The sequence below is a fragment of the Micromesistius poutassou genome (assembly GCF_964030765.1).
Source record: "Micromesistius poutassou genome assembly, chromosome: 11".
Classification (NCBI taxonomy): domain Eukaryota; kingdom Metazoa; phylum Chordata; class Actinopteri; order Gadiformes; family Gadidae; genus Micromesistius; species Micromesistius poutassou.
Window position 1 is genome coordinate 3386254 of NC_140281.1, and position 134531 is coordinate 3520784.

General features: G+C 45.4%; 6 protein-coding genes and 1 non-coding gene across 9 annotated transcripts in view; 5 read left to right on the forward strand and 2 right to left on the reverse strand.

The window, feature by feature from the left end:
- Positions 1–7503: 7503 nt before the first annotated feature.
- On the reverse strand, positions 7504–18162 carry cluap1 (clusterin associated protein 1). 2 transcript variants are annotated; one of them, XM_084475577.1, is made up of 13 exons: positions 18055–18162; positions 17331–17384; positions 17011–17122; positions 16614–16698; positions 16098–16277; positions 14418–14513; positions 12885–12968; positions 12119–12252; positions 11693–11834; positions 11032–11104; positions 10780–10905; positions 10208–10260; positions 7504–7959 (listed from the first exon to the last, which is right to left on the reverse strand). In XM_084475577.1, the coding sequence occupies exons 2-13, from the start codon at positions 17350–17352 to the stop codon at positions 7795–7797; spliced, it is 1272 nt and encodes a 423-aa protein (XP_084331703.1). In that variant the 5' UTR covers positions 17353–17384; positions 18055–18162; the 3' UTR covers positions 7504–7794. The 2 variants fall into 2 exon arrangements, with proteins under 2 accessions (XP_084331703.1, XP_084331704.1); XM_084475578.1 differs by having other exon boundaries at positions 7782–7959; positions 10208–10256.
- Positions 18163–20418: 2256 nt separating this feature from the next.
- On the forward strand, positions 20419–27957 carry LOC311355912 (glucagon receptor-like; the record flags this gene model as incomplete). The annotated part of the gene is made up of 13 exons (XM_084475725.1): positions 20419–20490; positions 20652–20754; positions 20925–21032; positions 21753–21871; positions 22397–22503; positions 22933–23089; positions 24371–24530; positions 25297–25357; positions 25732–25801; positions 25889–25980; positions 26530–26668; positions 26787–26828; positions 27886–27957. The coding sequence occupies 13 exons, from the start codon at positions 20419–20421 to the stop codon at positions 27955–27957; spliced, it is 1302 nt and encodes a 433-aa protein (XP_084331851.1).
- A 4674-nt stretch (positions 27958–32631) lies between these two features.
- Positions 32632–32703, reverse strand: AC3HAE_025793 (transfer RNA cysteine (anticodon GCA)). Its single transcript has one exon. It is a non-coding gene; the product is annotated as a tRNA-Cys (tRNA).
- A 552-nt stretch (positions 32704–33255) lies between these two features.
- LOC311355533 (LIM and SH3 domain protein 1-like) lies at positions 33256–38894 on the forward strand. Of its 2 annotated transcripts, none has more exons than XM_084475291.1 (7): positions 33256–33393; positions 34220–34314; positions 35202–35286; positions 36715–36822; positions 37860–37929; positions 38034–38116; positions 38414–38894. In XM_084475291.1, exons 1-7 carry the CDS (start codon positions 33325–33327, stop codon positions 38588–38590), a joined length of 687 nt encoding a protein of 228 aa, XP_084331417.1. In that variant the 5' UTR covers positions 33256–33324; the 3' UTR covers positions 38591–38894. The 2 variants fall into 2 exon arrangements, with proteins under 2 accessions (XP_084331417.1, XP_084331418.1); XM_084475292.1 differs by having other exon boundaries at positions 33263–33393; positions 34231–34314.
- Positions 38895–46622: 7728 nt separating this feature from the next.
- Positions 46623–70509, forward strand: scn4aa (sodium channel, voltage-gated, type IV, alpha, a). Its single transcript, XM_084475294.1, has 27 exons — positions 46623–47205; positions 51911–52220; positions 52402–52520; positions 53069–53158; positions 53730–53858; positions 54881–54972; positions 55576–55833; positions 56162–56225; positions 56427–56568; positions 56968–57165; positions 57354–57518; positions 57859–58000; positions 58850–59088; positions 59438–59611; positions 59922–60278; positions 62599–63090; positions 63328–63363; positions 63531–63666; positions 64081–64235; positions 64961–65134; positions 65462–65584; positions 66196–66477; positions 66819–66872; positions 66992–67133; positions 67323–67420; positions 67609–67879; positions 67977–70509. Exons 2-27 carry the CDS (start codon positions 51957–51959, stop codon positions 69257–69259), a joined length of 5679 nt encoding a protein of 1892 aa, XP_084331420.1. The 5' UTR covers positions 46623–47205; positions 51911–51956; the 3' UTR covers positions 69260–70509.
- Positions 70510–71068: 559 nt separating this feature from the next.
- On the forward strand, positions 71069–77269 carry cd79b (CD79b molecule, immunoglobulin-associated beta). The gene is made up of 10 exons (XM_084475726.1): positions 71069–71198; positions 71535–71843; positions 72184–72302; positions 72433–72486; positions 73024–73111; positions 74774–74857; positions 75218–75526; positions 76375–76475; positions 76588–76641; positions 76896–77269. The coding sequence occupies exons 1-10, from the start codon at positions 71135–71137 to the stop codon at positions 76986–76988; spliced, it is 1275 nt and encodes a 424-aa protein (XP_084331852.1). The 5' UTR covers positions 71069–71134; the 3' UTR covers positions 76989–77269.
- An 11880-nt stretch (positions 77270–89149) lies between these two features.
- LOC311355532 (ras-related protein Rab-26-like) overlaps positions 89150–134531 on the forward strand; it is a gene marked incomplete at both ends in the record, with an annotated part of 57908 nt that continues 12526 nt past the window's right edge. Inside the window, 5 exons of the mRNA XM_084475290.1 lie at positions 89150–89329; positions 91989–92099; positions 118260–118301; positions 121049–121115; positions 132449–132501. Of these exons, the coding sequence (XP_084331416.1) occupies positions 89150–89329; positions 91989–92099; positions 118260–118301; positions 121049–121115; positions 132449–132501 (453 nt within the window). The remainder of the gene's footprint in view (positions 89330–91988; positions 92100–118259; positions 118302–121048; positions 121116–132448; positions 132502–134531) is intronic.

A 134531-nucleotide genomic window follows, 5' to 3' on the forward strand; every position in this document is an offset into this window, starting at 1 on the left:
AGCACCATGATTTCTCATGATGGGCTGATGTCTTCATCACTGTGACAATGATCTCAAACCTCAAAATCACGCCGGGAATGTAGCATGGCTGTTTTTTTATCAGGTCCATTGTATCATCAGGTCTATTTTTGATGCAAAAATTCAAAAACATTTTGTGTTTCTCCCGGCATGGCCGTGTGCATTGGGCTTAAGAGCTACCAGGGTCAGTGGTGGCTGGTGATAAAAATTGTTGGTGGGGCGCAGTAATAGAAAAAAAAATATTTGGTAGATTTGATTTCCTGTAGGCCTATTCTGGTGCATTTTGGAGATGGCCACTACCTTTTACTTACTATTCATTGAGATTCATAGCCTACATTCTGAATTGCAGGGCCTAAGCTTACAAGCTTACCCATTGTTGTTATTATGATATTGAAGCAAATCATGATCACTGTCGTATAGCGTCCATTTTTGTGTCTCAATGGACATTTCAAATGCAAATGCAGAAATATGGGACAGTTGCTTTATATTGTTTATATGCTACAGGCCGAAAGACTAAATTAATATGGAACTTACTTGCTCCTTTTAAGTATAACATTGCTTGGGGAGTCCAATTCCTCCACTGAAATGGGTGGAAAGTGCTTTTACAACTCTCTCCTAGTTAGCAATCCATCTCTTCTCTGCTGTAGTTGTGTTGCGCGAGTGTTGCTGAGGGAGGTAGCCTATTTGATTGATTCGCTGAATTGTCCAATCGTGTGGTGATAAAAAAAAACAGAAAAGCCATACCATTGGCCAGGGGCACACACTGGTGCGCCCCGATGGCGTTTTTTTTTTTGCGCCAATGAAAAGCCGTCTCTGCTTGATAGACAGCAAAAAGTTTGCGAGCTTACGTTGACTTCAACTTGGCCAGCGCCCCTGACCTGAAGGAGGGCTTTATTTCGAATGACCAATAACTAGTGTAGCCCAAGACGTTCAGATGCATTTAAATGGTTGCTGGCATTTGCAAGTACGGTCTATCACATAATTAAACGAGGATAAACGCTATGTATTTTTGTTGATTCATTTCGTATGTATAATAGATTATTCAAAGTTGGCAGACAAAGTTGGCAGTTGGCAGACTCTGTGAATATTTCACGGAGGGGCGGCGCCCTAGCGCCCTCTATTGACCAGCCGCCACTGTGATAACCGTTCTGCTGTTGGAGTTATGGCGCATACGCAACACATTAAGGCAAGCTTGCGTAAAGCTTGCGTAAAGCTTGCATTTGGTGAAAAGACTAGACTGCGTCCGGTTCTCTGACGTTTCTGGTATTTCTACAACGAGACTCGTAGTGGGGGTTATCTCAGCCATGGTTATGAAGGAATTGGGGGGAAAGGAACTTTGAATTTGACTCCCTGAAGTACATGAACCGCGACATGGAAAGGGATTGTTCCGATTCTCTCCCGCCAGTCCCGCTGCCACGAGGCACCACTGACGCTACCCGCTGCCACGAGGCACCGCCGGCTCTGCCCGCTGCCGCGAGGCACCGCCGGCTCTGCCCGCTGCCGCGAGGCACCGCCGGCTCTGCCCGCTGCCGCGAGGCACCGCCGGCTCTGCCCGCTGCCGCGAGGCACCGCCGGCTCTGCCCGCTGCCGCGAGGCACCACCAACGCTGCCCGCTGCCGAGGCACCACCTCGGCGCTGCCCGCTGCCGAGGCGGTGGTGCCTGGGCAGCGGGCAGCGGGGCTCTGGCCAGAGACAATCGCGGGCAACAATCCCTTTCTCCTCCATGTCGCGGTTCAGTCTACTTAGATTGATGTGGAAGTGGAAGAACCAGAGACGATAGTCTCTGACGCAGTCGTTTGAGATTCATAATATCGTCTGGAGGTATGGGCTTAAATTTGTCTCATTAATATCTGTAAACGCACAGATGGTGATCTACAAATATTTTTGATTTGCACACGTGTTTTGCTATCCACAAATACAAATTTATAATTTGTAACTTGTATTTTGGTTTTTACATACTTGTAAATATATTGTGTTTTTGTAAATACACAATTTTCCATTTGTAAAAACAAAAAGCCATTTGCAAAACTGAAAATTCTGCTCGTGAAGTATGACTCAGCATTTGTGGATCATTACTCACGCACACGCATCTCTTTCCTCACTTACGCATTTTTGAGACATTCTTGTCGAAGATCCGCACAGATCTAGCCTGGTTGGCACGACTTTCCAATGTTGATACTCAGCATTGGGTCTGGCCAAGACGTTAAGAGAATCCATTTCTCAAAGCGCATCCTTCAAACCTGGTTTACCCGCCCCCCTCAAATGCCTCAGTCTGCTATTGGTCGAAGCCAGAATAGGCGGTGTCGAAGCTACTATGGGGTTCTCGCTGAGTCCCATTGATTTGGCTACCAGCGGGGCTAACTGGTAGATTAAACTCTTACCAAAGCCGGTCGGGAGCAAGGCAAATACATCTTTCTTTTCTATAAATGCCTCCAGGGCTGCTCTCTGCTCGGTTTTCAATACAAATGTCCGGTTGAAATCTTTCAACACAGCATCGATTGCTGTGTTGAACGCTGTCCGCTGCTCCATGCTGCTGTTTACAATGAGGTTCCGGTCGCTGCTCTACAGCGTCACTTACTTGAACACGCCTCTACCCAGAGCCGTTGGAGAGGCTCGACGTTGATTGGCTCTCGAAAAAGAGGGTGGAGTTCCCGAAAATTCGGGAGACAGAAATCGAGTTAATAGCACGGTTGGCCAGACTAGAAGTCAGCAGCGCTTTTGCGAGGCGTGACGTCACTAGTGTGGGCGCGACCAGGCTAGCACAGATCCACAGCTCGTGATTCACAAATGGCCCGCCCTCCTCAACCAGTAGGTGGCAGTGTTGTTCTATGCATTGATGTAGCTATGGTTTGCACTCTGCTTAAGCGGACTTTCGATTTCGCGGTAAAACCATGGCTGAAGATGGAGCAACCCGGTATCACGCCAAAGCGTGAAATAGATACGTTGGTCCACCTCGCAAAGCACGTACGTGTAACGTCTTGCCTGATCAAAGCGTGAAGAGTACACTCTTTCTTCCGCCCATCTAAATGAATGGAGGAATAGCACAAACAGGGGGCGAGACATTCTCCCAGCATTTGGTGAAATGTTTACGTAGTCTTTATTATCTGACGGGGAAATGCAATATTTTAGGGAAGATTCACCATTAAACGTGTTTCTAATAACATTTCTAGCGAAAAATATACTTTTAACTTGCAAAATCTTCAGTCAGTGAATGTGTCTGATCTTTAGTTTGATAATTGATTTATTTTTTTCGGTCTCGCTAAGGATGTTTCAACGACGTCAGGTTGCCTCAGTGCAAACCATAGCTACATCAATGCATAGAACAACACTGCCACCTACTGGTTGAGGAGGGCGGGCCATTTGTGAATCACGAGCTATTTGCTTGTGGATCTGTGCGGATCTTCGACAAGAATGTCTCAAAAATGCGTAAGTGAGGAAAGAGATGCGTGTGCGTGAGTAATGATCCACAAATGCTGAGTCATACTTCACGAGCAGAATTTTCAGTTTTGCAAATGGCTTTTTGTTTTTACAAATGGAAAATTGTGTATTTACAGTTTTTTGTGTGTGTTAATGTAAGAATCAGGTCCCGGTCAAATTTGACCGGGAGCAACAAAGTAAGGGCGGAGAAATGAACACGACACAAAGGTTAACCAAGACTTTATTTTCTTCTTCCCAAACGCACGTCTTTCACTCAAAATAAACATTTCATGCGCAACTAAAAGACGCAAGGGAGCAAAAGTCTTGAGCATGTGTACACTAAAGTCACAAATGTGTAACAGTAAAGTTGAAGTCGGAAATATTTATGTTGCATGTGTACACTAAAGTCACAAATGTGTAACAGTAAATTTGAAGTCGGAAATATTTATTTTGCATGTGTACACTAAAACAGTAAATTTGAAGTCGGAAATCTTTTTTCTACCATTGTAAACACAAAATAGGGGCTACGAGTTCACAAGTCCTTTGTTACAGGTGCACAAATCCTATCCTGTGCATCACAACTTCAAAGAGTCACACACTTTTGCTACAATCATTGCAGCGCAGTTGGTGCAAAACACTAGCCAGGCTAGCGCCGCCTACTGGTTCCGGCAAATTGAATTTGCCTCAACCATATAGTCAGGGAACTAGCAATGCGTTTCGGTTTGCTCCGTCCGCCAGAGCGGACGGACCAATCAGCGAGCAGATGTGGCGATGACGGGCGATGACGTCGAACTGAAGCGCCCAAACTGAAATACCGGTGTAGTTCCCAAGCTGCGGTAAACAGTTGACGAGATGGATGTCGGCGAAGCTATACGCTCTGTGCTTGAAACTATTCCGGATATTGAAGACTTAAAGCCAGAACAAGAAGCATGTTTGACGAATTTTTTGGAGGGCAAAGACGTTTTTGGACTTCTTCCTACCGGGTTTGGGAAAAGTTTAATTTACCAGCTGGCCCCGTTAGTGGCGAAGACATTATGCAAGCCAAACGCTAATGCTAACCCTATTGTCACCGCGTCACCACGTCACCGCCAAGCAGCAGCGATTAGTCGAAGCAAACGGAAGCAACCGCCTCCCGGAAGCAAACGAATCTCTACGGCTCGTGTTCAGACGCTATATGAAATGTAATGAAGTAAGCGGCTGATGCATCAGGCTAGCAAAACACATTCACACACCCGTGTTTCATAATCTGAGAATGTGCACATTTGTGCATTCGTAAACCGTTCCTCACAAAAAAAATGATATAGATTGCTATGTTCATTTTAATGAGCTCATTTGCACTCCCTGCACCCCCTGCCGGCAACTTTCATTGGTTTATGCTGCAATTTTGTCCCGCCCACGGACACTCTGTGTCATACGGATACAAATCACTTTTGCTACACATGTACCACCTAGATGTGTTGCAACAGTACCCGCAGGAAAAACAACAGCTGAGACTCGTAGCAGCAGATTCAAGCAGTTGTATCGATGGACTTGTGCTCGCTCATTAAAATGCTCAATGAACATAGTGATCTATATCATTTTATTTGTGAGGAAATATTTCACAGATGTGCAACTTCTGATGCATTAGTTCACATTTGGGTTTACGAATGCACAAATGTTGTGCACGTTCTCAGATTATGAAACACGGGTGTGCGAATGTGTTTTGCTCCAACTGCGCTGCAATGATTGTAGCAAAAGTGTCAAGTGCATGACTCTTTGAAGTTGTGATGCACAGGATAGGATTTGTGCACCTGTAACAAAGGACTTGTGAACTCGTAGCCCCTATTTTGTGTTTACAATGGTAGAAAAAAGATTTACGACTTCAAATTTACTGTTACACATTTGTGACTTTAGTGTACACATGCAACATAAATATTTACGACTTCAACTTTACTGTTACACATTTGTGACTTTAGTGTACACATGCAACATAAATATTTACGACTTCAACTTTACTGTTACACATTTGTGACTTTAGTGTACACATGCTCAAGACTTTTGCTACAATAATACCTTCATAGTACTGGCGGCCGGTGAGTTACATGGGAGTCAATGGGCGAGAGGAGGAAAGTCCTCCTCCGAGTGGGTGGGACCATAGATATATAGAACATATATTATGTTCTATATATCTATGGTCCCACCCACTATATATATGGGTGGGACTAGCTAAATTAGGGATCGAATCGCGCCAACTACGCGGTGGTTGGTTCATACGCACTGCGCTATGAACCAATAAGCAGGAGCCCTGGCTAGGCTCAGTGTTGCCAGATTGGTCAGATTTACAGGTCTACTTTTAACCACGTTAGATTGGAAAGATAATCATTGGGCGGAAAATGTGCCCAATCTGGCAACGCTGTCTCGGTTACGAGATCAAACCCGCGCTGCAGTGCAGCTCATTCTACACAAAGCAAGTGAAAGGTAGACCAATTCCCAAAATCGAGATCACCAAAAGTAATGGCAGAGTCAATGGTGTGAGTGCTACCTGGTTTGCTAAGTACTCATGGCTTACTGGTTATTATTGCTGGCCCTGTTTGCTCATGAATAATGTCAAATCTCCAACGTGGACTGTTCAGGGGCAGGAGAGGTTAACAAATTTGGCCATTATTTTGATTGAAAAGAAAATGCTGAAATCACTAAACAAAAGATCCAGTTTGGTATGACCAGGTCACTGATATCTTCGCAACACAAACCTCAAGGAGGATTGACTTGATATACAAATTAAGTCCCTCAACCATGACCAACATCCACATTTACCTCAAACAATGTTAGGCTTACAGCCCATGTAAATAGTTGTTAAATAATGTTATTGTTGTTCTTTTACTAGTTTGTTACTCTGAGCGTTTTGTGTGATATTGTAGAAAGTAGGGCTGAACGATTTTGGAAAATAATCTAATTGCGATTTTTTTCCCCTCAATATTGCGATTGCGATTTAATATGCGATTATTTTTTCACGGTCCTCATATCATGTATTTTTCAACGAACACAAGCAATAAATCTATCTGTTTCATAATAAACAATATCAGATTTATTTTCGAACTCCTTCTCCCTCATCCTGGTGCTCAATGTGTTAAATGCATCGGCATTTTTATGTGTGTTTGCCAGCATACGTTCTATGTGGGTGACTGCCCAAATGTCCAATAGACATTCCGTCTCCTCTTTGCTCCATGTTGAGCCACGACTCATTTTCACCCGACGGTCCGACAATGTGCTGTTACCAGGCATTTTAATCAATGAAATGTTAACACAACAGTATATATCTGACCATTAAATTTTCGAAATTTTAGGTGAAGCCGAGCTTCCCTTGCAGTAGAGAAGTCGCCACTACGAAAGAATGCAATGCAACTAGCGGGATCTAAACAAACTAAGCTCCAGCGAATTACTACAATGCAGAAGTAGTGGAGAATGGCGAAACACAGTAACTCTAGCCTACTCTCAACCAAAATAAAAATAATCGCCGCCCGGTGCAGCAGTGTGAACTGCCCCGTTTTTAGAACGTCTCAGCCCGTCTCGTCACAAGGAGTCGCGAGTTGCAAGCAGTTGCGTCGCGAATCTTTGGCCTGAACTGGGCTTTAGCATTATAAGCAGTGGCGGTTTTAGGCTCGGGCGAAAAACGAGACACACGAGAAAGAAAATGATCCGCATTTTCTATTATCGATAATAACCCCCCCCCCCCCCCCCTCCGTGATTGGTAGATCATCTACCAAATAAGTAAATGCATAGATACAGTCTATGAGAAAACAGTAGGCCTAAATCAGAACGCTGCGCACGCGAAGCCAGTTGTTTCGGCAGGGCGCGCGCACCTGTATCTCGCGCTGCAAGGATTTTCAGTCTGACCCTGGAGTTTGGCGCCGCGTCTGAGGGTCTGATTATAATTTCATCAACAGTAATTCTGTATTGCATCAACGGTAGATGCAATACAGAATTACTGTTGATGAAATTATAATCAGACCCTCAGACCCTCCCAGACCCCCCCTCCCCAAAAAAAACAACTCATCGGATCTACACGATTCACACAAGTCCCCCAAACAGCCGTGCAAAAAACGGCAGCCGCCGAAAAGCGCGCTGTTTGCATCCCTGTTATTTAAGTTAAAATGTGGCTACATAAACATATTCGGTTTATAAAACCGTGAATATGAACGCGTTAGGGAGTACAAAACAGTGGACATGAACACATTAGGAGAAGTATGAAACTGTGAACATGAACGCATTAAGAGGAGTATGTAACCTTTTATGTACAGATCAGTCTCTTGACCCTGACCGGAGCCATAGTCACCTTCTGGTGGAATAACAGTATGAACACACAAATACACAATAATGTGTTTAGAAGTCGTTGTCGCTCTCGAGCAGCTGGGGGCTTCCCCCTCCCCCCCTGGGGGGTCTGGACGGGACGGGCCCCTCTAGACTGACATCATCGTCCAGCTCTTCGTTGGCCTCCTCTTCATCTTCCTCCTCGTCGTCCTCCTCCACGTCAAAGTCCTCCTCCGTCTGTAGGCGGAGCAGAGAGTGCACGCTTAGAGCCAGGGTACCGAGCACAGCAGGGGTATCTGGTGGAAGACCACCTTCAACCAGTTGACCTTTGACCTTTGTCCCTAGGTTGCCGTATGTCTATTCCGCTCTGCTGTACTATGGGTGCACGGCCTCATGGGATATGCTCCTCTGACCAGGGAACTGTCCAGCCTGTCCTTGTTGACATGCTGTCTAGAAGGGGTCCTGTGTTTGAACTTCCTGTCCAGGGAGCATTTTCCCTTCCTACTGTAAGGGGGGGGGGGGGGGGGGGAGGACAAGGAGCTACAGGTGTGCTTCCTAAGGGTGGAGGACCAGGATCCTAAGGGTGGAGGAGGCCATGTGGATCCTAAGGGAGGAGGATACGTAGCTACAGGACTGGATCCTAAGGGAGGAGGCCATGTGCAGCCGCAAGGACTGTGATTGGTCCGCTCACTAAAACCTGACGCAGGACCATAAACGTTCATGACTACGTCGAAGCATCTGTGTGGTCCTTGCGTTGCGTGAACGCGGGACCATAAAGAGCCCTTAAAGGTCCCATGGCATGAAAATTTCACTTTACGAGGTTTTCTAACATTAAGTTGAGTTCCCCTAGCCTCCCAGTAGCTAAAAATTGCATTAGATGTAAACCGAGAAGTAGGTATCTTGCTCCGTCTTTGAAAAAAGGATTGCTGAAACGCGTAGATTTGCGAGCTGGCCCCATATGACGTCATATGGGGCCAGGTTACCTCCCCTTTCTCTGCTTGGCCCGCCCAGAGAATTTGGCCCGCCAATGAGACAATGAGCTAGGAACGTGCGAGCGCTGTGTGTGTGTGTGTGTGTGTGTGTGTGTGTGTGTGTGTGTGTGTGTGTGTGTGTGTGTGTGTGTGTGTGTGTGTGTGTGTGTGTGTGTGTGTGTGTGTGTGTGTGTGTGTGTGTGTGTGTGTGAGTGAGTGAGAGAATACACACACTGTAACGCAAGTGTTCTTTGTTATTTGGATAACCGTTCTGCTGTTGGTGTTATGGCGCATAACACGCAACACAATAATGCAAGCTTGCATAAGGCTCCCATTTGGTGAAAAGACTAGACTGCGTCGGGTTCTCTGAGGTCTCTGGTATTTCCACAGCGAGATTCGTAGTGGGGGATATCTCGGCATTGTTGAGAAGGAATTGGGAACCGCGACATGTAGGAGAAAAGGATTGTTGCCCAGGATTGTCCGTCGGAGCCCCGGTGCCCGCTGAACGCTGCCCGGGGTTGTATCCCGGGGTTGGGGCTCCGGTGCCCGCTGACCGCTACCGTGGCAGCGGGAGACAGCCCCGGACAACAATCCCTTTCTCCTCCATTTCGTGGTTCAGTCTGTACTTAATATTGATGTGGAAGTGGAAGAACCAGAGGCGTCTGAGAACCCAACGCAGTCGTTTGAGATTCATAATATCATCCGTAGGCGCAAACAGCTTTTGACCATGATAATATATATTATATAAAGATATCTAAATAAAATATGATATTATTTAGATATAGAGCTCCAGGACTCCCACCGGAGCACCCGGAGTGTTCAGTGTTCCACTATAAACACTAGTGCATGGTACCGTGGCCGCAAGCTGCTCAGGGCTACACCCCCACCCTTCACCTTGACCCGCATCTAAAAACGGCACGTTTGTGGAGAGCTCATTGTGGGACTGGCTCGTTAGTGGCTGTAACTCTGCACCAAGGCTGAATTTCTTGAACGTCTTCAAGTACTGTATTAGGGGCCCACTAACACCTATATTAAAGCATCCATAAAATAGCATACCATGGGACCTTTAAGGGTGGAGAAGGCCATGTGGATCCTAAGGAGGACTAGGGACTACAGGTGTGGGCCCTAAGGGTGACGGGGTCCTGGCCCTGACTGAACAAACCTCTCCTCCTCTTCTTCGCAGTCGGCCGCAACCCAACGAGCTTGCAGCCGGAGCCTTGCCCCGCTTTGAGCACGAAATGGAGAGAACAGAACGGTGTTAAAGAAAAGACAAGTGAAAAGACAGAGAGGAGAGGAGAGGGAGGAAGACGGAGAAAGCGGTACTGGAAATGTGCAAAGGGGGGAGGGGGAGATGGGAAGAGAGACGGAAATGAGGGAGATGGATAAGAAGGAGGTGGGAAAGAGGGGGAGGGAGATTGAGAGAGCGTCGGGGGACAAAGTGGAGGACATGTTTAGCAGGAGGTGTCAGACGTTGATAATATAACTAGTGCCTCATCCGAGGGCGGTGGCCTCACCTCCTCACTGTCTCCACCCTGCATGGTCCCCACGAAATGAGCGCCGCCCCTTCCTGTCGGGGGAAATCAGACATTAGCCCTCTTCCTCACAAACTTACTGTACTTACTGATGAAGACGACTGGAAGACACTACTTTAGTGAGGATCAGTGAGGACGACCGTTGTGACCCGACTTCCCGTCGTCTTCGTTATTATGCATAATGAGCGTCTATTAGGGAGTGGAATTACTGTTCCCAGTTTACGTCGCTGAGGGAGCCCCCTGCTGCTCTGAGTTTGGGGTGTTAGGGCCCTGACACACCAACCAGATTATCGGTCGTCGGATAGTCTGGCGAGAAAAGGCAGTCGGACAGATTTGATCATGGCCGATCATTCAATATGTGCAATCTGCTGAAAAGATCACAGGCGGCTTTGACGACGGCCGATCGGACGGCACACACCGAACAGACTCAGGTCACAGCACACACCGAACAGACTCAGGTCACCGAGCTCGCCAGACTGTCCGACGGCCGATAATCTGGTTGGTGTGTCAGGGCCTTTAGGTGGTGTGTTTGGTGTGTGTGTGTTTGGGTTAACCTTCTTCTGCGGGACTCCTCCCGGCTCGTGGTTTGGCGGGCCGTGGTTTGGGGGGTCTGCAGTCATCAATGTCGCTGTCGGACCCCTCGTCCTCCAGGATCTCCATGTCCGAGTCGCCGTCCTTCACTGTCCCACAGGAAATAACATCATCATCAAACGCTGCCCTGCTGAACAACAGCCGGCTGAGGTGTGTGTGTGCGCGTGCGCGTGTGCGTGTGTGTGTGTGTGTGTGTTTTGCGTTGTGTGTCTTACAGCCACTCCTGATCAACTTCCTCTCCTCCTCTCGTAATTTCAGCTGAATGGTCCTCAGTGTGTTCTCAGCTTCCTGTCACACACACACACACACACACACACACACACTTAGTTACACACATCTAACACACACACCTAACACACACTCTTGGGGCTAAGATCATGCTTGGATCCGGTTAATTTGGGTTAGCTCAGATCATGGTTAAGGGGTCATGGTTATTGGGTCAGGGTTAAGGGGTCATGGTTAAGGGGTCATGGTTAAGGGGTCATGGTTATTGGGTTAGGGTGAAGGGGTTAGGGTTAAGGGGTCAGGGTTAATGGGTCAAGGTTAAGGGGTCAGGGTTAAGGGATCATGGTTATTGGGTCATGGTTATTGGGTTAGGGTTAAGGGGTCATGGTTATTGGGTCAGGGTTAAGGGGTTAGGCTTAAGGGGTCATGGTTAAGGGGTTAGGGTTAAGGGGTCATGGTTACTGGGTCATGGTTATTGGGTTAGGGTTAAGGGGTCATGGTTATTGGGTCAGAGTTAAGGGGTTAGGCTTAAGGGGTCATGGTTATTGGGTCATGGTTATTGGGTTAGGGTTAAGGGGTCAGGGTTAAGGGGTCAGGGTTAAGGGGTCAGGGTTATTGGATTAGGTCAGGGTTAGAGGTCAGTGGTGGTACCTCCAGGCGGTCCTGCTCCAGGCGGTGGTAGTCGTCCAGCTGGGCCTCCAGGAAGCTGAGGTTCCTGAACTTCTCCACGTACGTCTCATAGAGCTTCTGGAGGTCTACCTCCATCCTGTCATACTCATCCATGAAGGACGGCCTGGAGGGAGGGAGACAGGGGGTGAAGAGAGACAGGAGGGAGAGCGACAGGAGGGGAGAGAGACAGGAGGGGAGAGAGACAGGACGGAGAGAGACAGGAGGGAGAGAGAGCAACAGGAGGGAGAGAGAAAGGAGGGAGAGAGACAGGAGGGGAGGGAAACAGGAGGGAGACAGAGAGGAGGGAGAGAGACAGGAAAATGAAGAGAGAGCGGGGGGGGAGCTGGAGAGAGACTAACTGACTGTATGTGTATGTGTGGTGTACTGTAGTGTGTGTATGTGTCTGACCTAACACTCTGCAGGGTCTGCAGCCTCTTCCGGTTCCTCTCCAGGTCCTGCCTCTTCTTCTCTATCTTCCCCTCCAGACTGACCTCGTCTGAGGCCACGTTCCCCAGCATCTCCTTGCTGTTCTCCACACTGCCCTGGTGTGTACACACACACACACACACACACACACACACACACACACACACACACACACACACACACACACACACACACACACACACACACACACACACACACACACACACACACACACACACACACACAAACTTTGGGTTATCCTCAACAGAACTCTCCTGCTAGGACCCCTGCTGAAGCTTAGTCCCTCCTGCTAAAATCATCTCCTAGAATCTAACCTCCTGCTAGGATGCCACCATAGGCCTGGGCAATAAAACAATAAATTATCGTATTGTGATAGAATTTGTATCAATATCAATATAAAACATGTTCAATGCATATCGATAAGAGACTGGACCACCGAATCTAGCTGCTGGGTTCTTTACACAAACACAGTTCCATACTTTTTACAATATTTACAATATAATTTACAATATTTTAGTGTTTTTCATTGTTGTATCGACATTGGAGTATTTATAAATGAAGAACAGTGGAAGGTCATATTAAGTGTAAAACAGAAGTCTTTAAATCCAGCATGGTAATTCCTAGTCTTTTTAAGTCATTAAAATGATCAATAGTTATCGATATCGATCAATATGATCAAGGTATATTGTGATATGTCTTTCAGCCATATCGCCCAGGCCTAACCCACCAGGACCTCCTTGATAGCAGCTCTCAGGGCCTTCTCCGTCTCATTGATCTCCAGGGGTCTTGCGATGGCTGCAGCTCGCCGTTCCTGCAGGGGCGGTGGAGAGGCGTGAGCAACAGCATGTTGTACCTAACCCATAACCAGCCTGCCTTGACCCTTAACCCCAACACAAAGCCCCTGATCATAACCCTAAACATAACCCCACAACCCTTACAGACTAGAAGACCATTACTAGCATAGTACATATGGTGTGTACATATAGTGCAGTAGATATTGCACAGTATATACGGTGTGTACATAAAGTGCAGTAGATATTGTACAGTATATATGGCAAATGTATAGTGTAGTAAATATTGTACAGTATATACGGTGTGTATATATATTGAAGTAGATATTGTAAATTATATACAACGTGTCTATATAGGGTGGTAGATACAATATAGTATATGGTGTGATGTATACAGGGCTCTCAAGTTTTGAAGACAGGCAAGAGTGACATTCCCCCCCGCCCCCCGGGTCCCGGCCCGTCGGCGCGTGCGTGCGTGCGTGCGTGCGTGCGAGAGAGATTATGAGATTATGGTGTTTTTGATTGTATGTGTTGGTTGCCTTTTTGGACTCCTTTATCATTTTTGATGTAGGCTCCCATTTAAAACAGTTTGGCTCTAGCCCAGCCATTTTAAGGGTCATAATGGAGGACAATGTCCCATTTAAAGCTGTTGCGTGTAGCGGTTTTGTTTAGCCCGACCATTGAAAACACTTGTAGCAGAATAACGCGAACAAGCTTTTTTCATTGGTTGTTGCTTTACATCTTACCCAGATACACTACAATGCTATTTGCTGATTGGCTATTGTGTAGCCCCTTCTCTCGGCTGGTAAGTGGCGGGCTGCGATTTAGAAAGCCAGGGGAGACGCGCCTGTTCCATGGTGAGAGCTAGAGAAATCATGTTGGGTGCTGCGGCAGCCGCATACAAGTTATTTTTCAGCGTGAGAAATGCCATGTGTGGCGGGAGGGCGTGACAAAAGACCGAAATGAGTGACTGTCACGCTCAATGCGTGACACTTGAGAGCCCTGTGTATACTGCAGTAGACGTTAACGAGTTTTCAACTCGTGGAGGGCCATCGTGTACCTCGTCTGAAGACTGTAATCATCTCTAATTATGTGGGCGTGTCTATAAACCAGGCCAGCTCCTACAGCACCCAGCCCACGTTGCCAGACCTATAGTTTAAAAACGGCTTGTAACGGCTCATCACACTGACACGTGGTGGCATGTCATGGGACCTTTAACACTCTGAACAGGAGCCTTGAGCACCTTGAAATGCAGCTGCTGGAACCTCACAAGAACCACGACCAAAACACGCCCTGGACTTGTGCAGCGTTGGTATATACACCGAGGCTACACCAGCTCAGGGAGTGCTTTGGAACATCTCGACCCCAGCTGACGTAGCTCTGGTGGAGGTGGAACAGAGAATGGGAACAGGTGTCCAACACCGGCCCCTTGCTTCAGAACCAGAACTTCAGTGAAGTGTGTGTCTCACCCTTAGCTCCGCCTCCTGTCCCAGTAGGTCATAGAGTGACGCCCCTTTAGCGGTGATCTCAGACGCCAATTGTCGCGCCTCCTTAAGTTCAGACACCTACTCACACACACACACACACACACACACACACACACACACGTTGCCTTCAGCTTCGGAGACAATTGTTAGACAAACGATTGACACAAGGTGTATGCGTGAATATGCATGAATCAGGGGATGTTTTAAATGTGTGAATGTCTGAATGTTTGTTTGTATACCCATGTGTGTACATATTAAAATGGGTGTATATGCTGTGCATGTAAACGGGAGATGGAGTGTGTGTGTGTGTGTGTGTGTGTGTGTGTGTGTGTGTGTGTGTGTGTGTGTGTGTGTGTGTGTGTGTGTGTGTGTGTGCCTCTAAACGGTGGCTGTGTGGGGGCCTAAGCCAGAGGGTTATGTCTGATCCCGGTAGATCGGCGAGCAATCAAGGCCTAAGGCACGACATTTATAGCCACCGTGCTGTCACTGTTGATGTTACCGTAGCAACATGTCCTCCCAGCAAACAAGGAGAAAATGTGTATTTCTAAACTAGTGCCTGCCTCATCTAATGAATCATTGGCAATTACTTTCCCCTTATAGTATATGAAATAATTCAGGGATTGACGGTCAAGGTATTCAAGGGTCTTTGTATTTGTAGCCGTGAACTTGTGGTTTCCAAGGCAACACAGGATCTCATACCCCTCGTGTATCCCAGAGACATGTGCCGCCTGTCAAGTAGGAAGGATATAACACTTGAGAGGAAGAGCCTATTGAATGACACGCTAGGCCGGCACTCAGTCTGTTGTTTCCGTCTCACATGTTGTAATGCACCGCAGATACCCGGGTGAATCAAAGAAAGAGTGAAAAAAGAAAATGTGATGAAGAAAAAAAAAAAAATGCACTTTGTGTTCAGAACTTCAACGTACCCCCAAATAAACATGGATTATAGGACAATCACTAGCATTGCACCAGAGCTGAGTGAACACACTATTATTATTATTATTACACTATTATTATGCTCCAGCATGTAAACGCAGTCACAGCCTGTGTCAGTCACACCCTCTGACGCCTCGTTCACATTACCTCCGTCAGTCGATGGATGGTCGAGGGCGTGTCTGACGTATGGGGGAGTAGTCTTTGTGGACGCAGCCTGCCGCCAATCAAATCGCTGTACACATACAGGGGCAACACTCTCCTTGCGCTCTCCTTGCACCAGGCGTTATAAAGCCGGCTTTTTCCTGCGTCTTCCTGCTTGTTATTGCTAAATGGATCCCGTAGTCGCAAGGAGAGTGTTGCCCCTGTACGTGTACCACAGCAATCGCCCAATTCTTAAATCCATTCTTAAATGCCCCGCTGCCGACCGGCTTTTTGACATTTCCACGGCGGGTTGCATCACAAAGACCATTTCATTGGACAGAGTCCAAGTAGCGGCACACTAGTGTATTTGCATAACCGCAATCTGATTGGCCGACGGACCCGTTGCTTCCCAAAAAGCCACGGAGCCCAAAGAACGGATGGACCCACAATGCATTTCGAGGGCGCCCCATGCAAAGTCAATGAGATGCGTCCGTTGACGGAGGTAGTGTGCAAGAGGAGTGACTGACACAGGCTGTGACTGACAGTGCTGACAGCCAATGAGAAGCTTGTCTTCAGTTTCCTCACCCTGGAGCCCAGGTCAAACTTGAACCTGCTGCTCTCCTCCTGGCCTGCCTCCTGGCCACTCAGCTCCTTGGTCTTCATGGCGTTGTAGAGCACAGAGCTGATCTTCAGCAGCTCCTTTACCGCGTAGCCCTCCGCCTGGTACAGACGCTTGGTATTCAACCGGATGTGGGCCTTGGTAGCCTGTTGGCAACGCAACACTCAACCTGTTAGCAACACCACACTTAGCCTGTTAGCATAGCCATACAACAGCTGGCCTGTTAGCAACACCACACTTAGCCTTTTAGCAACGCAACACTTAGCCTGTTAGCATAACAACAGTTGGCCCGTTAGCAGTAGGCAATACTGTAGCATCATCGTAGAAGCAAATGCCACACCGGCTGTATTGTAGCTAATATGTTACTCACTACCCGTTGTCAACAAATAGTAATAATAAACAGGCTAAACTCTTGCCATCCTAATGTTTAGGATTGCAAGAAAGGGCCAGAGAGTAGGGCTACAGGGAAGAGATGACATCACCATGAACTGGGCCACGGCTTTGATGAAGAAGACCCGGTCCGTCTCCGTGTCCACATCGCTGGGCAGGTCCATCTGGGGCTCGTAGCTACACAGAGAGATGGGGTTAGTCTGATTTGGGACTGGGTCCAGGTCAGGTATGATACCCTCTTGAAGTCAGGTATTAGACCCAGTCCAGGTCTGGTATGAGACCCAGTCCAGGTCTTCTCAAAGATCAGTCAAGGTCCGGTACGAGCCCTGGTCCAGGTCTGGTATGAGACCCAGTCCATGTCTTACCTAAGACCCGGTCTTCATAACTGCCACAAGCTAGTGTATTGGCTATAGTGTATAATCATATAATCTTGTGTATATATTACTGTGATATAATTCTAATATATAGTTTTCCAGATGGACTACTAACCTCTTCACCAGCCAGATGAGGATCTCTGCTACCAGACCGAAGTTGGGGGTCCGAAAGTTCTCCATGGAGACCAGCCGGGGGTATCCTAGCGCCCGCATCATCTCAGTGAAGTCTTGAGAGACAGGAGGGGACACACTCCATCAATGGACCTTAATCACCTAGCAGCCATGTTGGTTCTAAACGCTAGCTGGGTTGGAGAACGCTCCCCCAACCAGCTAGCGTTTAGAAGAAAAATGGATCCAAGAATCAGGCTCGGTAAACAATCATATGAGTACCGTTTATAGCACATAAACAAAATGATTAGATTCAAAGTGTCTTACTTCTTAAGTCTCTGAAGGACATGATGGCTCCCTGCTGTGCAAAGCTTCTCCAACCTAAAGGGTCAAGTCAACTTCATTAATAATACAGCCCTTATATCACAGTTACAGTCCCATACGACACCACTAAACCCTACGTCCGAAAGGTAAAGGTTATACCCCTCCCCCCCCCCAAATGCCACAGGGGAAAAACCCTTGAGAAGGCACACCAAAGAGGGATCCTTCCAGGGACAGTAAGGAGGGAAATAGGTGTAATGACATGTTTATCACGACACACTGACCATTAGGTGGCAGTAGATCAGAAGGCAAAAGGAACACGCATAGGATCTGTCTAATTATTAGTTATAACATTACCATAGGAGGCAAATATAACGTCACACACAATGGTAGTATAAACAGTTGTTAGAAAATAGATTCGTTATACAAATAAAAGTAAAATGTGGGCTATTTCATGTATAGGCAATTCGTTTGCGGTGTTATTCCAGCTTTAACTATCTTAATGTTTCACATCTCTGGGATGTCGAGCAATGAATGAGCTTGACGACTGAGAATGGACAGATGTATCAGAGTGAAATGAGAAATACTTAGGGTTAGAAAATAAACCACACAGCCTCAGCCCAGGTGCTAAAGCTAGCCAGTTAGCATCGCCCTCAAACCGCTTTATAGTTAAAATAATCATCCACTTTATACTGCAAACTAACGAGATAGTGATGAAACATCCACTCACGTGTCCGAATATGAAAGTAAATAGCTTGTGGAGTTACATGTGGCGCATTTAGTGTTGTGTGGGTTAAGTGTGCGGTTGTTTTATCCGTCACTATGGAAGCCAGCAGTACGGAAGCTTAAAGGGACAATCCGGAGGAGAATACGAACCGCGTATGTTCATTGACTACATGCACATTTTATAATGTTCATCTTCAATGATACACCGTTTGGAGCTTTCAAATCATTGCATTAAGTGGTCCTATACACAGTGGTCCCGTATATAAAGTACTTTAACGATATGAGACAAGAAATATAGGCCCACTTAATCAATCCCAGAAATGTGTCAAAGCATAAAGAATCCCAGCGGGTGTCACAGCATAAAGACGAGGACAGGTAGAAAATACAATACATAACAGTTTCTCTGACTGTCTTCTTTCTAGGTTAATTTCGTGTTTGTAGTGTTTTGTAACAATAGTTACAGTGCTGTTTACAGCGCTACCCGTCCGGTTCCATTGTAGCGCGCGAGCTGAGCAGAGCGGAGCAGTTTGCGTCACCCCTGCAGAATCCACGCACTATCACAGTAAGGGCTCTCTGTTATTTTAAGGAAAATGTATTTATTTAAAGAGCGTGTTTAGGGTAGTTGACGGTGTTTTGGTTTTTCGTAGGCACCACTTGTGTTGACTTTATCCTGGGAATGTCACATTTAAGGTCGCGCGCCGGAGCCCAACTTAATTTGGAGCGTAACTTAATTAGGACAAAGACACAAAATCAAAGACATTATTTTGAATTTAATGATTTCATGGAAGCGGGTCTGGGTTTTGAAGTATCACTTTATTTAGTTGTGGGGTGATTTTTTCGATTAATTGATTCTCAATTAAATGTTCTTCTGGATGTTTTTTAAATCGTTTTAAATCAATGCGTGAAAGTTCATGTCAACGTGTAGGCCTATTTATACGTTATAAACTCTTTTCTGGACTCCAGTTGGCTTTTGACTCTCTAAAGTAGCTTACACGGTCTTTCCGTTCGCCTATGCATTCCACACTATTTCGAAACCCTATTACACCATCAACAACATAATATAAAATTACTACGATTTACTTTATAATGACAGCATTACCGTAATAATATATATATAAAAAGCGGAGAAAGTAGTGGGTAGGAAAGGTTGGTTGAAAGAACCGAGCTGCCGCTCCCTTGCCGCTCCCCTGCCGCTCCCTTGCCGCTCCCCTGCCGCTCCGTCTGTTGGCGCCGAAGGCAGCACAGCCTGCACGCTGGGGTAGCCTACGGCACGAGACGTGGGTGGCTATGAAAACGATGGTGTGAATGACAGATCATCTGGTCACGAAGCTGAATTATTTTCGTTTATAGCCTTTTAAGGCCTGTCGACTTATATAGCCATACATAGGTCTTCATATAGGCTGTGTATATGCGGGAAATAGGCCTATAATTTTCATTTCAATATTCATGCTCAACGATGATGATGATGTTTATATTTGGTATGTTATTAATAACATATAAAGGCCTGCAGGTTCTGAATTTCAATATTTCATCTTGATGTAATAAAAGGGATCCAGCCCTGATCATTCCAGCTTTGAGTCCCAAATGTACATTTATTAAAGTTCATCTTTCCTAGAAAATATCCGGAGGGAAGAAGGATAATATATAACCTCCGGGTCTCGACACAAACCCCAGAGAGTCAAAACCTTCATCCACCATGAGTTGTTATTCAAGTTTTATATGAAAGAAATACAGCTTTTCTCTATAAACCCCGTTCCTCCACTCCTAGGACAGGGGTCGGGGGGGGGGGGGGGGGGGGGGGGTTCTGCGTAGCTGGGTGAAATACCATGACCAATCCGTACAGGATGACATTTTCTGAAACATCTCGAAGTGTCATCTTGAAAGAGCGGGTGCTGCGGCACTCCGTTGCCATGACATTAAGCCCCTTGTCCTTGGTCATGCGTCAGATAACATGTCACGGAACACAGCCGCCTGTTTTTTGCTCAGCTGGCACAATATCAAGAGTCAACCCCCCCAGGCCCCCACCGACCCCCCTGACCCGCGTGAGGGGGAGGATGGTGTAATTGCTGTTATTGTAGTGAAGCCCCACCTGCCCATGTTCTCTCAGGAGAGTGTAGTCCCCAGTTCAAACCCCAATGTCCACCGTCTGTTGGCATCCTAAAGCCAGATGCCTGTTCCTTCCTGGCATGTGTCTTCAAGATTCACTGTGAGTCGCTTTAGAGAAAGATCTCTGCTCTCTTATAGAGATAATACTTTATCAGGTATCTCCTCAAAATAGATGTTCTCTACTGTTTTAGTGTGGTCTCTGGTATCTTAGTAGAGAGGTTCTCTAGTATCTCACCATCTCTTCTCAGCAAAACAGAACATGATGTGTCAAGTGTTCTCCTGGAGACAGGACTCAGGAAAACTGTTCATCCTGCTCCTCCTCAAACTGTCAGAGGTGAGCATGCCTTCACCACACCCTTCCAGATATGCTTCTACATAGTTTAACAGCACCATGGTACACATGAGCCTGCCAACAGGTATTTTGTATTGACATGAATTGGAATTGAAAGTCTTTTATTGTGGATGCAGATAATGAGAAGTCTTTTATTTTGACAGCTGGAGGGCATCAGCGGGAATGTGTTGGAGGAGACGTACCTGAAGTGGGTGCAGTATAAAGACAACTGCATGAAGACCATCTCCCAGGAGCCCCCAGGAGAAGGTGTGTGTGTGTGTGTGTGAGTGTGTGTGTGTGTGTTGAGGTATATCTCGGTTTGTGTGTGTGTGTGGGTGTTGAGGTATATCTTGGTTTGTGTGTGTGTGTGTGTGTGTGTGCGTGTGTGTACGTGTGTGTTGAGGTTTCTGAGTGTGTGTTTGTGTCTGTGTGTCCAGGGTTGTTGTGTAACCGAACGTTTGACCGCTACGCCTGCTGGCCTGACACCCCGGCCGGCTCCACCTCCAACGTGACCTGCCCCTATTACCTGCCCTGGTTCCACAAAGGTCAGCCTGAACACCGCTCTCCTATTGGTCAGCTCCAACAGAATGCATCCACCACACTGAGACTGAAAACCAAGGCGAAATGTTCTTGGTTCGATGTCTGATCCTTCAAGGTCCCAAATTATACCACCAGGTGCGAGTATGATTAGCTGTTACAGATTTTCAAAACGGCTTGTAATGTCTAATCACACTCACGCCTGGTGGCATAATACGGGACCTTTAATGTGCACAGACTATCTGTAGGCACGCAGACCAGACTTAACTATTTGTGTGTATGTGGATGTCTATGTGTGTATCTGTGTGGGTGTGTGTATGTCCATGCATCCTGTGCCCATTTTGTGTGTGTGTGTGTGTGTGTGTGTGTGTGTGAGTGTGTGTTGTTTGTCTCATTGTGCGCGGTAGTGAGCTTGGTCTGGGGAGGCTGCTGTAATTTTCCTCAGCACAAGAGACTTGATCAACGGGCCTAGTTCAACTGACTCTGTACGCAATTGGCTGCTTGCCGTTGCTTCCCTGTCGTCATTGTGTTAAACCAGCCAATAGTGCGCCAGGGGGAGAAGCCAGCTTGGTGATTGGCTCCCGCGAAAACGTTTCGGAAGCAGAAAGAAATGTACTGCTCTTCTCCAGATCCTTCTGCAGGACGAATTCAAATCGCTGGCAGAACGGGCCGGGGGGTACCCAGTCTAGCGTGTTTGTGCATGTGTGATAATGTGCGCTCCTCCTCAGTGTCCCAGGGGGTTGTCAGGAGGATGTGCGGGTCTGATGGCCGCTGGCTGCAGGAGGCGGGGCAAGTCTGGCGGGACATCTCCCAGTGTGAGGAGGAACAGGAAGTGACGTCACAGGAGGTGCGTTGCTACGGACTCCGGGAATGTCGGAGGGAGACGAGAGGAGCTGGCGTTTGACGTTACGTTCACACTACCTCCGTCCGTCGACGGATGGGGGATTTTTGACGTATCCGTGTGTTTTCCCGGGTTGTATTACAAAGGCGATTTCATTCGAAAGTGTATTTGCGTATATTTGCGTACTGCGATCTGATTGGTCGACGGATCCCTCGCCTGCCCGAAAAGTTGAACATCCGTAGGCCAATCAGATCGCATTATCCAAACTGTAACGCCACAATGCATTTCGAGAGCGCCCCATGCGAAGTCAATGAGATCCGTCGACGGACACATAACTGGCCCCCCCTTTCTCTCTCTCTCTCTCTCTCTCTCTCTCTAGTGTGAATCAGGCTTAACACCCGACGATTTGTATTGAATAGTTTGTGCATCGGTTGCTCTGATATTTACCTTTGTAAATATCAGAGCAAGTGAGGCGGGGAACAGCCATAACGTGCAATCAAAAATAATGTGCGAGTATGTATGTATCTCCAGCTGTGGTACAAGGAGCTGATGGTGAGCTTCAGAATGCTCTACACGGTGGGCTACTCCCTCTCCCTCTCCACCCTCACCATGGCCCTCCTCATCCTGCTCAGCTTCAGGTCAGTTCCTGCTCCTCCTCCTCCTCATCATCATCATCATCATCATCATCATCATCATCATCATCCACCGCCTCCTAATCATCATATCATCATTCTCCTGCTCCTCCTCATCCTCATCCTCCTCTTCCTCCTGCTCAGCTTCAGGTCAGTTCCTACTCCTCCTCCTCCTCATCGTCATCATCATCATCCACCTCCTCGTCCTACTCCTCCTCCTCCTCATCGTCATCATCATCATCCACCTCCTCATCCTCCTCCTCCTCATCCTCCTCCTCCTCCTCCTCCTCATCATCATCATCATCATCATCATCATCCACCTCCTCGTCCTCCTCCTCCTCATCGTCATCATCATCATCATCCACCTCCTCCCCCTCCTGTATAAACTCTGGGAGATGGCTAGCCCCAGATCTGTTTGGTGTTCCGTGTCGACAGGAAGTTGTACTGCACCAGGAACTACATCCACGCCAACCTCTTCCTGTCCTTCATCCTGCGGGCCGTCTCCGTCATCGTCAAGGATACACTGCTGGAGCGGCACTGGGGCCGCCAGATCATGCAGCAGGCCGACCTGCATCACATGCTCAGCCACCAGGTCAGCCAAGCACATGCTCAGCCATCGACTTGGCCAATCACACGCCCAGCCATAGAATCAGCCAATCACACGCCCGGCCACCAGGCCAGCCAATCACATGCTCAGCCATCGACTCGGCCAATCACACGCACGGCCACCAGGTCAGCCAATCACATGTACAGCCACCAGGTCAGCCAATCACACACTCCTCCGTCAAGTCATCCAATCACACGCACAGCCATTGAATCAGCCAATCACATGCTCAGCCATTGAATCAGCCAATCACCCGCCCAGCCACCAGGTCAGCCGATCACATGCTCAGCCACCAGGTCAGCCAATCACGCGCTCCGCCACCAGGTCAGCCAATCATTTACATTTTACATTTACATTTAGGGAATTCTGCAGATGCTTTCATCCAAAGCAACATTTGTCAGTAGAAAGAGAAACAACAACAATATATCGCTTTTGGAACAGTAAATATGTTTATAGAAACAGTTGCCAAGCTAACAATGGCTAGATTACAATCACACCCATAGCCACGAGATCAGGCAATAACATTTAGGACCCAATGTGAATTATCATTAGCCTTGTCAGTTAAAGAAAAATAAACAAATTCAGGCACGATGCGGGGTAAATTAGCTTTATTCCTATTTAGATCCATGTGTTCATTTCTTCCTTTTTGCGTAGACCACTGAGCAATTGTTGTTCATCCCATTGAAATCCTGAGCATACTATATATATATACTTTATACTTTTTGAAGTATACCTTTCTCTGTGTATGGTCTGGGGGTGCTGGTCTTGCTTCCATGCCAATCAGGACCTTACAAGTAGGTGGTTCAGGCACACTTAAGCCCAAAAGCCCCAGACACCCCTATTATTTTCGATGTACAACCCCCACACCAGCGGCAGTTAGGCACGTGCCAGCGCTCGCCTGCGTGCCGGCCAGCGACCCTTCAAGCCACTGTCCTATTGCACAGCGTCACCGCCCCTGAAAAAGCTTTTTTCCGCCGCAAGGTGACAAGTTTGCTTGCCTAGGTCTTCCTGTTGACGCTGCAGCGCGATGCTTCTTATTGGTACTAGGGGCGGCACTTGACGCGCGTCATATGACATGCTGCAGAGCCGGTAAGTTTTACGCTAAAGTCCATAAAGGCTGGCTCTGCAAGACTTCATAGACCATCGCTTACATAATTAACAAGATTTAAACTGATAGAATCCATACAGATTAAATCGGGAACTTGAGTAGAACATGAGATGTGATATGATGCGTTGCCATTCCATAAAACATGTTTTAATTCCTGCTAGGCTGCTATTGGCTGCCGGATTGCCCAGGTGGTGATGCAGTACTGTGTTCTGGCCAATCACTTCTGGTTCTTTGGAGAAGCGGTGTACCTGCACTCAGTGCTCATTGGCTCAGTGTTCATCGACCACAACAAATACCTGCCGTACATCTGCCTGGGCTGGGGTAAGGCTCCCATAGACCTCTGAAGAATAAGTCCCGTCTCCGAGGCTCCCGGTTAAATGTCTATGGGAAATAACATGCCATTTTTGAATGATCATACATAACAAACTCTGTAGGTGGCGAAGAAGTAAAAGCTGCATCACGATTTGAACGACACATTTGGGAAAGTCGTGACGTCCGAAGTCTGCGCAGATCCGTGTTAGCATAATGCTTCTTCATAATAGTTAACTACTCTAACGTCACATGAGACGATCCAAAACTTCAGTGGAAACTAGATGGAAGAAGTGTGTAGTTCAAAACGGGATGCAGCTTTTACTTCTTTGCCACCTACAGAGTTTGATATGTACGATCATTCAAAAACACCATGTTATTTCCCATAGCCATTTCACAGAGGGAACCGGGAGCCTCAGAGTCGGGACTTATTCTTCAGAGGCTCTTAGGCTCACTCTCTGGCTCACTTACAGTTTGACTGTTGATTAGTGTGCAATGTCCCTGAAATAAACCAATAAATAAATAAATAAAAGAGGTCTATGGCTCAGCTAGCCGTCCATGTTGACAGTGGAGTCCTCACCGTTATATTTACACACGTATTTAATGTGTTTGTTGTTAAGGGTATTGATTGAGTATGAGTTTATATACATGCCATCAAAAGAGGAGTTAGGATATGTGTTTTTGTAGTGATTAACGTTATAGTTTGGGAAGTGTCATGATATGAGGAGTTTATGTGTTTATATGAGGAGTCAGATTTTGTATTTCGCTATTTTCTCAGGCACTCCTCTTCTGTTTGTCCTTCCCTGGGTTCTGGTGAAGCTTCTGAAGGAAAATAAAGAGTAAGAAGGGGCGCTGTGTGTTTTATGTGTTTTGTGGGGTCCATGTTGTTTGTGGTGTCCATTGGTTTTATATGTTTTGTCGGGTTCATGCAGTTTATGGGATTCAGGTGTTTTGTGGGATCTGTTGTGGTTTGAGGGGTCTAGGTGTTTTATGGGGTTGATTACTTGTATGTGTTTTGTGGGTTCCATGTTTTTGTGGGGTTCATGCAGTTTGTGGGGTCCATATGTTTAGTTGGGTCCATGTAGTTTGTCGAGTCCATGTGTTTTGTGGGGTCACTATGTTTTGTGTTGTTTTACGGGGTCCTTGTGGTTTATGGGGCCCTGGTTGTCCATGCCAGGGTCACTGAGACCAGCCTGTGTGTGTGTGTATGCAGGTGCTGGGCGCTGAACCAGAACATGAACTGCTGGTGGATCATCAGGCTGCCCATCTTGCTGGCTTCACTGGTGAGTCCATACAAGAACACTGTTCAATTCACACCATAACCACCTGGAATATATTATGTTTGACGGGTAGATTTCCCTTTCCACCAGATCAATTTGTTAATTTTCATGATGATCCTGAAGGTGATTCTGTCCAAACTAAGAGCCAGTAACCAGAACGGATACCCAGACTACAAACTTCGGTAATGTGCAACCACTTACTTAAACAGGATTTTCGATTATTGGTAACAGGGAAAATAGATTGCCTTTTTACTCGTAGAGAAAGGTGTGAGAGAGAGAGACAGCGAGAGAGCGAGAGAGAGAGAGAGAGAGAGAAAGAGAGAAAGAGGTTTAATATGAATGAGATGACAGACAGGCGCGATTCTAGGTTTCTTAAACATCCGGGGCTCAGTGGGACGACGGGGGGGGGGAGGGGGGGGGGGATCGCGGGCGGATGGGATTGTTGACGGGGGGCGGCGGTGGACAGAAGGTTGAATTCTCTTTTTTTTAGGGTTAGGGTTTATTATTATTTTTTCAAACAAAAATAGATTCGGGGCTATTTCAATTTGATCCGGGGCTTTAGCCCCGAATAAAACAGCCTAGTGACGCCACTGACGCCACAGATATCGAGAGATGAGCTGAATAAATGTACTTGTTGTCTTTGCACAATCCCGTAAGCATTGCCACTTTAATTCCACCATTCATGTGTATGTGTATGTGGTGAATATAAAGAATTGTCTTCCTCTCCACAGACTGGCAAAGGCCACGTTGACCCTCATCCCTCTTTTCGGGATCCATGAGGCCATCTTCGTCTTCGCAACGGACGAACAGACAACGGGGCTCCTGCGCCACGTCAAAGTCTTCTTCACCCTCTTCCTCAACTCTTTCCAGGTTCACAACGTCCGCTTCCTCCAGGGAGTCACAGATGACCTTTTTATATTCTGTTCAAGGTTGCTTTCTATTTACATTCATGCTTCGCCTGAGGACTGAGGACCTTTTCTTTTCTCAGGGTTTCCTGGTCTCCGTGCTCTACTGCTACACCAATAAAGAGGTGAGTTTTCAATTTCCACACTCACACCTCACCACTGTTCCAGACAGTTTTTTTTAAAGGTTAGGTGTGTGCAGCGCCGTCGTATAGGGGGTAAAGGTTATGACAATTATAAGGGCCCACAGCCCCCTAGGGCCCACACACAGCCCCCAGTAGCCTCTATGACAAAATGATTATGCATACACTGAACTAATATATATTTATATGAATTAATCCGAATTAAAACAAAGCCACAAATCATACAATATTCTTATTTTAATTTCGCGGACGAGCGCTATTGCGGCGCGATTGTTGAGGGGGGGGAGGGGGGTTGGATCGCGGACGAGCGCTATTGTTAACGGGGGCGTTCGATCGCGGACGAGCACTTTTGCGGGCGCGATTGTTGAAGAACACTCAGAGGGCACTTTTTACGAGGCAAAAAGGGCAGGGGCTCAAGCACCCCTAGGGCCCTATGTGTGCACGTGCCTGGTTCTTCCCATGGTTCTTCCTCATCGGAAGTGAGTGAGCGATGAGACTTACAGTGAACAAACAATCAAATTTAAACTTTAATTGAGATTAGATGAGGCCTGTTGTTGTTTTTGATATTTGTTTTACAACAACGTATTCCATGTGCTCTTTGTTTCACTTGCACATTTAAGTTAAATGCTACATTTATTATTTTTGCATATCAGTGCTTGATTGTTAAATACAATAAAATACCCACACCTATTTGTTGAGTGGTTAATTGAAAATGTATTTGCAATCAGAGGTGTAATAACGTGTTGCAAATCAGGGAAATGAGAATAAGACAATTAATAATACATAATTTACATAATAATACTCTGACTTGTTAAGTCGTTAAATGTAAAAAAGGAAACAAATTGGGTGTATTACACCAGGCACCGTCAAGAACACTGAAAAACAAGAACATTTAAGGTGCCAATGAATGGCGGAGAGGGGCCCACACCGATATTCTTTCAGGGGGCCCAGAATTCCTAGCAACTGCCCTGGGTGTGTGTGTGTGTGGGTGTCGGTGTGTGTCTGCATGTGTGTGTGTGTGTGTGTGTGTGTGTGTGTGTAGGTGAGGTCGGAGCTGCAGAGGAAGCTATCCAGCTGGAGGGGGGATCCGGCGACGGCGTGTTGTGGACAGTGACTAACGGCCTCTGACTCCCGGGTCCACACCTTCTCCATCGCCTCGGTCCCGGACTGCAACCACTCCTCATCCTCCTCCTCATCCTCCTCCTTCATCCCTGGCCGGGTCATCTGTGTCGGGGGGTGCTTACCTTCAGACTCCCCCACGAGGGTGATGGGTCAGAATAGCAGACCTCCAGACCCCATCTTGCTACAGAGCAGAGCTCAAAGCCTGAGGGAAGGCCGGAGGCAGGGTAGGGGTCACGGCCTGGGTCAGGAGCCTGGACAGAGCTCGGGTCAGGGCCTAGGTCAATGTCTGGGCCCAGGCCTGGATCAGGACCTGGATCAGGACCTGGGTCGGGGTCTGGGGCAGAGCCGGGAACAGGGCCTGAGTCTTGGTCAGGACCTGGGTCTGAAGCAGGGCCTCGGTCAGGGTCAGGAACTAGATCTGAGGCAAGGCCTGGGACAGGGCATGCGCAGTAGTGAGCAGGAGAGTCCAGAGTGCACCATGCAGGTGTCTTTTCTCATCCATCTCCCAGACCCTGTAGAGATACCTCCTCACGAGGTCCCGCTGCATGCAGACTGAAACTTCTCCGCCCCATTCTCTCATTCAGACTGGTGGCAGTGGTTTAGGAGGTAAAGCAGGTTGACCGGAGGGTTGCTAGTTCGATCCCTGGCTCCTGTCTAGATGTCGCGTGTGTGTGGTTGACACCGCCGTCTGTGTTTGAATGTGTTTATGAATGGTTGTAAGTCGCTGCGGACAAGAGTATGTGCTAAATATATATAAATAACCTGTACATATACTTTTATACTGACGTTTTGAGTAGAGAATAGAAGATGTAAACTTGTTTGTTTTGAAAATCTGTATCGTCCCCCTGTGGAACTGAATGCCTTGTCTTTGGCACTGTGTTTTATTCTTCAAATGCAGGAATACCCTTCTGTAGTGTAACAACTTGTCCAAGACCCAAAAACACTCTGGAGACACACTCACACAACTAACACATGAGATTGTGAATGTGGTAGCGTTGGGAAATATTTGAGAAGTGCAAACCTCTCAAATACATGTTCAGAGGTTGCTTTTTTTGTGTCTCATTCTCCAGAGATAATAAAGTTATGTACAAAACAATGGATTCCTGTTCTCCTGGATCCTCATCATAACTGTCCAGACAAGAACTAAGCCCCATGATTATTAGTATTGATGTTTTCGGAGCACACTGGGTTGACCAATATTTATTCATTCCCCCCGGGGATGAATAAAGTATCTCGAATAGAATTGAATTTAAAGGTCTCATTCCCCGAGAAACCGTTTAGTACTTTTTACTTTTGAAATACGAAAGGTCACTTAGAGTATGCATGCTGTTTGTTTTTTTCAGCGGTTGTTTTTTTTTTGACCTGCGCGCATGTTTTTTTTTTGCCCTGCACACGCATGTTTTTTTTTTTGGACATGCGCGCAGGTAAAAAAAAAACATGTGACTAGTTTGCATGCCTGTGTGTATAGCCTACGTGTGTGTAAGCGTAGGCTATGTTGTAGTTCCGACCTGCCATGGCACGTCAAAATAGCAACAACAACTGCGCTATCCGCTATAGACCAGGTATTTTTCGGTCAGTGGCGCAATTGCATTGCATTTTTTTGATCACTAAAATAGCACCAAGTATCATTTGCGCCGGCACACGCCCCTGCTTTTCGCCGACACGCCTCTCCAGGCGCAAGTGTAGTGGTGCCTGGTTGCTGCGGGGGAAAATCAGCTTTGCGCTGGGTGCAAACTAGCAACGACACATGTCGGTGTAGAAAGTCAATTGCACCAGGCGCAAGATAGGGCCCTTCTTCTGTTTGGCGCACATGGCTAATTTGCATACGCGCACAGGACTGGCTGGCTCCGCTTGGCAAAAAATAGAACATATTTGTGAATAAATGTTTAAAATTCTGAATAGGCTGAATAGGCTACTGGACACCAGCTCATTTTTTCTTTTCTTTTTTTTACGAAATTTGAGACCCCCTTCAAATTTTGCTTTTGAGGCTTTCAGGGGGTCTCATGGGTTAATCGGGGGGGCCCAGCCCCCCCGGACCCCCACGTATTTCGCACACTGCTCACAGGGCATTCATTGCTACTATGACCAGCGCAAAATTAATGAAAAAACGATGCAATGACACCTTTAATATATTGCACACAAACACAACGTGCTGAAGCCATGGAAGCGAACTATCAAACTGGATCAACTGCTGAACCAGATTCTCCCCGACCTAAAAAGCCTCAGCCTCTTTTGAACGAAACTCCATGACCAGAGCGGTGCTAAAACACGGGTAAGTCATAGACTAATTAGACTGTCATTTGAAAGACGGAGACAGTTAATTACAAATGTATACATGAGCTGATCAACTTACAGTTGCAAGCTTGTCAGTAATAGCATATTTGCACTCGTCTCAGAATATTATGTTGCTCCCTCCGCTGGTCTTGGGTGTGTTGCTGTGACAGACAGGACCAGCTAGGGGCAATGAGGGAGAGGAGGTGTGAGCTCACACATTGGCACGAATGCACACACACACACACACACACACACACACACACACACACACACACACACACACACACACACACACACACACACACACACACACACATTCATGCATATCTATACATATAAATGCACACACATTTACACACACACACACACACACACACACACACACACACACACACACACACACACACACACACACACACACACACACACACACACACACACACACACATATGGATCTCTCTGTTATTGCATGTTTCTCAGCTGTTTCTGTCTTGTTGGGGCATGAAGAAATATCCAAAGGATTTTCATTGGGATCCAGTAGCGAGTGAAACAGGTCGTCCAATCAGCAGGAACAGGTCCAAGTGTAGGAACCATCATTGGACAGGTAGGGACTTCACTGGAGTCTTCTGAATGGCTATAGGAGACATAGGTCTTTTGATGGGTCAGAAGATAGAGAATCAGGACATCTCTGCTAAGTGGTATTATTAATGAATTCATTCAATAACTATCAAATGAGAGTTTTGTGGAAATATATGGTTGAACCCATTGAAGTACACCAGCAGGTATCATTAGGCTCTTTTGTAACAGTGCATAAGGGTTGTTCCTTTTTTTTTTTTTTTTTTTTTTTTTACTGCGGGGTGATGCTCCAATAAAGAGAATGGCCTATTCAAAAAGCTCTCTATTGAACCTATTCATCTTGTGAAGCAGTGGGTACCTGTGTGTGGGTTACGATGGCTACCACGACCTGATGGAGACTTGCAGTGTGCCTACTGGAACCCCCTGTTGGGTGAGGTAGAAATTACTTTCTAGAAAAAGTGAGCACGCTTTCAATAGTTGACCTATAAAAGTGGGTCATGGCAACTCGGCTGACTCTAAACTTTTTAAGCTGCCGCAGAAAGTGGAGTCGCTGGTGGTTCCTTTCACTGAACCTGTGTTGATGGTCGTCTCTATAGCTTTTAGCTCTACTTATAACTCAAATGGAGCAACGTTTTGTCAAACTACTTATTTCTGATGTTGGAAGCCCTGTGGAGTTTAGAAAAAAAAAACCTGTTTCTGAAGAGTGGAGCTTTGCAAGTAGCCTATGCCTGTTAGTCAGAAGCAGTACTTAGGGGCAATCTTCATGTCATGTTGCCTTTTGTGAGGATTTCAAACCAGCATGGCGCTTGAGAAGCTTGTAGAACACGCTGCGGGGGTTTGGGAGGGAACCTACGTACAGGCGGAGTCTCTCATCACCCTCCGTCTTAACGTTCGTCACACTCGCTTTCCATTGGTATTCATGAATTACTTCTGGTCTGTAAATACTATCTTTCTGCTCCCTATGGGTTTTAATACTCTAGGCTTACATCTTCTCATATGACGAATGTCATATATATCTAATATATCGAAATGTATCTAATGCCAGTGGTGGTAGTCATATGTAGTCGTTGATGAGTTTTCACATTAATAATAGGCCTACACTTTATTTTTCTTTCTCCATCTCAGCAAACTGTGTCCTCATGATAAAAGGAGCCTGTGCCTGTAATTATGGAGATGTGTTGTGCCAAGGCCACACGATTTTGTGACATCACATCTCAGTAAGTAATCTTCTTCCCATTTTCTCATTCAAGCTTCTCCACAACATGACAGTTCTGAGTTACAGCTTCATAATACCATTTGATTGCCAAAGTGCTCTCTAATAACTGGTATTGTGTAATTTTAAGGGTTGCTGCTGATCTTGTGCAGTACCAGCGTTATGAAGGAAGGTTGCTGTAATCAATGATCCTTTTACGTCTGCTCCATCTCCTTAATTAGATGCTCTTTCAGCCCAAACAGACCTCAGGGAGGGGAAGGCACTTCGTTTTATAGTTATAATATTTAGTTCAATTTATTTATTTATTAATATTATTAATATAATTATTATTGATAATATATAATTATTATCATATCAATAATATTATTTAAAAAAAATAATGATATCTAGATCACAGCCTAATAACCATTTATAATATCCTGCCGAAAACAGCTTGACTGCGCGATCCGAAAACAGAGGCTGCCTTCCCTCTGTGGACCTATAGTGTCATCGATGAGAGTGCGTTGAATATTTTACCGCATATTGTTTGATTGTATTTCGATAACAATCGCTAACGGTCTATTTCACATAAGAAGGACAGATCGAAGCGGATGAAAAAAATTGAGGGGGCACCCGGATTTGAACCGGGGACCTCTTGATCTGCAGTCAAATGCTCTACCACTGAGCTATACCCCCGCTGCTCTACTACTGTGAAATAATTTGAATATATTATATACATAATTAGTATATATTGTTTGACCCGTCGTATAGTCCACAACGATAATAGCGACGTAACAAACACTTCGACATTCAACAAACTGTATTTTAAGGTCTAAGTGGTTTGCCAAATAACTGATAATCCCTGAAAATGTGGGGACAAGAAACAAGATTGTAAAGTGGCCTATTGTAGAAAGCCTGTTGGTCAGCCCCACCGCTAGTTTGACATAACTAACAGTAGGCCTATTTTGTGTCTGCAATCCAAAATCAAACTACTGCAGTTCTAGTTCTAACTGTTCTAGACCTACATCTGCTAAGGAACAGGCTCCGGACCTCTCTCTCTGTCTCTCTCTGTCCCGGGTTCTTATATGCTTGTTGTATCTCCACTGGTCTACACCATGTAAGGACATTCCCGAGACCCTGAGCTCACCCATCCTTCATTCACATCATTCCTGCTCCCAAACTCAACCCCAACAAGACTCCTCCTCGTCTCAACCCAGTCTCCTCTCAAAGTCCCGTCCAACACAGCGCTAAAAAATCACTGTTAAAACTTATCGATTCAGCTTCGTGTCCAGGGGATTATTGTGAACACCTCCCGCTATGAATCCACCGTGTGGAAGATGCAGCAAAGCCGTGTACCCGACGGAGAAGGTTAACTGCCTCGACAAGGTAGGCTGAGGATGCCACTGTCTCAAAGTTTTTGATATTTCATACATGTTTTGACGTAGCCTTCTATGTTGTGGAGATGAAAATCGTTGTGAAACTTGTATGGGCCTTCAAAAATGTTGTACATTTTTATGAAAGGTTTTAAGTAAATTAATATATTACTTTTGTATAGTAGGTATTGTATGTGTTTTATATGGCCCCAGAAGATGTTAAATAGCGGCCATAACTAAGGGGATGGGAGATCTACATGATAACAATAATTTATATGTAGGGTGGATTGCCCTAATGTGGGACATTTTTTGCTTTTCAGACTTCTGTAGAATATTACGATGTGAAGGCAACACATTAAATCCACATCCAATACCTTTTTGAAACCCTCAGGGGGTGTCCTAATCAAATCAAAAGAGAAAATGCAGATAACACATTCATAAAATAAATGATATAGATATCAGTGCTCTTAGTGCCAAACTGTCTGAGAAAATGTGCAGCTTCCTAATGTGGGACAATCATTTGCCTAGTGTGGGACACTGTAAAGTCTATGTTAAAAGGTCTAAACCATGGTGCACCTTCATTCATGAATGATAGTTAAACTTCCTCAATAAGTAATTCTGTAGGTTAAAAAACGAATATTATCAACCCAATAAGAAACAACTAGAAATAAAATCATATATGCAACTACAAATGTGATAAAGCAATGTGATAAAAGAACTACATATCCAATATAACTATGCGATACAGAACGACAAATTCGATTTATCCCGAATGATGTGATAGAACTGCAGATATGATGTGATCTTTATTGATTTTACAATAACCTAACTCTCTCTAGTTCTGGCACAGGAGCTGCTTCAGTTGTGAGGTCTGTAAAATGGCGCTCAGTATGACAACCTACAAAGGCTTTGGCAAGAAACCCTACTGCTCCATGTAAGTACTGGACCAGCCTATCACAACCACTAGAACCACCACTAGAGCCAATCACAGCCACTATAACCACCACTACAGCCAATCACAACCACTAGAACCACTACAGCCAATCACAACCACTAGAACCACCACTATAGCCAATCACAGCCACTATAGCCACCACTACAGCCAATCACAACCACTAGAACAACTACAGCCAATCACAACCACGAGAACCACCACTACAGCCTATCACAACCACTAGAACCACCACTACAGCCAATCACAACCACTAGAACCACAACTACAGCCAATCACAACCACTAGAACCACTACAGCCAATCACAACCACTAGAACCGCCACTACAGCCAATCACAACACTAGAACTACTACAGCCAATCACAACCACTAGAACCACTACAGCCAATCAGAACCAACCAGAACCCTATAGGCTAATCACAACCACTATATCCACCACTACAGCCAATCACAGGCATTAGAACCATCACTGCAGCCAAGCAGAACCAACCACAACAATTATACATTCAATCACAATAAACTTAAGCCACCACCACAGCCAATCAATACAGACTAGAACCACTACAGCCAATCAATACAGACTAGAACCACTACAGCTCATCAGAACCAACAAACAGTACCATATGACCTTCACGCACACACACACACACACACACACACACACACACACACACACACACACACACACACACACACACACACACGCACACGCACACGTACACACACACAGGAGTGTAAAGGTTACCTTGAAAGAATGAACATTTTGCTCCTTCTCCTCCTCCTCCTCCCTCTCTTCTTTTTTAATGAAGTATACTCCCTCCATCTGATTGGACAGTTTTTGGTTAATAAGCAACTCTCCCTGTTTCAGGCATTACCCCAAATCCTCCTTCACCATGGTAACCGACACCCCAGAGAACCTCCGCCTCAAACAGCAGACTATGCTCAACAGCCAGGTAGCACACACACACACACACACACACACACACACACACACACACACACACACACACACACACACACACACACACACACACACACACACACACACACACACACACACATTCACAAATACACACACACAGATACAGAGTTAGTTTAGGTTAGGGTTGAGCTGATTATAATATAATAATTATTTTAATATAACAATATAAAGTCTGATAGCTGACTTGCTCAAATCAAACTTTTACATTTTTACATTTGTTTGGACCAATCATTTGGACCAATCTGTTATTTGCAGTAGAAACCACTAACTCGTTTACACGAGCTACTGTAGAAATCCACCTATTAAAATCCCCTAAAACAAATTAAAGATTGCATGCCCACATTGTGTTCAGTACCTCAATAAACCCTTAAAGAATTAACCTCCATCATCTCAGGGATAGGACTCATCATTGCACCAGAGCCATGTTCAGGATGAGTCGCACTGGGAGGCTGATGAAAGGCAGAGGCTGAGCCTCGGGTTAGGGTGGGATAGAGTGAGTTAGGGTGAGATAGGGTGAGTTAGGGTGGGTTAGTGTAGTATAGGGTGAGTTAGGGTGAGATGTGTGAGTTAGAGTGAGTTAGGGTGTGATAGGGTGAGTTAGGGTGGGTTAGGGTGAGATAGGGTGAGATAAAGTGAGTTAGGGTGAGATAGGATGGGTTAGTGTAGTATAGGGTCGGTTAGGGTGAGTAAGGGTGAGCTAGGGTGAGAAAGGGTGAGTTATGGTGTAATAGGGTGAGTTAGGGTGAGATAGGGTGAGTTAGGGTGTAATAGGGTGAGTTTGGGTGAGATATGGTGAGTTAGGGTGGGTTAGTGTAGTATAGAGTCAGTTAGGGTGGGTTAGGGTGAGTAAGGGTGAGTTAAGGTGGGATAGGGTGAGTTAGGGTAGGTTAGGGTGAGATGGAGTGAGTTAGGGTGAGATAGGGTGGGTTAGGGTGGGTTAGTGTAGTATAGGGTCAGTTAGGTTGGGTTAGGGTGAGTTAGGGTGAGATAGGGTGAGTTAGGGTGTAATAGGGTGAGTTAGGGTGAGATGTGTGAGTTAGGGTGAGTTAGGGTATGATACGGTGAGTTAGGGTGATATAGGGTGAGTTAGGCTGGGTAACTCTAGGATAGGGTGGGTTAGGGTGGGATAGGGTTAGTTAGGCTGGGTAACTCTAGGATAGGGTGGGATAGGGTGGGTAGGGATAGGGTGGTTATAGGTAAGTGTGGGCTAGGACGGTTTAGGCTGGGGAAAGATGGGGTGCGTCAGCTCTTCCCTCTGGTCGTTCGGTCCTTCCTCTCCTCCTCCTCCTCCTCTGGTTCTGTTTACAACCATAAAAGTCCTTCCCACCCTCACACCACATGACGTGTTTGTGTGTGTGTGTGTGTTTGTGTGGATGTGTATGTGTTTTTTGTGTGTCAGGCCCTGTACAAAGAAGACTTTGAGCGGAGCAGGGGGCGGGGCTTCAGCGTTGTCACGGATACGCCCGAGATGCAGAGGGTGAAGAAAACCCAGGACCTGATCAGCAACGTGAGTCCTCTTAACTTAACATAACTAACCCTGTTCCCTTACTTAACTTGGCCAGTATAATATAATAATTTAATAATTTAACTTGACTAACCCTTCATTTAAATTCTTCTGCTGGGGGAGGGTAGAGGGGTTAGAGAAGGAGGGGTCGGAAGGTGAAAAATGGAGGAGGGGTGAGAGGGAGTGAGAGATGGATGATTTAGAGGTTGAGGGGTGAAAGATGGAGGAGTGAGAGTTGTAGGGCTGGGAGGTGGAAGGGTGAGACATGAAGGGATGAAAGGGTGAGATGGAGGGGTGAGACATGAAGGGATGAAAGGGTGAGATGGAGGGGTGAGAGGGTAAGCGCTTAAGATCTGGAGTCTCTCTCAGACCCAATGCTTCGACCTCAGAGGAATGGCTGCCCTATATGGTCACAGTATCCCAGCTGGAGACACACACACACATACACACACACACACACACACACGCCTGCTCTGATCTCTCCCGGGACCAGCTATAAACAGAAGGCTGGAAGTAAACCATTTATTCTTTCATTCGTTCTGTTCCCTTTCTTTACTTTTCTCTCCCTTATATCTTTCATTATTTCTCTGTTAATTTCCTTGCTTCTGTCCTCACTCTCCTCTGTTCTTTCAGTTCTGTGGATTTCTTTCTGAACTGTTTTTAATGAGTTTAGATTCTCTCTCTGGTCGAACCAGAATAGAGCACAGTAGGATCCCCCTCTCTCTCTCTCTCTCCCTCCCTCCCTCTCTCCCTTTCTCTCTTCCTCTTTCTTCCTTCCTCTCTCCCTCTTTCTCCTCTCTCTGTCTTCCTCCCTCCCTCCTTCCCTCACTCACTCCCAGATTCCTCTCTCTTTCCCCCTCCTTCTCTTACCAAATAAAAATAAATAATATAATGCATGATTTCAAGAATAGCCTACTACTTATTTCAGGGGTATCTTGCTGAGATTTATATTGCTTCAGTTTGTGTGTGTGTGTGTGTGTGTGTGTGTGTGTGTGTGTGTGTGTGTGTGTGTGTGTGTGTGTTTGTGTTCGTGCACGCAGATCAAGTACCATGAGGAGTTTGAGAAGAGTAAGGTTAGAAGTGACGCACCGCCACCCGAAAACAGGCAAGGTCTGACTTATTTTTTGTTGTTGTTTCTTTGAACGAAAACGTTGGTATATTTCTGTTTATTTAGTTCCGTTGCGGGATTCTTTCCCTTCTGTGTAATTCTGTAGACTGCGAGGAACAGCAACAGCAGATGTTCCGTCCGACTCCCGGGCCCGCAGCTCCTGTTGCCACAGCGCCCTCTGGTGGAGCGGTAGGGACAGTATACCTTGTGATCCACAGTTCAATACCAACTGCTTTATTGGCATGGAAAAAATAGATTTACATTGCCAGAGCACAATGTGCATATATATATATATATATATATATATATATATATATATATACACACATATTTATATGCATATTTATATACTATACATATTCCTCACCTTTTTAAAAAAAAACGGTGTATATGAGGAGGTTCTGAGCACTGTGCAGCTTTTCTCCAGCAGTGTATCTATGAGTTATGTATATCCATGTGTATCTATCGTTGTGTATCTCTATACAGAGGCCGCGGTTCCAGGCACTGTACAGCTATGCTCCAGCCGATGCTGACGAGGTGAGCCTCCAGGTGGGGGATGTCATCTTGGAGCCCCAGTCCATCGACCAGGGCTGGATGTTCGGGCTGAACCAGCGCACGGGCCAGCGTGGCATGTTGCCCGCGAACTACGTCAAGCTGATCTGAAGCTCCTCATGCCGCTGGCCCTTAGCCCACAGCAACTACCTTTAAATTCATGCCCTTAGCCGTTAGCCTACAGCAACTACCTTCACTGTCATCCCATTAGCCGTATACCTTACAGCAACTACCTTTACTTTCATGCCGTTAACTGTTGGCCTACAGCAACTGTGCTTACTGTAATTCTGTTGGATTTTAAAGACCTGGGAAGAGCAAGAATCTTTGTGGAATTTGTTGTGGAATTTTTTCACCAGAGTAAAATGGTCTTTGGGAATATCTGTTTTGAGTTGACCTTTGTATGAGACCATTTCGTTTTGAGGCTGTTGCATGAATTCAATACTTTGCAATGGCAGAGAAACACAGGGAGGGAGGGAATGGAGAGGGTGGGCAATTCTTTTTGGAGTTATCAAGTATATATCTCTTTATAATTCTCAAATCTTACCCACAGCTCCTTTTACCCTAGGTATACATTAACTGTTTTCATGGTCATGTAGTTAGCCATTAGTTAGTGTGTTAGTTAAAGTGATATTGTTAACTTACATTACCGGCCTTCATCCTCATGCTGTCCGCTGCCAGTTTGTATCAATTGTATCCATATTGTTAGCCACTAGCCTACATTAAACGCTCATATTGTTAGCATAAATGGATCTGTGGTGAACATTTTTTTTTTACAAATCAGAGGGCCGTATTTAAAGTGATAATCTCGAAGATCTCCAAAGATTTAGATTTTGATAAATGTCAGTTCAGTCACTATCCCCCGCATAATTAGGGATCACAATGGTGATTGGTGACAATTATGAAAGCCCCTGCATTCGCAGTAATGTGAATGTTACGAACTAGGTTTCGGTGGTGACTTTACCTTCACAGATTCAAATCACAAGCGGCCTAGTTAGTGATGGATTTCCTATCACCCAGCAGTGTTTGTTACGGCAGAGACGGCATGGCGGAGCCCCCGCAACAGACTTGCTCTTCAACTCACCTGTGTGTGTAGCAGCGCACAGCCTTCTTTTTGCCATAGGTGGCGCCAAAGAGGGCGACACAAAGATCTTCGACATTACTACTTCAAGAGAAAACGTTCGGAATGATGAACATTAGTTTGAGTAATCCTGGAGCTATGAAGAGCTTTACGAACCATATGATTAAAATCTACCTTTATTATTATTTTTTTTTAAATATATTTTACAATATTGGTATAATATATATAATTGACATACAAACTAGTTAGATTCATTTAATATACGGCCAAGTTGGAGTTGGTCAAAAATAGGTCATGTCATGGTACAACGTCCATATGACCTGGATCTTCGACCATGGTCGTCAAAGTGTTCGGTGGGGAGCTGGTGGGTGCGTAATGCGTACCTTTGCGCTCTGTGCACCAACCCTTGTTTCGCTACTCCCTAAATATGAGGGTCACCCGCTGCCACTAAATCCCGATGGTTTGCTGTCCTGGGCCCACGAGGGCGGCACAAGTTCCCCGCCGAAATCAGGACCCTGCACATCTTTCGTTGCAGACTGAAAAATCATCTGCTTAGACCAGTGGCATGCACAGACATTTTGGGGGGCAGGTGCTCAGTGAAAAATAAGGGCAGTGTTACGTCCCCTAAGTGGGCTAGGGGTAAGGGGAGTAACATAGTACCATGTCAAAAACAGTAGGAGTCATGTAGTCCAAGTTAGGGGTGTTTATTGCCAAACTCAAGCGCTTGTCTTCAGGGAGATCCACGGGCAAAAACAAAAACAAAAAACAAAACGTAGCCTATCCCTGACTAGAAACAAAAGACAACTTTCGAAATTAAATTACATGTTCTAATCCTCCCTAGCAACACAGAACCAGGAGAAAAGTGGGCACAAACATAATGGCAGGCTTCCTGGCTCAACACAAAACAAAGAATAACAAAAGAGCTGCTAAACTGTTGCCGGGACAGGGATACCGGGCAGCAGGCGGCAGCAGGCAACAGCAGGCAACAGCAGACAGACAGGACTCCAGGTGTGCACAGTCTAGAGGTGGAGCTGAGGGGGTGGAGCCGAGGGTCTCGAGCTAAAGGCAGCATACACAAAAGCACATTAGAACACATGGGAATGAAACATGCTGCATGTGGAACTGCCGGCTGCCTTATCATAGCAGTGTGAGAATTTTTGTGTGTCATTTTGAAGTGAAGAGTGATCATTACCACTCTCTAAAGCAGCATCCTCCTCGGTGCCATGTCTTTAAAGATGTTGATGACATCACTATGATTGATCTTGATATCTTTTTCTATAGCAAGCAGGAGAAGGTCAGAGAGCCGTTCTTCTCCACACAGACTTTAGTTTAGTTTTGATAATTTTCAGCTTTGAAAATGATTTCTCCACAGAAGCAGTTGTCACTGGCAATGTTGCATAGATTTTTATCATCTTCACAAAGGCAGGAAAGATGAGCTGGCCACTGTTTTCCCTCAGTATGGCAAAGATTTCTTTGAGGTCTTTTGCAGGAAAGCTGGAGTGGAACACCTTTAGTTCTGTCTTCAGCTGGTCCTCGTCTTCTCCATAGAAATCACAGAGGATGTGGACAACTTCCTTGGCTTCTGCGTTTGGCGTGCTTACCCAGTTGGCATGTACCGTTAAGGGGTGGAAGGACTGAATGATTCTAGCAGTGGGACTTCCAGTGTTGAATCTCCTGTTTAGCTCCTCAGTCATAGTATCCAGAAAGGTGAAAAACACACTACTCCTGAAGTATGACTCCACAGACTCAAACTGAGCACCAACTTGAGACACTGTTGGGCTTTGTTATAAATGCACTGGCACTTTCCTTTTCCTCTCCTGACCAGGCACTACAGTAGGTACTGGGATGTTGAGACTCTCTGCCTTCTCTGATGCACATCCAAATATTTCCCCAAACTTCTCCTCAGACCTCATGGTTTGCAATGTGTGAAGCACACCATCAATTACCTTGTAGTCAGTGGAGTGGTCCAAGTGTTCTTCCTGCAGAGAATCTGATGCCACAGCAGTGACGATTTCCAGGCAGAGAATAAACATGAAGTTGATGGCATTTCTGTACATCTGAGCATCTCCTCTGGCCAGGTTAGGTGGGTCGCTGTCACTGATGTCATCAAGGAGCTTCAAAATAGCTTTCAGATTTCTCTGAAGGGCCTTCAGTGCTTTCTCCCTGCAAGCCCATCGGGTATCTGACAACTGCTGGAGCTCCATAACACGCTGTCCAGGGTACAGAGACTGCTGCCATTTCACCAAGGCAGCATGGCGCTTTGGGGAGCCTGTGCAAAAGGCATACAATTTCTCCACAAGGTTGAAAAATGTCACAAAATGCTTGTTGGACTTTGACATTTCTCCAGCTCCTGGCCTGTAGTTGTATCAACATTGCAGACCTCAATGAATTTCTCCTTTATTTGCATATGATGAAAATATCGCACTACAAATGACACTTGTTCTTTGTGTGAAACATCAGAGGTTTCACACAAAGAGTAGGATGGAGTACAGTTCAGCCTCTTTTATTTCACTTTGTATCTCCCTCCTGATGTAAGTACCAAGTGCTGCAATTATGTCATTTTGGCTTCTGTTAGAAAGCAGTGACACCTGGGGCCTTGTCTTGGTGACTTTAACTTTGGCAACTTTTTCCATATATATATTCAGCAAACTGTCATACCGGGAAAACACATCCACCAGTTCAAGGAATTTTCCACAGTTGTTACTGGACTCGCTCTCATCATGACCTCGGAATGCTTGTCCCTGACGTGCAAGATACTTGCACATCAAGATCAATTAATTTTGTCAGGATTTCTCTATTTGTCTGCCTCTCTCGCTCTCTAACTTCCACCCCCTTTACATCTGAAACATCAAATGCAGACTGGAGGGCCTTTTTTTGGAAATTGGTCCATCTAACCATGCTTGTCATGTGTATCTCTGTGATGGAGTGTTGCTTGATTTTTTTCAAGAGCAGTGTTCCACTTTCTTATGCCATCAGTTGTCCACGCTGTTCTGTTTTTATACTTTTCTTCAGAAAGGAAGAGGCGACAACTAAAACAGTGGATTGAATTAGCAGTGGGAGAGTATTCCAGCCACACATTCCCAGAAAACCATTGTTTCTGGAATGACCGCCCCTCAGCATTTGGGTAAGGCATATCTGGTTGACATGGGCCTACACTGCAGCACATTGAAATGTAGCTGTCATTGCACTTGATATGAAATGTGTCAACATGTGAAGGATCTGTTGGATATTGCATAGCAGCTATCTTTTTAATTGTGTCATCACTTTCACATACAGATGCTTCAACATGCCTTTCTTGTTCTCCCTCATCTTCGTCATCACAGAGCACTGTTTCTGTTTCTGAACCTGGTGCTGCACTGGAGTCTGCTTTATCTATATATTCTGGGGATTCATCTACCTCATCTTCCATGCTGGTAGATGCCCTGGCCAGGCTGGCCCTATTGCAGGACAGAACTGAGCTGCTCCCCTGCTGTAGCTGCCTAGAATAAAATAATAATTGTTTTAATAATATCCTATTAAGGTAAATACAAGATTACTGCAAGTCTTGTAACATAGAAATAACTTATGGTTGGGACAAAATAATATAATTAGCTTATATAGCTTCATGACTGATTTAGTACCATCAATCCACTTTGCGTAGACTGGGTATCCCCACCCCCTTTGGGGCAATTGGGAATTGCCTGTTTGTCATTTAGCAAATAAATGACTGCTAGTGTTAATTATGTAGCCTAATGTAAACCTACACTAACACTAAATATTCAGCATACTGATAGATTCACATGCTGTACCAATGACAAACTCTGCCGACATTAGTTGTGTGGTGGTCATCACGTCATATCTATTATTGATTTGGGCTAGCTTGTTAAGCAGGTCAGTCGGCTAATTCATGCTCAGCTGTGTGGCGCTGCATGAGAGAGGCTACTTCACAACAGAGACAAATAAATGCAAGTTATAGCTTGGCAACTGAGGCTTAGGGGGCAAACAATACACTTTAGACTCAATTCATTTATGTGTTACCTCGCTGGTTGGGCAGGGCAGGGGAGTAGGTGTGTGTGTGGCCCACACACACACCTCCGTTTGTGTCCGCTCTGCGCGTTCACGTTGACGAAGGAAGAGAGGTGTGTGCGGAGGAGGAGGGGAGGAGGGGGGCATATTTATTGGGCCATTATTATCACACGTTTTTAATCGTCGAGCATTTATAGATGATAATGTCGGCATGGGCCACATACACTGTTTAAAAAAACAAAAAAACAACAACAACGAACTTTCTGATTTTTTTTTTCTTTTTCAAAAGGGCACTTGATTGGGCCAGGGTGCAAAGGGCAGGTGCTATAGCACCACCTTGGGTCTACCTGTGCACGCCACTGGCTCAGACTGCAGCCTGGCCCGTAAAAAAAACCTTTCTCTACCTCTTGTTTCTAAAATTAAGCACTTGTAGCACTGGCTTTATTTGATGAATTTATGTACCCGCATGAAGATTCTTGCAATTTCTAGTTTGTGTCTTCATGGTTGAATGCACTTATTCTAAGTCGCGTTGGATGAAAGCGTCAGCAAAATAATTGTAATGTAACGCGATGGTTCTCACGGTTTGTCTCCTGGTAGGGGATAGGACGGGCTAAACTGCCGTTACTCATCGCCTGTTACCATGGCGACGGAGACCCCGAGAACAGGTGCGGGGGGATCTGGACCCCGGGGGTCAGAGGTCGACGGAGTTCAACCGCAGGAAACGCTTTGATCTCTGCTTCCAGCTAGCGGCCGGTATGGGTCCCCCTACAGCCAGGCCCGGTTCTACGGGGGTGCATAAGCATGCATTGCACCCCCAAAAAAATTGTTTGCACCCTCAATTGAAAAAAGGAGGGAGTGAATTATTATAATTTTTTTATAAATATGATAAAAAAATAAAACACTTGCTCACAAAACGAATTGTTCCATTAAATACCGTTGTTTGCTGCATTTATTTTGCTCACTAAACCGATAAGAACGTTGTTATTATTATTATGACAGGTGCGCGTGAACTGCGCCCCGTCCGGCGGCGCGCACGTCAGTGACATTAAACTTCTTCGGCAGCAACAATTAGGCATTTACAATGGATATCCGAAAATAAAAAAGAACACCGCAAAAGAATCCAATACATCAGACAGTATAACCGTTGTGAACACTAGCACTAGCAACGCTAGCTCAATCCTGCCCGACTCGCTGCCTTTGCCGGCGCAGCTCTCACTCCCGGACAAGCAGCCTTTGCCGGCGCCACTGTGTTGTTCATAAGAACCCATATTTGCCAATTGTGTTTTGATTGTATTTATTTACAATCTTGTGAACTTTAAGAAAGGCACTATGTATTATTGATTACTTTTTGTGAAAATAACATTCCTAATTGGGTTTTATCTGTCAGCATTAAAAGTTTTGGGCAGCAGAATAAGCACTTATTGACATTAAGTGGTTCACATAAAGGTGCATCTCATAATATTAGAATATCAGGGAAAAGCTATTTTTTTGTAATTTAATTCAAAAGGTTCCATATAATCTAGATGTATTAGACATGAAGTGATATATTTCAAGCATTATCTTGTGAATGATAATGTAAAATTATTTTGTGACATTTAGTGGTTCACTTATATAAATACAGAGCATGTTTTATGTTTATGTTGTTAAATTATTTGGTCTCACAAGGCTACAGTGCTGCTTGAAAGTATGTGAACCTCTTGAGCCTTTTCAAATTTGATTTAATTTAACCATTATTAATTCATTCTCATATCCAAAGCTTGGATATCAATAAGCTAACGTTGCAGCTGAAATGTTCTCCACATCACAAGACATGATGTGATACCATCTTTTAAGCACAGTAAATGTTTTTGTCCCAACATGTCAGTACAACTACCCAGAAGTGCTTGTCTATCTACTGGTAGAAAGGCCTAGTGTAAAAAGCGAAGTCTGAACTGAAGCTGGGTAGCTGGTTTTACTATAGTACTGGTGCACCCCCTATAATCTCAGATGCACCCCAAGGCATTCTGTTCTGGAACCGGGCCTGCCTACAGCGTCGGGTATGCCGTGTCCATGGCCGCCCGTCTCATCCCCACGCTTCTCTTCCTCCTCTTCAGGTCAACACTCTCTAACCCCTACCTGCTCCTTAATCAATCCTGAATAACCTGTCTTGGTTGATGCCTTAATGGATTAATGAATGGATGGGTGGATGGATAGAGGGATGATTGATGGATGGATTAAATGGTTTACTAAATGGATGGATGAATGAATGCCTACATTTATGTATTGTGGATGCATGGATGGATGCCTGAAAGATGTTTCTTGATCCAGCTATTTGTGGGGTGTGTGTATTTTTTTTTATTATTATTATTTTTTTATCTTTGACGTTCTTAAAGGTCCAAACTGCAATCCAAAACACTTAGAAAACTATTGGTCTAAGGTATTGGTCAAAGACCTTCCAACTCAAGAATATGCTGCACAAACTAAAAATAGACAGCAGATTTCACAATTCAGTTTTCAGGGTTAGGGTTAGGGTAACTGTTTTTATGTTGCTGTTATTAATTGGTAGACATATTGAGTATGTTCCTTCCTTCACCAGATGGAGTCGCTAGTGTCCTTCCATCACCATAAATCCATTTATTATCTGGAGGAAATCAATTCCTTATTGACTGCCTAAATGACGATGGTCGAAATGGCCAGTTGAAAAGTCTCTAGGTTATTTATTATTTGTTTATATTGCCGATGTTCTTTCTATCGTGTGCACAAAAAGCCCGAACACGGTGTAGGCCTACAGGTTCTGATGACTGAGAGCCGCGTCCTGACCAATCACAGCCGGAGGGGCTGGGAGGAGGGGGACGAGGGGAAATCTCAGCTCCGAATTTCCGAGAATAAGATGACACCAGTTTACGTTTGTAATCACATGGATCGTCTTCCTTGTCTGTTCATGATCCGCTCCTTTGAACCAGAGCAAAACTCGAAACGACCTGCGCAGAAAGACCTGCAGAGGGAGCTGGGTCCGCCAGAGTCCCCCCCGCCCACGCCAACTCACTCAACTCACACACTTCGTCCCGCTTCACTGAAGTCACAGTGCACAGACGACCTTTTACACCAATCCAATCCTCACATAAAGGACAGATTCCTCGTGATGACTATTGTTCCACGGCCTCGTACACTGGTTTATTCAGGCCTTATAATTAAGCGTTTGGATTGTTTTATTGTATAGGGTTAGGACTGGCGCGTCTCTGCGCACTGTATTGCACGAGTCGCGGAGAATGCGTAATCATTGCGCACGTATCTCATAGGTAGGCTACAACACGCGAGTGGACGACTACACAGGTAGGCCTGCGCAGGTGGCCTACTGCATTGCATATGGATTGTAAAAAGATGGAAAACCCTGATCGCCGACAGCTGGGCAGCGACGGGGTTCTCAGTCCAAGCGTCGGAATGGCTTAACGCGTTGATCCTACCTGCCGCAAATCTCCGGTTTCACCTCCAACTCTCAGCTGCCCCGTGGACTGTCCGGCCCGCGAGGAACCGACTGCTCAGTCCAAGTCTCCACCGAACTTCAGTCTTACCCCCACGTCCTGGTTCCGTAGAAAGGCCCTGGTTCTTGAGAAAGGTCCTGGTTCCGGAGAAAGGACTTCTGGAGTTTGTTTTGCGGCGCAAGGTAAGACGCTCAACGGTCAGACTTTAGTGGCGCACAAACTCACAGGCCGATGAGGTTGTAATAATACATACTTGTTTTTGTGAGTGCTCGGATTTATGTCCGTATTTAGGTTAAAGTTATGAGACCTTGTGGTCTAATGACCCTGCTGGTTTCGTTTCATGGGGTCGTTGCTTGGTTTTAGAATAATCTTGCTGACATTGCTTTTATTATATAGAGCATTAAGTAGGCCTACACTAAGTCCACATTATATCTATGACAGTTTTTAGTAGGCTAAATAACGTTCCCCATTGACCGATTACAACATTACAAACATAAAATATACTAATAATTAAGGAGACATGATTAAAATTGTATGACTTCATGTATGAACGTGTGAACTTATTTTTTATTTTCCACCTCATCATCCAATCTATCGATCAACCCAGTAATGGCTCATCGATTTGCCATCGGTTAGAGATGTATATTAGTAGATCGACTAGCGCTTGGGATTGTCATTCTGCAGGTTTCATATTCCTCTGACGTTGTACCGCGCTTTGTTTTCCGATGCGTTGCGTCATTGCCGCCCTTTTGTGACGCAGCTGCCCCCAGCGTCCTAACCAGCTCTTGTCCTCACCTGCCAGGTGTGAGCTTGTCAGAAAAGGCACTTGTGTTGGGTTCAGGGTCTCTTGGCCCCTATTTATAGCTTCTCTCCATTTGGACAAGGTTCTAAAATGTTGACACTCAAACGTCTCTTTCCGACCAGGAGATCGGTGCCTCAGACATTTTTTTCTTGCTATTTCCGTTTTGAAAAGCATAGTGTTGGCCACTATTACTATAAGATAAGATTACCTTATAAATCCCGGGGGAGGGGGGCAAGGCAAAGTTAAGGACCAAACAAACGATATTCCATGTCTTATCACTGACATGTTTGGTGACTCTCTCCCTGTACACTGAAAGCAGCTGGGCAGTGTTGGAAGGAATGTTGGAGTGTGTGGTACAGGCAGAGTCTCGGGTCACAGGTTCTTGGACCCAGAAGGTGTTGGTTTTGGGTTTCTTTCACCAACTCAAACCATGTGACAGCCTGGCAAGGTGTCACACAGGGGGAAACCAGGTCAAACACATCCCACTCATCACTTCATTATTCCCTTAACCCTCTTAACCCACATTGTTTTATTTAAACTCCTGGTCCGACCAGGGTTGAGGGGGAGTAATATTCTGTGCGGGTCGGAGTGTCGCTGTTGTCTACTGACGATGGCTACGCTGGTTTTGAGGGGATGGGGAGGGAGATGGGTTACTGTGATAACGTAAAGTAATATTATTCCCCTCTGCTCTCCCGAGTTTTCATGCACTGGACTGAATGTCCTCTCACCTGCCCCAGGTGAAGCTTCTCAGGTGTGAGAGACTGGATACGTTCTCACTGGTATATCGGATTCGAGAGGATTGACTGTATTGAATGGAGTTGCCCCTCTTTGAACACTATTTCATAATCCTGATGTGCACATCTCTTCTGGAAAGAGTCACATCATAAAGTTATAATCGTAATAAAAGTTATAAAAGTTTGTTGTTGTTGTAAAAGTTTTGATAGCTAAGGTACAGTAATATGTTAAAGGTTTAGTGGGTCAGGTGCGGTCAGATGTTAGAGTTCTGATGATTCAGATAAGGTGGGATATTAAAGTTCGGATAGCTACGGTATGCTGAGATGTTAGAGTTCTGATAGCTAAGGTAAGGTAAGATGTTAGAGTTCTGATAGCTCAGGTACACTGAGATTTTAGAGTTCTGATAGCTACAGTACGTGTAACGGATGCCAACTAGCCTGGGCTAGCTGGCGGTAGTACTTTGTAAATCCTCACACCCCTAGCCTTAAGAACGCTGAGTTAGAAGCCTGGGCTTTTAGCTCAGTGGTTAGATTGTTCGACTCCCATGCCGGTAGTGTTGTTGTAGTTCGAGAGGTGGCAGGTTTGAGACCCGCGAGTGGTCGAACCGGCTTCTGCTACATACGGTGAGAGTTCTGATGGGTCGGGTAAGGTTAGGTGTTAAGTTCTGATTGTTCAGGTATGGTGAGAGGTTACAGTTCTGATGATTCAGGTGAGGTTTTCTGGGCAGTATCCCCTCGTCAAAAGTTTGTTCTCCAGTGGTTCTTTGGGATGGTGATCTGGATGAGGAGAAGGGTCGGGATGACTGCAGGATGTTGAAGAGAGAAGCACAGGCCTGCGTACCACTCTGAGTGGAACCAGCCAGTAGACCACCACCCATATGGAGGAGTTTGAAGCCTTGTTTCCCTGTAGCTCTTCTGTCTACTACTTCTGACATGCTGGATTCTGGGGTGAGGAGAGGCTCACACAAAGTTCAGTCTGTAGGGCTAGTTAGCTAGGTACCACACTGATTAGTGTGATACGTAGATATTGTTAGCTAGGTATGTGGCATGTGCTTAGCTAGGTATGTAGCTGTTGGTAGCTAGGTCAGTAGCAGTAAGCTAGGTCTGTAGCTTTTGTAAGCTTGGGTACATGGCTGTGGCTTTAGTTCAATGTGTAGCGGTGCTTAGCTCTGTATGTAGCTGCAGTTAGCAGCATTCAGCTAGGTATTGTGGTTATAGCTCACTGTGTAGCTGTGGCTAGCTAGGTATGTAGCTGTGGTAAGCACTGTATGTAGCCGCGGTTAGCTGGGTAAACTGCCGCCAGCTGCTAGCTTAGCTTCAGGAGAAGAATGCGGTTCTGGCAGCTGCAGCAGCTGTGGAACCAGCTATCTGCTCCTCCACCAATCACGTCGTCTAATGTAGCATGTAGCATGGCAGTTTGGACGAGATTCACTGACACTAAAGTGTACATGTTTATTATTGAGTTTATGTAAAAGTTTATGTTTATGTAATCTAAGCAAAGCAAAAAAGCTGTGCACGTGCACGTGTGTCTTTGTGTTCTTACAATTTCAGACTTAAATTGTCTTTCCGGAATTAATATTTGATAACAACATAGGAAACAGGAAATGGTTTAACTAACTCAAACGGCTACCATTTTGGGACATTCTGTGTTCGCTGAACTCTTTACGATCTACTTCAGATCTTATTTTCCATGGTAACAGAACAAATTGATTTATTGTGGTCCATAAAAATGTGACGTTTTTTGTGTCGGTCTCCTAGTCACAGCGTTAATGTCGGGTACGCAGATCGTTCACACGGAGACGGACTGAAACTTATCCATCCTCTGCCGGGGTATTTTAGGTTCGGATCACTTCAGAAGCACCGACAAACCTACCCCCCCCCCCCCCCCAGAACTCTTGCCCCTTCCTCTCCTAGTGCCCTCCTCCCTCCCTTACCTCACCCCAGGGGGCGGGCTGAGACAGGATCAATGCAGTGATCAAGGGTTGGGTGTAGTTGTACTGAGACCAGTGTGTGACAGGGCTTGTGAGTGTGTGCATGAGACTCTGTGTGCCGGTCATGCAACGCTGTGTGTGTTTGTGTGTGTGTCTGTTTGCGTGTGTTAATGTGTGTGTGTTTATGTGTGTGTCTGTTTGTTTGCGTTCATGTGTATGTCTGTGTGTGTGTGTGTGTGTGTGTGTGTGTGTGTTGCTTGTTGGTGGTGTTAAGTGTTGGCGTGTGCCATCGAGTGAGAAAGTGAGAGAGAGAGAGACTGTGTGTGTGTGTGTGTGTGTGTGTGTGTGTGTGTGTGTGGAATGTGCTGCCTCATGGCTCTGATGTAACTGGAGGCGTATAGATGATCAGCAGCTGGCAACATCTCCTACTCTCCTTCCTCCTTCTTTCCCACCTCCTGCCGTCTTTCATTCTCCTCCTCTCCTACTCTCCTACTTCCTTCTCACCAACCTCCTATCCTCTTTCGGTCTCCTACCGCATGTTGCTCCTCTGCTCCTACTCACCTCCTACCCTCCTACCTCCTAAGGTATTTTTGTATCCTACACTCCTATCTCCAACTCTCCTACCTCTAACTCTCCTCTCGTTTGTGGGTCCTCTGCTGCTATCCCCCAGAATGCTTCAGACCAGGTCCTGCATGGAGGCCACTGCAGCGAGATAGCATCGTAGAGCTTTCATGTTCGATCAGGGACCAGGGTTGGGGATGTCATCAGAGAGCGCCGTGTTGTGAGTGGTCCGTTTGGCCGTCAGTCATGTGATTAGTGCAGGGGTGGTCACCCCAGCTCACCTCTGGAGACTGGTTCTCTTAACACGGGGGCAAAATTTGCGGAAATGAAAACTAAGAACCGAAATAACCAGGGGATGTTAAACCCGGAGAGGACACGTCTGCTAAGCTAATAAGTAACATGATGTCGGGAAGGGGGTGGGTGGACACATATACATACACACTACCACACACACACACACACACACTGCATGATGTGTGTGTGTGTGTGTGTGTGTGTGTGTGTGTGTGTGTGTGTGTGTCGGGAGGGCGGTGTAGGGCATGCATCCATAGAGTGTACATTTATGACTTACTTAAGACACAGACAGACAGACACACACACACACATCGTGCAGTGTCTGTGTGTGTGTGTGTGTGTGTTTCGGGAGGGACAGAACCTTGAACAAATTGTCTCAAGCTTTTAGCTTTTCTTGAAATTTCTCTTTCTCTCTCTCTCTCTCTCTTTCTCTCTCTCTGCGTGTGTGTCGCTCTCTCTGCATGTGTGTCTCTCTCTCTCTTTCTCTCTGTGTCTCTCTCTCCCCCTCTGTGTCTGTCTCTCTCTCCCTCTCTCTCTCTCTCTCTCTCTCTCTCTCTCTCTCCAGGTGTCAGTAGAGAACGGCCGGTGTGGTCGGGGTTCGCGATGCCCAGATGGCGTCTGTGCTCCCTCCCCCGGGCATGGCCGCGTTCCGTCTCTTCACGGCCGACTCTCTGGTGCAGATCGAGAGGCTGGCGGAGGAGGAGGGGCGGGCCCAAGCAGCGGTGCATGGCCAGGAAGTAGAGGGGCGGATCCCCGAGGCCCCCAGCGTAGACCTGGAGGCGGGAAAGAGCATCCCCATGATCTACGGGGACCCCCCGCCAGACATGCTCAACACGCCACTGGAAGACCCAGACCCCTTCTACCGAGCTCAGAAGGTACCAGTACTACCAGTACTACAATACTACAATACTACCAGTACAGTTCTACACCTTCTACAGAGCTCAGATTACTACTGCACAGTGTATTTGGTGAATCCTTAGTATTAATGATATGCTGTTTTTGTGTGTTTGTGTCCTGTGTGTGTGTGTGTGTGTGTGTGTGTGTGTGTGTTCCCAGACGTTCATTGTGGTCAGCAGAGGTAACACCATCTTCCGGTTCAACGCCGACCCGGCCTGCTACTTCCTCAGCCCCTTCAGTCGTGTCCGCAGAGGAGCCATCAAGATCCTCATCCATTCATATCCTTCTGATACAATCCATCGACATAGACATCCATTCATATCCTTCTGTTACACCTCATATAAAGAATGGTTAAAATCATCCATTCATATTCTTCTGATGCAATCCATTCATCCACTCATATTAGGGGTGACCTCAGCTAAGATTTAGCATTTTCAAATCTGATTATATAGGCTAATCGATTAATCAATCCAAAATCAAACAGCTGCCGGTCTCTGATTCGAACAATGCAAGGCTAGCCTCCTCATCCATTCATATCCTTCCGATACAGATTATAAACAGCATGGTTTTGAAAAGGTATGTACATATGCAGGAGATCTCCCTTAGTGTGTGTGGTGATGGCTGGCTCAACCCTTGCACATTGATTGCTCAATGTACACTTTACCCTTAAATGTACAGATCAGATTATGTGATCAGATGATCACATAATAATCATCATGATAATTGATGATTATTATCATGATAATTGTGGTGCTACCTTATACCAGATTATCAGATTAGTTAGCATGTTGATCATGATGGCTATAGTCCTTAACTCCTATATCATATTGTTTAGCTTGTTCATCATGCTCACTATTCTTGCCAACTGTTTCTTCATGACGATGAGCAACCCTCCACCCTGGAGCAAAACTGTAGAGTGAGTACTTCATCATAATCTAATATAATCAGATCTCATAATCCTGTATAATCTGGTCTAATATAATCTAATCCTGATATTACACGTCAGATCTAATTTAGTCTGCCATAGTATGATCTAACTGAATACAGTCCTAATCTAGTCATGTATAATCTTGTCTAGTCTAATATAATATAATCTAGGATATTGTAATCCAATCTAGTCAGATTGTATCTAATCAAAACAAGAGTAGTCTATTCTGATATAATGTTATCTAATCCTGATATAATCATTATCTTATCACTATATAGTCATAGTATATACTATCCCTAATCAAATTATATCTAATTCAATTTGAATCCTGTTCTAATCATATTCATAATCTAATCCTAATTGAATCAAAATCTCATCTAGTCAAGTGTAGTGTAGTCTAATCTTATATGTATTTTAATCAGATTTAGTCTGGTAACAACATGTGTTTTCCAGGGATGGTTTTACTGGTATTTACACATGTGTTCCAGATGTTTTTTTTACTGGTATTTACACATGTGTTCCAGGTATGATTTCACCAGTATTTACACGTGTGTTCCAGGTATGTTTTTACTGGAATTTACACGTTTGAGGCGACGACAAAGGTGTTGGCACGAGGCTTCGTTATCGGACCATTCACATTCCTAAGAGACCCTTGGAACTGGCTGGACTTCATGGTCATCAGCATGGCGTGAGTTTGTTAACCTCAGTTATTAACCTCAAATCGTTATTAGCGTCATTAAGTTATTTGGCTCATATAGTAAAGTTAGTTGCACAAGAGGACTGGCATATCATTGCATAAGAGACAGAACATCCCTGTGGTACTGGATGATCTTGGTAGTTAGGTTACTTGACTGACAGCCAAATGGTCCTGGGTCCTGTCGACATCATAGAGTAAGAGGTCTAAACACCTAGCTGCTCCTTAAAGGGGACATATTATACCACCAGGTGTGAGTGATTAGCCATTACAAGCCATTTTGAAAATGTGCTGCTTCTGACATCATGACGGATAGATGAGCAACATTTGCTACTGGGGTAGGCTGGTAGACTGATCTATGCAGAATACATCTTGGTGGACAAGCCCACCTGTGATGTCAGAAGTGGCACATTTTCAAAACGGCTTGTAATGGCTAATCACACTCACACCTGGTGGTATAATATGTCCCCTTTAAAATGTCTGCTAAAGGAGATGCTCGAAAATCCCTGCCAGAACATTCAAGCAGTTCAAGTACGGTATCTTATCGACACAGCCATACAATCTATCAATCTCACGCCAAACCTGCTTAGGCAGTCGATATCTGTTTATGTACCAGGGCCGGTAGGAGCATGTCATGGTAACAGTGTCCGGACCGGACGGGCTTAGGAAGTCAACACATTGTTACTCTGTGTCATCTGCTGTCATCCGACTCAGTTACACTGAGCCACTCAGATTCGTCCGAGCAGCAAATTAAAAATAGTACTAAGCCAAGCGATATGAGCCACATTACATTAATGTGTGATATTATATATTCATGAAAGGCTAAATGAATATTAATAGGCATATTAATATTCAGACACCTTTATCCAAAGCAACTTCCAAATGAGAATCAAACAATCAATTTTACAACTTTGATGAAATATCATGGTCGGGATATGAGTGGTGTTATTGGTCTTGTAGGGTGGTGTATTTGGCAGGGGTGGTTGGTGTTAGTTAACGTGTGGTTCTCTCTCCAGGTACCTCACTGAGTTTGTGGACATGGGAAATGTCTCAGCACTCAGAACCTTCCGGGTCCTCCGGGCACTCAAAACCATCACTGTGATTCCTGGTACTGCTTTCATTCTGCAGCAGAAAAACATTTACACATGTAGAATCAAGAATAGAATCTCCATATGTAACCCTTAAAGGATTCTTTATATACTGCACGAGAGATACTTAAAAATGTTAGGAAAGTTTAGGAAAGACAACTTTTGTTAGCTGCAACAACAGGTCCTACTAGGGCTGCTAGATTATGTAAAAAATCATTGTCATGATTATTTTGGTCATTATTTAAATCACGATAATTCAAACAATTATTTTTGTGTTTAAAAACATGATGCATTTATTCAGCATTTCTCTAAAAAAAAAAAAACACATTGTAACTGAGAACTTTGAAATTTCCCTTTAAAAAAATACGAAATAGATGGAAAATGGTCAAATCGAAAATAATGTACAAATATGTATGTACAATTGATATAAAACATTCAATGAACAAAATAAATATACAAAAAAAAACCTAAAAAAACCAAAACGTTTCAGCTCGATTACATTAGTTTGGAGATCAATCAATCAAATTTGGATTCATTGCACAGCCCTAGGTCCTACCATATAACCAATGGTTCTGAGGCCCGGTGGCGGTGGAGTATCGTCTGACCCCCGCTGTGTCCCCCAGGTCTGAAGACCATCGTGGGCGCTCTGATCCAGTCGGTGAAGAAGATGGTGGACGTGATGGTCCTGACGGTGTTTGCGCTGGCCGTCTTCGCCCTCGTCGGTCTCCAGCTCTTCATGGGGAACCTGCGGCAGAAGTGCATCCGCTGGCCGGCCCTCACCAACGACACACTGGTGGACAGCTTCAGCAACGCCACCGCCCTCAACGGCTCACTCGCCTCCAACCACACCTTCAACTTTGGGGAATATATCGAAAATACCGGTAGGTTTTGCATACGACTTGAACATTCAGTCGTTACTCATACGTTACTCTATCAGAAAACACCATGGATCACGATACTTATTTTTGGTCAATGGCTGGACTGTCCCCAGTGACGAAAAGAAAAAGTGTAAAAGTAAGAGAGATTAAAAGACACAAGGAGCTGGTCTACAAAATTGAAGAAGACATGGAATTAACACAGATTCCTGCATCACCCCCCTGTCTTGGATTATTGCCCAATTATGACCATCTTGCTATACATTATCCATTACTTATTGAGAGATGATCACGATAATTTTGTCATTGTTGATGGATGATGTTCTATTCATAGAGAACCATTATTATCTTGAGGGGAGTTTAGACGCTCTGCTCTGCGGTAACAGCTCTGATGCTGGGTGAGTACACCTACTACAGTACTACACTCATATTCTACTATGCTACTACAATACTACTAGTACCCAAAAGTTGTTATTTTGCTTTGATTTGTAAACATTGAATCTTTCTCTTTTACTGTGGATCGTTGGGTAGTTTATCAGGTAGTAAATGAGACAGGGTTGACGTTGTCTCTGATTGGCCGGTGGGTGTGGTGTTGACAGGAAGTGTCCTGAGGGCTACATGTGTATGAAGGCGGGCAGGAACCCCAACTACGGCTACACCAGCTTCGACTCCTTCGGCTGGGCCTTCCTCGCTCTCTTCAGGCTCATGACCCAGGACTACTGGGAGAACCTCTTTCAGCTGGTCGGCCACCTCCTCCTCCTGTTCTTCCTTTTCCTCCTACTCCTCCTTCTGCTCCTCCTCCTCTTCTTAATCCTCTTATTATTCCTCCTTCTCACCCTTCTGTTCTTCCTTTTCCTCCTACTGCGCCTCCTCCTCTTCTTGATCCACTTATCATTCCACCTCCTCCTGCTCTTCCTTCTCGTCCTCCTGCTCTTCCTTTTCCTCCTACTCCTCATCTTCTTGACCCTCTTATTATTCTTCCTTCCCTCTCCTCTTACAACTCATACTCCTCTTATTCCCCCTTCTCCTGCTGTTCCATCTCCTCCTTCACCTCCTGCTGCTCCTGCTTCTCCTTCTCAGCTCCATCTTACTTCCTCCATATGTTAATGTTGTTTCTCGCGTGTACGTGTGTTTGTCCAGCTGTTGCGCGCGGCAGGGAAGACCTACATGCTGTTCTTCGTGGTGATCATCTTCCTGGGCTCCTTCTACCTCATCAACCTCATCCTGGCCGTGGTGGCCATGGCATACGACGAGCAGAACGAGGCCACGCAGCGGGAGGCCCGGGAGAAAGAGGAGGAGTTCCAGCGGCTGCTAGAGCAGCTGAGGAACCAGGACCAGGTGATGGTCCGCTGTTACACACATCAGGGTTTACGTATCGATTTATCATCTCTCTCTCTCTCTCGTTCTCTCTTTCTCTTTTTCTCTTACGCATATGGCCAAACGTGTCCCATGGTGCCATCCGCTGTCGTGTTTGTTTGTTCACGGACGACAACAGGAAGCTATTGTTTGTATTATTTCTTTGACAGGAAGCTTTCGCAGGCAGCCAAGCGTCTCTGACCAGTAAGAAGTCCCTGAGTCACCACACAGAGTTTGAGTTTGACAAGGAGGGCGACGGCAGCGAAGACGTGCTGAAGGACTGTAACGGGCGAATCATCCCGCGACTCCTCATCAGAGTGCCCACCATGACACAGGTGAGGATCTGCTGCTGCCCACAGCCCCGTTACACCTGGTTTATACCGCATCTGGTTAACACCTGGTTTACACCTGGTATAAATCTGGCTTGCGCATATTTTATACCAGGTTTATACCTCATCCTGTTAAAACCTAGTTAATACCTGGTTTACACCTGATTTATATCTGGTTTACACCTATTTTATACCTAGTTTACACCTGGTTTATAGCTCATTTTATTAACATCTGGTTGACATCTGGTTTAGACCTTCTCACACCTGTCTTACATCTGGTTAACACCTGGTTATTCCTGTCTTACACCCGACCCTGTCACCACCTGCTTTTCAATGTGTTCCTCAGCCGCATTGTAAAGAGGAGGTGGAGCAGGATGAAGAGGGGCGGTCTCGGGGCTCCGCCCTCAGCGTCGTACACCTGGAGGCGCCGGCTCTCAAACACCGAACCGCCAGCGCTCTCACCGTCGCCACGGTAGCCGCCATGGAAGGTATCGCCCTGGAAAGGCCGACAGAAAACGCAGAAAATAAGCCAACATGAAATATAATTGTAGCCTGCTGTCATTAAGCTACATTAGAACAACTAGTTGGCTACGCTAAGCCTGTAGCATAGCCACATTAGACCCACTAGTGTGTGATGCTAAGCCAGTGCTAGTGGAGCTACATTAGACCAGAGAGCTGCTATGCTAAGCCTGTGGTAGCGTAGCCATAGGTCAAATGAAGTGCCAAGCCCAGCAGCCTCTATAGAGGCTCTCCTGGCTCAGTCCCAAGCCCCTTCAGGCTACACTAGTGTGGGCTGTAATTGCTAAGCTTAGCATGTGGCTACTGACACTGTACACCCAGCGGACCAAGGTCAGGCCAGTTGCAATGTCTGGCACTAGCTTCACAGTAGTGCTAATGACATTGTGTTAGAGTGGGACTCACAGGCCCTCTACCCTCCTGGTGCTAAGCCTTGACCAAACCTCAATACAGACCAGGCTTAGATACCCATGTTGCTGATTAAACACTTATGTACAAGTAGGACTGCCCTTCCATACACATCCAGCATACCCATCAGTCAGCGTTTTAAAGAAGCTCTGAGCACTACCCTGGTCAAAGGAAGAGAAATGTTGAACCCACCTTTGCGGACATGTTAACATCATCATAAATACCTTTCAGGAGAGGAGGAAGCTCGATTGATCAGACTCTGATGATTTTTATTGAATGGATTATAAGATGTAAATACCAATACTCCAGTGCCAATGACGATAATTGATCTGAAACATCAACAGACCTGTAACTTCCTGTCCAGTGTGTGTAACTTCCTGTGTGGTGTGTAAAACGTCCTGCTGTGTGTTTAGAGCTGGAGGAGGCCCAGAGACCCTGCCCCCCCGGCTGGTACCGCTTCGCCGACCTCTTCCTGAAGTGGGACTGCTGCGAGGTTTGGGTGACGTCCAAGAACTGGGTCAACTTTGTGGTGATGGACCCCTTTGTGGACCTGGCCATCACCATCTGCATCGTTCTCAACACCCTGTTCATGGCCATGGAGCACTACCCCATGACGCCCGAGTTCGACCACATGCTGTCAGTGGGGAACCTGGTGAGTCCCTGAACTGGGTTCTACTGGGTTCAACTGGGACATTCTGCTGATGGTCTTGGTGGGGAGAGTGGTGGTGTGTGTTGGTTCATTGGCTCCTGTTAATCATGTATTCACAGGGGTCTCTGTGATTAATGTGTTCACTGTTATTCATGTGTTCATAGGAATCTCTTCAATCTCTTATTCAAGGGGTGTTCAAGGGGGTTATGGTGATTCATGTGTTAACAGGGTTCTGCTTATTCTCATGGGGTTTTTGGTAAATCATGTGTTGACGGGGGTCTTGATTGTTCACGTGTGTTGACGGGGGTTGTGGTTATTCATGTGTTCCCCGTGGGGGATCTCTTTTATCCAGGTGTTTACTGGGATCTTCGCGGCCGAGATGTTCTTCAAGCTGATCGCCATGGACCCCTACTACTACTTCCAGGTGGGCTGGAACATCTTCGACAGCATCATCGTGACCATGAGCCTGGTGGAGCTGTGCCTGGCCAACGTCCAGGGGCTGTCTGTCCTGCGCTCCTTCCGCCTGGTGAGAGAGCCCGGCGTTACTCCACTCTCTGGTTACAACGGGTGACCTCACCTGGACTACAGTAACCATAGCAAAAAAAACAGTTACCACAGTAACCACAGTCCCCTTAGTTACCCCAACCACACAGAAGCGTCACTCCTCCTCTGGTTACCGTTGATACCACATTTAACAGACACTACTGACAACACTGACCCCGTTGACTTGTGTGTGTGTGTACATGTGTGCGTGCTTGTGTGTATGTGCATGTGCGTGTGTGTTTGTGTGTGTGTGTGTGTGTGCCTGTGGGTTGTGTGACGGCGGTGCTGTGTAGCTGCGTGTCTTTAAGCTGGCCAAGTCGTGGCCCACCCTCAACATGCTGATCAAGATCATCGGCAACTCCGTGGGGGCTCTGGGCAACCTGACCCTGGTCCTCGCCATCATTGTGTTCATCTTCGCCGTGGTGGGCATGCAGCTCTTCGGGAAGAGCTACAAGGAGTGCGTGTGCAAGATCGCCGTGGACTGTGTGCTGCCGCGCTGGCACATGCACGACTTCTTCCACTCGTTCCTCATTGTGTTCCGGATCCTGTGCGGCGAGTGGATCGAGACCATGTGGGACTGCATGGAGGTGGCCGGCACCGGCATGTGCCTCGTCGTCTTCATGATGGTCATGGTGATCGGAAACCTGGTGGTGAGCTGAAAACAAATCTAGTTAAGGATGTGTCAATGATGTGTCTAACGAGGGGTCTAACGAGGAGTCTAACGAGGTGTCTAACGAGGGGTCTAACAAGGGGTCTAACGAGGGGACTAACAAGGTGTCTAACGAGGGGTCTAACGAGGCGTCTAACAAGGTGTCTAACGAGGGGTCTAATGAGGGGTCTAACGAGGGGTCTAACGACGTGTCTAACAACATGTCCAACAGCGTGTCCAACAACCGTGTCCAAAATTTTTTTTTTCTAACGATGCATCCAACAATGTGTCCAAAGACGATAAGATCAAAAAACCTGTTTCACCAGTGAGTTCTATGTAGGGGGCCTAGAGGAAGGACTAGTTGTATGACAACTTGTCAATGTCATGATCCGAGGTCTGCTAAACCAGCCTCTACACCAGCAGTATATAGCTACTATATTAGTACACGTATATATATTTATATATATTTATATAGTAACATATATATAATATGTAAGGGATAATGTATAGAACGCTGATCATTATTGGGAAATAAGCCCCGACAGGGCGAACAGGACACCGACGCGAAGCAGAGGTGTCCTGTTCGCTCTGAAGGGGCTTATTTAAGATAATGACCGGCGACGTTCTTTACATTATCCCGCTTATTACACGAATACTTGCCAAAACGAAAAAATAATTTCACATGGTGTGTCTTTTTAAAATGTATTTGTTACCAGCATTAGTAGTGTAGATCAGCAGAGAAATAGTCCGCCAATGACGTTGACGTCGCTTAGCAACCGAATCCGCTGTTGTTGATAAGTTACCGGACTACTTGCGGAATGATACGAAACACGTGAAAAAATACACTTTCTTCACAGCGGTCATTATATGCTTAGCAACGGTCATTATTGAAAAATAATTCACAACTGGAAGTCAGGAAGGCCCATGCAAGTGCAAGCATTCCACAGCATTGAGAAGAGCCGTGTAATAATACAAATAATAATTATTATATTATGTTATTATGTAGTTATGTAATTAATTATTATTAATCATAATTATATTTAATTATAATATTAATTATTTATAAATGTGGTGCCATTCTTATTAAACTATTCTTTTATGAAACTTAAAATTATTCTATTAAACCAAAATTATGCAACTGTTTCTGCTGGCAGCTACATATATATATATATATATTTATACTATATATATTTATACTACTATATATATATATATATATATATACATCTATATGTTATGTATAATGTATGATATATATTTTAAAAGCAATATGATACGACAAGCATTGGATATAGGATACGATACATATGACAAATATCCTTTATGATATATTGTGATCCGGCCGCACCACTGTGGGTGTGGACGCGGCGCTGCTGATTCACACGCAGAGAGAACCCGATCCCCGTCTGAACCTAGGGAACCAGGAAACAAGTGGCGGCCTAAAGATAGACCGCTCGCCACTGCGACGCACCACAATATTTATTGGCGTCTCCTCATCAGAACCACCTGATATGTGATGTGTATCTGAGACCCAGCACACAAGTTAGCAGTCCGGGCTTAACCTAATAGGCTTGTAGGTGCTACAGACTTTGAATACAGACTTATTACCACATTATTAAACCGACTAATTACCACATCATTAAACAGTATGCATCTTTGAATAAAGATCAGCTTCTTACGGTGGTAATGTCATTCTGAGCTGGTTACGAGATAGTGTGTATGAAAGAGATGCTCATTAAATGTTGTTTGATATAAGTCTAAACACGTATAATATAAATATATAACTATAAACTGTATACTCAGTATAAACTGTTGAAATGAGGGGATTATAGAGAGGCAGGCACAACCTCTGAAAATGTAGCATAGTATGTTACGGTAGTATTAGCATGTAACAGAAGTATGTTTTAGTATGTAACAGTAGTATGTAATAGTATGTAACGGTAGTATTATGTTAAATTATCTAACGTTAGTATTTTATAGTATGTAACAGTATGTTATATTATGTATCAGTAGTATGTAACAGTATTACGTTATAGTATGTAACAGTAGTGTGTTATAGTATGTAACAGTAGTATGTTATATCATGTGACAGTAGTATGTAACAGTATGTAAAGTAGTATGTTATAGTATGTAACAGTAGTATGTTATAGTATGTAACGGTTGTATGTTATAGCATGTGTAACAGTATTATGTTATATGATGTAACAGTAGTATGTTATATGATGTAACAATAGTATGTTATAGTAGTATGTTATAGTATGTAACGGTAGTATGTTATAGTATGTAATGGTAGTATGTGTAACAGTAGAGTGCGTGTGCAGGTGCTGAACCTGTTCCTGGCGCTGCTGCTCAGCTCGTTCAGCGGGGACAACCTGTCGACCGCAGACGAGGACGGGGAGCTCAACAACCTGCAGATCGCCATCAACCGGATCTCCGGCGGCGTGGCGTGGGTCAAGACCCTCCTCCGCCGCCTGCTCACCCCGCTGCTCCTCCGCCTCACCCCCGGCCTCGAGGGGCCCAAGGGCGGCGGGTCCGTGGAGATGAACCACCTGGACGCCGGCGAGGGTCCGGCACCCAGAGAGGATGATGGGATATCTCACTGTCTGGTGGAGGGGTGGCGGGGCTGCCCGGTGGACCACGATGTCGTCCTCACCGTCCCCATGGCCCAGGGAGAGTCAGACCTGGAGAACATGGACGACGATGACGACGACGACGACGACGATGATGACGACGACGATAACGATGATGAAGACAATGATGAGGAGGATGAGGATGATGATGCTGATGATGGAGGGCAGAAACTGCATTGTAATGTAAGAGCCAGAGGTTCCAGAGATACTAGACATTGGACTGTAGGTGTGGATATGAATGTGGGGGTTCTTTTTAGCTACCTTGTTTCATAAATGGATTTGGAGACTTTTTTTTAAAGTATTTCCCGATAAAAAATGTTACCAGTAGACATAACCGTTTATATAGAGAAATATTGATCTCTTTTACTCTTTCTCTCTCTGTATAGACAAATTATAATTAAAATTCTCACCTTTTTCCAGGGAAAACTTCCTTCTAATGTACATGAACCTTTCAAAGTGAGTAAGTGATGGCTTAAAGCGTACCAAAGGTCCTGCTGGCATAGTGAGCAAAGCATGTTAGCATAGCGCTTCCATAGACGCTCAAGTAGTTAGCATCTTTAAAACAGTTAGTAACTGTACCTCTGCCTTGATGCGTCTGACCTCTACTTCCTTCTTCCTGGCAGCTGATGGGCGTAACCAAGGGCGACGATGACTCTTCGGTGTGCAGTACAGTGGACTACCAGCCCCCCGAACCCGAACCTGAGCCAGAGGAGGAGGAGGAGCCAGAACCGGTGGATCCAGAGTCCTGCTTCACCGATGGTACAGCCACTACTTTTTAAATCAACACAACCCTCAAAGGTGACATATTATACCACCAGGTGTGAGTGTGATTGTGATTAGCCGTTACGAGCCGTTTTGAAAATCGGCCTCTTCTGACATCACTAGTGGGCGTGTCCACCTAGATGTGTGCTGGATAGATCAGTCAACCAGCCTACCCAGTGGACTGTAGCAAACGTTGCTCATCTATCCGTCATACATCAAGGTGGACTCGCCCACTTGTGATGTCAGAAGAGGCAGATTTTCAAAACGGCTTGTAACGGATAATGGCACTCACACCTGGTGGTATAATAGGCCACCTTTAAAATAAACACTGCGACTACACTGATTAATCCCTCGATGTAGATTTCCAGTCAGTGTATTTGAGATTGGCTGTTGTTGGCTTGTCTCCATCAGAATGCATACGGCGGTGGCCATGTCTGAGCGTGGACATCAGCCAGGGGCGGGGCAGAACCTGGTGGAACATCCGGAGAACCTGCTTCACCATCGTGGAACACGACTGGTTCGAGACCTTCATCATCTTCATGATCCTGCTCAGTAGCGGAGCGCTGGTCAGCCTTTTACAAATAATCTATAACCCTCACATATTCATAATAATCTGTTCTCTATAACCCTTAATTAATAACCAGTAATCCCTCATCTATAACCCTAAATCAATAACCAATAATCAGTCATCTATAGCCCTGAATCAATAACCAATAATCAGTACTTCTGTTCGCTATGAGTTGTAATCTATATTCAATAATTAGTAGTTAAATCTGTGCTAAATGTCACTATATATGTAGCAGCATCTCAGTGGTTAATGCTATAGGGAACGGACAGATCTGCAGTCTGGACTCGGACGGTTGGGATGGAATCGTTGACATCCCAGACATCCAGTGACTGTTCTCAGCACAGCTTCGGTCTCTATGTTGCCGTGGCTACACGTTGGTCTCTAAGTTGCCCTTATACACATCGGTCTCTAAGTTGCCGTGGCTACACGTCGGTCTCTAAGTTGCCCTTCTCTACACGTCGGTCTCTAAGTTGCCCTTCTATACGTCGGTCTCTATGTTGCCATGGCTATGCCATTGGTCTCGACATTACCATGGCTACGCCGTAGGTCTCTACAGACTATTGTAGACCAGCATAGAGAACATTGGTGTACCTATTGTGACATAGGGACCCACAGTGAGACCCATGACGACGTAGGAGCCCACAATTTACGTACGGTTTCCATTTGACACAGAAGTAGAATTGAACCTTTGGTGATCCAGAATGATCTAATCTACTGTCTCAGGCGTTTGAAGACATCTACATAGAGCGACGTCGGACCATCAAGATAATCCTGGAGTACGCCGACAAGATCTTTACGTATGTCTTCATCATAGAGATGGTCCTCAAGTGGGTGGCTTATGGCTTCAAGACGTACTTCACCAATGCCTGGTGCTGGCTGGACTTCTTCATAGTGGACGTAAGTTCCATCACCTGGTGGTGTATCCGATTTTTATGACCAGGGTGATTATAAAAAAATGAACTTTTATATGATCTTTGTTCTCCATTGAAACCAGGAAGTTAACTGACAACCCACCATCCCCAAAATGTGGCAGACTTTTGTCAATGGTACGAATTTACAATGTAGACAAATGGGGTGTATTTTTTAGATATTTTTTAAAGCGTAAGAAAGATGGGTGGCCTGTTGAAGTCTACAGTCCACCAGACAGGGTTGCTAGTGCCTGAAATGTTAATTTCACACCCTGATTGTAACATGTGACTAGGATATGTCTTGGTCCCACCACAGGTGTCTCTGATTAGCATGGGTGCTAATTTGATGGGCTTCTCAGACCTCGGACCAATCAAGTCCCTAAGGACCTTAAGGGCGCTCAGACCACTCCGTGCACTCTCCAGATTTGAGGGGATGAGGGTGAGTTGGTCACATGGTACAGTGTCTCATGGTTTCCATGGTGCCAAACGTATGAAAGTTGTCTTCAACTAACTCTACTAACTGATATTTCCCTATACCTCCAAACATGGCTGCCAGGGCTGAAGGAACAGAGGTATGAGTTATTACATAGGTTTTGGTATCCATGGGGGAAATGGAACTATCAACCCTTTAAATAACGTGTTCATGAGCTTCTGTTATGCATGGTTGTATTAAAACCAAAACATAGCTGGTCCAGGTGAAACCTGCCTGGTAGAACACCCTAGCAGTAGATGAAGTTAGAGGAAGCTGATCTCTGACGGGAGGTGTGAAAGGGTGTCTAAGTGGTTGTGAACCACTTGGTGAACCACCGTCAATCCATCTGACAACCTATCTTTCTATTAATCTATCTGTCTGATATCCTGTCTGTCTGTCTTCTTACCTGTGTCTCTGTCTGTCCCTTCAATCCTTCTGATAACCTGCCTTTCTCTTAATCCATGATATCCTGTATGTCTTTCTGTCTGTTTTCCTGTGTCTCTGTCTCCCTGATTGTTCAATATTTGTCTGTCTGTCAACCTGTCTGTCCTTCCACCGGTCTGTGTCTCTCTTGACAGGTGGTGGTGAACGCCCTGGTCGGGGCCATCCCGTCCATCTTCAATGTGCTGCTGGTGTGTCTGATCTTCTGGCTGATCTTCAGCATCATGGGGGTCAACCTGTTTGCCGGCAAGTTCTACCGCTGCATCAACTCCACCACGGACGAGCTGTTTCTCCTGGACCAGGTCAACAACCACAGCGACTGTCTGGCCCTGCAGGAGGCTACCAGCGAGGCCCGCTGGGTCAACGTCAAGGTCAACTACGACAACGTCGCCACGGGTTACCTGTCCCTGCTGCAAGTGGTGAGAGACCCTGTAGCCGACCAACCGATTGTACCGAAACCAAGCAGAGTGCAGAGGAGCTCACGTTCACATCTAGAATTTGAATACATTCACATACAGAATACAGAATTTGGAAACATTTAAAATTAGTTTTAAATGAGTTTTGAATGGGTTTTAAATGTAAGTGACTTCAGGTTGGGATAAAGCATTGTGGTAGGTCTCTGATTGGTTTTAATGGCCGCTCGTTTAGACTAGGTGACAATAACGTTCAAGTTGAACAGGCTTATAATATATGAATAGAGAGGATTTTAATACATTTGTGTTTTCATCTTTTTAATTAAAATTATGTTTTCTCTCTTCAGGCCACATTCAAAGGTTGGATGGACATAATGTACGCTGCGGTGGACTCGCGAGAGGTAACCACTGCTATTGGACGTGTTTCATATCTTCATCTAAATGAAACATTACTTCAAATAATAAATGACTTGACTGTATATCAGGACTTTCTTTGGTTTCATGTTGATCTATGCTGCAGGTGGATGAACAGCCTTCCTATGAGATCAACCTCTACATGTACATATATTTTGTTATATTCATCATCTTCGGATCCTTTTTTACTCTCAACCTTTTCATTGGTGTGATTATCGACAACTTCAACCAGCAGAAGCAAAAGATAAGTGTCCTTATCTGTTCACCCAACCTGTAGATTTGACGTTGTTAACTATTCCTAAAGTTTAGTTCCATAGGGTTTGCGTGATGCATTTACTAATGTTTTGTGATAATCCATCCATCCATTAATTATTTAAACTGCTGAACTAGATAAGATGTATATGTTCATGCTTCTGTTGGGTTTGTGCACCTTGGAGACAAGGACATCTTCATGACTGAGGAACAGAAGAAATACTATGAAGCCATGAAGAAACTAGGGTCCAAGAAACCTCAGAAACCGACCCCCCGACCCACGGTACGTCACCTCATCATACATCATACCAGCTCTGAGCCATTAAGCAGGAATGCTTCCTGAGCCTTTAACTCCTGACCTTAGCCTTGACCTCTGCAGGTGTTAACAAACACACTAATGGTATTCATGTTCTCCCCCCTCCCCTCTCATTTCCCACCCTCAACCCCCCCGTGACCTCTGACCCTCAATAGAACCTGATCCAAGGTTTGGTGTTCGACTTCATTAGCCAGCAGTTCTTTGACATCTTTATCATGGTGCTGATCTGCCTCAATATGGTGACCATGATGGTGGAGACAGACGGCCAGAGTCCTGAAAAGGAGGAATTCCTCTTCAAGCTCAATGTGGCCTTCATTGTGGTCTTCACCGGGGAGTGTACCCTGAAGCTGTTCGCTTTGCGGCAGTACTTCTTCAAGAATGGGTGGAATATTTTTGACTTTGTCGTCGTCATCTTGTCCATAGCCGGTGTGTTGAGATCTGATCAAAACTCATTGAAACTCCTCTGTTAAATAATGTCCTGCTGGAAGTGTTTACCTCTAACTATCTATGTGTTTTATTTCAGGCACCATGCTTTCTGACATCATAGAGAAGTACTTTGTGTCACCCACTCTGTTCCGAGTTATCCGATTGGCCAGAATCGGCAGGATCCTGCGCCTCATCAAAGGAGCCAAGGGCATCCGGACTCTGCTGTTTGCCCTTATGATGTCACTTCCTGCCCTCTTCAACATTGGCCTGCTGCTGTTTCTCATCATGTTCATCTTTTCTATATTTGGCATGTCCAACTTCGCCTATGTTAAGAAGCAGGCCGGTATCGATGACATGTTCAACTTTGAGACGTTCGGTGGCAGCATCGTGTGTCTGTTCGAGATCACCACCTCTGCGGGTTGGGATAGCCTGCTGCTGCCCATCCTGAACCGAGAGGCGCCCGACTGTGACCCCAACTTCGAGAACCCAGGCACGGACGTGCGGGGGAACTGTGGGAACCCTGGCATGGCCATCATGTTCTTCTGCAGCTACATCATTGTCTCCTTCCTGGTGGTGGTCAACATGTACATCGCCATCATCCTGGAGAACTTCAACGTGGCACAGGAGGAGAGCGGTGACGCACTGTGCGAGGAGGACTTTGAGATGTTCAACGAGACCTGGGAGAAGTTTGATCTGGAAGGGACCCAGTTCATCGCGTACGCCCGCCTGTCGGACTTCTGCGACGCGCTGCAGATGCCACTGCGGGTTATGAAGCCGAACCGCCAGCAGCTGATCGAGATGGATCTTCCACTGGTGATTGGAGACCGCATCCACTGCCTGGACGTCCTGCTGGCGGTCACCCAGATGGTGCTGGGAGAGACTGTGGAGATGGCCGCCATGCGCGAGAGCATCAAGGCCAAGTTTGTCATGAGCAACCCCACCTCTGACTCCTTTGCCCCCATCACCAGCACCTTCCGCCACAAGGAGGAGGAGCTGGCTGCCGTGGTCATTCAGCATGCGTACCGCAAGCACCTCCTCAAGCGTGCCATCCGCCACGCCTCCTCCATGTGGCGCCAGAAGAGGATGAAGGTCAAGGATGAGGACCTCCATGAGAAGGAGGGGTTGCTGGGCAGGCGGATGGCTGTGTTTTATGGCAGCCAGGTGGACATGGCCGATCAGGAGGTGGAGCGGGTGGAGCAGGAGGTGCAGGTGGATCTAGAGGCTCCTCCGAGCCCAGAACCCGTTCATGCTGGGGCCCTCAATGGGCCCAACCTCCTGGTGGTCCCCGTGGAGGTGACCAGCGAAGTGGTGTTGCACTCAGCCCCCCCACCAAGCAAGGTCTTGAACTTCTATGAGGTCCTTCATGAGTCTGTAGTATAACAAACAGTGCTTCACCTCCATCCATCTTAGTTCCCATGAGTCCTGGTCAGTGGTGTTCGCAGCGAAAGTGGCGTTAGCGGTGTTCGCCGCATTAGCAGTGTTAGCATAAGTTGTAAGTTGTTGACATCACAGAGATTGTTCCAAAGTCATAAAGATTGAATCACATGCCCATGTAATACATATTTTATGTTTTGTTATGTGATATTGTCCCGCAAAAATAACCAATGAAAAGCGTCTTACCTATGAGTGCTACACACTCACATTTTTATTAAGTCAAGGCTATGACATCTGCCTATTTTGGGTAAGAAAATATATTAAGGTGTTAATTAAGATGCTAATACCCAGATCCAAATCCTACACACTCACACCAGCACAGGTTCAGTCAGTATTTAAACCTGAGAATTGTACATGATGAACATGAGAAATACAGCCCAGTTTTTAAAACCACAATTAAAGATAGCTAAAATATTATATTTCCAAAGTCCTTAACCTTGAGGAATTAATGTATTTCAAGGTTCACAGTGTCAGGGCTAGAGGATTTTTTCTGAACTCCATTCTCTGTCTTACAAAGTCTAAACCCGTCTTACAATTAGACATCACTTCATCTATTATTTTAGAAAATTTGCCAAAACTGGGCAAATTCCTTTTCCTGCTTAGTTTGGGTCACTTTTCTGAATACAAATTGTCTGAATACATAAGGTCCTTATATTGCAAAAAAAATAAATCTACTAAGGTTCTATCCTCCAAATTGATTGTATATATGTCAACTAAACTGCAGTGATTATTAGTCCTAGGGGTTATTATTATAACTGATACATTTTTCTGAAAGTGAACGTATTTTAAATGGTTGCCTAATTCATCTGCTGCTGTTTTTATTGGATGGGAATGTGAGATACACCTTTTATTTCGACACTCACTGGACCTTTCTGGATCTAAGAAACTCATCTCAACAGTTGATCCAAACTCTTCTTAAGTCTTAAACTCTACTCTAAACATTTGTAAACTGATGACGAGTGTTTAGTCTTCTTTGTGTAATAGAGTTAGCTTACACCTGTTTACATGTTTGATAGAGCTTGAATGCAAAAGCAGTACACCGTCACTATGCCCTGTATATAACAGCACGTAGATTTGGAAAATGTATTTTTTTTTGTGTTTTGTCGGTATTGTATATTTATACACTTTTATTATTGTTTACAAAATTAAACTAAATTGTTAGAATAAAACAGTATGAACGGTATTGCTGTGTTAACGATTGGAAACGTAAGGTCTACAGCAAGGTGGTTTTAATGATTTTTAAATAATAAATGTTGTAGGCCTACAATTTAATATTTAAAATTGATACGTGTCATTGGGGAATGTGAAGAGACTATGCGCAGGGTGCTCTTGTGAGAATGAACCAACATGAGGGGTAGTTTACTGCAATAGAGGAGGTACTTGGATAGAAACTAGTACTTAAATGTAAAACAATTCGTGCCGCCTCCTCTATTTAATATTCAATTGACCAACTGAGGCAGCGACATCTAAACGTGGTGCGTTCGCCATAACGTCAACTTCACATTCCCTATATAGCTCGATGTTTGAGTCCAAATATATATATATATATATATAAAATATATTTCTGTATTGATAATAGGTTATATTATTTATTATTAAATACTAAAATCTGTTACTGAAGCAGCATTAGATAATATAACTTTAGCATCTTAGCATTCTGCTAACACAACTATGCAGGTGTCTCAAGCTACCGCCCAGCTGTGTGCAGCGGTCTGTGGTGATACCTCGATTTGCCTACCGGTGTCATGATCTCACCCAGTCACCAGCCTCACAGACACTTCTTGATCTAAACATCACTAGAGAATCCTCCTGATATCTGACATGCGCTGGCTCTTTGATGTCTTGGCTGTTGGACTTTGTGGACTGGCTTTGGTCAATCTATCAGGTAAATATACCTAACTACAACCATATTATAAATATATAATATAAATATTAAGGACATTATGGTAGTTTCTTTTAAGTCTACTCAATGTGGTCCAACTGGTAATTCTCTATTGTTATTTCAGAGAAATTGTAAATTAGGAGAATCATCTTTGTTTCTGACCCAGTAGGGCAATAACTGAGGTGAAGATAATATTTAAGTTTATTTTGTTTTACATGTTGTTTTGAGACTGAAACACTCCAAACACTATGAAGAGGAACTGCCTCTCTCCACGCTTGATCATGAACCGTGATTTCACTTCTGGGTTGAATGAAGTTGTCTACTCTTATTCTCCCCCAGCCCCCCTCCCCCAGGCCCCTCATATTACCCAGAAGCCTAGGTTCTATGGCGTGAAGGCGAACCGCAGTGTGGTCATTCACTGTGTGTGTCCGCTGAAGCCGCCCCTGCAAGTGGACTGGTTCTGGGCCAAGGATTCGGACCAGGAGGCAGAGGGGCCGATAAGTCCAAACGCCAATGTGGTCATACAGGGGAAGACGGAGCGGAAAAGCGCCTACCTTTGGCTCAAGTACGTGAGCCCCTCGGACAGCGGTGTCTACTACTGCAAGGTCAACGGCACCAGGGGACCCGGGACCGGCCTGCAGGTCATGCGTGAGTCTTTCTGAGCTCTGGTACCAGCAGCCTGGCCGATCCGTTTGCTATTCAGTCATTTATCAGACGCTTTTATCTGGAGTGACTTACAGTGAAGACAGTGAGTGCAGGGACAGGTCATTAAGGTGCAGGTAAATACAGATACAGGTAACTAAATACAATTTATAAATCTATCAAGTAACCTCATCCCTTAACACCTGTAATTCGATACTGTCGTAGACGATAACAACAATATATATATATATATATGTATAACAAAGCCTTTAACAAGAAAACTGAACTTTCAGTAACAAAAAAATTATCCTGTAATTATTGCTATTATGCTGTTTGTCCCCTGCAGGACATATCAACGTCCACAAGATGGAGCAGAGGAGCAAAATAAAAGACGCGCTCATCATCTTGCAGGCCTTGATGTTGGCGAGCTACGTGACTGCGCCGCTGCTGCGGAGATACACTCTGGTGAGCCGCGAAAACACTGGTTTTGTTACATGTTATGCTATATATAGTAAGTTGAATAACATTTGCTAATATATATAGTATGTCGATAGACATATTTCATTTCAATGCTGTTTTCTTGCTACTATATAAGGTTAAAAAAGAAGAAGCAATTTATGAGGATCCACCACAAGACCACATCTACGAGGTTTGTGTTATTTTTGTGTTGTTAGTAATGTTGTTCATAGTGAAGTGGTGGGGTGACATTGTTTATTACTATTGTTATTATTTTATAATTTATAATTTATAATTTAGATATTTCATAGTCATAGAAAGGCACAAGGTTTATGGCCATGTGATCACCATTATCTGGATAAACAGGAAACAGCTTGCCCTTGCACCTGTGGCACACACACATACTTAGCTGGCCAACACTTTCCATGCTTCAACAGTTTGGAGAAGCCTTTGTTGAAGACTGCAGCATATGCTGTAGTAATGGATTGCTCTCTCTCTCTCTGTAATAGCTTGGTCTCTCAATGTATGTAATTGTTAAATCTCTCTCTCTCTCTCTCTCTCATAGTTTTGTCTGTCTGTCCGTTTGTGTGTGTGTGTGTGTGTGTGTGTGTGTGTGTGTGTGTGTGTGTGTGTGTGTTTGTAATGGTTTGGTCTCTCTAATAGTTGTCTCTGTTTGTCTGTCTGTCTGTCTGTGTGTGTCTGTAATGGTGTGGTGCTCTCTCTCTCCCAGGGCCTGAGGGTGGAGATGTGTGAGGGAGCGATTTATGAGGACATCTCAGCCTACGCTACAGCCAGCGATGCCCTGGCACCCTGGTCAAACTGACTTTGCTCTGGCAACCTGCTGTCATGACAACCATCAAGCCATGTTGTCATGACAATCATTCACCCTTCGTCATGACAATCATCCACCGTTCCCATGAGGACCATCCACCGTCGCCATGACAACATACACATTCATCAAGACTATTGTCTCCACAGTATATAGCTGCCTTGATCATATTTTGATTTAAAATAATAAACACACTTTAAGCTGGTGTATGAGTATAGAGGTAATTTCCTGGTTGTGTTGATGTGTTTACCTCTCTAAATCCACTTTCAAAATAGAGTTCCTCGTCCGTTTACTTCAACAGAGCTGTCTGTTAAACCTTGGAGACCAGACCTTTATGTTTGAACAGTTAGAAGTATATGTAGAGAGAGTATTCCTACCTCTAGTCCTATCTGCAGTTCTGCCTGTAGTCCTCCATGAAGTCCTTGGCAGTGTGATTCTTACAATTGTCCCCATGTTCAATTTAAACATGTTAAACTTAGCCAAACCCACTTGAAAATCCTTTAATCAGTAATATGGCCAAACCATATCACTTCTGTTCATAATCGTTGTCAAGGGAAGCTCAAGGGAAGATCAAACTTAAGCAACGCACAAGCAAATTATCTATTTATATACTTTTATGACCATTCAGGCATTGCTGTGTTGACGTTGTTTGTGAACTTTAAAGGATTTTGTCATTTTAACTACCTCATGGTGGAGGATTTATTTTGTACATTTTGTAAATTTTAGGTAATTTCCTGGTTGTGTTGATGTGTTTACCTCTCTAAATCCACTTTCAAAATAGAGTTCCTCGTCCGTTTACTTCAACAGAGCTGTCTGTTAAACCTTGGAGACCAGACCTTTATGTTTGAACAGTTAGAAGTATATGTAGAGAGAGTATTCCTACCTCTAGTCCTATCTGCAGTTCTGCCTGTAGTCCTCCATGAAGTCCTTGGCAGTGTGATTCTTACAATTGTCCCCATGTTCAATTTAAACATGTTAAACTTAGCCAAACCCACTTGAAAATCCTTTAATCAGTAATATGGCCAAACCATATCACTTCTGTTCATAATCGTTGTCAAGGGAAGCTCAAGGGAAGATCAAACTTAAGCAACGCACAAGCAAATTATCTATTTATATACTTTTATGACCATTCAGGCATTGCTGTGTTGACGTTGTTTGTGAACTTTAAAGGATTTTGTCATTTTAACTACCTCATGGTGGAGGATTTATTTTGTACATTTTGTAAATTTTAAAGTGTGAAGATTGAAACGTTGTAGAAGCAAACCCCGCTTCTCTTGAACAGCTTGATTTTTGAGACACACATACTTTTCTGTTGTTTGAACTTCTGTTTTGGGTGCAATGGTTCACTTACAGCTGTATCGATTAAAGGTCCTACTCAATAGATTAATTACAAAGGGCTCTTATTGACGGAAGTGAGACAAAATAAGAGAATTAAACAACATTAGCATCTTAGCATTCTGCTAACACAATGCAGGTGTCTCAAGCTACCGCCCTCCTGCGTGGATGTGTCCCCCCCTAGCGGTGGAAATGGTCCACACATGCCCAGCGGTCTGTGTTGATAGGCCGACTCTCGACTCACTCTTGATTTGCCTACCGATGAGAAACAATCATCACCACCCCCTCACAAGCCTCCCTGACACCTGAACTAAAGAAGATCTCTACAGAATACTCCGGACATCCGACATGCGCTGGCTTTTGGTTGGACTTTGTGGACTGGCTTTGGTCAACCTATCAGGTAAATATTCCTAACTACAACTATATTATAAATATAAAATATAAATGTTAAGCACATAATGGTAGTTTTCACTATGGTAGTCATTTCTTTCAAAGCTACTCAATGTGGTCAAACTGGTCATTCTATTTTAGAGAAATTAGAAATTAGGATAATTTTTGTTTTTGACCTCTTCATGTAGTAGGGCTATTACTGAGGTGAAAATAATGTTTTAACTTTATTTTGTTTTACATGTTGTCTTGAAACTGAAACTCTCCAAAAACTTTCAAGAGGAACTGCCTCTCTCCACGCTTCAACAAACTAACAAGCGATTTCCCTTCTGGGCTGAAAAAGTTAAAGTTGTTTCCTCTTATCCTCCCCCAGCCCCCCTCCCCCAGGCCCCTCGTATTACCCAGATCCCTAGGTTCTATGGCGTGTATGCGAGGAGCAGTGTGGTCATCTACTGTGAGTCTCCACTGAAGCCGCCCTTGCAGGTGGACTGGTTCTGGGCCAAGGATTCGGACCAGGAGGCCAAGAAGCAGATGAGGCCAAACACCAATGTGGTCATAAAGGGGAAGAAACCAATGCACAGTGCCTTCCTTTTACTCAAGGACGTGAGCCCCTCGGACAGCGGTGTCTACTACTGCAAGGTCAACGGCACCAGGGGACCCGGAACCGGCCTGCAGGTCATGCGTGAGTCTCTCTGGGCACTACGCTTTTATCCAGTGTTAGTGTCTAGAAGGTTGGACAGCACAGAGACTCATTTAGGAGCAGGAAAGGATGAGGGCATCTTGCTCAAGAGAGGAAGCAGGTTAGGCCTACTTACAGGAGGTATACAAGTCTAGCTAATGAATGTTATCCCGAAAATTTGGTTGTTGGTTTGACAACGTTTATGTAATGTGTGTGGTTAATGGCTGCTGGATTAAGCAGCCTCACCTGGCCCTGGCTGGGAGGAGCCCAGGAAAGCCACCTAGGTTTCTGCTTAACTCAACCTAGGTGGTTTTACTGGGCTCCTCCGACACCAGGTCACAGGTTGATGTTGTAGAAACCGAGGTTTTGCTGCGGTTTTGCACCTCAGTACCACCGTAGTTTTGCCTTGCGTCCACATGACAACTGAAGTTTGGGGGGCAAAAAAACGATATTTTTGGATAATTATAACGACACGCTTCAGTAGAAGGCGTTGTACGCAGACTTGTGGTTTTCTTCTGTGTTTTTTGGCATATTATAGCAGAGTTACAACACCCTCTACTGGCCTCACATACTTACTCCAACATTTTCACTAGTTGAGTCCGTGTGGATGAAGGTAGTTCTGAAAACAATGACGGTGGACGCAAAATGTTTTTCAAATTCAACAGAAAAAAAATAAGAAAAAAACCTCCAGTGTCATGTGGACGGGGCCTAGTAAAATCAAATATCAAAGTCACACTCACATCATTGATCTACGCATAAACTGACGAGGCCTGTAGCAAGAACACTTTCAGGCATCCGCCAAACTAGTTGTCTTGGAAGTACTGCGATATATCGTGGTTTTTCCCATGCAGGACGTCAGAAGAGCAGCAAAATGAAAGATGCACTCATCATCCTGCAGGCCTTGATGTTGGCGAGCTGCATCGCTGCGCCGCTGGTGCAGAAATACATTCTGGTGAGCCGCGAAAATATGAATATGCTATATATAGTTAGTTGATAATCATTATTTATATAAAGTTAGTTTTTAGATATATAATTGAAATGCTGGTTTCCTTCTATTCTCTCAGGTTAAAAAAGATGAAGCAATTTATGAGGATCCACAACAAGACCATACCTACGAGGTTTCTGTTATTTTTGTGTTGATAGTACTTTTGTTTTCACTGAAGTGACGACATCATTTATTACTGTTATTATTTGTATTAATATTGTTCGTAATTAGAAACAGTAAAATGGTTTATGACCATGTGATCATTATTTAGATAAACAGGAAACCTGCTCTCACACCTGTAGCACACACAAACACCCTCATATTCAAATATATCTCTTTGCATGTTTCTCTCTGAATGTGTGTGTGAACCTGTGCTCCCTCTCCCAGGGCCTGATGGTGGAGACGTGTGAGGGAGCGCTCTATGAGGACATCTCAGCCTACGCTCAGACAGGTGGACCTGGGGCACCGTGGGAAAACTGACGTTGCTATGACAACCGGCTCCCCGCTCGGTTGCTGTCATCATTGCAACCATCAGCAGGCATCGTCATTGCAAACGTCCTAGGGCACCACCGTGACAGGCGTCAACCATGGCCATTGCAACCATCCCCCGTCGCCCATGACAACAATACACAATCATCATGACCATCGTCTCCACAGTGTCGCATAGCCTCGCCTACAAAATCCAGTCCTGTAAGCAATATCTTCTTGCTGGTTGGTTGATTATATTTGGATGCAAAATAACAAATAAACCTTTGAACATATGAGTGAGTTGAGAGTTTAATTCTTAGTTTCCTAGAGTTGAGCATCCCGTGCTCCAACAGAGCAGTCTGTTTAACCCTGGAAACCAGGCCTTTATGTTTGAACAGGTTTAGCTAGTGCTACCTTCAGTTCTGCCTGTAGTCTTCCCTATAGTCCTGGTTAGTGGGCTAACCCTATAGGGCTTGTACATACCATTGAAGTCAATTTAAATGTTATACTTTGAAGAAGATCATCTGAAATTATTTGTTTTGAATTCACCTCTTTGAAATTCAAATATGGCATTTTAAGGCACCGTTTCAAAAACATGATTTCAAATATAATTTCAATGTTGACTAATTCAGATACAAAAATTCATGTTGCAGATTTTCTCAATACAATATTCACTATTCATATGTACTCACACTACTCAAGTGTAGAAAGTCATTTTTTGACTAGTATATATATATAGACTATAACTACTATTTCTATTACTACTAGTTCTGGTGTCCTTCATACTTGTTGGTCTACCTTTGGTTCTGTAGTCTTTTATTCCTACCTGTATTGCTACCTGGGGTCCTGTTAAACTGGAGGTCAAGTTCTGGTCTGCAGCTGTTGGATGGTTTCTGAGCACCTAATGACCTCAAATAGGGTGAATGGGTATCGGCAAATACACAATAATTTGTGACTAGATCAATAAATCTGAAAACAGATTTGCATATAAATATATATATGCACCTGGTCAGAGTCTGAGCAGGTGCTCAGACTGCATGCAAATTCTTCCATTTCACCTGAAAGAGAATAGTGTGAGAGAGAGAGAGAGAGAGAGAGAGAGAGAGAGAGAGAGAGAGAGAGAGAGAGAGAGAAAGAGAGAGTGTGTGAATCAAGCAGTTGACAGTCCAGCAGATCAGTGCTGCGTTGCTGATCTACTTTCGCTACCTGGCAGCGTCTGTTCTCCTGGCATTCAGGTGGTGCTGGACATGGATTCACCGGCTCTGAACGCTACCCTCCCAGCCTTAAACAACAGCCTTGTGTCCTGTCCGGAGATGCAACATTGCTTTATTTCCTGGGCCTTCTTCAGCATACTGGTGGTTCTTTTGGGCTTCCCATTATCCATCTGGGTTCTGTGGGACCTGGTCGACAAACACTACAGAGGAGGTCAGCCCTGGACCCCCAACACCGTGTTCACCCTGAATGTCAGCCTGATGGACTTGGTGTTCCTGGCCTTCCTGCCGGTCAATGTTCTCAACGTTTCTTTTATTGACAACAAGATTCTTATGAATATTAGCTATGTGACGTTAAGTCTCAATTTCACCGGGCGTCCCCTGCTTATGGCCTGTATGTGCCTGGACTGCTACATGGCCGTCCACCATCCCCTCCGCTACCGCTCTCAGACACTCTCCAGCAGGGTGATAATCACCGCTGTAATCTGGCTTGCTTCCTTGGTGAACGGAGCTGCATTCATCATAAACCCAGACCTGCTGGGTGCGCCTGGTATGTGGTGGCCATTCCTCTCCTCTGCGGTTGTCATCGTGTACTGTGACTGCTGCATCCTGTGGACACTGAGTAGGTCCAGGACGTCCCGAGGTGAGCCACACCAACTGAAGAAGAGAGCTCTCGACATCATCTCCATGAGCCTGCTTGTCACCGTCGCCAACTACCTTCCTACGATGATATTAGTCCTCTTCGGAAGATATATATTGAGTAAGGAGATGTACGTCTGTCTCATCATCTTCCTGGGACCGATTCCCTTACAGTTAACATCTATCGTCATGTCCGCCCTCTATCTGATGAAAGTGGGGAAACTCTGTTGCGTCATGCCGACATTTTGCAACAATATCTAATGCAAGGCAATGGAGTTGATCACCACATGTATGAAGCATGCGGTACTCTCTTACATTACAAATAATGATTTGCCTTTAAATTGGTTGCTACATTATCTGAGGAGATAAACTATTGGTGTCACAGCAGAAAGTTGAATTAGTGCCTTTCACTACAAGTCCCAGGACTACCCAAAACTGAATCAAAAATAGATATGGAAAAATATCTATACACACAATAATAGCAAATATAAAGTGTCAATATATATAGAAAAAAATGTTGTGGCTTATTTAGATTTGATTACAATGTTTTTCTGCATTGTTAGACTGTTTCATTATACTTTGCACTGTTCATTTTTGTCTTTTGTATTTTTTATTTTATGTCACTTTTATGCCACATTCAATGTAAAAAAAAAAGAAAAAAATGTCCCACATATGTTCAAGATGTAATATCCAAACTGAACTGAAATAAAAATAATGTTTAAAAAAAACAACTATTGCGCATACTGGCTAGGGAGGCGGACTGGCAAAAAATAGCAGATTGTGTAAATTCGTACAAGTGAAAGGATTCTGCATATAGTCTATAAAATAACTATGCCAAATGCAGAATTGTTCGCCATTAATCCCAATAGAGTGATGATTATTTAAAAATGCAAAAGCAACGTCCAACCTGCCTTATTCTATAATTTAGGGAATTCACTTTAAATACATCCTATGTAAGAAATGTATTGCATATGTTTTCAACCGCTGTGAGGTAGCGGTGGTGGCGTAGTGGAGTATTATAAGACCCGAACTCCAGTGACCGTGGTTCAAATCTCGCTGGTCCATCATGCCTTTTACCCCCATAAATGTGGTGCTAGCACAGCCTTGAGTTCAAGTTCGAAATTAGCACAAAATTATATAATTCCATAACCTTTAGTGAATACGTATGACATATGATTTGGGACGTTTTAAGCTTCACACAAATGCGCATCACTTGGGAGACGAACACCGCACGCAGAAATCCAAGACCAACGGGCTACCACCACTCTACCACTCTCTCACGGAGACGCACTGCTCAACAGTAAGCATTGTCTACATGAGGTCCAACAAGGCGAATGCCCTCTGATGAGAACCTGTATCTCTCATAGAGAATATTTTCAGGCAATGCCAAGGGATCGTATCTGTCCCGAAAGACCCTCTGTCTCCGGAGAGACCCTTGTACGATGTGGGCTCCGAGGTTCACGGGAAAACCCACAAATGGTGACAACATTGTAAAAAGAGGGGCTAGGAAGCTGCGCACGCCGATCTAACCCGATAGACTAAGCTGAAAACCTGCTCCCGACCAGGTTTGGTTGACAGCATAAGTCACCGTGGTGATACAGCGACTCTAAAAGAGATCGACTTTAGTGTCCCAGCTAACCTAGGCTTTGAGCGCAACATACCTCGCTAACCCACTAATCGAGGTTCATAGTATACCTATAGCTGGGGTTGACTGTACATAGTTCTTCGGTTGATGTTCTTTAAGTTATTGTAAGAATATTTAAAGTTGAAGTTCTACATAAATGTAAGTAAGTGTAAATGTAGTAAGACTATTTTGAGGGTTGTTTTATTTTATCTCATACGAGACATGCATTTTCTGTGGCTGTGTCCCTGCACACGGAGTGCGCGAGCGTGTGTGCGAGTGCAAAATAAAATTATTAAGTCAATGAGGTGTTAATTGTGCTCACCATTGGTCTTTTACACGCCTATTTTGTGTGTTGTGTATGAATGTCATCTCATTGAAGACCCATTTTCTGATTGTATGATTGATGTCATTGTGTTCTTTACACAGACCTTGTGAGGTTTGTGTGTGTGGGACATAGACGGGAGGTTCCTTGTATACAACATAACCTCATAGTTAATAATAAAGTTGTGTTAAGTGTGTATTCGTGTATATTCGTGTATAAGTATATGATTAATCGGTTTTCTGGCAATATATGTTTTGTACAGGTTTTTGGTTGAATGGGACAAAAAGTGGGCCATTATTATATAAATATACATGTGTATATATATATATACACACACATATATATATATATATATATATATATATATATATGTTTATATGCACCTGGTCGGAATCCATCCCTGCCAAACGCATGCAAATGCACGCACACATCCATTTCACCTGTGACAGAGGATGGAGAGAGAGAGAGAGAGAGAGAGAGAGAGAGAGAGAGAGAGAGAGAGAGAGAGAGAGAGAGAGAGAGAGAGAGAGAGAGAGAGAGAGCGAGAGCGAGAGAGTCCAGCAGATCAGTGCTACTCTACGTGGCAGCGTTCTCCTGGCATTCGGGTGGTGCTGGACATGGATTCTCCTGCTCTGAACGCTACCCTCCCAGCCTTAAACAACAGCTCTGTTTCCGACTGTCCGGAGATGATTCAAGTTGTCTTGTGCTGGACCTTCTTCAGCATACTGGTGTTTCTTATGGGCTTCCCATTATCCATCTGGGTTCTGTGGGACCTGGTCGACAAACACTACAGAGGAGGTCAGCCCTGGACCCCCAACACTGTGTTCACCCTGAATGTCAGCCTGATGGACTTGGTGTTCCTGGCCTTCCTGCCGGTCGATGTTCTCAACGTTTTTTTTATTGACAACAAGATTCTTATGAATATTAGCTTTGTGACGTTATGTCTCAATTTCACCGGGCGTCCCCTGCTTATGGCCTGTATGTGCCTGGACTGCTACATGGCCGTCCACCATCCCCTCCGCTACCGCTCTCAGACACTCTCCAGCAGGGTGATAATCACCGCTGTATTCTGGCTTGCTTCCTTGGTGAACGGAGCTGCATTCATCATAAACCCAGACCTGCTGGATGCACCTGGTATGTGGTGGCCATTCCTCTCCTCTGCGGTTGTCATCGTGTACTGTGACTGCTGCATCCTGTGGACACTGAGTAGGCCCAGGACGTCCCGAGGTGAGCCACACCAACTGAAGAAGAGAGCTCTCGACATCATCTCCATGAGCCTGCTTGTCACCGTCGCCAACTACTTTCCTATGATGATCGTAGTCCTCTTCAGAAGATATTTTGTTTCTCTGAGTGAGGAGTACTTCTGTCTCATCAGCTTCCTGGCCCAGGTTTCCTTAGAGTTAACGTCTGTCTTCATGCCCGCCCTCTATCTGATGAAAGTGGGGAAATTCAATTTTGCAACAATATTTAAACCATTATCCAAGGCAATGGAGTTGATCATATGAAGCATGCGGTACTCTCTTAAATGACAAAATAATGATTTGCCTTTTAATTGGTTGCTACATTATCTGAGGAGATAAACTGTTGGTGTCAAAGCAGAAAGTTGAATAAGTCCCAGGAGTACCCAAAATGCTATAAAAAAACAAATATCTATATACACAATAACAGCAAATATCAATCAGTGTCAATATATATAATATAAAAATGTGTTTTAGTTGTTTGTGGCTTATTTGGATTTATTTAGAATGTTTTTCTGCATGGATGTGGTGGTGGGGATGTTTGTTATATACATGGTTTGCATCATGTAATGTACTGTAATTTCTGTCCAATGCAGGATTGGCAGCCAGCGTAATGTGAGAGATATAGAAAAAAGCCCTTAATAAAGTGATTCTGTGCAATACGAATTGATCTGATGTGTCTTGTGGTTCAACCTCAGAATGTCACACCCACAGAGTTAATACGAATAATATATATTTAAACTAATTTAAACTGGATTATACCGGTTTGGTGTTGAATTGGTACCTTTCACTACAAGTTCCAGGATGCACCTGTTTGTGATCCGGTTTGGGTTGGCACACCTTTCACTCAAACTACCATGATGCACCGCTCCTCCCTTATGTTAATTGGCTCGCCCGTCGAGGAACATAAACTCCTGGATTTGACTTTTAATTCGGATCATTGAATACTGTTCCAGATAAGGAATCTGTTAACCCTGACATCTACTACTGTGAGGTCAATGGCACCAGGGGACCCAGCACCGGCCTGCAGGTCATGCGTGAGTCTCTCTGGGTTCTGGTACCAGGAAGACCCAGCCAGGCTGACCCATTTGATAATTAGTCATTAATCAGACGCTTTTATCCAGAGGAACTAACAGTGAAGTTAGAAGTGTCTAGAAGGTTAGACAGCAAAGACAGGTAATTTAGGAGCAGGTAAGGATGAGGGCATCTTGCTCAAGGGAGGTACCAACTTAGGCCTACTAATAGGAGGAAACAAGTTAAGGGAATTAATATTATCATTGAAACAAGGTTGTTGGTTTGACGACATTTATGTAATTAGATTGTGGAGTGTGTGGGTTAGTTGTGTGGTTAATGGCTGTTTTAAGCAGCCTCACCTGGCCCTGGCTGGGAGGAGCCCAGGAAAGCCACCTAGGTTTCTGCTTAACTCAACCTAGGTGGTTTTACTGGGCTCCTCCGACACCAGGTCACAGGTTGATGTTGTTGAAACCGAGTTTTAAATAGTTTTGCAATATTTCCTTTGTTTAAAAAAAAAAAAAGGTTTTGCTGCGGTTTTCCTCATCAGTGCCACCGTAGTTTTGCCTTGCATTCACATGACCATTGAAGTTTTGGGGACAAAAAAAGTGTCTTTTGAAAATCATGACGACACGCTGGAGTAGAAGGCGTTGTACGCAGACTCGTGGTTTTCTTCTGTGTTGTTTTTTCGCATATTGTGGCAGAACATGTACACCACCACCTGCCTTGCATACTTCCTCCAATATTTCACTCGTTGCCTTCCGTGTGGATGAGGATAGTTCTGAAAACATTGTCATGTGGATGCTAAACATTTTGGAAAATGCAAAAAATGCGTTGTGTGGACGGGGCCTAGTAAAATTAAATATCAAAGTCACACTCACATCGTTGACCTAAACACAAACGCAAGCAAGAACATTTTCTGGCATACGCAAAACTAGTTGTCTTTGAAGTACTGCAGTGATATATCATGGTTTGCCCATGCAGGACATCTCAACGTCTCCAAGGCGGAGAAGAAGAGCACAATGAAAGATGCGCTCATCTTCCGGCAGGCCTTGATGTTGGCGAGCTGCGTCGCTGCGCCCAAAACCCTTGTTTTGTTACATGTTATGTGATATATAGTTAGTTGATTATCATTACTAATATAAAGTTAGTTGTTAGATATATTATTGAAATGCTGTTTTCCTGCTATTCTCTCACGTTAAAAAGGAAGAAGCAATTCATGACGTTCCACAACAAGACCATACCTACAAGGTTTCTTTCATTTTTGTGTTGATAGTACTTTTATTTATACTGAAGTGATGACATTGTTAGGTGAGTGCTGCATGTAGCTATTGTTCTTCTCAGGTTTTATCCTTTCTTTCTTTCTTATTCTCTACAAACTTTGGGACCCTACTCTTTCCTCCATGTTTCACCTAGAGACTCCATTCTAATTTTTAAATGTTTAGATTAGCTTGGGATCATGCGCTTCCATTCAGAATTTTTTTAATGTTTTAAGCTTTTTAAGATATTCTACTTTTAAAATATAATTTTTTACAATGGAAGTCAATGGGAGGACGGCGGAGCCGTCCGCCTATTCTCTGACACTTCAACTACTTCAGACTTCGTAACTTGGTCATTTTTTTACCGTTACCCTTGGTTCAAACATTTAACAAATTGTATCTTCGATAATATTAAACTAAAATTTAGATCTAATTCATACTTTTTTCAGAATCACAGTTTAACAGTTTGATTTCATACCTGCTTTGTTTATTTTCAGTTGGTCTCATTGACTTACGTTGAGGCTAGAGCATGCTGCTTGAGGACATAATAGCGTTGCCAGATTGGGCTGGTCCCATCCAATTGGACTACTTTCAATCACGTTAGGCTGGAAAAATTAGCATTGGGTGGGTACATACAATTTGGGCTGGTTTTGAAAAAAACTGGCGGGTATTATTATAATTATTTTTACAAACATCAATCAATAGCAATAGACTAACCTTAACCTTAACCCTAACCCTAACTCTTAACGCTTGACAGCCCTAATCCATCTTAACCCCAAACATAACCCATTGACGGAGGGCGTGCCTGACGTATAGGGGAGTAGTCTTTGTAGACGCAGCCTGCAGCCAATCAAATCTCTTCCCACTAACAAAGCTGGCTTTTTCCTGCTTCTTCCTGCTTCTTCCTGCTTGTTATTGCAAAATGGATCCCATAGTCGCAAAGAGTGTTGCTTTGCATAGCATTGTTTAATCCCCCTGATGCCGGCCGGCTTTTTGACATATCCATGTGTTTTCCCGGGTTGTATCACTAAGGCGAGAAAGTATTGTATATTTTTTGCCTGAAATGCATTGCATCTTGAGTGAGATGGAAATGTTATTAATTTGATCTTAAAATGCATCGTATGTTAATGAAAGACATGTTTTAAATAAAAGAGACTTTAAAGTCTATTTTGTATTATTTATTGAATCACTCATCTGCCATAATTAAATTGAAATAAATTATTTTGAAATACTTTCTCTGCAAAATGTAAGTATGCGATTATTTTAGATTAATTAATCACAGTGCCTGTAATTAATTTGATTATTTTTTTTAATCGCTTGACAGCCCTAATATATACACATATATATATATATATATATATATATATGTTTATATGCACCTGGTCAGAATCCATCACTGCCAAATGCATGCAAATGCTTCCATTTCACCTGTGAGAGAGAAAGAGTGTGTGAGTCCAGCAGTTGACAGTCCAGTAGATCAGTGTTGCATTGCTATCTACTTTCTCTACCTGGCAGCATCTGTTCTCCTGGCATTCAGGTGGTGCTGGACATGGATTCTTCGGCTCTGAACACTACCCTCCCAGCCTTAAACAACAGCTCTGAGTTTGACTGTTTCAAGAAGCTCGAAGTCCCCTGGGCCTTCTTCAGCATACTGGTGTTTCTTTTGGGCTTCCCATTATCCATCTGGGTTCTGTGGGACCTGGTCGACAAACACTACAGAGGAGGTCAGCCCTGGACCCCCAACACTTTGTTCACCCTGAATGTCAGCCTGATGGACTTGGTGTTCCTGGCCTTCCTGCCGGTCGATGTTCTCAACATTTTTTTTATTGACAACAATATTCTCCTTGATAGTATCTCTGTGATTTTAGGTCTCAATTTCACCGGGCGTCCCCTGCTTATGGCCTGTATGTGCCTGGACTGCTACATGGCCGTCCACCATCCCCTCCGCTACCGCTCTCAGACACTCTCCAGCAGGGTGATAATCACCGCTGTAATCTGGCTTGCTTCCTTGGTGAACGGAGCTGCATTCATCATAAACCCAGACCTAATGGATGCACCTGGTATGTGGTGGCCGTTCTTCTCCTCTGCGGTTGTCATCATATACTGTGACTGCTGCATCCTGTGGACACTGAGTAGGTCCAGGACGTCCCGAGGTGAGCCACACCAACTGAAGAAGAGAGCTCTCGACATCATCTCCATGAGCCTGCTTGTCACCGTCGCTAACTACCTTCCTACGACAATATTACTCCTCTTCGGAAAATATTTTGTTTTTAAGGAGAATTACTTTTGTCTCATCATCTTCCTGACCCAGGTTTCCTTAGAGTTTACGTCTGTCTTCATGCCTGCCCTCTATCTGATGAAAGTGGGGAAACTCAATTTTGCAACAATATTTAAACCATTATCCAAGGCAATGGAGTTGATCACTACACGTGTATGAAGCAAGTGGTACTTAAATTACAAAATAACGATTTGCCTTTAAATTGGTTGCTACATTATCTGAGGAGATAAACTATTGGTGTCACAGCAGAAAGTTGACTTAGTGCCTTTAACTACAAGTCCCAGGACTAACCAAAATGTTATCAAGAGGAGAAACAAAAAAATAATTATGGATTATGGGTGTTTTAGTTATTTGTGGCTTATATTTGGATTTGATTACAATGTTTTTCTGCATGGATGTGGTGGTGGGGATGTTTGTTATACGTGATTTGCATCATGTAATGTTTTCTGTACAATGCAGAATTGGAAGCCAGGGTAATGTGAGAGATATAAATAAAATCTTAATTTCAGAGAAAAAAGCCCTTAATAAAGTGATTCTGTGCAATACCAATTGATCTGATGTGTCTTGACCTCAAAGGTTAAACCTCAGAATGTCATACCCACAGATTTGAATGTGTGCAACGTAAAAGTCAATGAGGTCGCACTCTGGTATTAATTGTGCTCACCATTGGTCTTTTACATGCCTATTCTGTGTGTTGTGTATGAATGTCATCTCATTGAACACCCATTTTCTGCTGCTGTCATTGTGTTCTTTACACACACCGTGTGAGGTTTGTGTGTGTGTGAGAGGTATTCAAAGTTATCACATTAGCTATTTGTTTAACTCTCCCTTTATTTGTTTTCCCCATTTTACATTTTTCAAATGGTGTGCATGTTTACATTGTTTACTACATTAAGACTGTTCAAATCCCTGTACTTCATTTAAGCCATTTAACATTTCTTTATGTAAATGCATAGTTTGTATTAATATTGTTCATAATTAGAAACAGTCACATGTTTTTTTGTTTTTTTGTTTTTTTTAGGATCCCCTGCTGCAGTTCTGTTTTGGTTCTGTTTTGGTTCTGTTTTGCTATTTTGTTTTGTTTGCTTTGGTTAAGTTTGCTTTTGTGTTATTTCCCCTTTTCTGTTTCATTGTTTGACAATTGGGTTGCTGGTTTACATAACCTGTTTTGCTGTTTGGTTTGGTTTGGTTTTGCTCCAGTTTTCTTTATTTAGTTATTATTGTAATAAAAAACATTTAATATATTGTCTCTGCCTCTTTAGTTTTTTGAACCTGTGTCCTTATAATTTCTGTAATATAATAGTTTAATTTTCTTTGTTCTTTATTTCCTGGGGTGCAATTCCCCAGGTGGTGTTGTCGGACCCTCTTTAGTTATTTCTCCCCGTTTATATTGAGTTTTACACTGAGTCCCCCCACATTAGCCATAGCAATGAAGTAGCCTGACTTATCCACAGTTTGCGTTCGTACAGTGTTGGGTATAGTGGAGATGACGATAGTGGAGTAATTAGTGGAATAATTGTGGTGGGGAGTGCATGAGTTTTGGTCAGAATGCCTGATGTAGATTGGATGGATGTGTGTTGTGAATTGAGAACAGCCAGCTCATGATGTGATACAGTGTTACAGCTGTGCAACAAATATTTTTTGCTTATTCAATCTTTTTCGAAATTTGTAGTGCTGTGTGTAGCCACATGTTTGCCCCTTCACAACTTAAACACATAGTTAATTTCCTTTCCTCTTTGTTTGTGTTGGTAGCTTAGTCATGTCACGTTGTCAACATTGGGTACATGGAGCACAACATAGTGGGTCATAGCCATAGGTCATGTCCAATGCTTTTTGGAAACGCTTTTTTCATAAAACGTGTCAGACATCAGTTTTTTGTATACCTTTTATTCATTAGTAGCCTAAGCTACATGGGTATGCCGTCATTCAGAACCTTTCATGACCTGCATTAAAGAGAAAAAAAAGATTGCATTCTCATTGTACCCAGCACTTCTGAAAATGGGTTTCGAATGTGTCTCTGTCCCCAGCACATTTCAAACCAAACTGATGGACACACACTAATGACCATAGGGTTATGTAGAGTGGAAGACATTAGTCACTGTCACCACACACACACACACACACACACACACACACACACACACACACACACACACACACACACACACACACACACACACACACACACACACACACACACACACACACACACACACACACACACACACACACACACACACACACACACACACACACACACACACACACACACACACACACACACACACACACAGCCCCTTTAAGCGTAGCGCCTCAGTCGCGGGAACCGAGAGCGACCCAATCAGGTGCTCCTCAGGCTGCAGCTCCACCAGATGCTCGTCATTCTTCATTCATCCGTCAATCTGAGAACATCTAGAGATCCTCATGCGGTCATGAGATTAACGCACGGCAGGTGAAGTTAGTTTGTCGTCCAGGGAGTATTCGGGAGTTTCCGGGAGTAGCTACTCGGAACAGAAACGTTATCGTGTCCCGTTTCACTTTTCGTTATTGACTTGGTTCGCACGCGCGAAGAACCCCCGAGTCGCGAGATCATGTCGCGGAAAAAGGCGCTAAAGGGCGCGAAGGGGGGATCAAGGAGCCCCAAGGCGTCGCCCTGCAAAGACGGCGGCGGGAAAAGTGGCAAGTGTGCAGCGGCCGCGTCGGGCGGCGCGGTGCACCCAAGCGCGCCGTCCATCAGCAGCAGCGGGGGGTTCTACGACGTCGCCTTCAAGGTAAGAGAGGACAGACCGGTAATAAACCGGACCGCCAGCCCGCGGACTCTCTGGTAACAGTTTATAGGCAACGTAGATGACGCGGCTCCGGTGTTGAGAAGAGTTTGAAATGTGTTCCGTTTTTGTCACAGCGTTTCTTTGTCGCGTCACAGCTGTGTCAACACTTGAGAGACGCGTGCGTGCCATGCCCGCGTGCGTGCTACTACGAGCGCACGAGAGCATCCGGAGCACCGCTGTCTGTCTGATGGGAGATTGGGAATAATATATGGGAATGTAAAGGCGAACAGTTGATTTGTGCATCAATGGCCTGCACCATTAAGAACAGTGAGATGTGCCATAAAGACGCAACATACTAATAGACTGCCTCCCTTTTTTGTTACGTTGTAAACGTATGCAAAGCTTTGATTTAAACGATCATCTTTCACTCTCAAATTTCTGAACAGTTACCAATAATCAAACTCTATTGTACTTATTCCATCATGTATTGTACGAGACAGTTTCATACACACAACTCTGCTGGCTGTGGCTAAATATCCTGCATCTATTTGTGCCGGTAATATCTCTTCTATTTCTATTTCTTCTCCCTTTATCTCCCCCTCTCTCTTCCTCTCGCTCACACACCCACCCTCCTCTCTACCTCCTCTCCCTCCCTCCAACCTATCTTCTCTTATCTCTCCCTCCTCTCTCCACTCTCCTCTCTGCCTTCTCTCTGTCCTCTCTCTCCCCCTCTCTCCCTCCTCTCTCCCCCACCCTCCTCTCTACTTTCTCTCTCCCCCTCCTCTCTCCCTCCCTTCTCTCCCTCTGTTCTCCCCCTCTCTACCTTCTATCTCTCCCCCACCCTCCGCTCTACCGTCTCTCCCTCCTCTCTACCTTCTCTCCCTCTCTCTCCTCCACCCCCACCCTCCTCTCTCTCCCCCACCCTCCTCTCTCTCCCCCTAGTAAAAGGTGACTTTCTTCCTGCGTAAAAGTGGGAGGAGCAGAGTGTTTCTCCCTCTGCTCTCCTCGATTCCTCAGTAAACACAACCCTAAAGTCGTGAACCAGGTCCCCCTGGTGGGCCTGGGGGGCCAGTGACCTCTCTGTGTGGATCAGAGGAGAGACGTCAGAGCTCATCCTCTCTGCTCCTCTGACTCCGGGTCCGCCGTCACCTTTTGACCGCCTCTCTCCTACTCCCTGAAAGACCTCAGTGATCTGGTGGGCCACGTGAACCTTCCTCACCCCCTGGAGATATTCACCATCCTCCCTGGCTGACTAACGTCCTCTGGCCTCTTGGTCCATGCCTGGTCTTGATTATAAATAATTCCCTATATTCTCTGGTTGTATCTCGGTTTATTTTTAACATTCAGTCGTTAAAAACACCCACTAACCTTGATCCTTCCCAAATAACAATGGAGCTATTTCTGCGCTGCCTTCCGTCTTAAAAACATGAGAGAAAGTTGCTGCTGACGGCCCCCTGCTGTCCTGACTACATCTGAGATCCACTGGATCACCAAGAGTCTCACTGAAACAGTCTCCAACGACATAATGATGTCATGGGACGTGAGGGAATGTGTCGGTGCTGCTTGATCTCAGTGCAGCCTCTGAAATCAGACCCCAGCCTCTGAACTTAGACCCCAGCATCTGACTCTCAGACCCCAGCCTCTGAACTCAGACCCCCAGCCTCTGACTCTCAGACTCCCAGCCTCTGACTCTCAGACCCCAGCCTCTGACTCTCAGACCCCAGCCTCTGACTCTCAGACCCCAGCCTCTGACTCTCAGACCCCCAGCCTCTGACTCTCAGACCCCAGCCTCTGAACTCAGACCCCCAGCCTCTGACTCTCAGACCCCCAGCCTCTGACTCTCAGACCCCCAGCCTCTGACTCTCAGAGGCAGTAGTAGGGTCCAGGGTGGCCAGGTTTATTGAGATCCTTTCTTCAACTGATTAGTCGAAAATTTGAAATATGTTTGATCAGGCTTTGCACTTTGATCAACACTGCAATTCAAGTCAAGTCAAGTCAAGTCGTTTTATTTATATAGCCCATTTCATACACGGAACGGTAACACAATGTGCTTAACATGGTCATGAAAAAAAAAAATTCAATCTTTGTTGCATGATGTTTCTCAGAAACATTGCCAAACCCAGGTCTGTTGTATCACAACGGGAGCTAAATATGATCAACCACGCTTTAAACAGCTTTATTTATTCATATTTCCTTTATTTAAACTGGTCTTTGTCTTGTCTCTAAGTGTTTCGTTTTCTTAAGATTGTGTGATTTTAGTGTCTGTTTTTGCTATGTTTTGTTATTTGATTGTACTGTGTCTGATCTTTCTTTTTAGATTTGTACTTTTGTGACTTTGCTCTGTAAATGGTACTGCGCTAAATAAACTTACTGACTCATTTACTCTCTTCCTCCCACATCCTTCTTTCTCTCAACCCATGTCTGTCTCTTCCTTTGCACCTCATCTCTCGTTCCCCCACCCCTCTCTCTCTCTCCCCCCCTCTCCTCTCTCCTCTCTCTCTCACTCCCCATCTGTCTCTCCTTCTCTGTATCTCTCTCTCTCTCCCCCCTCTCTCCTTCTCCCCCCTCTCTCCCTCTCTCTCTCTCTGTCATCCTGTCTCTCTCCCCCCCCCTCTCCTCTCTGTCTCCCTCCCTCCCTGTCGCTCATCTCTTTATCTCCCAGGTGATGCTGGTGGGAGACTCCGGTGTGGGGAAGACTTGTCTGTTGGTGCGCTTCAAAGACGGAGCCTTCCTTGCCGGCAGCTTCATCTCCACCGTGGGGATCGACTTCCGGGTACGTACACACACGCATGCATGCACCCACGTAAGAACACACACACACACACACACACGCATGCACGCACGCACGCACACATACACGAGGAACATCGCAATTGCAATATTGAATCTGAAAAATGAAGGTTGTCTGTGTAAGGTAGCAACATGTATTCACTGACAAGCCAACACACACACAAGGTATTCTGGTCCTGCCAATGCACACAGTGTACACACCCCCACCTCTCCCCCAACCGCGAGCCCCCTTACCCCAGGCTGACGTTTTGAAGTATTAGGACTTATTACTACAGCGGTGAATTGCACCCATACAGCCATGGAGGAGGGCTCTTTAGTGTTGTTCTACTGCCCTCCACTAACCCTCATGGGCTGCTGTAGAACCACGCGTCTGGTTCTGGTGTCGCTGAGTTGCACCACACCCTTTTGGGTTTACATGGTGTGGAATGAGAGGGTGGGAGTTTGAAACCTGGGAACACGATCCTCTCCTCAGAAAGTTTGGATGGGTCGGAACTGCAGTTTGTTTACTGCCTATGTTTAATTGAACAGACGTTCGACATCCGGTCTTACGTTATAAGAGTGTGAACAGAGTCACACTCCTTTAGCGTGGATGTTCTTCAGCGCTGGAAACCGAGGGTGAAAAGCGTGACAACATTAAGTGAATTGGAACTTACTGTTGGCAGCAGTGATATTTAAAAATATCAAGTGACCCCAGAAAAGAACTGATTTTGCTCGTAAACTGAAAAGATGAAGCGACTAGTTTGACTCTAGCTTCTGTTCACCAGAAACATTGGTATTAATTCAGTCCTACAGCGTTAACTATCAACTGTTAACTTTTTATTATCCCAAGAGGAGAAATACAATATTTTGTTCTGTTTTCTGTTTTTCGTTCTGGTTGATTGATGTTGGCAACTTTTCAGTATTTATGACCCCTATTAATAATAACAATCTAGTTCAGTGAACGAAAACGAATGGTTGACTGGATATTGAGTTTTGGGCTGAAGAATATCGGATATTTTTACAATCTCCCATCGCTCCAGCAGGCCCACCTGAAACCTGCTCCTGCTAATGGTCATTTCACCAGCGCGGCTGAAGCGTGTCTTTTCTATGGAGGACATTGGCTCTAGGTTTACATGAGACCCTACATAACCTCCCTCCCCTCACAGTCCCCCGGGGAGTGAAAGAACTGAGATATATTCAATATGTTAAATATTCATGGGCTGGTTCGTTCGTGCGTTATATTAACCTGGTCACAGTGCAGGTTCTAGGAGGCATTTGGAAATCAAAGCAGGCAGCAGGCGTCAGATCTGTCTTGTTTCAGTCAGGGAGGGGTCGGGGAAGGTAGCAAGACGACAGCGGTAGAAAAATGGACGGTGTGTACTGGCATTTATTTATGAGTAGGACATTTATCCGAAATGTGCTTTATTTCTACAGGGGACTGTTGTTCTGGCTGCAAAACAAAACGTGTGTGTGTGTGTGTGTGTGTGTGTGTGTGTGTGTGTGTGTGTGTGTGTGTGTGTGTGTGTGTGTGTGTGTGGTCACAGAACATTAAGCTGTGTTGACTGAATAAATGAGTGTAATAAAACAGTCGTGGTGTTTTTCTGTATTTTGGACACTTGCACAACGTGTGTGTTTGTCACACATGGAAGGACACAGCATGGAAAAATGTACACCACTTTACAAACATGTCAGGTTTGATGATGTTTAAAACCCTACGACATCCACATCCCTCACTTTATACATTCTAAAGTGTTCTACAGTGTTTATTAATATTAGTTAATGCAGTTATGAGCATTATTGCATGTTATTCGCATAGGGCTAGGGTTAGCTCTTAACCTATGTAATAATATATAAATTATTACCTTATTTAACATGAACATCATTAGTAGACATCAACCCCACAGGAACAGAAACAAATTAATCTTTTTGCGGGTAAATATGCATTCGGTTGTGAGCATTTTAAGACTTGTGTGTGTGTATTATTGCACATAAACAGAATCTGTTTGTGAGCCTTTTTTAAATTCCCTTTATCCTTATGTATCCAACCAGGACAAATCACTTGGCCTATCTGTATTCTGATTGGCCGACCAACGCAAATAAATGGCAATCACATGGTTTTAATGACTCCGGCTCCTCCTCCCCCCCATCCCTCCTCCTGCCCCTCCCCATCCCACCCCCTCCTCCTGCTCCTCCCCATCCCTCCTCCTCCTCCTCCTGCTCGTCCTCCTCCTCCCCATCCCTCCACCCCCCCATCCCTCCTCCTGCTCCTCCCCATCCCTCCCCCTCCTCCTGCTCCTCCCCATCCCTCGTCGTCCTCCTCCTGCTCGTCCTCCTCCTCCCCATCCCTCCCCCTCCCCCTCCTCCTCTGTCTTCCCTCAGCGAGCAGCAGAATGGCCTTCATGTTTGTGGTGACGCACTCATTTGAATGGCACAACTCCTCCCAATGTGTTGGAGGCCTTGACACGCCATGCTGCGGAGGTTAGTCATAGTTTATGACCCATGGGAGAAGACGGATGCCATTGCTTAGAGTTTGACCGTGACACTTCTGCCCATACACCGTTTTACAGTGGTGGTAATAGCCACATGCTGGAAGGTTCCGGATTTGATCCAGAGACGCGGTCTAATGCCGTTCCCTCTCTCTTACCGTTTTCACCATCAAGGCAAAGGAACCCCATTATAACCTCCCGAGTCTGTAGCATTGCACACGATAATGGCTTAGTGTCTCGAGTTGCAAACTCCTCTCCTTTCTGGAAAAAGATGATGTTTTTATTTTTAAATAGGTCACTCAAATGGATCTCGCAGATCTGCACTAACATCGGGGAGGAGGTGCACTCCGAAGGCTGATGTATTTCTGAAAGCATGAAAACGTTTTTTAAACGAGATGAATTTTGTGAGGGGATAATTAAAAATATGTTTGACATCCAATTAAATCCTCTAATTATTACTGTGTTCACTGATGAGGAGGATGCCCCCCCCCACTCCTAACAGTGGCTCTGCAGTAGACATTCAGTGTGGTTAGAAAAGCATGCATGGGCAATTATCATTCATAAATAATAGTGGATATCATATTTTATTGATGCATGGACCTCTAAACCATATGTAACCCTTGACAGACAGTTCAGTGAGTTAGTTTAGTTGTTTTCAGAGCGATAGGTTTTAAGCAGGAGGTTCAACATTGCTCTCATTAGAGAGGAGACAGTGGAGCAGATATGAAGAAGAACATTGCTTACAAAAACCATTGTTGGGCCCCTAATAGGGTGGTTTACCCCGTAATGGCTGCTAGAAGGACCATCGCAGTGAATCCCCCTCGTTGGGGAAGGGTTTTCTTTCGTGTGTGTGTGTGTGTGTGTGTGTGTGTGTGTGTGTGTGTGTGTGTGTGTGTGTGTGTGTGTGTGTGTGTGTGTGTGTGTGTGTGTGTGTGTGTGTGCTCGTTTATAGTGTGTTTAAGTCTTCCTCGTACTTACAATCCTTCCAGTACTACGATTCATTATCCTCAGTATGAAAACATCACCTCCTCAATTACGTAATTCGATAAATTTATTCAATCGCTCTGCAAAAAAATTGTCTGATGAAAAAACAAAACAACCTCCCACCATCAAAGAAGTCTATCTCGCTCCAAAAACGGCTCAGGAGATACACGAGATCACAATGAGAAGGCAACATCCAGGAGACGTTCTGTTCTGGTTCAGCATCAGAGCATCAAGGAGCTGCCGTTCCCGCTCTCTGCAGCACGACCCAGATTAGGTCAGGTTAACGAGTGCCGCCAAGAACAAACGCTGGCGTCTCTAACGACCCGCTTGGGGGGGGAGACGCAGTGAGGGCCTTGATGCTGCCTCATCACAGGGTCACATATGCTCTGTACCTCGTTTAGAAAGTCAATCATGCTCCTCTCGTGTGTGTGTGTGTGCGTGTGTTCCTTTGTAACTAATAAACAAGCCATTAACCAATTAACAAAGCATTATTAATGCAGTAGGCGTGACGTGCATAAGGTGACAAACGACATCTTGACAAACGACATCTTGGTCTCATGATGGAGACCATGTGGAGTCATTTTCTATGTTTCCATTTCTATTTTTGAAGTTTTCTGTTCACTCGTAAGATGATTCACTAGCTGTTGAACCGCTCTCTCCATTCCCTCTTTTGAAGCTGAGCAGAATGTGTGCATCAGCGCAAAGAAGAGAGGCCTGCCTACACTACAGTATTCTGACACTGCTCAACTACAGTTTACAAGTATTTTAGCCGTCGCTTTTATCTTGTGATGCACTCAATTCATGGACACACACACACACACACACACACACACACACACACACACACACACACACACACACACACACACACACACACAGCTTATCCCCCTGCACACCGTAATATATTTATTCCTACTTGGTCACGTGACACCATTCAATAGCCCTACAGGCCCGGGAGACTGTTGTTATGGGCTGGTAACCGTGACAACAGGTGGAGGACGGGGAGTGCGTGTGTTGGCCATGCGACCGCTTTCATTCTTGCGTGGAAGAAAGGATGGCTTTCTCGACGATTCTCTGACCAGCGCCGCTATAGGGAATGGCATACTGATAGACTGTTTTGATTAGACAACCTTTAATGGAGCTCGCTTAAAAAAGGTTTCCTACTTACAGAACCAACGTGCAGCCAGTCCGAGGACGAGTATGTCTGCATTTCACTTCCACACCCATCATCTGCTTTACCTGTGCTTAATGTTGATCACTGTTTATGTTTTTTCAGAGTCAAATACAACGACGAGTCAATTGTCTATTTTGTTGCTCAACCAGTCTATTTCGTGCAAACACTCCTCTCCCCGGATAATCTGAAAAGCAGACCCTCCTGTTGTATAAAGGAGTCAGGAGCCAGACATGGTCAGCTCTTCATGCACTGGACTACAATGACAACGATGACCAGCGTCGGAAAACGTTTTTTATTGCCAAGTAAGCCTCCCCTTGCAAAGAAATTGTCATCTCTGAGACGCACCTGGATATATAAAGGTTAAAAACCTGTGATTTGCTATTTAGCGTGCGTATTGTGGACTCTGTATCCAAAGTGTTAATCTCCCAGGGGGGCTCTCCCTTTGCAGCGGCTGATTTTCTCCTCCAAGCTACTGTTGGGATGTAGGCCAGAGGTAAAGCGTGCTGCCTGCCGTGTGCACGCCGTGAGTGGAATCTCTAATCAGTCAGGTGTTACCGGGGATATCAGAGGAAAAGCAGGGCTCCGGCGAGCAGGCGAGAGACGGGAGGGTTGGAGGGTGGGAGGGAGAAATAAAGACAGAGGAAACAAAGGGTGTGAGAGAGAGAGAGAGTATTGGTGTTCAAACTACCTGGGGTTTGCCTCGTTAAAATGCAACAGATGTCACACGAGCCGTGAGTTGTTTGCTGTAATTGGGTGGCGTTCTGCGGTGGAATAATAATGTAGGAACATGCGGTGCGTCGCTCTAATTGAGTGTAGTTTGCTCATGATCACAGACAATCACAAACCTCCAGCTAGGCTCTCCTCCTCCGTGAAGATCCCCTGGATCACTGGTGGTGACGTCTGAACCTCTCTCTGCTAGGAGGACCGGTTTCGCCTGATTACACTCCCAGGTGAAGGCGCCACAGGCTTCTCACAGCGGGCTAGGATCCTCTGGCTTTGTTGTTTTGTTGTGTCGCTGTGGGTAGGATCGTGGTTCAGGAGGCCATTGGATCTGGGTCTCGTTACCTCACTATTTTTAACAAGGGTAAAAAAGACTCTTGGTGTGCACCGATATATCGGCCACTTATGTACTTCTGGAAATGTTTTTTATACTATTTTATACTTTTATACTACTATATAATTAAAAAACGACACATTATATATTTGTCCCATGTGTCTTTTTAGAGTTAGGTTAGGTTTAGTTAGACATGCTCACTGAAAGCCTCCTCTCTCTTTCAGAGCATCATCTCTCTCTATCTCCCTCCGTCCCTCTATCCTCCATTATTTTACTTTCTGTACCAAAGCCCTAATAGATCTCCAGATCTTCCTGGGTCTTTGATTCTTTGGTCTGCGGCGGCTGCTCTGTTGTCCGCGTACCAACGAGCGACGGCACCAATGTTTTATCAACTAATTAGGGACATGCTGGCATCATGAAACAAGCATGGGCGACACAATAATTAGTAGTATTATTAGTATATTTCTGACCTTGCTTGTGTTTGTGACAGTGGTCTTTACCCAGGCCCACCGTCTTCAAAGGGTTGTTTTATTCTCCTTTGTTTGTTTGCTCCTCTGCCTGGTCTGGTGTTGGTCTTCAGTTCTGTGATGCATCCTTCCTCAACCCGTCAGCATTACAATGAGGCTGTACATATGTATGTTGGTACAATCAGAGAGTGAGAGACAACGAGAGATAGAGAGAGAAATGGAAGGAGAGGGAGAGACAGACAGACCGACAGACACAGACCGACAGACAGACAGAGAGAGAGAGAGCGCGAGAGAGACGGAGAGGGAGAGATAAATGAAAGGAGAGGGAGGGATGGAGAGCGAAACATAGGGAGAGACAGAGAGACAGCTAAATGGAAGGACAGGGAAAAACAGAGAGGGAGAGACAGAGAGAAACAGAGAGACAGATAAATGGAAGGACAGGGAGAAACAGAGAGAGAGGGAGAGATAAATAGAGTGAGGGACTGAGATAGATGGGTTGAGAGAGCGAGAGCGACAGCAGGAGGAAGGGGTTAGGAGGCCACAGAGTCAGAATGACACACACACACACACACACACACACACACACACACACACACACACACACACACACACACTTAGAGACACGAGAATCTATATCTTCAGAAAAACACCATGCCGCCTCTCTGCTGTGACTTTAGAGTTCATCAGAAAGGGGGAGAGGGGGGAGAGAGGGGAGGACGGGGGTCACAGAAGGCAGACCGAGAGAGAGAGAGAAAGAAACCAATACTTAATGAGGTGAACGGAATGGAAGTTGGAGTGCAATTTAAAGAGGCACAAGTTGGGTGTGTGCTCATTTTAAAAGGAGTATGTTTGTGTATGTATTTGTGTATATGTGTGTATAGTGTATGTATACTCCCCCTGTCTAGCCCCCTGTCTATGTTGCAAATCAAGCACTGTTTTATAATCCTCTTCACCCACAGGGTGATACAAATTAAAACAGTTAATACTCAGTTAAGCTGTTCTCACGTTGCCAGGTTGGCCTGTAGGCCTCATATGGTGCACCACGTCAGCCAGTGGCTCTCACGTTGCCAGGTTGGCCTGTAGGCTTCATATGGTGCAGTGTCAGACAGTGGCTCTCTCACGTTGCCAGGTTGGCCTGTAGGCTTCATATGGTGCAGTGTCAGACAGTGGCTCTCTCATGTTGCCAGGTTGGCCTGTAGGCTTTGTATGGTGCACAGTGTCAGACAGTGGCTCTCTCACGTTGCCAGGTTGGCTTCTGGATAGTGACTTCTGGATCGTGCCTTGTGGTTTGGTTCTGTTTGGTTTATGTTGTGTTTGCACCGTACAACCTCCACTCAGCCGCTTGTTTCTCATCTATATGCTACACTCACTGCTGATTATACGTATTTTGTGTTTTCGTCTACTTTATCCTTTCATCATGTGGGCACTTCTTGTCATCCCTGAGCCAGGTGGTAATTGCACCATCAACCTTCCTGTTCCCCATGTGGCTCCCTCTCTGCTTTGATCAGGGAACGCTCTACATTCCCCTGATCAAAGATGATTGTAATGATTCTGAGGTCTAGAACCTGACTCTGGAAACCTTCTGCCTCCGGAGGGCCTGTGAGAACATATAGCGTAGTTCTGAAGAGCCAATAAGTACCGCTCTCAGAGTTCTTCAGCTCCCCAGATTAATTTGTTTATGACATGACAAAGTATGGTGCGCAATGTGTCTCCCTCAATTAGCGTTCTCTGACAAGCCCACAAGCAATATTTTATTTGGATCTATAGCAGAGAAGCTGAGGATTTGAAGTCGTAAGCACCAAGAGAGTTGGCAATTTGTACTTGATTGATCGACTTGATCTTTCCTGCAGCACCAGTGAATCGTTCCTGCTTCTGCTACACTTGTTTGAAGTCCACTTTTACCTGTACCGCTAGGAATCAACCCCAAAATGTCAGCAACCTCAGAATGTCAGCAAATTCCCCACTCCCTGGCTGCATTGCGGGATTCTGTCTATAACTTTGCTCGCACTCCCTGCTAATTCTCCAGGCATTTTCGTTACGGCTACAACCTTCAAATTGGTCGTCTCCTTAGCAGTCGGCGATCCCTGCAGTGACGCGGAGCAGCTGTTCCCTTCCCGATCATCTTCATCATTGTTCCTGATCACATTTCTCATGCAACTGCTGGTGCTTGAAGCTCAGGAGGCAGAGGGAGAGTGTTTCAGCATCCAGCCAGCGGTTCATGGTCGCCTCTCCCAGGCATCATCAATCAACCGCGACCACAACAACCACCGATCAGCCGTGGACAAACCAAGTCAACAAACGGCCCGTTTATTGAATCTCTTTTTTCACCCATATCAAGCTCTTGATGAATGGAACGTCTCCAGAGACCTCGCCGCCCCCCACTCAGCCCCCTGTCCGCCTGCCAGCCCACACGCCCCTACACACCTCCATTCTGAGGACCTCACACAGCCTCTCTCTGCCCACCCACCCTGCTCAAACCCCCCCTTGTGAAGGAACATGGAACCGGGGGGGTTAGGACAACATTATCGACACTGTTGTCGCCGCTGATTAATGAGTGTTGTGTAACTCTCTCTCCGCTGAACGCTGCAGTCGCTGGCGCCACTATCGGCTGTCACGAGAGCCGCCCCCACTCAGAGTAATAACAGCTCTTGGATATTCAGCCATGAATTTATAATTCATTTTACGGTCTGCATTTTTATAAAATGTGTCAGTACACAAAAGCGTATAAATTGGAGGAGAAATATAAAATTGACTTGAGGCACATCATTTTGTACCTTCAATTAAAATATGTCAACATGTCTGGTGTTTGTTTTTACACCGGCTGCTTGTCAACAATGACAGAAGTTTAGATTAGTTTTATGTTTCGATGGTTTTTAGGATTTTAGGCTTAGTTTTATTCATATTTGTAGTATGGTGTGTGCAACACATACTTTATGCCACATACTTTTTTGGCTTTATGCCGCATTCAATATTTTATCAGTATGTCAGAGCTAAACTAATGTTGTGGTGCTGACTAAAAGACAAGGAAGAAATATATTTTTGGATATGTTTTTTGTTTTATCAGTTAGCGAGTCCCTGGCAGCGTAATGTTGTTGAAACGCGGTCAGGAAACGTCATCGTCCTTCTGGTATTGAGCAGAGGAAATGTTTACTGTTTAGTCGTTTAGCTTTCACTGTCCCCTTTTATCCAAAGCGACTCAGTGATTCCAGATGTCATTAAATGATTTGTCCAGTTTGCTATTTAAATCAGTCATGTGTTATACAACTCCACCCCCCCCCCCCCCCCCCGCCACCCCCTATTGCGGTGCAGGAGCAATCCGGATTTGGGCGGTTGGCGGTCGAGTGTGTGTAGCCGCTTCCATAGCTTTAGCGCTGTTTTGTCCAAACACACATAAGCACATAAGCACATGCAAGCTGTAAACTGCCTGATTTGTGTGAACAAAACAAAGATACCAAGTCCTTTAGGGAGAAGGTGGGTTGGTACGTCCTGCTCAAGGAGGCCTCTGTAGGGCGCAGACATCAGGCTTTGATGAAGTGGCTTTCGTCCATAGTCACTAATGCCAATAAAGAGGAAGGGTTTCCTACATCACAAGACTCTGAATAGGACCTGATAAACTGAGCCTCAGAATATCCTCTGAACAATCTATAGGATACTGCTATTTGCTGTGTGTGTGTGTGTGTGTGTGTGTGTGTGTGTGTGTGTGTGTGTGTGTGTGTGTGTGTGTGTGTGTGTGTGTGTGTGTGTGTGTGTGTGTGTGTGATACGATACCACTATATTAATCCCCTGTAGGAGAAATTTGTAGAAAACCACAGGATAATAATAAATAATATAACTGCAAGCAGTGATGTGGGGGTCAAGCAGAATGGGACTCCATAAACTAATTTGCAGAATAGACCAGAGTAGCCACATCAACAAGATAGATCTACGTCAGACACACGGCCTTCAGCACTTTCGACAAGTTGCACGTCAAAAAATAAAAGATCGACTGAGCTGATCACACTCGCCCCCCTAGAGGTCAAAGGTCACCAAATTCATTGGCATCACCAGGATAGGGTCATAAGTCTATGAGCCAAGTTTGGTTTGGATACATGAAAGCCTTGCAGAGATATGAGCTCACTTCCTGTTTGACGTCCCCCTGAGGTCAAAGGTCACCAAATTGTTTAGGTGTCCCCGGGATGATGTCATGAATCTATGGCCGTGTCCCAATTCAGGGGTTGCATCCTTCGAAGGACGCATTTGAAGACCGCATACGTCACAGCGGCGCGTCAAGTGCTGTCCCATTTCGAAGGGTCCTTCGAATGCGGCCGAGATATGCAGCCTTCGTTTCCCGGATTTGAAGGACGCATCGGATGGATCCTTCACGGCCCAACGTATCCCAACATTCATTGCGCGTTGGATTTTTTTCAGAAATGGCGCGGAGAGAGCGGAAGCAGCAGCTGCAGCGAATACATATTTAATGACAAAACTATGTAAAAACATTTTTTTAATATAAAAGTAAGGTTGGGACCATTTTAAATATGTAACTTTATTGTCAAAGTTCAATGACATTAACGCTAGACATATAACGTTAAACTAATTAACGTTAAGCCGACGTCCTCTCTTCCTCTTCACCCGCCGGCTCCGGCGGTGAATCTTCTCCCACTCCTCCAATAAAAGATAAAACATAACCAATAAAATGATAATTTCTGGCTCCATATTTCTCCTCCGCTGTCCGGTTTGAACCGCAGCTGTCAGGGTTGCCAGGAGACAGGAGCGACGCGTGGTCACGCAAGGTAAAGGACGTTAACGGCTGGTTACGCAATCCGGAAATGCTCCGTAGGCTAGACCGTCCCATTCCACAACGCTCGTTCGGCCTTCGATGCAGCCTTCGCGGTCTACGAAGGCTGCATCCTTCGAAGGATGCAACCCCTGAATTGGGACACGGCCTATGTACCAAGTTTGGCTATGATATGTTAAAGGGTGGCTGAGAAACAGGCTTACTTCCTGTTTGGTGGCTTCGCCGTCTTGTTGATTAGCTATCACGGCCAAACGGTTTTGAATTTGAAAAATCTGTTTGACACATGTGTTCAGCTTGGTCTGAAGACCATATCTGGCAAGTTTCATGAAGATTTGACAGAATTTGTGGCCTGTGGATATGTAGTATTGATTTTGACAACTTTCAACATGGCGGCCAAATTCTGATGTTTCCATGAGAAAAAATTTATGCGCTATATGGGGAGGTCTGACAGTATCACCAGACATTGAATATAAGCTTGAAATATACTCACGTGAAGAGAGAGGAGTTAAAACACATATTCATTAATAACAGCGCCCCCTAGAGGTCAAAGGTCATCAAATGCATTGCGTGTCCCCATCATGATGTCATGGGTCTAGCTACCAAGTTTGGTTATGATATGTCAAAGGGCTGCTGAGAAATTGGCTTACTTCCTGTTTGGCGGCTTTGCGGCCAAATTTGATTTGCTGTAGCGTAGGGCTGGGCGATAAAACGATAACGATATGTATTGCGTAACGTAATCAATATCAATAGAAAATGCATTCGATAGAAGGTTTTGATAACTTTTTTCCTTGTTGGAAGTTAACGGAGCAAAGAGTCTAGCTCCGCTTTGAACCAGAGGTTGCGAAGCAAGGTTGGTTGCATGAACAAAGGCACGCGTCCTCTGATACCTGTGGAGAGCAACGTATGGAGCGATAACAGAAACAGTGCGATTGAGAAACGAAAGATGAGTACCGCAACGAGTGAGGAAATTGTAAATAATATATATGAAGATAGTTCTTCTCAGATCTCAGGCGCCGCGGCCAGCATTGGTTCATGACAGTACTGGACATATCTCCATGTCACATTTCCCCCTTTGATGGCATTATCATTATTCTGTTTAATGTAGGCATTTTCGTTATAACATGGATAGCAAGCATAACAACAAAATCGCTAATAGGCGCTAATCGCTAGTTAGCGAACATGCTAACTAGCGATCTTTACAACATGGATGATGGTTCATGACAGTACTGCACATATTTCCATGTCCCAACAACAATGACATCCATATGTTCCATGTTCTAGGGACTCCAGGTTGAAGAATCCACCTACCAAGTAATGCAATAGTGATCTCATGATCTCATCTCTTATGTTTACATTTTTGGTGGTGCTAGAGCTCATGGGCTAGCAACCTCAAATTTCCTGTGAGGACTTATGGGACTGTCCTGAATCAGTGTGCCAAATTTCACAACTTTTTACCATGGCGTTCTATGGGCTGCCATAGACTCCCATGGCAGCATAATAATAATAGGAAAACTTAGGAAAACAATAGGTTGTCTAGCAGCTTTGCTGCTTGACCCCCAAATATACAATTCAATAAGAATACAAAGTACTAATACAAACAAATGTAGACGCTAAGGGAAAATGCTAACTGAAAAAAATGCTAAATGAAATGACAAACAGAACAAATAACAACAAATAACAACAAATAGGGCAAACAAAATAGACGGTATAAATAGTACAAATTCTAAATTATAAAATTTATAATAATAATGCACACACACACACACACACACACACACACACACACACACACACACACACACACACACACACACACACCTATCTGCACGTACATACATATATGCACGTGTGTGTAATATATATATATATATATATACATATATATTGTGGCAACCCGGCCTTGCCAATTAGCCAGATGCAGAGCACCTGAGGAACAGGTGGAGAAGCAGGGCTTAAATAGCCTGCTTCTCCACTCATTCAGGGCTCTCCCAGCCATGGGGCACTCGTGTGGAGAGACCGGTCCTTCCGGGTGACGGGACCGTCAATTCCTCCCAGATTTTATTATTTATTATTTATTTTTATTTTTGTAGACTTTTGAAATAAAAAATCACTCCCCAAGGCGGGTTGCCACAATATATATAGATATATTTATACACACACACACACACACACACACACACACACACACACACACACACACACACACACACACATCACAAGCTGTTGTACAGCCTAATGGCCTCCGGCACAAAGGAGAACTTGAAACACTGTCTTGCACCTGGGTGAAATGAATCTGTGGCTAAAGATGCTCCCCATCTGCCACAGCTCCGCATAGAGGGGATGAGAGGGCTTACCCAAGATGGACTTGAATTTGTCCCTCATCTTCCTCTCCACTACCTCCAGACTGTCCAGTTCAAGTCCCACAACAGAGCTAGACTTCCTCACCAGCTTGTTGAGTCTGTTGGACTCCCCAGCCTTGATGCCTCCTCCCAGGCACACCCCAGCAAAGAACAGTGTGCTGGCTACCAAAGACTGATAGAACATCTTTAGTAGCCTGCCACACACGTCGAATGACCTGAGCCTCCTGAGGAAGAAGAGTCTGATCTGACTCTTCCTATAGAGGGCCTCTGTGTTGTCTGTCCAGTCCAGCTTATTGTTTATGCATACTCTGAGGAACTTGTATGCGTCCACCATCTCTATTTCAACCCCCCTGGATGGAAATGGGGGTTGGGGGCTTCCTGCTCCGTCGGAAGTCCACCACCAGCTCCTTGGTCTTGCCGATGTTGAGCTGAAGGTGGTTCTCCTCGGACCATCGGATGAAGCCCTCCACCACACCTCTGTACTCGTCCTCCCTGTCCTCACTGATGCAGCCCGCGATGGAGGAGTCATCTGAGAACTTCTGAAGGTGGCACGTCCCCGAGTTGAAGGTGAAGTCGGAGGTGTAGATGGTGAAGAGAAAAGGTGAAAGTACTGTTCCTTGGGGTGCATCGGTGTTGCTCATCACCACATCTGACAGGCAAAGTGTGTGTGTGTGTGTGTGTGTGTGTGTGTGTGACATACACTCCAAATTAAATCTTTATCTGCCATACGCCATACTTCAACGCCATACTTCCCCTGTCAGCGGCCATAGAGAGCGATATGGTTGGTTAAATAGACGGGCCCTCAATGGACAGTTATACTGTACATCCACGCCTAGTCAGCTGAATGGAAGTGCACAGCAGAAGCAGCCATTTGTTAAGTATTCTCCTGAGACGTCTGCTATCCACACAGCCGCTCCACCCCCCCCCCCCTCCCCCGCGGGCTGCTGGAGGGCTCAGTGTGTAATATCTCTACTACCCTGTCCTGCTGAAGGCAGGAGGTATGGGGGACTTCTGCTTCGACGTTCGCCCTACATTTCAACTAGTGTTTGACTTAAGAGAATTCATTATGGAAAAGACAGGATTGTGATTTAAGTGGGCATGCAAGGCCTCGCTACGCTCCTTCGCACTCCCGGATTTACCGCCCGGATCCCTCCCCCCTGCATAGCATGGCTAATGGAGGAACGAGGGCGAGAGAGGGCGAGGCAGGGCTGGAAGTGAGAGAGATCATCTGAGCAACAGCATCACTAGCCATTGGTTTGACTGCCTCTCTCAATCAGAGCAAGACAGGCAAACAGAAAGATGGAGAAACAGACGGAGAGAAAGACGCAAGAGAGAAATACAGCGAGACAGTCCCACAGTCGTAAAGAGACAGACAGACAGGGAGAGAGGCAGAGAGGCAGTCTGGGAAATGCAAAGACAGTCCAACAGACAGAAAGAGAGAGAGAGAGAGAGAGACGGCTTGAATGGAATGAAGAGAGAGAGAACAAAGTGCAAAGATATGCATGAGATGCACACCTTCCTTACGACAGAGGGTTCAAGTTAGCTTCATGAGGTTGAATACTGCATGAGGTTGAATGCATCAGAAGTCGAGTTGAACCCGCTAAAGCACAGGAGAGCAAGAAAGAGAGATGGAGATAGATGGAGGAGAGCGGGGGTTATACTTAGAACAGAAGCAGGAGCAGGAAGGCCTTTGAAGTTAGATCGTCACGTCAAGTAGGGAGAAGGGATGGAGCTGAGAGAGAGAGAGAGAGAGAGAGAGAGGGGAGAAGAAAAAAAGGAGGAAGGGTCTACCCCCATGCGGTTTGGGAGGGCCGAAGACAGAGGCGCTGCAAAGATCTCAAACTATCATGGACAGCCGGGGCCATTCGGACATCAGAGACTAAGTGAGTCAAGTGTGCGGAGCCACAGGAAGTGGAGCTCAGAAAGAGAAACAATCAGAAGACGGAAGGAAGGAAAGACAACAGAGGGCATGGGGGTCGAGGAAGATGGTACACTGGGTTGAGAGGGAGAGAGAGAGGGAGGGAGGGAGAGAAAGAGAGAGGGAGAGCCTCAAGAGGGATTTGTACAGACAGAAACAAAGGCAGGATTAGCTCGTCTTATTACCAGATGCATGGGCTGTGGACGCTCTGTATCTGAGTTGCTGAGAGAGAGAGAGAGAGAGAGAGAGAGAGAGAGAGAGAGAGAGAGAGAGAGAGAGAGAGAGAGAGAGAGAGAGAGAGAAGAACGAATCAAAGCATATGATAAGCAGATTTCAACAACGCAGCCCGTGTACAAAGATGAAAAGTTTGTAAACTTCATGGTGAGTCTGAGAGCAGTGAGCCCAGACGGACCTTCGCCGGGCCCTGTGGAGGCTCCAGGTGGGTTAGAGGTAGCACCACGGCCCTGTGGAGGCTCCAGGTGGGTTAGAGGTAGCACCACGGCCCTGTGGAGGCTCCAGGTGGGTTAGAGGTAGCACCACGGCCCTGTGGAGGCTCCAGGTGGGTTAGAGGTAGGACTACGGCCACGTTGAGTCCCAGCACGGGCCTGTTGTTCTGTGTGATGTTTGCCCACAGTAGTTGGTTGGCATGTTAAAGCATCACTGATTGTATAATGAGGGATCTCAGTGTGGATGTGACATCAACCAAATCGTTTCGTCGGGAAAGGCAATTAAAATATCAAAGATGGATGCAAAAGAAAATCCTAACAAACAACATGCTGAGTGTAACACCCAGCAGTGGTGTGAAACAGAAGTCTGACCTTAAAGGCCCAGAGTGAATAACACAACACAATTGTTTCCTTTTGCTGTTGACTTTGCTTCCTTATCAGTAAACTTCTTCCAGACTGTTACGCCAACATGGCTGTGTGTGTGTGTGTGTGTGTGTGTGTGTGTGTGTGTGTGTGTGTGTGTGTGTGTGTGTGTGTGTGTGTGTGTGTGTGTGTGTGTGTGTGTGTGTGTGGCGGGGTGGGGGGGTCTTGGCAGGTCAGGCAAGGTGATCAAACAGGATTGGTACACACCAGCCCGGATAACTTGTAAACAACAGCGTCCACGTATTTGACGGGTAAAACAGCTCAGCCTTCACTGCACACGTGGTCAATGTGCCACTTCTCCAGCAGATATCCATCATTGCAGTCCCTACTTTCTTAACATATTGCCTGGTTCTTTTGTAATCGGAACCAGAACAAACTGTCCTTCTCTGATCTCGTTCTCCCACAGAAGCTGTAATCCTTGTTTGTAATACGTTGGTAAGATTCATCAAAGCCTCTCTGGAGAACAGAATGAGATATACCTCGATTGAAAGGTCCTCCTTCAATTTAACAGAATGTTCTGGGCGTTCCGTCCTGAGTTGAGGTGGAACCAACTGAATGACCAGTACACGTCTGTCTGTCTGTCTCTCTCTCGCTCTCGCTCCAGTACATGTTCTAGGAAATAACTTAATACCATAATTTATTCTCATACCTGGAGACTAAGGCCCTGTCCCATTTCTCCCCCCTTAAAACTTCCACTTGGTTTGGAGTGCCCTCAACAGTAAATCTTCCACTTTGTTTTAAGCCTGCATCGGACCTCACTACGTTTTGAGGTTTGGTGGAATGGTGGAAAGGTGGAGTGGTGGAAAGAGGGTTGATTATAAGGGCAAAATAGCACTCCCCCTTGCTCCCTACAGTAATGGGACACCCTACCCCTACACGAGAATGCGCAAAATATAGGGTTAGGGCAAAAATCTAGGGTTAGGGGAGGTATTGGGACGGGGCCTAAAAGTTGAAACCGCATCTCTGCATCTACTCCAGGAAAGTGAACGAAGCTGAGACTACATCTAAATAAAGAGCTCCATGAAAATAAATATAAATGCAGAAATACAAAATGCTAATGTCTATTGCATTTGACAGGGGGGTGGGGGACAGGGGGGTGGGGGACTTTGACAGGAAAGCGCTGAACAAGCAGAAGGATAATGAGCTTATGATGAGGTAATGAGGAGAAATAATGAGACCCATAGAGTCCTGGTGGAGGAGGAGGAGGAGGAGGAGGACGGCTATGTTTTAATGCTGAGGATGGGTGTCAATATGGCTCATTAGGCTGACCTATGACTGGGTTTTAATGCATGATACCTGAGAGAGAGAGGGAGAGAGAGAGAGATGGATTGAAAAAGAGAGACAGATTGAGAGAGTGGTGGAAAGAGGGATTGAGCAATTGAGGGACAGTGAGAGAGATAGAGGGGTAAGGAAGTATTTTAGCAAGTGAGAGACGGACGTAGAGTGAGTGGGATAGAGGGATGAAAAGAGTGAGTGAGTCGGAGAGAGTGCCTGAGCATGCAAGAGTGAGACAGGATGAGAGAAAGAAAGTTGAATGTTTTCCTTCCAGTGAAACAGTTTGTCAGCAGAGGTGAAGTGAAGGATAAGTAATGCTAAGGTTTTATTTCTTCTCAGGTTTGCACATATCCACCCAGAATTCACTCCCAGTAATGGCTGACGTTCACATTTCTTCCTGAAATATCTTCAGTTTGTTGTCCGTGTTTTAGCATGCTGCATCTCTTCTGCCAACCGACACAACAAAAGGCTGTTGAGTTCGTTATCTGAGGTAATTATCTCAGTCCAGGACGGCAGCAATTAGTCAGCCTTATTTAAATATGAATGGCTAATACCTCTGTGAAAAGCGTGTGTGTGTAGGTGTGCGTGTGCATATTGAGCGAAATTTCATGGGAAGAGAATTAAGCTGTCAGTTAATGTACACAAAATATGTAACATCTATCACCGGCCGTAAGTTGTTTGTTCACTCGGATGCAAATGGGGACGATTCTCTACTTCCCACTCCGACTCTAAGTCCCTGCTGAGCTTCCAGAGTTTACAGAACTTCTCACAACCAGTGGATTTTCGTGTAAATCCTTCCCTACGTGCTTGGGTTAGACAGGAGAGGATCAGATGTACTCTGCCAACACCAGATACAAGATGTGAAAAGAGGGGTTCACAAGACAAGTACAGCGAAGGAATAAGGATTTAAGGATTTAAACAAAATGTAAATACACCAACGGTCAACATGATGTTGAGTTACTTTGTAAAAACCTGCACCAGGATTTAATAGTCTTTGTATCTCAAGCAGTGATGTTTACAATGTGTCTCTCTTGTCAAACAAGTCGTTAACTGGTCCACCTGTTGCAGAATGCATGCGGTCTCCTGTGTTTGTTGCTTTAAATCAGAGCAGATAATTACTTTATTGGTTAGTATTTACTAGTGTTCTGTGAGGCAGTGCCCTGGGAACACATGTTATTATATTATCCCTACTATAACTCCAGGGGGTAATGTTCTGACTGCATGTATCACTATTGTCATGTGGTAGTATAACACATGTTAATATCCCCACTATAGCTCCAGGGGCTAATGTTCTGACTGCATGTTTCACTAGTGAAACATGTTAAAGCGGTAGTTCAGGATTTTGGACATCGGGTCTCATTTCCAAGTGAGGCAGTGTGTTATTTATCATTGGAGACCGTTTTCTACACTTTTCATTCAGTCCTTCTAGTTGCAGAAATCGCTGTTTTTATTGGCAGGCTAGCAGTTCCCCTCGACTTGCGCTAGCCTAGCACCAGCGATTTCTGCAACTAAAGCGACCACACAGGTAAGTTGTGTTTGCCAATCCCAAGATTCAGGACACCTGGGTTTATTAAATACATCCGCTTCAACAAACAACAATAGTGACTTCCGGTGTCCTTCAAAATAAGAGCGCTACTCAATTAGAGAGCATAGACCAACATACCCCTTTAATATCCCCCACTATAACTCCAGGGAGTAATGTTCTGACTGTATGTATCACTATTGTCATGTGTTGGTATAACACATGTTAATATCCCCACTATAGCTCCGGCGGTAATGTTCTGACTGTATGGATCACCAGCAGCACGTTGAGCTGCAGAGTTTAATGTTCCAGCTGAGCTGCTCTTGGCCCAGCACGGTGTGCTCACTGCCTGTCAGGGGAGGTGTGGACTGGTGAAGTGAAGACAGGTGGAGTGATGGACAGGTGGACAGGTGGCTCTGCTGCCCCATAGCAACAAAGCCAAGGAATTTCCAGGCACAGGTCGGTCGCCGTAGTAACGGCTTAAGGGATAAGATAAGATATAGTAAGATGACTTATATTCACACAGTATGACAGTACAGCTTTTCTGTATTGTGGTGCTCAATGCATTGCATCTTTTATGAATAGAAACATTTGTATGAATTGGAATAGAAACAACACAGTACTGTAAATCTGCCTTGGATAGCTTTTGGGGGATGCATCTTTATATTTTACATCCTTAATTTTTAGGTTTCATTATTGTATATCTCAATATTATATAAAACTCAGTTTGAGTTACACAATTAACACATCCACGTTATATATATTTTATTGTATTACAGGCTTGCACCTATTTCACTAAACAAATCCACTGTTGAGTAATTAAAGTAGTATAAGTATGTACCTTCTCAATGTAATCTCGCCCCCTCTAAAGGAGAAACGTACTGCAGCCGATCATTGTGACTGGTCGCACGCCTTCAGCATCTTCTCAGAGTGAGGATAAATTACCTTCTGATGGGGTCCTGAATCTCCTCACATTCAGGCTTTAGACTGCTCCTTGAGGAGCTCAGTGGCATGAGGTGGAGGTGGAGGAGGAGGAGGAGTGCGTGTCGAAGGCCGTTCAGGTCATCAACATGTCAGTGCCAGAGAAAGAGAGTTTCCGGGAAGTTCTTCCGAACTGAAGGTGGGATTCTTTGCTGCCCAGGCACCTCATACATATTTATAGATCTGGTCTGGACCGCTCTGTGATGGACAGATTGCTCAGAGCTGCCTTCTATTGCCGAATATTAATAGATGTTCATAATGACTCTCAGCAGGGGTGTGTGTGTGTGTGTGTGTGTGTGTGTGTGTGTGTGTGTGTGTGTGTGTGTGTGTGTGTGTGTGTGTGTGTGTGTGTGTGTGTGTGTGGCTGTGTGGCTGTGGGTCGGTGTGAATGTGGGCGATGTGGGTGTGTGTATATATGTACTGTATGTGTGTGTGTGTGTCTGTCAGTATCAGTGTGTAGTGTGTGTGGCTGGATGTCTGTGTGTTTGGTGTGGTGTACGGTGTGGATGTCTGTGTGTACGGTGTGGTGTATGAGGTGTTGCTGAGTGTCTGTTAATGGAGGTCTTTACTTCTTATGCGCTTCCAGCCACTTATTTGTATTTTATTGAACACACATATGAGGGTATAATTTGTTTCATTATTGTCAAATTATCTTTTCTCTGCCAGGGGCTTGTGTGTGTGTGTGTCTGTGTGTGTGTGTGTGTGTGTGCTCTGTATTAGCCCATAAAGTATAGTCACCATGCAGCAGTCATGCAGCAATCTTAATTAAACCCATGGCGCTTTACTGCCATTGGCTGGTTGGTTGATGGTTCTGGGTCTCCATGGCTAACCTGCAGGCATCCTTGGAGCGAGATGCCCTCACCTCGTTCCTGCTCATTAATGCCATGAGTCTTACGTCACCTTCCAAGCAGCTCCTGTCATTAATGCCATGAGTCTTACGTCACCTTCCAAGCAGCTCCTGTGTGACAGAGATGTGTGACGGTAATCAGCTGGAGCAGGCAGGGAGGTGTTGTTGACTGAACAACAAAAGACAGAGGAACACGATGTCAGACGGTGGGGGGGGGGGGCAATGGAGACGGTAGCAACACGGTCAGGGACAGACTGTAAAATAACCAAAATATGAGAGAGAGAGAGAGAGAGAGAGAGAGAGAGAGAGAGAGAGAGAGAGAGAGAGAGAGAGAGAGAGAGAGAGAGAGAGAGAGAGAGAGAGAGAGAATTTAGAGAGAAATTGGAGAGAGAGAGTGAGAGATAAAGAGCGAGAGACAGAGATAAAGAGCGAGGCTGTGAGTACAACACACGGAGGTTGACTAAAACAGATGTCCCCACAAAGCCAAACGACAGGGAAAGATAAAATAGAAAGACTAACTATGAGGACAGATGGAGGAGAGCAAACAGACAGATGGGTGACCAGACGTTGACAGAGGGAGAGGAAGCAGAGATCCACGAGAAAGAGGTGTTGGGGGTCCGATCAGAACGAGGAGTCAGCGCAATTCAATGCAGAATTGAATGAAAACCTCTGGAAACGGTCCCTTGATGTTCTCTGAAAGATTCAGTGTGTGTGTGTGTGTGTGTGTGTGTGTGTGTGTGTGTGTGTGTGTGTGTGTGTGTGTGTGTGTGTGTGTGTGTGTGTGTGTGTGTGTGTGTGTGGTCCGCATACACCAAACAAACTCGCAAGACAGTCAAAAGGCCCTCCAGGAAATAGTTGTTGGTTGTTAGAACAAAAGCAACCACTGCAGAAGCATCTTCTTGACGGCCGTTCTGTGCTGGTTGGATGGGCTGGGGAGAGAGAGAGAGACGGACGCAGGGAGAGAGTGAGGAGCAAAACGATGAATCACTTCAACACATGGACCTGGTTAATCATTAAGCTTTCACTAACATCTTAGGCAGAATGGTAAACGGGAATGATCGATAACATTACCAAGAAAAATAGATTGTTAATACGTTAACATTATTAGTCTGGACTGTACCCTTCGAAATGACTTGATGTTTGGAATTCCTTGCATTTTCCGAAAAAGTCTGGGGTGGGAATGTAAACTGAAGTGCAGAGACGCCGCCTGACGGACATCGCTGTGAGAAGAGCCTGCTCATGCACCAGCCCCCTGGTGCTCACTAAGAGGACAGCGCTTTCATCCCTTGAGCAAGGCAATCGCTAAAAGTGTACTGACTTCTGTGGAGGTCTCCCTTTACTTTTCTTCTTAATTGTGTTTGTGTGGTCGGTACTTTCTCGTGTTTCTGTGTTCATGTGGTGTGTACTGTCTTGTTAACTGTGTTTGTGTGTGTGTGTGTGTGTGTGTGTGTGTATTGGCTTAACTGTGTTTGTGTGGCGTGTTCTGTCTTGTTAACTGTGTTTGTGTGCGTGTGTGTGTATTGGCTTAACAGTGTTTGTGTGGTGTGTTATGTCTTGTTAACTCTGTGTGTGTGTGTGTGTGTTATCTTCTGTTTCTGCCGCAGACACAATCTCCCCCCTGGGATCATAAATCTCTTCCAGTGAAACTTCAGAACCATGCAGTGACTTAAGGCTTTTCCAAAATAGTTTACAATAAAAACATGTGCTCACAATGACCTGCGATTCAATGTCTATAATGTTCGTCAATATGTTCCCCTGTCACAGCACAGAATAACGGTATCTTTATGAGCCAACACTTCTCATCTGAAAGGTAGTCATAAAAGGGAAGCCACAGTAAATCAAATGCCAGTCAGATGATTTCCTCTGGGCCCAGCGTGACCGTGGATGATCTCGTGTATATAGTAATACGGTTGTGTTGAGTTCAGGGAACTCTTTTCCATTTGTGTGTGTGTTGGTGCAAAACTGGCGCCTGTCGTTTGGTGCCTGGCACTGCCCGCCGCGTGAGATTCGATTTGCAAACCCATTTTAAGGTTGAGGGGCCGCAGTGATGGTCAGCAGGAGATGCAGACACCTTCAGTGCCTCCTGACAGACTCCTGATTCTATTTTATAATCCCTTTTCAGACACTGATTTTCAGAGTACTACATACGTTTAGCCTTTTTAAATGGACTTTTCCAACCAGTGGCCACTCAAAGTGACTAACATTCACCCGTTCATACACCGACGGCGGTGTCCACCGTGCAAGGCGACAACCAGCTTATCGGGAGCAGTCAGTGGGAGGTGTGCTCAGGGACACCTCGACACTCCTCTAGGAGGAGCCAGGGATCAAAGTAGCAACCTTCCGGTTACAAGACAACCTCTTGAGCCACTGCCGCCCTGGCCACTTTCATCGAACGAGACTCACAGGGATGATGTATTTGTTCTTTATGAGCAGGTGGGGGTAAAGCGTCTTGCTCCAGGACACCTGTCGCTATACTGCAGGGTTTGTGGTTCCATCCAAACCAGAACCGTTCAATTGGGAGTCAAACCTCTAAGACCAGTACACTGAACCTCAGCGACGCAGACATCCGCAGGCTTTCTGTTGGTTGAATGGAACCCTGGGTACTGAATAAAGCTGGCTGTATTCCTGGGCATATTGAAGTGTACTCCTGGGTGAATACACTTATGTCCACGGGGTAAATGGCCGCCAATGAGGTGCAGCCGACTCCGATGTGTTCGCTGGGTGGACCAAAAACATCCCAGCATGCAATATGGATGGAATGCATCAGGAATAAGGAACGGCTTATTATGGAAATGAAATGGGCCACCTCAGTTCTGAGGGTTTCCTAAAGACCAGGATCTGTGTGAGCATGTGTGTGGCACTGGTTATGCATGCCTGCATGCAGTTGTTTGCATGCGGTTGTGCGTGCGGTTGTGCATGTGCGGGAGTGTGTGTGTGTGTGTGTGTGTGTGTGTGTGTGTGTGTGTGTGTGTGTGTGTGTGTGTGTGTGTGTGTGTGTGTGTGTGTGTGTGTGTGTGTGTGTGTGTGTGGTTGTGTGTGGTCATGCGTGTACGTGAATGACGGATGGAGAGGGTATTAGAGAGTTAACGGTTGTGTTGTGTGTATGAGCAGCTGACATACACGCACACTCACACCAATATGGAAATGTATTTACTTATTTGTATGCTGATGAAACCACTGCCTCCGACTCTGCCATATTTCCCCTCCCTGGCATCCAGCGTTGATAAATTTTCCATCTTGAAAATACTTATTTTCAATAGTTTCTTTGCCCACACCAACCTGCCTTACCCACACCACCACTCTCAGAGGTCTTACTGGCGTCCGTTTGCTCTGACCTCTCACCTGACAAACGGAATGAGGTCGTTCGCTGTGTTGTGTCTGAGAGGCCGCTAACAGAACCCCCTAGAAGAAGAAGCACTATTCATCCACCACTGAAGAAGCAATCATAACGTTGATCAAGTATCACTGCAGTACATCACACACAACCTTCTTCCGACTGGCGATCAGCCCAGCCACGCAAATGGGCCACAGACAAACTTTGATTTGTCCAACGAGTTCCACACCGGAATCTGGTGAGAAATCTGGTGTCAACATTCATTCAGCTTGATGCTTCTTATCAGGGTTGGCCATCGGTCAATCCTGAAAGCTTGACAGGATTTGTTTTCTTGTAGAGCGTTTCCAGGAGATGACCTAGAAGCTGTTCTTTATCTTTGATGTCTTTCTTCAAAAATGGGCGATTTTGTTCCAGGTGTTGAAAAAAGATAGAGGGAGGTAATTAGTTTCTGCTCAGTGGCTGTTCTCCTCATGACCTCTGACCTGGCGTTGACCTTTGCCCTGTGGAGAGAGAGACGACTGTCCCCCCAAGATAACCTTTGACCCGTGTGTTACTCCACTCCATCTTCATTGGAGCTGTTCCCTGATACATTTACATTATATTCTGTCATTTGGCAGACCTTATCTATATATTTTTAATGCTAGTGGGGTGAGGGTCAGATATCATATTAATGTATTTATGACAGTTTGAGTTCTTGTCATTCTCTGATCTCTGTGTCTCTGGATTAACGACCCTAAATTGAGTTTCTGCATCTCTGCCTCTGTCCCTCAAGGTCTAAATTCTGTCAGACTTTTTACAATGACAATGTAACATGAATAACGTTGTATTTTAAAATTGTCTGTTGTCTATATTTTATGTTTCGGACCCCAGGAAGACTAGCTCTCACTCCGGTGTGTTGCTAATGGGGATCCTAATAAATCAAATCAAATCAATTCCTATGGTTTTACTGGCATTCAAAAATAAATGTCCATTGCCACGGCACAAAAAGTACAATAAGATACAACTCTGTCCCTGTCTCTCCTGCTCCCTCTTAGTTAGCAGGAGTCCTTGAGGAGAAGGTCCAGGTCTCTCCTTTCCCTTTCTCTCTTTATGAGCAGGAGTCCTTGAGGAGGAGGAGGTGTGTGTGTGTGTGTGTGTGCGTGTGTGCGTGTGTGCGTGTGTGCGTGTGTGCGTGCGTGCGTGCGTGCGTGCGTGCGTGCGTGCGTGCGTGTCAATAGAGCAGCTGCACTCGTCATATGAAGTGCTTCACGTAAAAGTGACGCAACTCTCAACTCCACTTTGAAATAATAAATGTGTGAGTGCGTGAGTGTTGACGTGTGTTTACGTGTGTGTTTTCTACTGCGTGTGTGTTTGCAACTGGGGTGGTAAACACTGGAGTGGTAAACGCTGGTCAGCACACCACTGGGGTGTGATGATGATGACGTTGTCCTCAGCGTATGAGACTCAACACTTAACAAAGGCCGACCTCGCTGCATTTCTTTATTTGTTATTATGTAAGAATACAATAAAATAGGAATAAAAAAGCGCACGTACCGCATAGAAACACAGCGCAGGGTATTTGAAGAACGGCAATGTGAGAACAGTTAAGTGACTTACCTAACCGTGCAACCAAAGTATAAGCATTTAAGTACTTCTGAGTGTGGAAATGGGTTTAAAAATGACTAACAAGAGGAGACAGTGTTTCAGGACGTTTAATGGCACCTTTATAGAGGTGCAAGTTCAGGTTTCCTGCAGAAAATGTGTTAGTTGAACCTCAGGTGGTGGGGTTTGCCGTCAGGCTGGGGGGGGGGGGGAACAGTGAATTCATTTGTGCAATTTTAACTATACAAACATACAACAATACAACATTGTCAAAATAACAACTGACACGAGCAGTCAAAGAATTTGTGCAATTTTAACTTTTAAAATATTCAAAACTAAAGAATTTACTGAATGAAAAAATAAAAAATGTATCTTTTTTTGGGGGGCGTCGTAGTTAAGGCTGCGTGTGTTGCTAGGGCGGCCTCCTGAGCTGTACTGTGCCGTGTGAACCCCTGGGTGTTTTCCTTCACGTATGCTCCTCCTCTTTCCTGTTGACCCTGGTTTTGACCCCTTGTGTTTCTTTTCTGTTTTTTAGAATAAAGTCATGAATATCGACACGATCAAAGTCAAGCTCCAGGTAAGAAAATAAACATCTCATCCTTTTTGTCACATCAATAACTGTATAACATGTCTAGCCCCACAGGTAGAGCAGGGCATTGACACTAGCCAGGGTAAGGGTTAGATTCCCACTGCGTACATCACCTGCATCTGACCACCATCTTGGTATCCAAGGACGATAAAAAAACGCAATGCATCTAGTGCGGATATAATGCGGAAACACGTTTGCATCAATTGAACACTTCTTTTACAGTGCATTGTGGGTATAAAGTGGTGTGCGACATAGGGAGCCAGATATGTTCAGTCAAACTTCGGACAACCCGACATAATGGTGACGCCCTAAATAGTGAACTAAACAGGACACAAGTGGCCTAATTGGAACATTTACATTTACATTTAGGGCATTAGCAGCTGCTTTTATCCAAAGCGACTTACAATAAGTACATTTGTCAGAAGAAAGAGAAACAACAATATATCACTGTCGGTACAGTAAGGATGTTAATAGAACCAAGTGCCAAGCACTGACAATCACTAGGTTAACCAGTTCCCCGTATACAACAGAGATAGCTAGGATAAGACGCTACACAATGCTAGGTACTATTTATAAGTGCAAGAACGTACAACATACATTAAGTGCATACATTAAGGGCAAGGACGTACAACATACAATAAGTGAGTACATTAAGTGCCAGGACGTACACAATAAGTGAGTACATTAAGTGCCAGGACGTACATAATAAGTGAGTACATTAAGTGCCAGGACGTGCAACATACAATAAGTGTGTACATTAAGTGCCATGCCATACAACATACAATACACTGAAAGATATGTGCATGGGGTGGAGGAAGATCATTACGTGTCCCTGACGATGTTGATCTCCATAAGTCATCATCAGCAGCAAGTGACAGGAATTCAGATGAGATGTGAATTTAACCTCCTGCTTAATCTCCATCAGTCAATTAGCCCAACGCTGTTCAGAGCGGGCTGGAGCCCTGCAGGAAATCATAGTGCTCCCATCTCCCCACGAGGCTATCGTTATGAGAGAGAGAGAGAGAGAGAGAGAGAGAGAGAGAGAGAGAGAGAGAGAGAGAGAGAGAGAGAGAGAGAGAGAGAGAGAGAGAGAGAGAGAGAGAGAGAGAGAAGAGAGAGAGAGAGAGAGAGAGAGAGAGAGAGAGAGAGAGGAGAAGGAGAGGGAGAGAGAGGGTGACAGTGAGTGAGAGATAGAGAGGGAGGAAGGGGGGGAGAGAGAGAGAGCGAGGGGGTTGGGGGAGAGAGAGGGAGGAGGGGGGGAGAGAGAGAAGGGGACAGTGAGTGAGAGCTAGGGAGGGAGGGAGACTGAGGGGGGGGAGAATGTAGAAGCTGTAAGGTGAATCTCTATCCTCCTCATTATGCCTTCCTCCTCCTTTGATGTTAACGCTGCTCGCTCTGTCCCTCTCCTACATGCACGCACACACGCACACACGCACGCACGAACACACTCTCGCTGCTCCTGGTTTATCTCCCTTTCCCAGGCAGGAAGGCCTTCTCCCTCCATGGCGTCTCGATGCAGCTCTCTCCGTCAACATCTTTTGTTGTTCCCTCTTATTGTCTTACGATGAATGCTCCCCTATTACACCCGTGGGTGTTTGTGACATGCCTTGACAAAAGTGATTATTCCTCTCTCTCTCTTTCCATTCCTCTCTCTCTCTCTCTGCGTCCCATTTATCTCGTCCATCTCTGCGTGATACTATCTGGTCCATTCTCTTATTTGTTTTGTGTTCTGCTCAAATAGTTTTAATAATATATTTAGCAAAGGACTTTAATAAATCCTCTCTTGCTCTCTCTCCCTCGTTGGCTCTCTCGTTCGCTCTCTCGCGCTCTCTCGCTCTCTCGCTCTCTCTTTCTCGCCACCTCTCTCTCTCTCTCTCTGTCTCTCTTTTTCTCTCTCTCTCTCTCTCTCTCTCTCTCTCTCTGTGATTGTCAGTGTTGTAAAGAGAATTTAAATTCCGATGCTCTGATTTGCGATCTCCGATATCTCCGGTGACTGGTGGGTGGCAGGCATTGATGGACTGCGCTGGTCCACACTGGTACTGGTGATGGACTGCGCTGGTCCAGACTTGTACTGGTGCTGGACTGTACCCAGTCCCCCCCACCACCCCCCGCCCCCCCCCAGCTGTGTGTTCACACAGGACCGCCGGTCAGCCTGACAGTTGCTCGCGGCCCAGAATGCATTTCAACTGAGAAAAGTTGTAGAAATAAACCCTGAAATTAACGTTTATTTTTGAAAGAGTCATTCTCACTCTAACACACTCACACACTCTTTGTCTTATGATGTTCAAATCATAACCCTCAATCACTCATTAACTAAATTAACTTTAGTTAATGCAGTAATAAGCATGAGCCAACAGTTAATTAAAGGTTACCTAATGGTCTAGACATAATTTACTAATGGTGTTCATGTTAACAAGTAATGTACCCACTAACCCTAACCGTAACCCCTATGCTATTGCTAATTCTATATTGATGTCTAATTAACGTTCCCTAATTGGAAAGTGTTACCCATCATCCCTTGTTGTTTGGTCTCGTTAGCCCTTCAGTTTGTGTGTTTGATGCAAACAGTGTTTACTGTTCAGATTGGTGTGTCAGCAAATTATTTAAATCATGTCACCAAACAAGTTTCTATGTGTCTTCAGTTTCTATGTAAAGTCTTTCCATTCAGGCCAGGTGAAACGTGATGATGATGATGATGATGATGATGATTATGATTATGATATCTTCCTCCTTAGATTTGGGACACAGCTGGACAGGAGCGATTCCGCAGCGTCACACACGCCTACTATCGCGATGCCCACGGTAAGAGGCCTGTGTGTGTGTGTGTGTGTGTGTGTGTGTGTGTGTGTGTGTGTGTGTGTGTGTGTGTGTTAATGTGTGTGTGTGTGTGTGTCTGAATGTGTGTGTGTGTGTGTGTGTGTATGTGTGTGTGTGTGTGTGTGTGTGTGTTTGATGAATGTGTGTGTGTGTGTGTGTGTGTATGTGTGTGTGTGTGTGTGTGTCTGAATTTATATGTGCGTGTCTGTGGCAGTTGGCCTGAGGCAAACTGCTATCACCAGTCAGCAATGGGGCCGCTCCAGATATCATATCACACACACACACACACACACACACACACACACACACACACACACACACACACATGCCCCCTCCTGGTGGCAGTAATATCAGCTGCGTAGTCCAATCTCACCTTAATGGCACACTGGGTTTTTCCACTGCCAGTGGGCCACTGGGCTGCCTTTCATTTGTTTTATGTAATGTGTTTCTGGCCCTCTGTGTGTGTGTGTGTGTGTGTGTGTGTGTGTGTGTGTGTGGGTTTGTGTTTTATTAGTTTAAATATATATATTATTTTTTACTGTGTGTGTGTGTATGTGTGTGCATAACTGTTGTGTTCTGGTCACCCATGCTCCCTGCTGGGCCCCCTGTGTAGCGCAGCTGATGGGAGTTGGTCTAAACTCAACCACAGTGACACCATGAGAGACGTACTCCAGCCATAACGTCTCCTTTTATATGACCCCACTACCTCGACCCCAGCTCTGCTGCTGCTGCGGGTGACAGTTGAAGGCTGCCCAACTCGGGAAAATAGGAAAGGGCTTAGCTCCGCTAAAGACCACAGTGCAGTGATTGAAAAGCAGCCGGACACAGAGTGAAGCGCTGAGAGACATTTCTCACTCTGTCAGTCTCTGGTGCGTTAAGTACATCTGCTCTCCAGTGCCTTTTAATGAACACATCTCAGCAGCCACTAGGGTGTGTGCTGGTTCTGGATTACAACCACAGCCTTACCTGTGTGTGTGTGTGTGTGTGTGTGTGTGTGTGTGTGTGTGTGTGTGTGTGTGTGTGTGTGTGTGTGTGTGTGTGTGTGTGTGTGTGTGTGTGTGAGTGTGTCTGTGTGTGTATGGAGGGGTGTGTTTATGGGTGTGTGTGTGTGTGTGTGTGTGTGTGTGTGTGTGTGTGTGTGTGTGTGTGGATCAGTGGAGGCTTCTCCAGTGAGGAGGGGGAGGAAGATTCTCCTCAACATTGTTGAGAATAAAAAGTGTAGATTGCAGACTACAGGCTACTGTAATGAATTAATGTACTTAAATATGACTACTTTAATGCCTTTGTATATGTAATGTTCGTTTCCCTGGTTAAAGGGATATTAGCACCCCCTATCGCCTATTGAATATTACTTCGGGGAGGACGTTCCTCCCTCAGCCTCCATTGACTCCCATTCATTTCTCAGGAACTACTGGCGGCCGGTGGATAACATGGGGGTCAATGGGAGAGAGGAGGAAAGTCCTCCTCTGAGTGGGTGTGACTAGCTAAGGATCTGAATTGTGTCAACGTCTGTTCACGAATAGGCTGGAGCTCTGGCTGCGCTATGAACCAATAAGCAGGAGCCCTGGCTGTGGAGCAGGGAGGGTTTATCCCCTCAAGTCTCTAGGCTACGAGAACCAACGAACCCGCTCGTATGCCTCGTTTCCACCGAGCGGTGCACTACTGTTCGTTGCGGTACAGTGCGGCTCTGTTCGCTGGCATTTCCACCGAGCGGTGCGGTTTGGTTCGGTTCGCTTATATTGGCGTTTCCAACGACAAAAGTCTGCCGAAATAAACGAGCTGAGACCTTATTTTTCGGTACTCCACTGTTGGGTTACCAAGCCATCTGAAAGTGTGGCGAAAACGTGGAGTTACACTCATCGTTATTCTGAAATCACTTAAAAAATATCCTGTTTGGTATGACCAGGTCACTGATATCTTTGCAACACAAACAGAGGAGGATTGACTTGATCTATAAATAAAGTCCCTCAATCAAATCAAAAACAAAATCAAAACAATGTTAGGCTTACAGCCCATGTCAATAGTTGTGAAATTATGTTCTTGTTGTTCTTTTCATTGTTTGTTACTCTGACCATTCTGTTTAATATTGTGGAAAGGATGTTAGTGAATGATTCAGAGCATGATGCATTTTAAATGGCATCACTTTTGTTCTTGTGTCTTAATTTTTATTAAAACTATTGTAGCTGAAAATAAACATAGCCAAATTACAACCAATAGCTTCAGTCATTGAGGGCAAAAATAGGCCCAAAAATAGGCCCAAGGATTTTTTAATTTAGTTTTACAAATCAAGAGTAGGCCTAATTTGACTAATAGGCTTTGCATCCTTTCCTTCTGCCCTTGTAGTCCAAGACATGCTGCCCACCAGCTTTCAAAGTACAATGCTGCCACTGGTGGATTTGTATACATTTTATTCACATAATTATCCCTCCCTGCTATTTTGTATTTCACCAAAACACCCTGAAACAACTTGATTCTCACATACTTATGCCACCATACGCCACTAACAGTGCAAGCAGGCCAATGGCAACCAAGCGCGCAGTCCTTCCTCTCTCACTTTAAGAACCACCAGCCGCCACTGGTGTGGATGGGTGTGTGTGTGTGTGTGTGTGGGGGTGGGTGTGTGTGTGTGTGTGTTCAGTTGATGTGAATGTCTGTGTGTGGGTTTGTCTGTGTGAATCTCTGTTGTGAGTGCTTGTGCATGCATGCTTGTGTGTGTGTTCAGTTGCGTCCATGTGAATGTGTGTGTGTGCGTGCGTGTCTGTGCCCTAATCAGTCCATGTCCGGCTGTCCTGTGACCAGACAGCGTAACCCCCACCCCCCTCCCTCCCCCCTCCCTCCCCCCTCCCTCCCCCCTCCCTCCCCCCCGCGCTTTCCTAACAAGCATCCCGGGTCGTCTCCGCCCAGCGTTCAGCCCCTCGCCGGCAGGAAGCTTTTAAATCAAGCTTGGTGAAACTGACAGGCAGCCGGGGGAGGAAGCACGCACTCACACACTTCCTGTCCTCTCACGGGTGCCATCCTTCGCTAGGAGAGCTGCTGCGGCCTGTCAGCGTGTCTCCACCGCCACGCCGAGCTGTGGTTGTCCGTTGAGTTATGGATCGCTCTCAGAACAGGATGTCAGACCGGAGGCGGTGAACACGGTGCTAAGGAGCGGTACCACTGGGGAGGAGGAGAACCGTTCAGTGGATGTTGTTAGGGTTAGTGTTCAGATGACACTGAACACTCATTAGGAGGTTCTTCTGCGGCTGCATGAGTTACTCTCTCCTTCCTTTAGACAAAGAAAGAATCGAGTTAACGTTTAAATGTTGTGGAAGACTGCTTTGAGATTCACGTAAAGGGTTACGTCGGTCTGACCACTTAAACGCGCGCCGAGCGAACCACCAGACTCGGCTGGTGAAGTATTGGAACCCGTGACAGGATATCTTTGCGTATGCCTTCCTGGTTATTCCATAGCGTTATCAATATACAGCTTATTTTGTTGGAAAAATCTAATTTTTCAAGAGTGGCCGAAACTGGACAGATTCAGAATAAGTGCGACGTTCTCGCCTCTCTTGGCGGCTGACCTCCCTGAGGGTCTCATTCCCCAGCCTGCCAGACCGTCCCCTGGCCCGTCTGTTACGGCCTTGCTGTGACATTTGTGACAAGGGTGCAGGCGGAAATGATCTTGAAAGCAGCCTCGTGTGTGAATAGAGGCAATCACTGGTGGTGCTTGAAAGGTTGTCCCGGCAATTGACCGGGAAGGTTGTGTGAAAGAGTCTGGCGCACTTTGGACAAAAGTGCTAAATGACTAAATACAGGGAACCCATGGAGGTATTAAAGTATTGAAAGTCTAGAATTCAAGTCTTTTAAAGGCATTACAAAGTCAGTCTGTTCCCTGTGGATGTCTCAAAGAAACATTAGCTGATGTTGTTTATATTTCAGACACGTTTCCCATAAATGTTTATACTTATAACACAGTTCCATGTGAGGACTTTAATTTAGCTACACCTGCTGGGTCTTGGAAATCTCTTTTAAATTGAGTTATAAGTGGTATTAAAAAGTCTTAAATGGACCTGGTTGAAAACTGAGATTGTCTAAATAGGGGAATAGCCAATAAAAGTGTTGTAAAATGCATCCACTGGTAAACACAGATCCTATCATCATCTTCATACCCTTTGCAGCAGGATGTGGGACTACGTTTGTAGGGCTGGCAGTACATTGGAAGACCTGAATGACATTTGAACAAGGTGGTTAGACTGAATGGAAGAAGAATGAGTGTACATGGGTGATGGTCCTGGTACTGATCTGATGGACGATGTAGGAAGGGCTCACTGGCACAGGGGCAATTTAATCGAATGCGTTGGGTTTGATTGACTCATTTGTCTTAATCTTCTCTCTCTCTGTAGTAATTACAGTGAAAGATGCGTCTTTAGGTTGACATCTCCGCGCCTCTGTGTTCAGCAGTAGACTCCTCTGACCTCCATCTGGTGATTATGCTCCTTGTAGGAGAACAGGCCTTTATATTACTGGACACGAGTGAACTGGTTTGTGTTTGGGCTGAGGTCGGTGCAGTGTGGATAAACTGGTGCACCACTAACGGAAGGCTGTAAGATCCCGCCCTCTGACTGTCTGACGAACCGTCTGTCATCCAATCACAGTGGACACTTCAGGGGGGGGGGGGCAGAAATTAATCTAATCAAAGTATAAGGAAAGAACAAAAAAAATAAATTCCCAGCTAAAGTCTGGGCCAAGGCTGCATGACTTAAAGATGGGAATGAAAATAGAAAGAAATCCTTTCAGCTCTCCAGTATAGAAATAAGACATGGGGCCTAAGAACACACAGCGGGATTACAGAGTAAGAGCGAGGTTAGGATTCGTGGTCTTTCATGCAGAGTGAGGGGTGCAAGCACAATAGGCCTTTGACTCCTTGTGATTACAGGAGACTCATGAGCTCAGAGTGTAAGTAAAGAATTCATCATCTGACCCTTCGATGAAAAGGATTTAAAAAAACAGAATGGAAAATGCTGTATGAAACCTTTTCCTTTGAGTATCCATACCTTCCGGAGCCTTGAACCACGGCTTTAGTCAAACAAAGCACTGAGCTCTGATCTCTCGAGCTGCTGGGGAGAAAAAGTACGACTGAGAATGATTGTTAAAGGCTTCAGTGATTCATTGTTTCTATCCATAGGAAAACCCCACAGTGCTTTCCTGTGATAGTCTGTCAGATCACCCTGGAGGAGGCCTAGTAGCTGTAGCAGTTTTTCTACGTTAAATAAAGTTTCTATTCCTGAATTAACTCATGTGAAATTGACTAATGTCTAGCAGGTGACTAAAGTGTAAGATATTTTGTGCAGCAGTGCTGATGTGTGTGTTTGGTGGACGTGCTCACTATTTTGATGTGAGCGTGCAGTGTTGATGTGCGCATGCACGGGTGCTGATGCACTAGTGCACGGTGCCGATGTGAGCGTGCACGATGGTGATGTGCGCGTGCACGGTGTGGATGTGAGTGTGCACGTTGGTGATTTGCGCGTGCACAGTGGTGATGAACTAGTGCCCGGTGTCGATCTGAGTGTGCACAGTAGTGATTTGAGCATCCACAGCTCTGTGTCTGTCTGTCTGTCTGTCTGTCTGTCTGTCTGTCTGTCTGTCTGTCTGTCTGTCTGTCTGTCTGTCTGTCTGTCTGTGTCTGTCTGTCTGCCTGTCTCTCTCTGTCTCTGTCGGTCTGTCTGCCTGTATGTCTGTCTCCCTTCCCTCTGTCTCAGGCAGAGAAGTACGGTGGGAGGGATGGGGGAGACAGAGCCACAAGGAGATGGAGACAGGGTGAGAGAGATTGAGGGAGGGAGAGAATGAAATTTCGTTTGAAGTGTGAATGCAGGTGTGGAGAAGATTATAGACGGTGAGAGACAGACACACAGGTTCTGTTACACAGGCTTGTGTAACAGAAGAGCTATAGAGGAACAAGGCGAGGAGGTACGATGCAGAGTCCACTGGTTGGAGTAATAGAAAGGAGGGATGAAGGGGAGGGAGTGTGTGGTTCTGACGGGGGGTAAGGATGGACGAGGAGAGAAATGACAGTTGGAGAGAAGCAATGAGGACAATGTGTTAGTGTTAACACAGCCTTGAGCGGTGCGATCCATCATCCACCTATCTGGAGCTCACACACACGCAGAAACGCACACACCCAACTGTACACACACACGCACACACACACAACCGTACACACACACATTTGCCTCTTGCATACAAACACTTGGTGAGGAGAAACTCAAAGATGCTCTGGGCGTTTCTAGACCTTCATGTCTACTACTACTATGTAGTAGTAGATAACTTTATTGTCCCCGTGAGGCAGTTTGGTTTGCGGCTCAGTCGCACTTCATGATAGAACTTCAGACATATGACACAAACAAAAAGTCCATACATCAGACACTGACAGACATAACATGAAGAACATACACTACACTACATCACACACTACAATACACTATATATCCCTGGGTTAGAATGGGTTTGGATCTGTTCCTGGTCATAAGGGGTAGGCAGAAACGACGACCAGAGAGCAGTAGTTTAAAATGGGATGCCAGGGGGTGTGTACAGTCACATACAATGTGATTGGCTTTTCTCACCAGTCTGTCTTTGTAAATGTGTTCAATTCTCGGTAGTGTACGTGATCCCAAGTAACTTGCTGGCAGTTGTAACTGTTTTTCTGATTTACTTTTTCTGTGATTCAGTGGCATTTCCGAACCAGCGGTGTCTACGGTACATGAAATGAACAGCATAGGAAACAACGTTTATGAGCAACAGGACTACTAGGACCCCCCCCACTCCCTACTGAAGTCCTCCTGGGTCAGGGCCCGGTTGGCAGGAGGCAGGGCTGAGTCAGAGGCACCAGGTGTGCTCGGCGAGGAGACTTGGCGGAGACACGCCCCCTCATCGCCGTGGCTCTGATGATGAAGAGTGACGAGAGGAACCACGCCTTCTCATGCACACACACACACACACACACACACACATACACATACAAGGACACACACATACAGGGACACACACACACACATACTGGGACACACACACACACACACACACACATATATATGTCTATAGCACTTTGTCGCTGGCAGGCTATTGTGGCATTTTATAAAGTGACACTAATTGAAGGTGTGCGTTTGTGTGATGGTGTGTGTGTGTTTGTGTGATGGTGTGTGTGTGTTTGTGATGGTGTGTGTGTGAGAACACAAACAACAGTAATGAGCTTTTAAAATGACTCAGGCCTGAGCTGTCGCTTAATTATTAGTTTATGGAATATGGCACCTTTCAGATTGTGTGTGTGTGTGTGTGTGTCTGTGTGTGTGCTGACGATTATTGACACAAATAATTGTCTGAAAGATTATCGATGCTGACGTTCTACATCGATTCCTCAATCCCGCTTCACTCTTCCTGACATATCTGTCTTTCTCTCTGTGTCTCACTCTCTATCTGTCTCTCTCTCCCTCCCCCCTCACTCTCTCTCGCCCTTCGCCCCTCTCTTTCTGTCTGTTTCTCTGTCTATCTCTCTCTATCTGTCTCTCTCTCAACCCCCCTCACTCTCTCTCGCCCTTCGCCCCTCTCTTTCTGTCTGTTCCTCTGTCTATCTCTCTCTATCTGTCTGTCCCTCCCTCCCCCTTCACTCTCGCTCGTCACCCCTCTCTCTTTCTGTCTCTCTCTCTCCACCTCTGTTTCTCTCTCTCTATCTCTCTCTGTTCCTCTAGGTCTCTCTCTTTGTCCGTCTGTCTGTCTGTCCTTCTCTCACCCACCCTCCCCCTCTCTCGCTCTCTCTCCCGCCCCCTTTCTCTTTTCTTCTTTCTCATCCTCTCCCCCTCTCACTCCCTTGGCAACACCCGCGGGCATGTCATGTGCAACAGACAGCAAGACTTTCTTAGGTGGAAGTTGAGTTGGATCATGTTGATGCCTTCTCCTCATTTCTTTCTGTCATAAGAATTCCGTCTGACGACTCCCCGTGGAGCGAGAGAACCACCTCATCGCTGATGACGGATTCAGACGTACATCGTGCACAAGATCAACACATCAACACATTCAACACATCAACACTAGTGTGCACACCAATGATCCCTGGGTGTTTTCTTTAGAATATCAATATCAAATCAATATGCTGTCAGATCGCCCTGGAGGAGGTCCTAGGAGCTGAAGCAGTTTACTACCTTAAGTTTTGTTTCAATTCTTTGGGTTAAGATGGCCGTTGAAATTATGAATTGATGAAATGTGTGAGGGATGAGTTGTGTTGTGACTCATGTCTATCTAGTGACTATACTCAACCATCAACTATGTGTGAAAGAGCCTTATCCTTAGGGCACTTATCGCTCTCTCTCTCTCTTTCCTATTCACCTCTATCTATCTATGTCTCTCTCCCTGTTGGCAGCTGGTTTATGGTTCTAGACACAAACTCTAACTCTACATATAACTTTGAACTCAAACGTTGGGGGAGATAATTTCTGCCTCCTATTTATAGCCTAATGATTATCCTTTAATCCATATCTTGGTCTCCCTGGCTCTTGTTGTTTATTCCTCCTCCCTGAGGAGGTCAGACCCTCGCTCTCTTTTTCTCTGCCCTTCTGTAACTTTCTCTCTCTTGGGGTTTCACCCGACCGTGGCTAATGTCGTGCCATTTGTCCTTCCTTGTTCTCTTACTGACTTTTCTCTCTGTTGATCTCCCTCTCGCTCTCTCTCTCACTCTCTCTCGCTCTCTCTCTCACTCTCGCTCTCTCTTCCTCCTCTTTTTCTTTTTCATCTTTCTCCAACAATCTTGCACCCTCTTTCTCTAGATACTTCCTCTCTATCTACACCTCCCTCTCTCCCCCTCCATTCCCCCTTCCTCCCCTCCTCCCTCTCTCTCTTTCTCCCTTCCTCCTCCTTCTCTTCCTCCCTTCCTCCCTCTCTCTCTTCCTCCCTCCCTCACCCGGTCTCCATTCTATTGTCCCTTCCTGTTTGTGTTATCTGGGGAGCAAGGCTGCCCGCCACATGATAACAACCAATCACACAACCTTCACGCCACCGCCTGGCCAATAGAAACACAGCACCGGTGTAATCCATGAACCAGGGGTTTAGGAAGGACTCTGGAGTGGAGGAGGAGTGGGCGGAATATCGACCTGCAAGACATGATGTCAACATACACGGCACAATATTGGATTGAACGGTCCCACTCTGTTTGACGAGAGCACTGTTCACCTTAATGGACCGGGACCCGCCAGTCAGGCTGAGGTTAAAGCGGTGTGTTGGCTGGCTTCTTATCTCTTGACTTACTCTTCGACGAAGCCACTGACCTTTATGTTGAACTTTATCATTGATCTGCGGAGCGTCTCTGAGGTTGAGTTTGTTCGGCAGTGTGTGTTTTTCTACTCAGTGATCAACGTGGACAGATGCTACTTTTCCTTTCATACAAATGTTTTGATATCGGGTCGAATTTATTTTTTATTTATTTTCTCATCTTTTGTACTTCTACTGCTGACGAGGTCCGTCCTCACTTTGGAGAATCCTTATTTTTTATTATTATTTCATTCATTCAGTTTCTCTCTGATAAATCCATTGCAACTGCCTTGTCTGGGAAACAAGAAATATGAGAGTGCTGCTAATGACCATATTATGCACCCCTGATGGCGACATTAAGTATTATTCACAGGACGTGGGGGTGAATTGCTTTCTAATGGCATTCCTTGTAGCTGCTGGCCGTTCAATTTTAAAGAGAGGAAATGGTGTCCAGTTCTCGATTCAATTCGAATCCCAAGATTACCTCTAAATACCAAATCACTGGAGCGAATAGAGTCCCTCTGCCTCCAACACGAGGCCGACCTCATATCCGAGGTCACGCTGCACATCAGACGGCTGCCAAACACAACGGCCAGGACGGCTGCCAGACGCTGCGATGCGATTGGCTGTCCTACTACTAGTATTGATTGTGCTGAGGAACAGGAAAGTTAGGCCGGCTGCTGGCTCTGGATCAGCTGTTCCCTCCCACGAGACATGAGGAACACCCCCCTATAGGTGGTGAGGATCAGGAGGTGGTACGACCCACTGGCAGAGCGGGGGGCAGTCTGGTCCTGAGGTTCAGGACCTGGTCTGTAGTCCAGTCCAGACGTCCAGGAGGTGGTCTGTAGTCCGGTCCTGAGTTTCAGGACGTGGTCTGTAGTCCGGTCCAGAGGTCCAGGATGTGGTCTGTAGTCCGGTCCTGAGGTGGTCTGTAGTCCGGTCCTGAGGTGGTCTGTAGTCCGGTCCTGAGGTCCAGGACGTGGTCTGTAGTCCGGTCCTGAGGTGGTCTGTAGTCCGGTCCTGAGGTCCAGGACGTGGTCTGTAGTCCGGTCCTGAGGTGGTCTGTAGTCCGGTCCTGAGGTCCAGGACGTGGTCTGTAGTCCGGTCCTGAGGTAGTCTGTAGTCCGGTCCTGAGGTTCAGGACGTGGTCTGTAGTCCGGTCCTGAGGTGGTCTGTAGTCCGGTCCTGAGGTTCAGGACGTGGTCTGTAGTCCGGTCCTGAGGTGGTCTGTAGTCCGGTCCTGAGGTCCAGGACGTGGTCTGTAGTCCGGTCCTGAGGTGGTCTGTAGTCCGGTCCTGAGGTCCAGGACATGGTCTGTAGTCCGGTCCTGAGGTCCAGGATGTGGTCTGTAGTCCGGTCCTGAGGTGGTCTGTAGTCCGGTCCTGAGGTCCAGACGTGGTCTGTAGTCCGGTCCTGAGGTGGTCTGTAGTCCGGTCCTGAGGTCCAGGAGGTGGTCTGTAGTCCGGTCCTGAGGTGGTCTGTAGTCCGGTCCTGAGGTGGTCTGTAATCCGGTCCTGAGATGGTCTGTAGTCCGGTCCTGAGGTCCAGGACGTGGTCTGTAGTCTGGTCCTGAGGTGGTCTGTAGTCCGGTCCTGAGGTCCAGGACGTGGTCTGTAGTCCGGTCCTGAGGTGGTCTGTAGTCCGGTCCTGAGGTCCAGGAGGTGGTCTGTAGTCCGGTCCTGAGGTGGTCTGTAGTCCGGTCCTGAGGTCCAGGACGTGGTCTGTAGTCCGGTCCTGAGGTGGTCTGTAGTCCGGTCCTGAGGTCCAGGAGGTGGTCTGTAGATGTAGTCAGTAGATGTGGTCTGCAGCGTCAGCAGCTCAGCAATGGTTCTGATCTGGGCAGTCTGTCAGCACAACATTCCTCCGCCACTTACATAACGAGAAGCTTAATTAATTTGCTTAACTGTTTAACACCTCGTATGGCAACGGTATCTACAAATAAAATTAATTAATAATGCGTTCCGGTGTGTTTGATTGGTTTGGTTTTTTTGTTTCATGCCAGCGGTGCTTCTGTCTGATGTGTATATTTATCTCCATCTCCGCAGCCCTCCTCCTCCTCTATGACGTCACCAACAAGGGCTCCTTTGACAACATCAGGGTAAGGAGATGATTACCGCTCTCGCTCTCTGTTCGTCCGGCTCATCCTCCCCGTCGCCCAATAGATGAAAATAATTTAATTTAATTTAAGAATGCTGCTGCAGTGGCTCTCCAACACAACCAAGAACTAGAGGTAGACTAGATGTTTAGAAGCACTGACTATATGTTTAGATGCAGTGAATATATGTTTAGAAGCACTGTCTATATGTTTAGATGCAGTGAATATATGTTTAGAAGCACTGACTATATGTTTAGATGCAGTGAATATATGTTTAGAAGCAGTGACTATATGTTTAGAAGCAGTGACTATGTTTAGATGCAGTGAATATATGTTTAGATGCAGTGACGTTGTACTATTGCAGTGACTATATGTTTGGATGCAGTTGCTATATGTTAAGAAGCAGTGACTATATGTTTAGATGCAGTGATGCTGTACTCATGCAGTGAAAATATGTTAAGATGCAGTGAGTATATATTTAGATGTGGGTATTAGATGCAGTGGCCTTTATATGCAGTGGTTATTAGATGCAGTTGGCGCTAGATGCAGTGGTTAATAGATGCAGTGTGCATTAGATGCAGTGGTTATTAGTCGCAGTGGTTTTTAGATGCAGTTGGCGTTAGATGCAGTGGTTATAAGATGCAGTGGGCATTATATGCAGGGACCTTTAGATGCATTTAAAGGATAGTGTTAAGCTGTTTAATTGGGAGTAATCAAACCAGGGGCTGTGTTGTTGACCAACTGGGTAGCCACCTATCATCCACCTATTATCCTGTGATGGAACCAGAAGCCCCAGCGGTGGTAGACTAGGGCTGTGTTAGTCATCACTCTAGATGCAGATGGATGAAACCCCATCTTTACTCTGCAGGTGAGCCATATTCTGCAAATACTTTATGTGCTGTAAGAGGGATGCATATTGGATTTTCTGGATGAAAGCTGGATAAAACGAAGAATTATAACCTTTGTAAGTTAGATTATTTGACAGAGTTCCACTGTATGTCTGCTTCACAGTCCCTCTCTCTCTCACTCTCTCGCTTGCTCCCTTGTTCTCTCTCTATATATATATGATATACAGTATATATATTATATATATATATATATATATATATATATCTCTTTCTCTTTCCTGTTCCCTATCTCTCGTACCTCCCTTTCTCACCATCAAACACTAAATTCCTCCCTTAAAGTGTCAGAGGAGTATCACAGCACCGGCTCTGGGAGTCTGATCACGTGCTAGAAGACAACGAGGAAGAGGAGGAGGGTGAGGAAGACAATTAATGGTGGTGACAGCTGACAACTGGGAGCCGCTGTGAGAGAGCATGTTGGTTTTACCTCCAAATGGACCCATCGCTCTGGGATCCCCCGGGAGGCTGGGGACTCGCTCCCTGGGCTGCCACTGAACTCCATTCTGCCAATTTCTAACACTACGTGGACCATTATACATGCGTGTGTGTGTGTGCGCGTGTGTGTGTGTTTGCATGTGTGTGAGTGTGTATATGTCTGTGTGTGCGTTTGCATGTGGTTGCGTGTGTGCGCGTGCGTGCGTGTCCATGTAAGTCTGGCACATCAGGGAACCGTCTGCCACCTGGCTGTCCTGCTTCAGGTGCACCTGGGGTGTGTGTGTGTGTGTGATGCAGCATGTCTGGTGTCTGGCTGTCCCCGACTGGCAGGCGGTGGGGGTGCTGGACGGGATGGGGGGCAGGCATCGGCATGCTAGATGGTCCGCTGATAGAGACAGGGAGGCGGAGCTGGTGGGGGGGGATGCCAGATTGGGGCGAGGTGTTTTGTGTGTGACATTTCCATCGCTCCACGTGTCGTACAGCAAGACTCTGCTGGGGGGCGATGCGTAAAGGGTGGGCTCAGCACCCACCGAATATGTGCTGGAGGAAATGAAGAAATTTCCATCACCGTGTCGGAACAGATCCAGCATTCTGGGTAAATCCTTTGTTTTCAGTCTAGGGTAACCTTGGACAAATCATTTGCTGTATTTTAAAGTAAAAAATGTAAAACAATAAATAAGTTAGGATTTCTCA

Bases quoted from the DNA above. Each gene is read 5' to 3' on its own strand.
- cd79b (XM_084475726.1), top strand. From the start codon at position 71,135: ATGCGCTGGCTCTTTGATGTCTTGGCTGTTGGACTTTGTGGACTGGCT. The intron at 73,112-74,773 runs ACTGACTTTGCT...CCTGAACTAAAG, and splicing joins TGCCCTGGCACCCTGGTCAA to AAGATCTCTACAGAATACTC. The intron at 76,642-76,895 runs GTTTCTGTTATT...TCCCTCTCCCAG, and splicing joins AACAAGACCATACCTACGAG to GGCCTGATGGTGGAGACGTG.
- scn4aa (XM_084475294.1), top strand. From the start codon at position 51,957: ATGGCGTCTGTGCTCCCTCCCCCGGGCATGGCCGCGTTCCGTCTCTTC. The intron at 55,834-56,161 runs GTAGGTTTTGCA...TTCTATTCATAG, and splicing joins GGAATATATCGAAAATACCG to AGAACCATTATTATCTTGAG. The intron at 57,166-57,353 runs GTGATGGTCCGC...TTTCTTTGACAG, and splicing joins AGCTGAGGAACCAGGACCAG to GAAGCTTTCGCAGGCAGCCA.
- LOC311355533 (XM_084475291.1), top strand. From the start codon at position 33,325: ATGAATCCACCGTGTGGAAGATGCAGCAAAGCCGTGTACCCGACGGAG. The intron at 33,394-34,219 runs GTAGGCTGAGGA...AACTCTCTCTAG, and splicing joins AGGTTAACTGCCTCGACAAG to TTCTGGCACAGGAGCTGCTT. The intron at 38,117-38,413 runs GTAGGGACAGTA...ATCTCTATACAG, and splicing joins CAGCGCCCTCTGGTGGAGCG to AGGCCGCGGTTCCAGGCACT.
- cluap1 (XM_084475577.1), bottom strand. From the start codon at position 17,352: ATGTCCTTCAGAGACTTAAGAA. The intron at 12,969-14,417 runs GTGAGACACACA...CCGCCCCTGCAG, and splicing joins GACAGGAGGCGGAGCTAAGG to GAACGGCGAGCTGCAGCCAT. The intron at 7,960-10,207 runs GTGAGGCCACCG...CTCCGCCTACAG, and splicing joins AGGGTGGAGACAGTGAGGAG to ACGGAGGAGGACTTTGACGT.